At 35.0% G+C, this 144179-nt stretch overlaps 3 protein-coding genes and 1 long non-coding RNA gene across 7 annotated transcripts in view; 2 read left to right on the top strand and 2 right to left on the bottom strand.

Moving 5' to 3' along the window:
- The window catches only part of LOC136822979 (uncharacterized), a 55989-nt gene extending 31739 nt beyond the window's left edge, over positions 1-24250 (bottom strand). Inside the window, exons 1-7 of one of the 3 annotated variants that reach the window (XM_067079281.1) lie at positions 23986-24250; positions 6211-6375; positions 5088-5261; positions 3529-3861; positions 2161-2340; positions 1526-1618; positions 280-362 (exon numbers count right to left, since the gene is read on the bottom strand). In XM_067079281.1, the coding sequence (XP_066935382.1) occupies positions 280-362; positions 1526-1618; positions 2161-2340; positions 3529-3861; positions 5088-5261; positions 6211-6375; positions 23986-24112 (1155 nt within the window). In that variant the 5' untranslated portion in view covers positions 24113-24250. Of the gene's footprint in view, positions 1-279; positions 363-1525; positions 1619-2160; positions 2341-3528; positions 3862-5087; positions 5262-6210; positions 6376-11205; positions 11486-23985 lie in introns of those variants that run through there. The other 2 variants (XM_067079283.1, XM_067079282.1) reach the window with 2 other exon arrangements.
- A 48942-nt stretch (positions 24251-73192) lies between these two features.
- Positions 73193-141673, top strand: LOC136822990 (adhesion G protein-coupled receptor E2-like). 2 transcript variants are annotated; one of them, XM_067079297.1, is made up of 33 exons: positions 73193-73427; positions 91762-91926; positions 93249-93434; positions 94678-95010; positions 95698-95877; positions 96297-96389; positions 97578-97660; positions 97903-98098; positions 98723-98831; positions 99833-100041; positions 100463-100649; positions 107476-107603; positions 118136-118267; positions 119156-119281; positions 119604-119714; positions 120792-120898; positions 121230-121397; positions 121858-121926; positions 122283-122400; positions 123395-123487; positions 124183-124243; positions 125330-125462; positions 126015-126194; positions 126830-126927; positions 127874-127976; positions 128365-128527; positions 129730-129799; positions 130174-130240; positions 130635-130717; positions 132060-132228; positions 133012-133155; positions 134221-134244; positions 141178-141673. In XM_067079297.1, the coding sequence occupies exons 1-33, from the start codon at positions 73301-73303 to the stop codon at positions 141193-141195; spliced, it is 4233 nt and encodes a 1410-aa protein (XP_066935398.1). In that variant the 5' UTR covers positions 73193-73300; the 3' UTR covers positions 141196-141673. The 2 variants fall into 2 exon arrangements, with proteins under 2 accessions (XP_066935398.1, XP_066935399.1); XM_067079298.1 differs by lacking the exon at positions 73193-73427 and adding an exon at positions 87417-87687.
- LOC136822982 (uncharacterized) lies at positions 102437-104731 on the bottom strand. The gene is made up of 2 exons (XR_010848976.1): positions 103150-104731; positions 102437-102675 (listed from the first exon to the last, which is right to left on the bottom strand). It is a non-coding gene; the product is annotated as an uncharacterized lncRNA (long non-coding RNA).
- On the top strand, positions 112281-117253 carry LOC136822992 (uncharacterized). Its single transcript, XM_067079299.1, has 7 exons — positions 112281-112472; positions 112891-113193; positions 113702-114013; positions 114832-115020; positions 115903-115998; positions 116362-116502; positions 117174-117253. Exons 1-7 carry the CDS (start codon positions 112319-112321, stop codon positions 117215-117217), a joined length of 1239 nt encoding a protein of 412 aa, XP_066935400.1. The 5' UTR covers positions 112281-112318; the 3' UTR covers positions 117218-117253.
- Positions 141674-144179: the final 2506 nt, after the last annotated feature.

Raw genomic sequence — 144179 nt, 5'->3', positions numbered from 1 at the left:
ACAAATTGAGAACAGTCCTAAGCCTCAGATGTCAGAAATTACTTAGAAAGTACTGATTTTAATAGTTTTTAAACACATTTTATACTTTTGAGTATAAAAGGCTAAAAATTTCAAAAAGCTAAGAACAACCCAGAGCCTGAGCAAAAATTTTTGGTTCTATCATCAAGCAGGGTCAGCCCATCTCAAAACCCCTTGCGCCATCAGTAAACATCAAAAAGCCGATAATACACGGGGAACGAGGTTAGCTCCGCTTGATTATTTTGATTTTGTTCATCTTACCTCATAAGAGTACTGTGGCTGAGGAGCCGCCCAGAATATTGTGGCAGTTGTGGGAGATACCGAAGACAGTCTGAATTTATTGTCTAAAGAAGAAAAGAAAAAGTTATTTCATTGATTCTTTAGGAAAAATTATGAGAATAAACATTCCCGAATTGGACACGACATTCATCTATCATGGTTATACAGTAGAGTCTCCATAACTCGAACCCGCATGGGGAACGCAAATATTTTTAGAGTTAAAGGAATTTCGAGTTATGGAGTAAGGTTTATGAGGCATTGAAGGGACGGGAAGACTCGCTCGAGTTAAGGAAACATTCGAGTTACACAGGTTTGAATTATGGAGACTCCGCTGTAAATAAAAAATGAACCTAGATGGACTTGGTTCGGCGTTGTGTTTCAGCTCTAGATCAAGATGATATAGTTATGACTAAAAACAATTTGGTTGTGTTTTAATCACCAAGGAAATTTTGATTGCTTTTCTTCTTGCGCACACCCGACACCCTTCTTTAGAGATAGGAATATTAGGAAGGTCGGAATCTCTGATGGACAAAAGAGTTTTAAAACATTCAGTTTCCATCAGTGATTCCGACCTTCTCTATTTTCCAATCTCTGAAATAGGTGTCGGAATAAGATGAGGGATGTCGACATTAGACCAACTTACGGTATTCGCTCCAATAGACATGGCTTCTTTAGAAAATCTTCCAACGTTTCAGCACTTTGATTTTTTCATCGAGATTTTGTATAAATATAGCGCGGTACCCCTTTAGATCAGCACATGTTTCGTGCAGAATGGAATATCTGCTGGTACCATGAAATTAATGTACTCAGATGAACTCAAAACTAATTGGCGTTGACTTTAATCAAGGAAAACGTCACGGTAAAATGTGAAATTTTACAAGGCCAGTTTGGGCATTAGGTTAGTTCTCGAACCACAATAATGGTCATAATATTTGAGAAAAGGAAAATTCCCACGAAATCGTATAACCACAAACGATTTGGAACCACTCTAACTTAGGTTGGAAGTTAGACTTTAAACGCTAGACTTAAGACTTCAAAAATTCTTAAATGGTACAATGAGTCTCATAGCCTGGAAGTCGAAAAACGCCTCCCAATATTCAATTACATTTAACAGTTAGGCCAAAAGCGACTTTCTCGCCCGAACTTCAAATTTCAAAAAACAAGGAAATATCCAATATTCTCAATATATTTCGACGCAGATTGCAGCGTCAATGAATAGTCTACTTACTAGTTTGTATAACAGGGCATTTAACACTATGCTCAACAAACATATTGCTCGTGGTGAAAGCAACCACTTTGAACGAATAACTGACATTCCCAACTAAAAAAAGAAAAGTTTTAAAGGTTATAAGTGTTTCCGTTTCATTACAGACACATGTTTCATATCAGGACAGTGATTTCATTGTACTGAATAAATAATGCTTTCTTTTTCTCTTTCTGACCAATCTTGCTTCACATTTGTGTCAATTCAATGTTAAAAAGCTTGTAAATCAAAATTGATGAGTAAGCAAAACCTTTAATTATCGTTAGGCTGTGTGCATTATTCAGGCCCTGTGGTGTAGACGACTAGCCATACAGTTTAAAAGAATCGTAAAAAGTTTTGCCTCTTCATACGGTAGATGGGTGTACACGTTTTTTTTATAAGAACAAACTATAAAAGAACATAAGGATAGAAAAAATAAGTTAATAACATTTTGAGGCTTTGCAGTCTCTAAACACGAAATATTTTGAAACTAAGTTCAAGATGGCCTACACCCCCCCCCCACAGGAAAGCTACGGCATCGGTCCCTTTGATCGCATTCGATAGCTAAGCAAAATCGAGAGAAACAATTTTATAAATTCCATCATTTCAAATAAACTTACCAAAGCCATCAATAAGAGCAGAAAGGGTCTTTGTATTCGAAAAAGTTGCTGACGACTGCATTCCTTCTTCAGTTAGCCACGTGACTTTAAAATGTCTTAATTGTTGGTAAGGGTCTTTTAATTGTTTCCACGTGATTAAATATTTATCGTTCGAGTTCTTACAATTTGCTTCGATCTGACCTGAAAAGATAAAAGCCACAACATCACAACAATAAGAATCACAATACTTGGTGGAAGTTTCCCAGCTGGCATTGAACGTTGTTTCAACGTTTATGTAATGTTCACAACGTCCAAATAACGTTGAAAGAACGTTGTGTGCCAGCTGGCTTCAGTGCTATTGATGGCAGCAAAAAATCTGGGAATACCAGGGTAGAAGAATGTAGGGTGTTTGCGGACTGGACCTCAGAAAAACTGAATTTTTTGCGAAAAAGTTAATCTTACAGGGATAATCCGGCGAAGAAATGACTCTTAGAGAGACTTTTCATTCCCTTGAAGGGACCCAAAGTATCCCCAATAAACCTGTTTAACGTCTTGTGCATATAACAAGAAAAAGGTAAACGCTCGGAAAGATCGATTTAAAGTGAACCAACAACAAAATTTTGCATTTCAGGCTAATCCGTACCTAATTAGACTAAAAAAAACAAAATACCTTTTTGACACGATGTCATCACTGACCTTTATATACCCTGGACTAAGTTTCTCAATCCCGGCCAAGCAAAATCTGTGATCGGAGTTTTTTTTTAAACTGGTGCCCTGATGGCGGCACTACTCAATAGCGGTGTAAATGCATCGAGAGCACTAGATCTACTTTCCCTTGAAAACTTTTGATGATGTAGCGCCGGTAGACGTAATTTTGAACACTGTAGTGGCTTCTTTACGGGTACCAATTCAAAAAAAAAACGATCAAAGATGGCGGATATAGCTTGGTCCAGAGATATATAAAGGTCAGTAGATTTTATGTTGAAAAAAAACTCCAGCATCACAACAATAACACATGGAAGCATAATAAGTAAACGAAATATTTCCTTATCATTGTTTTGATGCAAGAGCCAGTGAAGTTTTAAAGGTTTTGTTTTTACATAAGTGTTCCCGTTTTATGTCGACACATATTCATATCAGGACAGTGTCTGCCTATTGTTATAATAGTAGCGATAAAGGTGGGTTTTTTTCACCAAAGACAGTGCTCTACGTAAAGGAGCAATACAATAATGATGAGTCAAAACTTTTTTTAAAATGTAGAACTTAAAGTTTCATGCTTACAATCATCAGCTACAAAAAACATGTAAATTAAAATTGATGAGTAATCAAACGATATCACTCTTATGTAAAAACAAAACCTTTAAATCTTTTTGATCACCAAATACAAACCTAGTTCGACCACGTGTATTTTCTTGCGTTCTGTTTCTCCCAAAACTCGGTCCCAGATCACCAAGTTATCCATTTGTACTTTAGAATCTTTAAACGCCGTCAAACGGTTGAAAACTAGATTCGGATATTGTCCGATTTCCAAATCCAAAACGGTTTTCGGATTGTAATTCAAATTAACGGATTTTTCTTTTTGTTTAGTCTGTCCGTCCACATACATTTGCATTTGGTTTTGAGTCAGTGTGACCATGACGTTATACCACGTGTTGGGTTTTATGACTGCGGACGAACTGTGAATATCTTTCGAATACCATTTAGCAATGATTTTGTTCGTTCCTGAAAAAAAAACTTTATTTATAATACACGTTTTTCTTTTTACAAGAACAAACTATATAAGAACATTAGGCTTCGATGGCCAAAATGTTAAGAACAAGTTAAGAACATTTTAAAGCCTTCGGGGACTCTAATACACCCATTTTCTTAGGAAAATGGACAAAATTGCTCAAAAAATGGTGAAAATAAGAACATTTGTTAAGGATTAAAACTAAAAAAGTTAAGAACATTTGAAGGCTTCAAAGATTTTGGATGTTTTTATAAAAAAAACGTGCATGACCAGTGAACCTATAAATCTACAATGGGCTTTTCCAGAAAAAAACCGTACACCCCCTGTTGAGGAGCTCCAACCTTTTGTGAACTACCCCCTTGGAATTCCAGGCAACTTTAGGATCATACCCCTCTGGAATTCCGAATTTTTACAGATCTTCATTCATTACCCCCATGGAATTCCACTTATTTTTGACGGATTTTTGTCTACTGATATGGAATTCCACTGCATTTCAAACCATACCCCCTTGGAATAGAAATGGACTCCTCAACAGGGGGTGCACGGTTTTCTTCTGGAAAAGCCCAATCAGTTTTCTGATTGGTTTATCCTTGAAAGTAACACAAAAAAATCAAACAACATCCTGGACACGAGGTCAATACAAAATTAGAATAGTGAGAGTTTGTATCTTGTTCATTTTATATAGCGAGTTTGGTAAGCTTTGTTCGATTGATGCCCAGTTTGGGACCTACTAACCTTAAGTGAACTTTTCCTGGCAGAGGACTAATTTTGTTGAAATTAGTTCTTGCCTAATTAGAAAAACTAGTGTCTAGCCAAAGTTGGTGCCTAGAAAAAAACTTTCCTCGCCTAATCAAAATTTGTACATGGTTGCTGACTGTTCGCTAAAACTAGTTCTTGCCAAAATTCACCTCCTTAAGGTATTTGTAGTGGGTGGGGGCAGGGGTGGTAAATTAAGAGACAAACAAAAACATCAATAAATACTTTAGGATGGTTAACCCTTTCCGTGCCCACGGGGGAGAAATGGCAAAATAAATTGACAAAGATTTTCAAGGCGATGCAGTTGTTTTCGGCGGGAGAAAATGAAAAAAGTATTTTGAGCAGCCGATGGCATGTATATTTGTCTATTTTTATATTAGCCGCCAGGCAAAATGAAAAATATACCGAACATGGGCACGGAAAGGGTTAATAAAGCTGGTTAATGAAGCGATGAAAATTATACCTCCATCAACTTCGTAGAAGAACTGGAGACCAACCAAGGTTGTCACTCCTCCAAGAAATCGGAATGTTTCTTTAGAAGAGCTCCGTTTGATAGATGTTAATTTAGTCCAAAAACTAACGGTCAAACCTTTGTTACAGTTAGCTGGGTCAACAAGACAAGCATGTTGGAATGAACCTGAAAAATGTAAAGATGAAGAAAAAAAATTGAATAAGCTTTCCAATGACCTATGTGAACCCTGGAAAAATCTATGCCCGCCAGCTTTAATAGGAGCTTTTATAGAAAATATGGTACCCGCCCGGGGGGGGGGGGTACTCAAGGTAAATGACCTACCAGACGTTCGGCCCTTAAGGGTAGGTTTTTCATAGTTCAGCTAGTGCACTGTAAGGGTAGGAAATTACAAAACTGCACTGAACTGCACTGTAAGGGTAGGAAATTGTCATAAAAGGCCAATTTTTTGGTAAAAAAACGGGCGAGAAATTTTGAAAAAGAGCACCGTAAGGGTATGATTTTTCATGGAAATTCACTGCACTGTAAGGGTCCGATTTTAGAAGCCAAATTTTGGGCCGAACGTATGGTCGTTTTCAGATCGAGTGCCCCCCCCCTCGGGGGTACCCGCAAAGAAGTCAATATTATGCCTGGAACTATATCAAAAATATTTAAAAAAAGGAGAGCTAGTGGAAAAAGGCCAACAAACCTCAATTTTACCGAGCAACAATTGAGGCTCAAGGGGCTAAAGAAATAAGGCAGTTTGAGGCGACCCACGAAGGCTTTTCAATAATCTACCCGAAGGAAGGGGGAGGGCGTCACTCTTTCTGCCAGGGTTACTCCAAATACTCCACAGAAACAAGAACAACAGCCCCGAAGCCTTAACAAAAATTTGATAGTGTTCTTACAAAAAAATGTACTATAAAAACTTCAGATGAGATGGAGTTTTTATAAGATGCTTTAATAATTGGTCATTTGAAGTAATAAAAATGACGCGTTCTTTAGAAAAAGTAAGAAAATTGTTTTATTACAGGTTAACAACCAACCAAATGTAAAAACTCCATCTCGTCCATAAAACTTTCACGTAATCTACGGAGTTTTGTGCCCAAATAAAATGACAACATTCGTATACTCTTACCTAAGTTAGCTGAAGACTTGAGCGGTGAAAACTCAAGGAATCCGTTACCGTTACCCGAAACACTGAGCGTACTCCGTCCTTGTACTGTAGGGTTTTTGTTTTCGATAATTTCGCGTACCCATGTTGAGTAATCAAGCGGCCAAAAATGTCTCGGTTGAAGATACGCTAAAATGAAAAAGGAATTGTTAAATATCAATTTTCAAAAAATATCCTTTGCATTGAAAATTAGCGTAAAATTTGTGTCAAAATTAGACCGGAGTCGTTTAGAATCCGTGTAATGAAGTAATATGGGTTACACGTTTTTTTTTATTAGAACACCTAAAACTTGGCTAAGCCTGGATGTGCTTATTTTTTTGGCAGTTTTCAGCCGAAAATGTTCTTTATAAATGCGTTCTTAATTTTTCAGACTACTCTAAATCGACAATATCATGCAAAATAAAGAGCACTTAAAATTGGTAAAATTTGGACAATATTTGACTCTCGATTTTAGAAAATCCATCCCTAAGTATAAACTGACTTCAATATGTCCCTTCCGTTATTTTTTGCCCATTTTCTACTACGTCTGAATTAGTCATCAAAATTTTCAGATTTCTTCTAGATTTTGATTTGTGTCGGCCGAGAAAATAAGCATGTCTAAGACCGTGTTCAGACGTTACGGTTCCGTTCCGTTCCGAAACGAAACGGTACCGAAACAAGTGTGAACGTCAAAGTTCGAAACGTCAAAAAAGAAGACGTTACAAAGCAAAACAGATCGAAACGGTTTCGCTCCACTCTTTTCCTCGAAACGGAACTGCTCTGTTTTCTTGCTCCGAAGCGTTCCGAAACCAATATGAACACATTCGATCCGTAAATCATACTGGAGCGAAACGGAACAGTAACGTGTGAACGCGTAAAGCGCTCAAAACCGTAAGTTGAACTCATCAGTTTGGCAATTTCAGACGGCTCGATCAAAGGCCAGATAATTACTGAATTTTTTTTCATCGAGTATAAAAATAGTTACTTCCTTTTTAGATATGTAAGAATATTTGAGGGCATTTAAACATTCCAAAGGAGTCTACGAAAAGAAAATATCAATAGAGACATTACTGTGGTGAGGGTTATTATAAGTAGATTGACAAGCAAATACAAAAATGACACAAAAATATAGATTAGATAAAGTGAGTTGTTTGTTAGAATTTTCAAGTTATGAGGTAAAAATGTAAGAAAAAAATGTCCACTGTAGATAAATCCTTTAAAACCTTTTTTGGAAGAAAGTTTATAAGCTTTATGGTCAGATACAGGAAACCACAAAAGTTCGTAACAGGAAAATCTCTAGTTCAATTAAATCATATTATTGCCTCATAACTACCGGGGGGATACTTAGGCAAATGGAGGGTACGGTATGTGCCGCCATTAAGGGTACTGTTTTTGGGAGGGTTATTATAAGTAGATTGACAATCAAATACAAAAATGACACAAAAATATAGATTAGATAAAGTGAGTTGTTTGTTAGAATTTTCAAGTTATGAGGTATAAAAATGTAAGAAAAAAATGTTCACTGTAGAGAAATCCTTTAAAACCTTTTTTGGAAGAAAGTTTATAAGCTTTATGGTCAGGAAACAGGAAACCACAAAAGTTCGTAACAGGAAAATCTCTAGTTCAATTAAATCATATTATTGCCTCATAACTACCGGGGGGATACTTAGGCAAATGGAGGGTACGGTATGTGCCGCCATTGAGGGTACTGTTTTTGGATTTCCAAAGTCCCGCTAAGGGTCGGAAAAATCAGAAAATCAAATTTCAGTCCCGTTAAAGGTCGGAGAAAAAAAATTCACCCCCGGAAATATCGAAATTTGGTCAAAATTGGGGAAATTTGTCCCACTAAGGGTCGCAAAATTCCCAAAATTCTCCTTCGTCTTTTCCTTTTTAGTCCCAGTAAGGGTCCAAGAGTCGAAAGGGGGGCGGCACCCCCACCCTCTCGTCAGCTCGCAACCCTAGTAATCCCCCCGGAATAACCACAAACAGCCTGCAATATTAATAATACAGTTCCAGTTCTAGTCTCAAAAGTTACGAGTAAACTTGAAATAATTTTATAATGAAGTTGCAGAACAGCTCGGCGGAACAACTGTAAAAGTGGGAACTCAAAACGAGAAAAAATTCCCTATAGGTATTGAGATGAAAATCTCATTTGCTCAAAAGTGGGGAGGCTAAAGTCTCCCGAGTCTCTCCACTTCCACTGGGCCTGAAGTTGGTATGTAGTAGAAAAAAACCCTCTTGTCGGCGTCTCAACATGTCTCAAATTTCCTGTAGTTTAACCCTTTGTGCATCTGGGGTGGTTACTGTATATGAAAACTTTTTGTATAACTTGAATTGAGATTAACAAAGATATCATTAGACTGACACGCCAGTCGAACAGGAACGGTATCCTGCGGAAAAAGTGAGCGTAGGAGTTAGGTAAGCGTAGGAAGAAGTTTTGTCGGCGGCAAGGGCTGAAAGCAGCAGCAGCAGCAGCAGCAGCCTCTCACCAAGTTTTTCTCGTTCTCCTACGCAGCTCCTATTCTAGCAAACACCCGCCGCCTTTATGTCCCCGCCCTCTGACATGATTAATTAACAGACTAGTTTGCTAGTCTATGATATCATTGGAAAAGCTTTTTGATTTGATAACGAAATAAATAGAGCATTTTGGAAAAAGGTTAAAGAAATACGAGATGCTTGTTAAAAAGTACGTACTTTAAGGTCCTCTGGCCTTTCATTGTCTTATGGAATATTTTTGATCGATATAAAATAAAAACAGTGAAACAATGAAATCCGAGAAGGTTCAAAACGAGAAAAACTTTTTAGTAGGTGACTAATTTGCTTCTTCCGGTCACATATACTTAGTACAGGGATCAAGTTTAAAATGGTTCACCTGAAAGGCTTAAAGTCTCCCCAGAAGTCAATATTTCATCTTTGCATGGGTAAAACTTTATAGCTTTTCACCCCCAAATCATCACTGTTTCGTCCATAGATTAGAAACCTATAACTTTATGAGTAAATATTCCATTTTAATGGGTCTGTGTAATTTTCAAGTAAAGACACACACCCCGTAAACTGAGGGACTTTTTCTCTATGCAACACTATCAATAAAGATTAAATGTTTTAAATTTTTATCCGATTTGCGATATTTGAACAAAACAGGAGGGTGCTCACTGTTCACACATCACAGTTTAGACACAAATGTCGTGTATACACGTTCTGCAAAGCAAATTATACTCTAATGGACACTTTTGGTCATAAATCCTGAGCACTTGAGATTCATGAGAAACACTGCTTTTTTGAAGGTTTTTCAGTAATGCAAAGGTTGTTCAAATTGCTTCCTTGTCTAGAAATCTCAGCAGAAAGTTTAGCTCCTCAGAATACCCAGCTGACACACAACGTTGTTTCAACGTTTTTCTAATGTTACATGGACGTTGTGAACGTTAGAAAAACGTCGAAACAACGTTGTGTGCCAGCTGGGTAGATTGAAATGATCTTTGATTATTTTTAAAGAATATCGCTCACTTAGTAGATAAGTTAAACTAAACTAGACGATAGACGCATGTAGACAAATGGTCCCTTAAGTTAACAATGTCTCCATACTCAAGATTTTCTTAATTTGATGCATAAAACTCTGGGGGGGGGGGGGTACTTAGGCAAAATGGGTGCCAGGTATATCAGGTATATGCGAGTCATGAGGGTCCTTTTTCACACCCCTGAATGTCCCCAAAAGGGGTACAAAATCCATTAAAAAAGCAAATTGACTTGGACATACCCGTCATCTCGCAAACCTATTACCCCCCGGACATAAAACATACTTCAATGTCGAATTCAAATTGACTTTACAGGTCTTAAAACATTTAGACTATGACCAAATTGTCACCAAGCGGCTAGTTTAGTCCTGAACAAATAAAACGGACTCTCATAAACCATGAAACTCTATAAGAGTTTGCAACCATGACGATTTAGTTATGAAAGGTGGTCTGGTCGGAGCTGTTTATACGTTTTCAATTATCCGGTATCAACTGACAACGAGTATTTTTATAACTTCCGGTGCTCAGATGTTTAACAGTCACATTATATGGTTTGATAAGTCATCTAAATAGTAGATAATAGAGTTTCTGATACTACTTGCTTTGCCTTGAAAATTAATGAACGAATTGTATAGAATACAGTATACAAAGAGCACCCTAAACCCTTGAATCGACCAATCATCATCTTTATCCTTATATTTGGATGCAGGTGATCTAGGTAAACCAGACCGTAAACCATAAACAAAATATGGTAAAGCAGACTGTGAAATAGTTTACGAGGCCCCCTTTACGGTCTCCTGGGTCATGCTTTAAAGAGAGTACCAACCATTGAGTTTCAAGTCCGAAGGGCTAGAGGTCAATCTCCTTGGTAGGCTACCAAAGTTGCGCGGCCTTGAGCGACCCGCCTGGTTTTTACACAAATGACAGATTGAAACTAAAATTTATCGCTTCATTTTGAAAAATATATCACTCGAAAACAAAGGAAGTGCTAGATTCAATCCGTCATCAAAAATACGGCGCATATTTTAAGGCTTCAATTTTTCTTGCCTGAGAAAGGTTAGAGATTGACCTCTAGCCCTTCGGGCTTGAAACTCAATGGTACCAACTGTATTAGCCTGGAGATCCATGCTATGATTTCTTATTTTATATACTGATGGCGAAATATATAGCATGGTCTGGGATGTGAGTTTGAATTTCCCAGATCCTGAAGACGGTTAAAAACATAGCCAATCAATTTTTTTTATTTCCATTACTGGTCACACTTTCTTAGAAAAAACGCAAGCTCCAAAATTGGATTTTTATTTTAGTAAAGTGAGAACAGCGCTAAATTCAAATTTTCCACTGTAATTTTTTTGAGGCAGAAATCTGCCTCACAGGTCATACCCGTCCTGTATATATCAGATTATAAAAATATAGGACGGGTCTCCTGTCTACAACTGTATCAGACATAAGATGAAAATGTACGAACCGTCGATTGATATCTTGTGGTCTTTGTCATCCTGATTAGCTAGGCCACTCGTTAAAAACAAAACATCAAATAATACCACCAGCATGGTCCATAATTTCAAACTATTTTTCCAAACAGCCATGTTGTAACACCAAAATGAATCACAGTACCCAATATTTTTAAGTTACAATTTTATTAAAATGTCATTGTATTTTTACCAAGCAATGTATATGATTTTCGGTTGTATATATAATATTTATTATGCTCTCTGATTGAGATTAGGCTAGTTTTGTTATTGTCTGTTGATGACAGTAATGAAAAAAAATTTTAACAACAATCATAAAAATTGTTCGAAACAGTAATAAAGAGAAAATGACAAAAAACACAGACAAGAGAATTGAAAAACCATTAAAAGTTGTAAAATGTCAATCAATTATACACGTTTTCTTTATAAAAACATCCAAAATTTTTGAAGCCTTCGCATGTTCTTAACTTTTTGAGTTTTAAGCCTAAAAATGTTCTTAAGATGTTCTTAATTTCACCATTTTTTGAGTATTTTGGTCCATTTTCCTAAGAAATTGGGTGTTTTAAAGTTCTAAAAGCCTTAAAATGTTCTTTAACTTGTTCTTAAGACTTTGGCCCTCGAAGCCTTATGTTCTTATATAGTTTGTTCTTATAAAAGAAAAACGTGTAAAATGTACTATCAACGATGACAGTTTATTTCGCATGATGACGTGAAAAACCAATATTCTCTAATTTGATTGGCTGATTCAATTGTTTTTGACCAATGAGAAAAAAGCTTGTATAAATGTTTGAAAATTCGAACGTTCAAACAAATTGAAAGCGAATGACCCAGTAAATAATCAAATTTCGACAGCGAAATTATTAATCAATGGCCGATGAACACTTTTTTATATCCAGTTTCAAAGCCTCAAAGGGCCTAGATACGAATCTTCTGGATGGGAAATAAGGCTACTTTTTTCCCAAACAAGCTAAACGCGTGACCCCCCTGGTTTTTACACAAACGCCAGATTGAAAGTAGATCTTAGAAAATCTTAAAATAAAAGATTTGAAAATATACCGTTTAAAAACAAAGAAAAGGCTAGATTCAATCCTTCATTCTAAATGTGGCAAAAACCTTGCTTGAGAAAGGTTGAAGATTCATTTCTAGCATTTCTAAATTCATTCTCCAGAATCATCCAATCAGTTTGTAAGTACAGTTGACGTTCTACTATTCGATAGGCTCCCTTATCCGATGAAATTTAAAGTCCCCGTCTACAAAAAACTCTCATAAAAGACGCTCCCTTATTCGATTAAAGTCCAATTCCCCTTGAAGATCGAATTAGAGAGCGTCAACTGTATCTTGTGTCATACCCACCGTAAAAAGGTTCAAAAATCCTTAAAATTGTCAAAATGAAGCAATGAACCATTTCTGTCATTGAAATATCATAAAAACGTAAAAAAATTTGTCGAGGAACAGATAAAAACATTGTTTTTACTACAAAATGACGAGATACTCTTAACAAAATGATGAATGATCAAATTAAATCTGTCTGTCTTACCGCCTTGTAATGTTTGTTTACTTGACAAATAACAAAAGCTCTTTAAAAAAGAAAGACTTTTCTCGTAAGAAGAAAACACTGTAAATCTACGACTACCAATAATTTACTCTACACTTTTTTCTTGTAAGAAGAAACTATATAAGAACATGAGGCTTCGATGGCTAAAATATTAAGAACAAGTTAAGAATATTTTAGCCCAATGTGGTTAACTTTAAGGTCTTTAAGGTTACAGTACACAATTTAAACAATGAAATATACAAAGATTAACAGTCAAATAGTTGCTATCAAGCCCCACTTCACTCAAGGCCAGCCACCTACAATAGGCGCGGCCGTAAGCGTCAAAATGAGAGAAAGTGCACTCCAAGGGATCCATAACGGCCGAGGATATCCATAATGCATTCTTTAATTTTCTCATTTTGTTTGCCAACGAAACATGGTGAAGAAAAATTTCTTATGAAAAAACGTTTCGAGGTTGCGATATTGATGATATAACCTTTCGCATATGACGTGGAGACTTAATGATAAAATAGACGAAATTTACGAAACTGGTAAACAGCATTATTACCACTAGAACTAAAATCTGTCTCAAAAGTGTTTGGGTACTTTACTTGTTTAAGGACTTCTCAGCACCCATTTATACTAAATTAAGAAGTTATAAACCATTTGAAAGATATCTTATGGAGAAAGGTGTCAAATATTACGGAAAGATCTGTAAACTAAAATGTATGGGGCCTTCCCAACCCCGATGTCTCTCTCTCGAATTGACGATTTTAAAGCCATCTTTCAGATCACTGATGTCATCATTGAAAGATGAAAGATCAAAGATGGAAGAGTTCATTTCCCAGCTGGCAAACAACGTTGTTTCGAAGTAATAATGGACGTGGTGAACATTAGATGGACGTTGAAACGACGTTGTGTGCCAGCTCTGGGTTTGTTGTTCGAAAGACGTTTCGAAATAAAATTGAAATCGTAAGTGAACTAACGCTATGCAAGCCGACTAAAGGAATGATAACGGAGGTCACAAAATATCCGAACAACGTCCCAACAATGTCCAAAGAGCGTCCAGATTGTCAATGCAACGTCAGATGAACATTGGAACAACGTTGTGCTCCGCCATGCCCACTTCTCACAGACCCACTGGGAACAATTTTCCAAAATCTCGTTCCCGGTGGAAAATTATCCTCCAATTTATGTCCCCACTGAAAATAATCAAATAAACAAATCCTCACTGATATCATCACAAGATATTAAGCTTTATTTTCCATCCCCACTGAATTTTCTGACCGGAAAACAAAAAATTGAAATCCCAACCCATAAAACATACGGGAATATCAATCCCCATCGAGTTTCAGTCCGTTACTTTTATCCCCACTGGCTGAAAAAATCTCACCGGGTCTGTGAGAAGGGGTGTGTTCCGACTAAAAAAACCTGGCAGACTTCCAATATGATTCATTGATCAATTGGAATCACACACTAACGTCGAGATCTATGACCGCCAGAGATGGTTGGAAATGGTGAACGTATAAAGAAAGACATTCTCACGCAACAAGAAAGTGAAGCCTTTAAGTTTACCCCGCATTTAGAAATTTTGTGTGAAAAACCACGCGACACACGTGTTTAGGATGGGAAATAAGTGGCTTCATTCCAGAGTTTCAGATCTAGAGAAATCAATGAAAAAAGAATCTGAGCCAGGTCCTCTAACCTAAGCTTATAACGTCATACATTTTTGAAGCATTTAGACGATCCTATCGTCTACACAAGATCACTAAAAAGGGAATAGTTTAGGAGAGGCGTGATAAATTCGGGTGGAGTAAGCAGTGGCGGAGATGTTTACAGTTGTTCCAAAACTCTACCGCCACTTTTTTCCCGTAAACCGCCCTGACGCCCTAACTCTTTCTCGCGTTTACTGACCTTTTAAACGGACGATAGCATCGTCTATGAAGCATTCAGATGTTCTTAAAACTCTTTAGGTTTTGTTGCCTAAAATTGTTCTCAAGATGCAACGTTTCTTCTCATATCGACTTTTAATGCGTCGATAGCGCTAGACAATTTTGCCGCTGTGATTTTTCAGGGAGAATAGAAAGTTCCCAATTTCTAATATCTCGTGTCATTTCATGTTCTGGGATCACCTGATTTACAAATAAAATTCACACTTTAACCTTTAAATCGTTAGTTCCATTATTTCAGACAAGGGTACTCAAACAGGTACACCAATGGAGTACTCCATGGACGGGCATGTTTTACAACAACCCCTTCCGAAGTAAACCTAATAATAATTATGGCGTGATATTTGACAAATTGGCTCTAAGTTCACATCTGATTTCGATCAAATGATTACAAAAACCTTTCCACCTAAGCATTTCTTTTTTGATTTTATAACATTTCGCTAGTTCAATAATTCAAAACTTGCCAACAAACTCTTTTTGCATAGAACCTAAAGCCAAAAAAACGTTTATCAGCCATGTCAACCCACAAACAGCTCTCATACCAAACAAAAACGATGATAAAAATAATTATGAAATTTCGAAATTCTATAATGGAGTTGACAATTTGTTACAAAAATGAAAGAATTATGAATAAAATAGACATGACAGTGGCAAATGAACAAATCCAATACTGCACTGAATAGATATCATAACTACTTGCTGAGAAATCCGATTAGATTAAAAATAGAGGCCGTCTTTCAAACACAACTATACGTTTTTTTATAAAAACAAACTATATAAGAACATAAGGTTTCAATGGTTAAAATATTAAGAACAGTTTAAGGCTTTGCAGACTCTAAAACAGCCAATTTTTAAGAAAATCGCACAGAAATACTCACAAAATGTTGAAAATAAGAACATTTTCTTTATCTTCGGAACATTTTCTTTATATTTAAAACTCAAAAAGCTAAGAACATCTTTTCTAAAGGCCTCAAAAATCTAGGATATTCATATAAAAACAGACAACATAGGTATTTTTGTTTTTCTGAGATTGTCAATTCTCCAACAATGTATTACAAGCTGATATTATTGGTAACGGAAATACATGTGCCTCGACAATGGGGGTGGGGGGTGGCCATGGCCCCCTCACTTTTTTGAACAACTTTAAACAGACCATTTAATCAAATTCTCCCCAATTCAATAACGTTTCAGTGTGTTTTGAGGGTTTCTTCGTCGCCCAGCAGGCGGGCGACATTTCTTTCCAAAACTTTGGACCCCCACTCGAAATGGCCCATGTAAATATCATAAATGGGCCTCTGTAGGATTGTACTTTTTGGATATGCCATTAGTTACATGAGAAGTGGAAATCTTTAAGTCGAGTAATATTTTTCGTTAAGGGAAAGTTTCGTTGGGAAAGACTTCATTTATCATTTTTGTGAAGATCATCATCACCACTCCTCTGTTGACTAGAAAAAATATGTCGTCGCGCGGACTTACTTGTAAAATATTATATATACACGCTGTGTATTGTCGTAATTTATTCAAATAAGAAATAAACTTTCCAAAAATGATTGGAATTTCCGAGATCTTGCTGTCAAAGTCCTGCTGGCATAACTAAAATCCTGAAATACCATACTCTGTACCAGAGTGTATCTCACGTTTATAATTTTCTACGGCAATGAATTTTTAGTATGCGGTAGATATTGGGTATGTTTACAGACTAGAAATATTGTTGCGTGTGTGTTCATTCCCGACGAAATTTTCCTATCGCCAACCTTACAATAGTCTGTACATAGACCCGATATCTACGACTAATTTCAAAATTCTTTGCCGTAAAGGGCTGTTGTAATTTTCTTTTATTAATTTGAGATTTTTCAAACTGACTACTGCGACGGGGCGTGGGTGAGAAAGGAGAGACGTCGAGAAAAGCGTTGAAAACATAATCTAGATTGGCAATCTGTTTACCAGTAACTCTCTATCCATTGCATACTGAACACACTGATTATTTTTTATGTATATATAAGAACTTTTTTATAAAAACAATGAGGCTTAAGAATGCCAAAAAAGTAAGGACAAATTACTGATTGAATTAGCTAAAATAGGGTTCTAAAACTAAATATCCAGGTTTTGCCCTAGAAATGAGAACAGGCTTGGATAAATTTTAGGCTCAAGTGCCAAGATATTAAGAGCAGCTGAAAATTTACAGATTCTTATTAAAAGACGACGTTTAAGGAAACAAAACGAACCACAATTCCATTAGCAGATTCCATACATTAAAGACTGGCATCATTTTAAATAACACTGCCATGGGACTGCCATTAACTAAGTACTTATCAGTACCACTTTAATATGGTAATAGAAAGCTCCATTTTAAAAAAAGACATGCGAGTTTTTTTTAGAGGATTCACATGCGAGAGTGAATTTTGCTATATGTAATCTGTTTAGCGAGTTTCAGTTCGCACATCAGTATCATGTATACGGTATAAATGTATGATGTGTACGGTATAAATGTATAGTGTGTACGGTATAAATTTGCAATGTGTACGGTATAAATGTACAATGTGTACGGTATAAATGTACAATGTGTACGGTATAAATGTGCAATGTGTACGGTATAAATGTGCAATGTGTACGGTATAAATGTGCAATGTGTACGGTATAAATGTGCAATGTGTACGGTATAAATGTACAATGTGTACGGTATAAATGTGCAATGTGTACAGTATAAATGTGCAATGTGTACGGTGTAAATGTGCAATGTGTACGGTATAAATGTACCATGTGTACGGTATAAATGTACAATGTGTATGGTATAAATGTGCTATATGTACGGTATAAATGTATGATGTGGACGGTATAAATGTGCAATGTGTACGGTATAAATGTATGATGTGGACGGTATAAATGTATTTATATATTTAGGCTTGAAACTCAAAAGGTTCCGAAGGCTTCAAAAATTTTGTATGTTCTCATATAAAAACGTGTACACATTCTGTTTCTAAAGAACACAGTATATAAGAACATAGCGTTCGATGTCGAAAATTTTAGGAGCATTAAGAACATCTTGAAGGCTTCGCAATTTCATAACAAAACATCACCAAAATATTTATAAAATGTCTGAAAAAAAGAACATTTTAAGAGAATTTTCAGGCTTCAATTCGAAAATAATAAAAACAAAGGCTTAAATGTTTTTACGTTCTTATAAAAAAAGGTGCAGAAAGAGTCCAGGTTTTTGATAACGAATAGCCAAAGGACCATAAACAAGCCGACTTTTTACCCCGAACAACAAATCATATGTTTGCAAAACAAATTTAGAATTTTCAAAAAATGACATCATTTATGAATACAGAAAAATATTTTCCACAATAATTCATGATTCATACACTTACGAAACCATAAAGTTGATTTTTCAGACTCCACAAAATAACCTTTTAAAAGGTCATATTTCTAGACATATGATAATTAAATCTTTCGGGACCTATGTTTAAAAAATTCCCCATTTAATGTTATTACACTCTAGAGTACTCTTTTTATATAAGAACAAACTACATAAGAACATAAGGCCAAAATTTTATTAGAAACAAGGTAAGAACTTTTTAAGGCTATGCGGATTCTAAAAATACCGATTTCTTAGAAAAACGGACAAGAAGTGCTCACAAAATGGTCAAAATAAGAACATGTTATGAACATTTTCAGACTTAAAACTCAAAAAGTTTAAGAACATCCAAAGACTTAAAAAATTTTTGGATGTCCTTAAAAAACACGTGTAATCCTTATTCCCATTTTAAAGGTTTTATCTTTACATAAGTGTTCCTGGTTCATATCAGACACATATTTCATATCAGAACAGTGTCTGCGCTGCTTATTGTTATATGTGATAATATAAGCAAAAAATATTTTTCTTTTTTCAGTTTCTGACCATCAATCTTGCTCCACATCCGTGTCAATTCAATATCAAAAAGCTTGTAAATTAGTAAGCAAACGGTATCACTCTTATTAAAAAACAAATGTTTAATCCTGACGACCCAACATTATACCATATAAATTCAGCACTACCATAATTAAGTTTATAGTCTCCAATAAAGCTATAAAACGGGACATTCAACAACCAAAAGATTCTTATTTCTATTTTTTTGTCAACGAATACCTCTTCTTCAAACTTGACTTAGAAATACGGGAAAAGTGCGATTTCCTTAATTAACATCATCCAATTAATTACGAAAGATTGTAATTGACAAGACAACAAAATAAACAGAGAAGTAAAGATATCCTAACTCATCAAGATTATCTATCTGATGAATTATACTCTCCTTTTTTAATAAGAACCAGCAAATCTTTGTTGAGCCTCTACGGTTCTTAAATTCTTTTGAATTTATCCTTTTCTTATTTCTAGAGTAAATTGTGGGTTATCTTTGGCTTGATACCTTATTTTTACTCTTAATTTGCCCAAATTTAAGTCATTCAAGACAGAGGGTTGTTCTTAAATTGTTAAGAGTGTACCTAGGTCAACAATTATGTGTCAAGCAAGTATAATTCCACATTTTAGCGACGATCATGAAAAAATAAAAGAATGGAGTTTAGGTTGAAATAGCACGGGGGAAATTGAGCCTTTTAATCGACTGGATTGCATTGATAAGTGGCCTGGTGTAATATGACAGACAATTTTATATGAGAACAGCTTCGATAAACAAAATATTTAAGAACAAATAAAGGACATTTTAAGGCTTTGCGAACTCTAAAACACTTAATTTGTTAGGAAAATGGCGCAAAAATACTCAAAAAGGATTAAAAAGTGAAAAGTTATAAAAAAAAGAGCGTGTATAAGGTCAAATGTTTTGATTGCTATGAAAAATATTGAGGGTTCAGCCTATACAGTCTTCTAATGACGATTATTTGGCCGAAGTAACGTACAATAAAAATGTGATTGAGTTTCTTTAATCCAGGTCCCAGTCCCTTAATTGAATCCTAGCCAGGCCCGGTGGAAGCGACGAGACTGGGGATACTTCAGCCTCCCCACTTTTACGGTTGTTCCGAATCCGAGCTAGCACATAACGCCGTTTCAACGTTCATCTAATGTTCACAACGTACATGTAACGTTAGATGAACGTTGAATCGACGCTGCGTGCCAGCTGGGATGTATATCTAATTGTGCCAACTACCAGTTTTATTGGAACACCAGATAGTACATCCAAAAATAAACAATTCCAAGTTTTTTTTGCCAAAGAAGAAAACTGTCACAGTTTTACTAACAGCTTATTATAAAGACAGCAATCAAGAATCGAAAGGAAAACGATCTTTATACAAAAATTCTTAGTGCTTTGTGGTCAGCGAGAGACAATGATGAGTAGAAAATTCATAGCGGTTTTTAAATGTCCTTTCTCCGAAGACATAAAAGTATAATAATTTTAGGAAATTAAGACCGATCGGATTGAAACTAAGAAGAAAACCTCAACAACCCTTTGATAGGGAATAAAACTAATTTCGTGTTCTTTATTAGAAACAGTTATTGAAATCCGATTGGTGTTAAAAGGTTTTATTTTTACATAAGTGTTCCCGTTTCATATCAGACACATATTTCATATCAGGATAGTGTCTGCCTATTGTTATATTATGCTGATGTAAGTGAAAAAAAATGTTTTCTTTCTTCAGTTTCTGACCACTCTTATTTAACAACAAAACCTTCAAGACGTACCAAAACAAGAAAACAACATAAGGTAGAAGCTCTACACGCTTTTTTTATAAGAAGAAGTAAATTTCGGCTCAGGCTGGGCTTTCTTAATTTCTTTGAAATTTTTTAGGCTTATAATATGTTCTTAAGATGTTCTTTGTTGTGCTTAGTTCCTTTACTAAAATCTGTTGAAACCTGTTAAAATCAGTCCTGTCTTAGTTATTTCTTAAATCTGAGGCTAAAATTGTTCTTAATTTGTTTTTAGGTTTTGGCCAATTTTCAACCTTGCGTTCTTAAGAAATTGTTTTTATAAAAAAAGCGTGTATTCTATAACTTGAACGGTGAATGTTACCGGGAAGTCGTTCTATTTAAAAGCGACCGTATATGCGGCCCGAAATTAGGCCTTTAAGATCAGATCCTTATATTGCGTAAATTCAATCAAATTTGGGTAAATTAGGTGAAAAGTTGAACCCTAACGGTGTATATTTTTAAAATACTTTTCTATTTGAACGCAAAAAATGGTCCAAAATTTCGCCCAAAAGTCTTCTTTTTTCTTACTTTATTAAACATTTCGAGTGCACTTTCTTTTATGCATTTGAATCCTTACAGGCCGCTTTGGCACCCTGAAGAGGAGCCTCATGGTCGGTCCCCCAGGGGCCCATTTACAGTGATCATTTCTTAAAATTTGTAGCCATGCATACTATAATTTAAATAGATACGCTTTGAATATAATTTTATACTTAAATTTTATTTCACATACCTAAAAATCTTATGCTTAAGACCTTATCCAGCTGACAAACAACGTTGTTTCTACGTTAATCTAACGTTATATGGACATTGTGAATGAAGACTTGGATGGAAGAATATCGGGTAAAAAACGGATCCTATATCTTTCGTCATGTAAAGATTAAATTGACCACAAGGAAATGTAAACAAGGCTTTACGTTTCAAATTTGTTCTTAAATGTGGTTTACACTAAGTGACCCGAAAGTCGTAATATATTAAGATTAAGATAAATGAAAAATTGTCGTTAAACTTTTTTTTATAAAGAACCAGCATTTCTTATGAGGCTGTTTCTATAATTTTGACACTTATATTCTGTTCTTATATTTCTAGAGAAAAACTACTAATTTCAATCTTTAATTTGTTGCTTAAAATTCAGCCACTCCAGTCTCAGCATTCGGTTCTTAAGTTGTTCTTATTTTTGGTATTTCTGAGCCTTCTGGCTCTTATAAATGTGTGCTTATAAAAAAAGGTAGTAAACGGCATTGTCTCGTTGAAGAAGTCGATAATCCATTCGAATTTGTTTCAACGTTCAGATAAAACTCTTAAAAGTGTTATGGCTGCTTTACACGCTTTTTTATAAGAGCAAACTATATAAGAACATAAGGCTTCACTGGCCATAATGTCAAGAACAAGTTAAGAACATTTTTAGGCTTAACCCTATTCATTCTAGGCTTTTAGGGGCGGTTCAAAACTAGGGGGGCTTTCCCTGTACCACCCCTTAACTTTTGATCTAGTGGGTCTTTTTGAATGAAATTCGGCACACAATATCCTTGTCACATAAGGTACCTTTTGACAAAAAATTTTTTGATGACGTCACTCATCATGCCCAAAGTGAGCAAAAACCGAAAATTTCCTTTGTTCTTATAAATAGCTATTGTATTCTAACAAAGGCTTTAGAAAAAACTTGCCTGAGTTTAAAATGCTTATTTTATCCTAAATATTCAATAAATTACGGTTTAAACGATATATTTGATATAAAGAATTAATTTGTATTAGAAAAGTGTCAATTTTTGTCAGAAATCTCATCATGCTCAAGGTGTGAAAATTTTTAAGTGTCAATTTTTTTTTTTTGAAGCTAAATAAAAGTTACAAATTTACAGCAAAAGCTCTATTATTTCAGTAGCTATTACCAATAATTTGACCTACGAACAGAAACAGCCCCCCCCCCCTAGGCCGAATAGGGTTAAAACTGAAAAAATTAGGAACATCCGAAGGCTTCAAAAATTTTGGATGTTCTTATAAAAAAACGTGTATCTTTTTACTTTGTTACAAAGAACTCGTTTATGAAGGTGGCTGATTAATGAACAGAGCCTACACCAAACAGCAATTTTAGTTGTACACGTTTTTCTATAAGAAAAGACTATATAAGAACATAAGGCTTCACAGACTCTAGAACACCATATTTCATAGGAAGTCACACAAAAATTCTCAAAATACGGTGAAATAAAAACATTCTTAGGCCTACAACTCAAAAATTTAAGCTCCGAAGGCTTAAAAAATGTTGGATGTTCTTAAATCAAAATTAAAAGAAAGAGACATTGATTTATTGTTTAGAACTTTAAGTTTCATGCCGCCCGTATGGACGACAATCATCAGCTGAATAAAAATCGTTTGAAAAATATTCATATACAAGGGCTTCTTCGTTTTGAAATTCTGACGTCACTTTTTCAGGTGACGCCGAAGTTCATGAGTAAATGTTTGGATGTTCTTATAAAAAAAACCTTTATTTTAAAATATACCTTGCAAATTAGATCGTCCAAAGTGCCTGTAAAAGGTATATGATTCATCTTTTATGATTCTAAAAAAGCACATGAGAGATTGCATCACATCTATCAGTGAAATTAAAAAGAAATGCAAGCGGGTCTGGGTACGAGGTTGCCAATACAGTAGATTTTCTTTAACTCGAATATCTCCTTAACTCGAACAAATTTTATGGTCCCTTCAGTTAACAATGCCTTTAAAACCTCTGTAACTCGAAATTTCCTTAAATTGAACAAATTTGTGTTCCGCTTGCGTGTACGAGTTATGGAGACTGTATTTTAGTTTCTGATGCATAAACCAAGAAAAATTTGGCCAGAAAATGACAGTAACTATAATAGTCATTTGACATAAGTTAAACCAATCCAAAAAGGTCACATGTCATAAACGTAGGCACTATAGGTCAAACAAATGAAAAGGAAACGGTCACTCAATCAAGTTACGGCATGTTTAAAAACAAAAACAAGAAACACTGGTATCATAATTACACCCGTGTCTCACAGCCACAGCCCCGGTGGAACTTTTTTCTACAGCTATGGGATGAAAATATATTGCTCCAAGCTTAAAACACCCAGCGCTAAATAGTTTTGGGGTGCATTTTTGATGGGGAATGGGAATGAAATCAAAGTCGTTACCAGTGTGGCTGAAATTGAAGAGTGTTTTTACCACCGGGACGAAATTTTGGCCAGAATTTCCAATGAGGCAGGGGTTCCAAGCGAATCTGTGACACAGTTGCTTAATAATTGATCACTCGGACTTAACGATCATGTACCGATAAATCTGGATCTAGGAGCTGAACCTAGGAGGTGACCTAGGAGGTGGATCTATGCCGCACTGTCTGTTTTTTTTTAAATTTTTGTCAACAAAAAAATAGAGTCGTGTCAAGCGTGGATATTTTAGATAGGTTGTGCACATTCGAAGTGAAAAAGTTATTTGAGAATTTGAATACGGAGATGAAATAGCCCAACGACATTGGAAAATATAACTTATTCTGTGACCAGCAATGAATATCACGTGAAAATTAATGACGGGTCAATGAAATTAATCAAAGACAGTCAAGTGACAGGCCCAATGAAATCAATCAAGTAAAATTAAAACTTACAGCTTATCCTTTGATGATCAGCACTCCATACCACGGCGGGGAAATGAATGATACACAATGCAAAAATGACAATGATATTATTGAAGAGGACTTGATTTTTATTAGAAGGTTTTGGAACATTGAACATTCTCCCTTTGTTCTCCAGTAGAAGCCACTAAATGAAATGATTGACTATTGTGTTTCGCTTATTATCAAAATTCGTTCCAGTCTTCTTCCTATTGTTTCTAGTATGGTGTTGTTACTTCTTTTTCTTTGTAATGTTTCCCTGAGAAAAAAAACAATAAATTTTCCATATTCATTCAAACACTAAAGTTATTCCCAGCTGGCACAAAACGTTGTTTCAATGTTTCATTTCCTTTCGGGCCGAAACGGAACCGTCACGTGAGAACGTGGTCTCAGACAATCCTCCGTCCTCAATAGTTTAAATGTTTTCATGCGTATAACGGTCATTGAATGTAGAGTTACATTGAGTTTCAATCCACAGGCTAGAAAGTAAAATTTTCAATCTTTCTCAAGCAAGAAAAAGTGCAGCATTAAAATTTGCACCGCATTTCGATTGACGGATTGAATCTAACACTTTCTTTGTTTTGTAATGATTTATATTTTTCGAAAATTGCAGTTTTATCAAAATTCTATCCCACCAGTATCAATAATCCAATCGAATAGAGCAAAGACACGTTCAATTATTCATCTCAAACCAAAAACTATCAATCGAGAACAATTGATTTGAGGTTAATAGTGCATTGGCATTGGCCCAATATTAATTAAAAGACAACAATTAAAAATTAATAGCTTTCGTTATAATTAAGTATACCAAGAAATACCCATTTATTATACCATTGTTAGATTCCACTTCCCAAACTAAGATTCTACTGCCACTCTGTGACATAATAAGAAGTCCAGTCAACTGAGAAACGAGGTTTTGTAATTTAACCAGTTTTTTAACGCAACGCAAGTAATTTTCAACAGCCAGCTACCCCCAAAAATACAGCCAGTGAAAGCCAGTGGAATCTTAGACCACGAAGTGGAATCTTACCCAAAAAGACGGTATGCAGGGTATAGGTCTCGACTACTTTACTTGCCTATAACAACCCAAAAGTTCCTTTAATAATCAAACAAAAAGTGGCTGGCGCTTTTGATTGTCGAGCGAACTATAGGGACGAGATGGAGTTTTTATAAGCTTTTATTTGATTTGGTTGGTCGTTAACCCGTAATAAAGCAATTTTGTTACTTTTTCTAAAGAACGCGTCATTTTTATTACTTCAAATGACCAATTATTAAAGTATCTTATAAAAATTCCATCACATCTGGAACTATAGGATTGTTATAGGTAAGTACGGTAAATTTCAAAAGAAAGTCAAAATGATTTTTATTCATCTTCTTTATTTACAGAGAAGATCAAAACTATAAGAAAATATAGTGAAGCTTTCCAAGAAGAAAAACTTGATTCGCAGACATCAAAACGTCTTCTAATTCTAGATTTTAAACGCAATGGTTTGAGCTGGATATTTATTCAGTTTTGAAAATGTCTGGCTTCAATTTCAACTTTGGTGAAAATGATTGGAAAGTTGACAGTTCTCAGTGATTTTGAAAATATCATGATAATAAAGATCACCTTTTTGGGGCAATTACTCCAATCAGGCAGAAATTTTTTTACTACTTTTTTATAAGAACGATTCTAAGTGGATGAATTTTGGCTAGAATCTAAGAACAATATAAGAACGATTCTCAACTGAGTATACTAAGATAACAGAAATGGGAAAAGACTAACTTGTGTTGTTATAATATTATAATGGGCTTTTCCAGAAAAATATTTACCCCCATTGTTGAGGATATTGATTTTTCGAAGTATCGAACTACCTGGATATCCTACTTTATTAATAAAGACCTCCTGGATATCCACTCTTCAAAATATGCTCAATCCCCTGGATATCCTCTCTTATAAAGATGCTTACCCCTGGATATCGTATTTTTACTTGAAAAGACACTTTACCCCTTGAATATCCGATCCCTTGTAGATATTTAACCCCCTGGATATTCACTTTTGAACAAAAATTGTTAACCCCTGGATATCCGATATCCTCAACAGGGGGGCACGGACTATTTCTGGAAAAGCCCAATGTAATGAAAATTAAAAAACAATATATCTCAACTTAAAAATCACCAAAGAAAGAATAATAATCGAACTTTAGATAAAATTTACTAACTCCTATAAAATAATGCGTGTAAATTTTTCGTTTCCCACTGTTCTACTAAACCAGCATACCAAAATTTTTGGAGTCACAATAATCTAGAATCTTTTCAAAAGCAATGGGAAATAAAAATATTTCGAAACTACCATTGTTCACGTTTTTTATAAGAACAAACTTTATAAGAATATAAGGCTTCGATGACCAAAATGTCAAGAACAAGTTTTTATGAAATTCTAAGCTTTATGAACTCTAACAGATTCAATTTCTTAGAAAACTGAACAAAAATATTGTGAAATTAAGAACATTTTAAGAAAAATTTTAGGCTGAAAACTTAAAAAATTAAGAGCAACCAAATTTGGATGTTCTATTAAAAGCATGTGTACTAAATCAGAATACCAGAGGAAATGAATTTCGCAACTACCTAAGTATAGAGGTATAAAATATTTATTATTTTGCTACACGGCCTACGCGCAAATTACCAATGGGAAAAAATAAACTCTTTAAAAAACTTTCAGCTTTAAATTTTTTTTAAATCCATTGTTTTTCGTTCAAGTATTTTTAGCTACAGTCGAACTCGAATTTCTCGAACTAAAATATTGGTCCCCACAACCGAGGAGTGGCATAAATTACTTTCTGTAATTCGAATCTTTTTCTAATTCGAAGATAATTTTTTGTCCCTTTGAGATCGAATTATAGAGAGTCAACTGTATTCTAAATTTGGTTAAAAATTTTTCTCTTACCTTTCTTCAAGTTATAACTTTCAAATAACATCAAGAGATTTGGAAAAACCCTTAGTTTAGCTACTCTAAATTATTTTGGCAAATTTTTCTCTTTCCTCCCTCCAACTTATAACTTTCCAACCTTTAAAAAAAAGTTCGAATGACAAATCTTTTTTTTGGGAGTAAGAAATCTGAGTCTTTAAACCCTCCTATTGAAAAAATGGATTTTCGAAAGAAAAATATGACAGTATTTGGATTAAGGATTTGTTCAACTTTTGGTGAAAAAAAATTGAAAATCGCAATTCATGTTTTTAATTAATGAAAAAAATTAATAAAATTGAATAAACTTGATTAAGAGTAAAGACATATTATATGACCAACAGTCATGACACATTCATTGACTTATTGACTTCCAATCCAGCGTTTGCATGAAAGCCACGCGGGCCACGCGACAAATAAGTGGCTTTAAATCCTACATAGAAGACTGGACTCTAGTCTTCGTGAATATATGTTATTGATCAATACACCTATTAACCCTAAGACATCAAGAGGATTAGATTTGAAAATAATTGGGCGCTAACGACATGAAGTTACTGTGATTAAAATGTGCCCAACGCGTTAAAAGTCTAGCTTAATGAGTTTAAAGGCTCGAAGAGGAAACTCTTGGATGAGAAACGAAGCCACTTGTTTCCAATCCAAAATGCGTGACTCGCGTGTTTTCACACAAACCGCGGATTGAAAATTAAATCTATCGTTGTTTTTCGGAAAATATACCACGTGAAAACAAAAAAAAAGCTAGGTTCAATCTGTCATCCCAGAAGCGGCGGAAATCTTTAAACTTCACTTTTTCTTACTTAAGAAAGTTATACGATTCCCCTCTAGCCTTCAGCGTTAAACTCAATGGTCTAGTCTATACGCAGAAACTTCTGTGCGACTTTATCTGAGTATTTAGAACCTAGGTTTTCAGGCTTTATGCAAGATCAGCGACTTCTTAAAAATAAATACCTGTCTCCCAGAACTCACGTGACTAATTTTTCTAAAGACAGGGGTGTAAAACTAAACTGAAATCTTACTTTACAAATATTGAAATGGTTTTAAGGAGTATAATAACTCACAACTCTACTCTCGGGTACCTAATAGCCAGGGGGGGTTGGAATAAGCGGGGGGATTGGAAAAATCTCAAAACTTAATAAGCAAGAGGGTTGGAATAAAAATGTCCTGGGTGGAAAATTTTGAAAAAGAGTCTAATACAGCAGAATTAGGACAAAAGAGGGAACTTTCAAAAACATTTTCCAAAAAATTAATAAGGGGGGGGGGTTGGAATAAGAATGTCCTGGGTGGAAAATTTTCGAAAAATTAATTAGCGGAGGGGGGGGGCGGCTATTAGGTACCCGAGAGTAGTTATATTTCTGCAAAAAAATCCAAAAAAAAGTTATGAGCAATTTTTATCAAATGTTCCCAGTTCAAAATCATGGCTGACATTAACTTTAAAGTTTTTTTCAGACTAAAAACATTCATCAAACTATAAAGAATGAAATATAAAACTATTTTCTTTTAGAAAATAGACACTTATATCCTCCTGTTTAAAAGATTTTTGATAATCCAACTTCTTGGGTTGCGCTGTGAAAAATCAATTTCTTTCCCTTTTTTAAAATTTATTAATCTTTGCCCTTTTTAGCTTACTGGCCGTTTTTTGTTATTACAAAATTTCATATCATTTCATATGCAAAATTTAAAACAACTACATTGGACTCTCGCTAAATCGAACTCGAACGGGGAAGGTTATATGTTCGAATTACAGAGAGATTTGAATCATAGAAAGTATTTCAAGATGGTTTCTCCTTGACGGGGGCTGGGAATTAAAGTTCGAATTATAGAAAGATTTGAATATAATGGAAGTTCGAATTAGGGAGTCTACTGTATTACAAAAATTTTACAATTAAAAAAAAAACATATTTAACTCATCGCAAAATTTCACATCATAGAAAATTTATTTAAAAAGCAACTCAAACTCAGACACTATTGCTTATATACAAAAGTCCAAAATAAATTCTTAATCTGTTGTAGAAATGAGTTTGTATTTTGCAAAAAAGGATTAATCAAATAAAAGCTTCAAAAATTTCGACTTGTGAAATATAAAACGTTCTGGAAAAATAATTATTAACAAATCACCAGGGAGTTTTTGGAAAAAAAACTTTTTTAAGTGATTTTTTTGTTCATTGAATTCCTATATCCTGGTAGCCTGGATATCCAGGCTAATTTATTAAAAATACGAGAGACATTTTCAAATAAATTTTCAGTACAATTATAAATGAGATTTAACTTTTGATATAGTTTGAGTTGGTTTGTAATTTTGTAATCGTTGAAAAGAAAATCACGAGTGGTGAAAATATTTTGAAAAAAAAACTATTTATAGGCCACTCGCCAAAATTAATTCTCACCAAATTTAAATTTCTTTCACACTAATCTCTTTTTCCCCTAAAAACCCCTTTTTTATCCTTTTCAAGCAAAACAATGGGTCGTTCGTCAAACTTTAATTATCGCCAAATTTAGAAATTTTATTAAATCGCCAAAATAAATTCCGCCAAATTGCACCAAAATTAGCGAATGGGCTCATTCGTGGAGTCAGTTAGGTGTCAGATAGATAACAATTGTGCAAATCATGACAAAATCATGAAAATTTGCACAGTGGTCCAGAATGGTCTATAGATGAAAATTTTAAGGGGAGACAAGTGTCAAATGTCACCTGTCACTCCCTGTCAGCATTTGTTGACAAACAAATATGTCACTCCAAAACATGTCATATTATATACCATTGGAAAGATAATTGAAAACTAAACAACTTTTTTGCCTACACTAAATTCCGAAAATGTACTCAAAAAGAGTAAAATCAAAATAAAGTTGGAAAAATGACGTCATCGTTTGAAATAAAATTTTATCAAAACCGAAAGTGTTTTAAACTCCTACATATCATATATCGTTGGAAAGATAATTAAAATCTGAACAACTTTCTTGCTTACAAAAAGTACTGAAAATATACTCAATAAGAGTAAAAATAAAAATAAGTTAAAAAATTTATGTCATCGTTCTTGGTATAATTTGTTAAATTAACTGGAGTTTTGAGTTTTGAGTTTTTGTTTAAAAGTCTTACTGACAAAGACTTCCCTATTAGGCTGGTGCGAAGTGTATAATCTAAAGTTTCCACTACTTTTGCTATCACAATTTCATGGGAATTAGTCAAATTACGCTGACATGCCTTCAATTATTTTTCAAAAGAATTTGCTTTGAATTAGGTGTTCCATTCACCTAAGAATTTCCTTCACATCCACGCCTTTGGCAGTAGCGTGTTGACTTGAGCAAGACTGGTGAAGAAAATAGGAAAAGTATTGTTTTTTTTCTCTTAATGAGAGCGGGGAGTACAGTAAATTGTTTCAGATATTTTTTTCTCTTTTGACTCAAAAATTTGCTATTTTGAACAAGAAAGGAAATTTTGAAAATACGGATAAAAACTGCCAGAGCCTTAAGAAAGGTTAGTACCCCAATTTGAGCAGACAACACCATGATTTGTCAAACCTTATCCAGTCGGGGTCAGGCGACTGTCCATGATAGAGAAAGTTTCTCAACATAAGCAAATAGTCTTACTCTTCAATCAGTAAGTGAATTTACTTTTATGTAAAAAATGTACTCTTTTTTTTTACAAACTTCTCTGAAAAACTGCACCAAATCCTCAGTTTTGCAACTTTTTCGACTGAAGCAGCTAGGAGGTTAAGGCTTAAAGTATGGTATTTTTAGCCGACTAGAGTATACTTACCTGCATCATATGCTACTGACATTTTTATATTCTGTGATTCAGACTAACTGCTAGTCTTTTCCTGCAAAATATGCTTTGCTTTCGCTATTTTTCATCAACTTTCTCGAGTTTCAACTTAATATCTAACAAAAATCTCTGAAATCAAGATAAAATTCATAAGTGACGAAATTTCATTGCGCCGATTAATCTTGACTCTCCCTCATCAACAAATGTTTGTCAATTTTACTATTGGGAGTTCTAAGGCTGACGATAATATAATTACACCCCCTTCTCACAGACATGTTAGGATATTTTTCAGCCAATGGGCTTTAAAAAAAGGGACTGAAACTTGATGGGGATCAATATTTCCTTGCTTTTTATGGCTGGGAGCTGCTGGGAGACAATATTGGGCCAATTTTTCCACCGGGTCTGCGAGAACGGGGTGTAGAATTAGTTGCTATAGTATTGTAGCTACCTGGAGGGTACTAGGTTTGCAAGGTAAAGGGTATGTGTGAGCCAAAGTTGAACTCGTTGAACTCTTTGAGAGACTGATTTCGACGTTTTTGCGACCCTTTAAAGACTATTTTTCCAATATTTAGCTCAGATGACCAGATTTTATGACCCTTTGAGGGACTCAATTTTTGATATTTCGTAAGTTTGGGACCCCTTCAGAGAACCAATTGCTAATTTATCGTTTTTTGTACCCCTTTTAGAGACTTTCGAGAAGGGATCTTTATGGCTCCCACATACCCGATATCCATTTCGCCCAAGTAGTAATTTGAAGCGACTTTGCAAAATATCTAATTGTAAATGAGGCTTAGTTAAAACACCTAATCCAAACACTATGTTGGTATTTAAAAAAATATGAGGTAGAAAACCATCGCGTAGGCTATTCTAATAAGACGAATCCTACATATAACGGAACCGGAACATCTCACTAAAATTAACAGCTACAGTGTCAATATCAATATACTAATAAAGCTTGCCAACAAATTTACGATATTTTCCCCAATACATCATAATGTTGATCCAATAATAGCAGAGGTCAATTTTCGGAGGCTTAAATCCTACATTACCATCATTTTAGGATAATAGCCTTTTGTTGTGCCGATGTTGGAAAACTTTCTCTTTTGTAACAGTTTCTAGTGAAAAACGATCGTACTTCTTGGTTACTTTGTCTAGCAATCAATTTATTCACTTCTAGAAAGTCCAAATACAGGCTTTTTTACATTGAAGTCGGCTAAATAGAGAAATCCTTGTCAGTAAGACTATTAAATACTTTTAAATCAATATCTACGAACTCAAGACACCAGCTAATTTAACAAATTATACCAAGAATGATGACGTCAATTTTTTCACTTATTTTTATTTTACTCTTATTGAGTATATTTTCAGTAATTTTTGTAAGCAAGAAAGTTGTTCAGATTTTAATTATCTTTCCAACGATATATAATATGTAGGAGTTTAAAACACTTTTGGTTTTGACAAAATTTTATTTCAAACGATGACGTCATTTTTCCAACTTTATTTTGATTTTACTCTTATTGAGTACATTTTCGGAAGTTAGTGTAGGCAAAAAAGTTGTTCAGATTTCAATTATCTTTCCAATGTTATATAATATGACATGTTTTGGAGTGACATATTTGTTTGTCAACAAATGCTGACAGGGAGTGACAGATGACATTTGACACTTGTCTCCCCTTAAAATTTTCATCTATAGACCATTCTGGACCACTGTGCAAATTTTCATGATTTTGTCACGATTTGCACAATTGTTATCCTAACTGACTCCACAAGGGTGGGATTCTGATTTTGTCGAAATCTACCCCTTTTATACCTAATTTATTCAAGTTATTTGAAAGCCATTCTAGATTAAAATGCCTAACTTTTGTTACGACTGCGAACCTGGTCTGTAAACCAGACCGCCAATATCTACGAAACCCGGGGGGGGATCAGGCAAATTGACCGACAGGTATGTGCATTGGTTAAGGGTATGTTTCTCAAAATAGCAGAGATGATGGACCTTTGATAAATGCAATATAAGGGTGAAAATTTCAGCAAAACCAGAAAAAAATTAAATTTTTTTCCCGAACATTCTGATTTTCTTAAATACCTTATTTTTGTAGTTATTTTGTGATACAGTATATCCAAAGCTGTAAATGTACCAGGGGGGTCGAGGGGAGGTTTGCCATGAATTTTCTGATAAATTACAGATTTTCATTCGATTCCACCAAAGAAATAATTTTACTGCCACCTTTAACTTGAATTTTTCAAAAATTTCCATCCTCAGGCCGAACTAGTGCGTGCCACTAAACCTATACCCCCAATATCAAAATATCATAACGTTACCTACGGCCCTGACGAAAATTCGAAAACCACACCAATATGACGTCCGTATAACGTTAGACAGACGTAAATAAACTGTCAGCCGACACTTTTTAGCTTGGATTCTCGAAAATCGTTTAGAAACTGTGCTAACTAGCTTACTAAAATCAGCTCTGTAATATTTTGGTAGAAAAGCTAAAAAATAAGCCCTAAGCTATGCTCATTGGTTCCCAAAGCCCCTTTCCCAATAACTTCGATGATTGATAAGCCCTAGAGAGTCCAAATCAACCATTAAAGCTTGGTGGAGAAGTTTTACATCAAAAATACATGAAAAACCACCGTTTACTGCCAAATATTATGGGGTTGATTGTAGCCAGTGTATAGCTTGGATGAAAATCACAATAACTGATCGGTTATGCTCCCGTTATGCTTCTTGAACAAAATAGAAAAACAGTCTGAATATAAAGATAACGTAATCTTGAATTTATGAAAAATAAAAAATGAAAAATCAGGGAAATAGATAATTCACCAGCGTTTAGAATACATAAAAGAAAAGACTTGAACTTATAAGACATACTTGCACACTTTTTTCATAAGAACAATTTTATAAGAGCACGATGCTGAAAATTGTCCAAAACCTAAGAACAAATTAAGAACAAACTGAGCCTCAGTTTTCAGAAATTACTAAGAAAGTACTGTTAATAATAGATTTTAAGTAAATAAACTATACGCATTAGAGAACATCGTAAGAACATTTAAGTCTAAACAAAACAAAGCCTCAACAAAATCCATGTATTTTTATCCTGAAATCTTGTTCTGTAGGATTAATTACAGTTTTTCTATCAAACCAAGAAATTTTCTCTTGAAGAAATGAGAAGAAAAAATATAGAAGAAATAGAAGAATTATCTTGTAGCATGATGTCGCGGCCGCTGTGAAGTACTCGACAAAGTAAAGAGAAAAAGTTCACAACTGCCATGCAGAGATTTTTTCGAAAAACAATCCATAATGATAATACTCAACGAAAAAAATTAAGAACATATTTATTTTTGAAAATAATTCTACTTTATTCAGTTGAAGATTAACTGTAAGGGAAAATTAGTAAAAGAATTTTTGGTGCGAAAATGGACACAGCAGGGGCGCTCTTTAAGAAGGGCTGGTTTATTCAAGATGGCTGATCTATTATGTAGATCGCTTATTCCATATTATACTTATACTACAGAAGATTCTGAAACCATAGTTTTTTTATAAGAGAGTCCAAAGTTTTTTAGGCTGTCAGATATTCCTGACTTTTTGAATATTAACATGTTTATGGTTTTAAGCCTAAAAAAGTTCTTAAAATGTTCTTAATTTTACCCTTTTAGTGTATAGTATTTTTGTGCAGTTTTTTAAGAAATTGAGTGTTCTAGAGTCCAAAAAGTCTTAAAATGTTTTTAACTTGTTCTTAATATCTTCACCTAATGTTCTTATATAGTTTGTTCTTATAAAAACGCGTAAGCGATGCTATTGTTCGTTAGAGGGATAGTAAACGCGGGAAAAATAAATGCTAGTTTACAGCCGTAAAGGGTTGTAAAAGAGTTATCGAAACAAACAGTAAAAACCTGCGTCACTGTTTACTCCGCCACGGGCTCATTCAGCGTTTTCAAATTTATCGCAAGCCTGGAGTATTTCATTCGTCTACGAATATAATACCCCCTTATCACAGACCTGGTAGGATTTTTTCAGCCAGTGGGGATAAAAACAACGGACTGAAGCTCTATGGGGATCGATATTCCATATTTTTATGGCTGGGGATGTCAATTCTTTTGTTTTATAGTCAGATAATTCAGTGGGGATGGGAAAAATAGCATAATATTTTGCAGTGAGGATTGGTTTATTTGATTATTTTCAGTGGGGACAAAAATTGGACGACAATTTTCTACCGGGGACGATATTTTGACCAATTTATCCAGTGGGAAGGGGTCCCAGTGGGTCTGTGAGAAGGGGTTGTAATATAGCGTGTCTCGTGGAGAAATTTTCAACCGCTACATTTTAAAACATGACACTGCAATTTCAATTTGTTTTGTATGAACAGCAGAACCCTAGATGGTCTAAAATTCTATTTCAACTGAAGATTGTTTGAATAAGACATAAAACTGCTGACACTATTGAAAAATCAATTTCAACTCGTCAACTATCATTTTAAAAAGGCTCTCCAAAATTCCACAAACAAAAACATTATTAATTTCGCTTAGCGAAAGTATTACAATAGCCTTTCTGCCGCGGCGGGGGAGAATATTTTTGGGGCGAAGATTATGGCGTGGGCGTTTGGCTTCGGGCGTACTACGGCAAATATTCTAAAGGTGGACTCACTCACAAAGATAAAAAGTGATAAAAAACAGGGCTTTTCTTAATAAATAAAATACGCTAGTGCAAGAAGTGTAACCAAGCCTTCGTAAACATTCATCGTGAGAACTTTTAATGGCTGCTTGATTGCACACATGCTTTTGAAAATTATTATCATATTTTCTGGTCTTTTGTAGAGTATTTAAAGAGGTTTAATATTTGTTTACTACCTGTTACTACTAAGTATTCTATGTTTGTGTAGTTAGTGAATGCACCAATAAATTGATCATGCTCGGTAAGTATACAAAACTAGAGTTAATTTTCCACAACAAACAACAACATTATTAACCCTCTCTTCTTCTCTTCTTCACCAAAACTACAAACAGCACAGGTATGATCTTTTTTTTTCCTTTTTTCACCAGATAGTTATGTGTTAATAGTGAAACCAGTTGTGACAAACAGTCAGTTTTAGCAAGTACTGAGAAGTCGGGTAACTTGCATCAGTGGAGGGTAACTTGCACAGTCATCAAATGACTGACTGAAATTCAGCAATCATTTTTGTATAATCAAAACGAGCCTGCCTAGACACTGCCGTACATTGTCATTGTACGGTGATTTATGGTGGGTAAGGTGGGGTGTACAGATAATACAGTAGATTTCAAATTAACCTATTTTCATTGCCGTACAAAAAGGACATTTAGATCCAGCCCCACCTTACACCACCGCACAATGTACAGCGGTCCCTCGTTAATGATCGACAGTTTTTTATCCGATGAAGTTTGATTGGTGTTCAATGAGTTTGGTTAGTAAAAGTTCCAGCTTTTCCTCCCCCATGGGATGATAGATATTGGCTCGCTCTTTAAGCTTTAGCGTGGGCGTCTGCTAATAAGCCTTCGGAATGTAAAAAGAATGGGCAACAAGGTAATAAATCAAACTAATCGAGCTTCAATCAAACTTCACCGATCTTGATACACCTTTTGTTAATTAGGATTTTCATTTTGAACCATGGTACGTTGTTTGTATTTAAGATTTCCATTTCCGCACTAAGATTCTTATTACTTTTCTGGAATCTTTCCCCTATATATTTTTCACAGGATGATCGGCAAGAGATTGGGGAGGGTTTGTTTAATGGGATGCAGTTTAAAGCAGTTATAAAGGAGTCAAAGTTTAATCTCGAGGAGTATTATTTCTTTAAAGCTTAAAGTTGGCTAGTTTTTACCTTGCAATTTTCTAGTCCAGAAGCTGGACCTGGAGCTCAACTACACTCATTTTTCTTTTATAAGCATAACGTTTATAAGCATACTGAAGCTCAAATTTCCAGAAAAATTAAGCATATGCTAAGCATACCTTGAGGGAATTTTAGAATCATAATTTCCCAAACTTCAGAAAATAACAGAAGAATGAAGAAGAGAATAACAAACAAAATTCGAATAATTGGTGATTTTATTTTGTTTAATCTCTTACAAATAACACAACTTGGTCTCTTAAGAATGTACACTATCTAAACTTACATATTTTTTTACCAATCAAAAATTGAGATTTACTTAAGCATAGTGAGCTTCAGCCGAAATTTATTGTATGCTTATAAAAAAAATGAGTGTGCTCAACTGCTTTTTGCCTTTAATGGGCTCTTCCAGAAAATGTCTGTACATGGGGATGGAGGATAATTATAGTGTCTGGAGGGGAGGGTGAAAAATCTACAAAATTTGCCTTGTCCTGGGGGAAGTAAACTTGCTCTCGATGGGATCAACTGATGCTTGTCCGGGGCAGGGAGGGTTAGACCTGCTGTCCGGGCGATCAAAAGTCACAATGTCCAGGGGGGGGGGGGGGTTCATAAAAAATGTTTTATCCTTCACCCCCCCCCCTCCAATATTCAAATTTTTTCTGGAAAAGTCCAATGATTTTGATGGTGGTGGGCCATCATTCATATCAGAAAGCGAAGATAGTATACAACAGATTTTTCTGACTAGCCATTTTTCTCAATTTTAGATAAATTCTACTGTTTATAAAAAGAAGTTGATATAAACTTTGCGCAAGTGAAAGAAGTCTTTATCGCAACTGGCATCAAAGAATGAAAAGTTCTTTTTTTTTTCTTCCTTTTCAAAAAAATTTAAAATTATTTTTCTCAAGTATATTGCAGTTCTCTTAAAGGAATCTTTTTTTTAATGGATTGAGATTTTTCATTAAAAAAACAGCGGGTATCTATGACCTGTGTGTACAATACATTGTGTATATTTTGTGTAACGCTTCATTGCCTTCATTCAAAATGTATAATGGTTGATGTTCAAGTATTATGCGAAATTTTCGACTTTAAGTCGTCTTGTTTAGATATGAAATCATCCCAGCTAACAAACGACGTTGTTTCAACGTTCATCTAATGATATATGGACGTTATAAACGTTAGATAAACGTTGAAACAACGTTGTGTGCCAGCTGGGATTGACTTTCAAAACGAATACACGCTTTTTTTTTATAAGAATGGTGTTTTTTCATTTCATCATGGGTATTCTTAACTTTTTGGCGAAAATCATCCAAAAAAATTCTTACGCTATTCTTAGGTTAAGATCGAAATTTGCAATCTACAGGTTAAATGCATTAAAAATGGCATTCTTAGGTTCAGTTTCTAAATTTCATGATGGTGATATTCTTATCATATTCTTAATTTTTTGGCCATTTTCATCATGGACATTCTTATAAAGTGTATTCTTATAAAAAAAAAAGCGTGTACAACAAACCAAGCCAAATGTTTCAATAAGAGAAAAGGATTTATAAATCGGCTCAGAAGAAAATGCTTAGATTTACATGGAACCATAAACCAGATGGAAAAAAAGATTTGCTTCTCTTAAACGGTTAATTTTCCCAGCAAAGTATAAAATACACGTTTTTTATAAGAACAAACTATATAAGAACATAAGGTTTCGATGGCTAAAATATCAAAAACAAGTCATAAGAACATTTTAAGGTTTTATGGACCCTTAAACATCTATTTTTTAGGAAAATGGAATAAAATACTCACAAAATGGCGAAGATAAGAACATGATAAGAACATTTTTAGGCTTAAAACTCAAAAAGTTAAGAATATCTTAAGGTTTCAAAAATTTTGAATGTTCTTACAAAAGAAAATGTGTACTTCTCTTAAACGGTTAATTTTCCCAGCAAGATATAAAAATAATAGCATAAATGTTTTTCGACCAGATTTCAACGAGATTAGAAATAGGGTAAACGGTAAGTTTTTCGACATCAAAATACGAATTTCAAAAATGGCATTAGCTAGTAGCGTGGTGGCAGGGGAGGCAGACAGTGGGGGGAGGGGGTGTCCCGAAAAACTAGAGCAGCCAAATGATGTCTCTGATAGCTAAATTTCGGCGCACCTCTTTAATTTTTAAACCCCCCCAAAACTTAGCAGTTCTTTGCCCAGGCATAGTATAAGAAAGCCGCGACTGGAATGATAATGCTATTGTCTTTCGTTGTTAATAGGTCTAAACCGTAGTTTAAAAAATCCTTTAAAACACGAATCCTATGAAATAGACTAATAAGGAAATTCAGAGACTTTGGAAATTCGCTCCCTAGTTTGCCCACCAAAACCACCACCACTCCCGGATCTAGTAATTGCTAGGCCTGTAATGGTTTCTTAATACACCCCTCCTCACAGACCCGGTGGGAACCCATGCTACTGGATAAAACTGCCAAAATTAGGTCCTGAAGGGACAATATTATACTCCAATTTTCGTCACCGCTAAAATATTCAAATAAACAAATAAACAAATCATAATTGAAAACTTGTAAACAATTTAATCAGGAATAAAAAACATGTGAATACCAATCATCATCGAGTTTCAGCTCCACTGGCTGAAAAAACCCTACCGGGTCTGTGAGAAAAGGGTTACCTCAATGATGTTACCTCAATGTGATATAACACCAACCCAGTTTAGCTCCTACGAATATCCGATACAGTCAATCACATTTCAAATTAGCAAAAATTACGAACATGTTTTTTAAAAGAACAAATTATATATAAAGACATAAGGCTTCGATGATGACCAAAATATTAAGAACAAGTTAAGAACATTTTAAGGCTGTGTAGACTCCAAAACACCTAAAAATAGACAAAAATACTCACAAAATGGTGAAAATAAGAATATGTTAAGAACATTTCTAGGCTTAAAAAGTTAAGAACATCCTAAGGATATTCAAAAATTGGATGTTCTTAATTTTACTAAATGATGGTTGTAAGAAAAATCAGAGGTAGTGTTTTCAAAGGAAACATATTGCTTAAAAATGAATTTAACACACAGTAGATTTAAATAAAAATTTGATTTTAACCGTCAATTAATGTTATTTTTCCTGCAAATGTTTTCTACATCAACATAAAAAGATTCCCACGTTTAAAAACCTACAAGGGTCATGTTTTTAATAGTTTTTACAGATTTTAAAAATAATTTTTTCAAAAATACATTTGAATTTTTATTTCTCAATGAGGCCTGTAATGATCTGGATTTCGATCATAAGTTTGTATTCCTTCGATTTGGAAAGAAATACATGCTTTTTTATAAGAACATCCAAAGTTTGGCCATCGAAGATTTATGTTCTTATATAATTTGTTCTTATAAAAACACGTGTTCTGTTTAAAAACCTGTGTTCCTTCGATTTGAAAGAATAAAACATCGATCACTTTTTAAGGGTGTATATTATGATGAAAATAATAAGGGGTAACGAGCGCAGAAAAAATAAAGCTTTTAGAAAAATAATGAAGAAAAATATGGGCTCAACTTTATGTAAATCAGAAAACTTGTGAAAATATAGTTTAGATTTTAGAAAAAAACACCCACTAAAGAGTGAATTGTAAAATTTCAGGCAATTTTGGTATGTTAGGCTTGTTTTAGCGAAAAACTCGCGTCTCCAGGCCTAAAGGCTAAAATTTTTGAAAATCTTCTGAGCCTCTTCATGGTTATTTATAAGATAACATCCAAAAAAGTCTCCTTAGCTTTTTAATTTAAGCCTAAAAACTTTTTATCAACATTTCAATTTCCATCATCATTTTCTAATTTTGTGAGTATTTTCATCCGTTTTCCTAAGAAATCGGGTGTTTTAGAATCCGCAAAGCATCAAAATATTCTTAACTTGTTCTTTATATTTTTGCCGTCGAAGCCTTATGTTCTTAAATAGTTTGTTCTTATATAAAAAAGAATAGCTCCAAACAAAGATGATTTACCTCTGCTAAACCGTCTTCCAAAAACTTTATTATTTACCAAAATTCAAATAAAAAAATTCATCATAAGAATGGTAGATAGTTGTTTTCAAACCAAACTCAAAGAAAGACAGAAAGTTTTAATTAAGATCACACACATAAAAATAGCTTGAAACTTTGTTTAGGATATTCACTATGACAGTCGCAGCATGGTGGAAAAATGATGTCATAAAAGGGTGACCTTATGTTAAATGACATCATTCTTGATGAGCACGAAGCCATTTTTATTTTAGGCTGGAAAATGTGTTGTTTAAAATTCTATACCTTGTCGGTCCTTTTTACCCGGCCCCTTTTACGCCGGACCTTATCACGCCAAAGCTAATTTTCTTGCATTTATACAATTTTTTTATAAGAATAAACTATATAAGAACATAAGACTTCGATGGCTAAAATGTTAAAAACAAGTTAAGACCTTAAAACACCCAATTTCTTATGACAATGGACAATTAGTACTCAAAAGATGGTGAAATTAAGAACATGTTAAGAACATTTTAAAGGCTTAAAACTCAAAAAGTTAAGAACATCCGAAGGCTTCAAATGGATGTTCTAATAAGAAAAACGTGTAACTCGGCCCTAATTAATTCCGGACTCTTACGCAGGCCCTTAATACGCTAGCGACGAAAAAATAACGTCAAAAACAGCCGACACAAAGAGGGCTTATAAGGTACTTCTAAATCAGGCAAATGAAAAACTTCTTTAAGAGTTCGTTTCCTGACTTTGGCTCTCAAAATCGATGGTTCACCAGGCGAAAAAATTAATTTACGAACCAATCATGGAGTTCTCTTGCTGCAACATGAGGATTTAGAGCGAAAACGGAGCGATCTGAGGAAACACGAGATTTTGGTGTCATGTAGTCATACACGAACACTGAATTTTCAAAAATGTTTAGCGATATAGGGACCAATTTAGTAGATTGCGCGCACCATTTATTCAGACAAGCCTTAGAGAAAGAAAAATTGTATCAAAACCAGAAATAAAATGCGGAACAAGTTATGAAAGTGGCTTTTAATTATATTTATAGAAGTGTATTTCTCAGGTCTATTGACCTCTATGAAACAATCTTACATCTTTACAATTTATAGATCTCCAAAAAATCAAGTCGGCCAAATTACACCGGGCCAGTTATCAGCGCCATCCAGTCTATCAAAACGCTATAAGTAGCCCCGGGCTACTTTGGGTACGACCTTTAACCTTTTGTTGTCTTTTAGCCCTCGATTAAGCCTCTAGAATGGTCAATTAATCAGATAACATTTTAATGATCCGAGTCAATTACCATAATTAACTCTAAAGCACGTTTAATAGATACCTACTTCCTCAAAAGACTTGAAATTAATCTTAATTAACCTCATATTTCTCTAACCTAGCAAGAAAAAGAAAGATTCCCTGTTATACTCGAGCTTCGAGCTCTGTAACTTGAAAAGAGAGGCTGTCATCAAAGAGCTACCTACATACACTTTATAAGAATATTAATGATGAAGTTGGCCAAAAAATTACAAGAATATGTTAAGAGCTTCGCCATCATGGAATTTAGCAACTGAACCTAAGAACACCATTTTTAAAGCATTTTTACCTTTTTAACTGTAGATTGCCAATAATACCCCAGTAACGCCCAATACTTTCACAAAGAATGCCATTCTATTTATCATGTGTGTATTACATGTTGAATTTAGGTTGAATTTTGATCCTATCCTAATCTATAGAATACCATAAGAATATTTTACAATGATTTTCGCCAAAAAGTTAAGAATATCCACGATGAAATGGATTTACACCATTCTTATATTTTATATGTATATTTTGGGTAAGATTCCAGTTATCCCTGACTAAGATTCTTCGGATCTTTTCCGTTGTCTTCTTCATTATAACCGTTTGAAGATTGGAAGGGTTTTTTACTAAAGGTATGGAAAAAATACCTTGTGTTGATTTGGGAACTGGTTACTTAACTTTCCAAAGCTCATTTTTTAACTATCCGAAATTCTGGTCTTTCCACGCAAGAGAGTGGCAGTGAGATTTTAGTTCCGGAAGTGGAGTATTACCAAAAAGGCTGGTTCACGTGTTAGTTCCAAAAAATTTACCGACGCTTTTTCAACGCCCTCCCCCGCCCCCATTGTCATATGCATGCCATTTATGTGTCATCTTGACCTTTCAATCCAACGGAAACCTTTGAGAAGAGTTCTCGTTCATGCAAAGATAGCCTGATAACAGGTCATTTTCTTACGCGCGCAGTAAACCTCTGAAGGCGCACTTGAAAATGCAAAATCAGTGGAAAATTAGTCTATTCTCTAAAGCAAGAATCTTTTCTCACGCCGAAAAAAATTAGACCACGTTCGCAAATTTCGCTCCGAAACGGAATAAAGCCATTCTATTGGTTAGAAGTGACGTCACGTGCGAACATGACATTAACATATTTTAGTTCATGATATGCACCATTACAATGTCTTCTGACATTACATCACAGACTCAAGGTTGTAAGTGACGTAAAATCAGCCAATACGTCATCTTAAACCAATCAGCTGTTGGGTCCGTGGAAGACATTGCAATGGTGCATATCATGAACACGGCCTTATTTCCTTATTTTTCGTGTTGCGTGATCCTTAAGAAATCGAGATAGCCTATTCCTCAGATTGTTTTCACACATCCCTTTAGAGCTTTAGCGTGGTGATGTGGAGAAAACAATCACGATCTGATCTCAGGTTATTCACAAAGGTTTATACACGATGTTCGAATTTTTGGCAAGACCGTAGCATTAGACACCAAAATATTTCACCACTGTGTACCAAAACTGAATGAAAGCATCAAGAAAAATAAAAACAAGCAAAAAAAGAGAGAAAGAGAAACCTATACTCCACCTCTTCAATCAAAATGATCGCATTTTTGTTTACTACATACAACGGTCAGTTACAGTTTGTCATTTTGGATTAATAAAAATCATCACGTAATAATCATTAATTAAAATGTTCATTAAAAAAAAAAGATAAGAGATAATCGATGCTTTTTTAAAACTTACCATAAACCTTCATGCTATTCCATATAAAACAACCATTACAGGGCTACTGGTGTATTCACACGGAAAGTTTCAAGCTACTTTTTTTATAAGAACAAACTATATAAGAAAGTTTATTGCTGATTGACTCTATAAAGTAGTAAAAAACGACAAAAAACTGCCTTTTGTCGATCAACCAATAACAAACTTTGTTTGATATCTTTTGATTGAATGAATATTTTGGAAAAAAATTTTCACAGTGATGATGATCTAAGATTGAAGAATCACTCCTGTGAAAATGGTAATTATACCACATTTCTACAAGAAGTTGATTTTTTTCTTCTTCATTTTTCATTTTCATTTTTCTTTTTTTTTTCCAAATTTTTTACTTGATAATATTCCACTTCACAAATATCTTTTCAACGAGCACAAAATCACAACTTGATCCAAATTCTATCAAAAAACTACAACCATTTTTGTCAGCTGCAAATTATGTTGAGACAGACTTTAGGGGTGGTACAGTCACTGTCGGTCGGGGTTTTGGACGGCAAAATATGAAATTTGTCGTTCTTTATGAAATTTGTCGTTCTTTTTGTCTATTTCTAGTAATGCAAGATTTGTTAAATAGACCCCCTCGTGTGAATACACCCTACGTTGTAAATGTTGTGTCATTATTAAACCTTCTATTGAGCCTATCGAAAAATGTGCTTGTAAAAGAAAAGGATTTTGATGAGAAGTATTTCTTTCACAACTTTCCAACAATGTCACACTTTCTGTCAAGATAACTTTTCATGCCCGGGAGTGGGGCTTAGGTGAGTGAGGGTACGGGTATGTCCAAATAAGGGTAAGTAAAATTCACAAAATGTTCCTCCTTTTCAGTACCCCCCGTCATCCTGTAAACCTTGTACCCCCCTTGCTTCCACGCTTTCATCCAACAAGAGATTTGTCAAAAATTGATAAAACAGTTGACGCTCTTTAATTTGTAGGATAATGCTGATGTTGCAGATCCTAGGGCGCATACTATCGATGATAAAAGACATGTGACGAGGTTGGATAACCTGACTCAATGACTCAAAATTTCCTTAACAAATTATTGTTTCCTGTGCATGTTCAAGTTGTGGCGACTCCGCTGTATTTTTTATCTTTCGCGAGTTTCATGATCCCTGAGCTCGACGAAATCTACAATATAATCATTTCAAGGGCCAGAAGATTCTAATAGAAGCTCAACTCTTCCTTTTTGGCTTGTTTGTTTGTTTGTTTTTTTTTTCACTTTGATTTATGTCTTTTTCAGTCGAATTGTTATTGTAAACGAAAGTGAAACTGGCTGCCATTTTATTAACATTTAATAGACGATATTGACTTAACGTTAAAACTCAGATAATGCCTTGCGCAGAAAAAATTTGAACTATTTTCCGCGCAAAGCATTGTGGGCAATTCTCGGAGGTCATATCTAAGTTTTCATGTTAAGCCGATATCGTCTATTTGCTACCATTTTTACTCGCTATCAGTCTTTTTGTATTTTCGCGTAAGCACGTTTTTAGCTCAACCTCTTCTTTCTTAGACTACAATCATGAACAAAAATTGTGAGACAAGGGTATGGTATAAGCTTCAGTGTGAAGAAATAAATTTTACACCATTTTGTTGCCTGAAAAATTCTCATGGCAATGATATTAATTTGTTTCGATAAGATTTAGTAGAGCTACAGGAAAAGCATATTTATTTTCTTACTTTCTTGCATTCAGGCGTTTTACCTTTATCATTAGAATTGCTAGGAAATTCTGAGCAAGTAAATAATATAGGTATCTTTTGGTCTGAGTGAGATGTTATCCCACAAGAGGTAACCTGAGATCAGATTGTGATTGTTTTCTGCACACCACGCTGAAGCTCTAAAGGGATGTGTGAAAACAAACAATCTGACGAATATGCAATCTCGAAATCGTAAGGACCGCGTTCGTCTGAAAGGACTAGGAATGACAACAAAGTTACGTGATTGTGTTTATGAATAGGGCGCCGTATCAGTTTTTGACTTTCCGGCGCACAACAAGGGAGAACTATTTTCCTCAGATGTTTAACTTTTAAGTGCCTTCAGAGGTTTACCGTGCGCGTAAGAAAATTATTAACAGCTGTGTTATCAGGTTAACGGGAGGGGGCACTCGATTTCTAAACGACGGTATGTGCCGCCAAAACATTGGCTTTTAAAATCAGATCCTTACAGTGCAGCTCTTGAGCAGTGAAATGGTACCTACCATTACAGTGAATTATACCGAACGTTTCTTCCCCTTACAGTGCAGTTTGATTGCATATCTTATTTTACCGAAGCCATCCAAAAATAAGCCTGAGATGTCGGACCTATGACCTCCGAGAATTGCCCACAATGCTTTGCGCGGAAAATAGTTCAAATTTTTTCTGCGCAAGGCATTATCTGAGTTTTAACGTTAAGTCAATATCGTCTATTAAATGTTAATAAAATGGCAGCCAGTTTCACTTTCGTTTACAATAACAATTCGACTGAAAAAGACATAAATCAAAGTGAAAAAAAAAACAAACAAACAAACAAGCCAAAAAGGAAGAGTTGAGCTTCTATTAGAATCTTCTGGCCCTTGAAATGATTATATTGTAGATTTCGTCGAGCTCAGGGATCATGAAACTCGCGAAAGATAAAAAATACAGCGGAGTCGCCACAACTTGAACATGCACAGGAAACAATAATTTGTTAAGGAAATTTTGAGTCATTGAGTCAGGTTATCCAACCTCGTCACATGTCTTTTATCATCGATAGTATGCGCCCTAGGATCTGCAACATCAGCATTATCCTACAAATTAAAGAGCGTCAACTGTTTTATCAATTTTTGACAAATCTCTTGTTTGGATGAAAGCGTGGAAGCAAGGGGGGTACAAGGTTTACAGGATGACGGGGGGTACTGAAAAGGAGGAACATTTTGTGAATTTTACTTACCCTTATTTGGACATACCCGTACCCTCACTCACCTAAGCCCCACTCCCGGGCATGAAAAGTTATCTTGACAGAAAGTGTGACATTGTTGGAAAGTTGTGAAAGAAATACTTCTCATCAAAATCCTTTTCTTTTACAAGCACATTTTTCGATAGGCTCAATAGAAGGTTTAATAATGACACAACATTTACAACGTAGGGTGTATTCACACGAGGGGGTCTATTTAACAAATCTTGCATTACTAGAAATAGACAAAAAGAACGACAAATTTCATAAAGAACGACAAATTTCATATTTTGCCGTCCAAAACCCCGACCGACAGTGACTGTACCACCCCTAAAGTCTGTCTCAACATAATTTGCAGCTGACAAAAATGGTTGTAGTTTTTTGATAGAATTTGGATCAAGTTGTGATTTTGTGCTCGTTGAAAAGATATTTGTGAAGTGGAATATTATCAAGTAAAAAATTTGGAAAAAAAAAAGAAAAATGAAAATGAAAAATGAAGAAAAAAAAAAACTTCTTGTAGAAATGGGTTTAATTACCATTTTTCCGGAGTGATCTCAATTCTTAGATCTCATCACTGTTAAAATTTTTTTTCCAAAATATTCATTCATCAAACGATATCAAACCAAGGTTGATTGGGTGATCGACAAAGGCAGTTTTTGTGTTTTTTATACTTTATCTCATCAGCAATAAACTTTCTTATTAGTTTGTTCTTATGTAGCTTGAAACTTTCCGGTGAATACAACAGTAGCCCTGTAATGGTTTTTTATGGAATAGAGAAGGTTTATGTAAGTTTTAAAAAAGCATCGATTATCTCTTATCTTTTTTTTTTAATGAACATTTTAATTAATGATTATTACGTGATGATTTTTATTAATCCAAAATGACAAACTGTAACTGACCGTTGTATGTAGTAAACAAAAATGCGATCATTTTGATTGAAGAGGTGGAGTATAGGTTTCTCTTTCTCTCTTTTTTTGCTTGTTTTTATTTTTCTTGATGCTTTCATTCAGTTTTGGTACACAGTGGTGAAATATTTTGGTGTCTAATGCTACGGTCTTGCCAAAAATTCGAACATCGTGTATAAACCTTTGTGAATAACCTGAGATCAGATCGTGATTGTTTTCTCCACATCACCACGCTAAAGCTCTAAAGGGATGTGTGAAAACAATCTGAGGAATAGGCTATCTCGATTTCTTAAGGATCACGCAACACGAAAAATAAGGAAATAAGGCCGTGTTCATGATATGCACCATTGCAATGTCTTCCACGGACCCAACAGCTGATTGGTTTAAGATGACGTATTGGCTGATTTTACGTCACTTACAACCTTGAGTCTGTGATGTAATGTCAGAAGACATTGTAATGGTGCATATCATGAACTAAAATATGTTAATGTCATGTTCGCACGTGACGTCACTTCTAACCAATAGAATGGCTTTATTCCGTTTCGGAGCGAAATTTGCGAACGTGGTCTAATTTTTTTCGGCGTGAGAAAAGATTCTTGCTTTAGAGAATAGACTAATTTTCCACTGATTTTGCATTTTCAAGTGCGCCTTCAGAGGTTTACTGCGCGCGTAAGAAAATGACCTGTTATCAGGCTATCTTTGCATGAACGAGAACTCTTCTCAAAGGTTTCCGTTGGATTGAAAGGTCAAGATGACACATAAATGGCATGCATATGACAATGGGGGCGGGGGAGGGCGTTGAAAAAGCGTCGGTAAATTTTTTGGAACTAACACGTGAACCAGCCTTTTTGGTAATACTCCACTTCCGGAACTAAAATCTCACTGCCACTCTCTTGCGTGGAAAGACCAGAATTTCGGATAGTTAAAAAATGAGCTTTGGAAAGTTAAGTAACCAGTTCCCAAATCAACACAAGGTATTTTCCATACCTTTAGTAAAAAACCCTTCCAATCTTCAAACGGTTATAATGAAGAAGACAACGGAAAAGATCCGAAGAATCTTAGTCAGGGATAACTGGAATCTTACCCAAAATATACATATAAAATATAAGAATGGTGTAAATCCATTTCATCGTGGATATTCTTAACTTTTTGGCGAAAATCATTGTAAAATATTCTTATGGTATTCTATAGATTAGGATAGGATCAAAATTCAACCTAAATTCAACATGTAATACACACATGATAAATAGAATGGCATTCTTTGTGAAAGTATTGGGCGTTACTGGGGTATTATTGGCAATCTACAGTTAAAAAGGTAAAAATGCTTTAAAAATGGTGTTCTTAGGTTCAGTTGCTAAATTCCATGATGGCGAAGCTCTTAACATATTCTTGTAATTTTTTGGCCAACTTCATCATTAATATTCTTATAAAGTGTATGTAGGTAGCTCTTTGATGACAGCCTCTCTTTTCAAGTTACAGAGCTCGAAGCTCGAGTATAACAGGGAATCTTTCTTTTTCTTGCTAGGTTAGAGAAATATGAGGTTAATTAAGATTAATTTCAAGTCTTTTGAGGAAGTAGGTATCTATTAAACGTGCTTTAGAGTTAATTATGGTAATTGACTCGGATCATTAAAATGTTATCTGATTAATTGACCATTCTAGAGGCTTAATCGAGGGCTAAAAGACAACAAAAGGTTAAAGGTCGTACCCAAAGTAGCCCGGGGCTACTTATAGCGTTTTGATAGACTGGATGGCGCTGATAACTGGCCCGGTGTAATTTGGCCGACTTGATTTTTTGGAGATCTATAAATTGTAAAGATGTAAGATTGTTTCATAGAGGTCAATAGACCTGAGAAATACACTTCTATAAATATAATTAAAAGCCACTTTCATAACTTGTTCCGCATTTTATTTCTGGTTTTGATACAATTTTTCTTTCTCTAAGGCTTGTCTGAATAAATGGTGCGCGCAATCTACTAAATTGGTCCCTATATCGCTAAACATTTTTGAAAATTCAGTGTTCGTGTATGACTACATGACACCAAAATCTCGTGTTTCCTCAGATCGCTCCGTTTTCGCTCTAAATCCTCATGTTGCAGCAAGAGAACTCCATGATTGGTTCGTAAATTAATTTTTTCGCCTGGTGAACCATCGATTTTGAGAGCCAAAGTCAGGAAACGAACTCTTAAAGAAGTTTTTCATTTGCCTGATTTAGAAGTACCTTATAAGCCCTCTTTGTGTCGGCTGTTTTTGACGTTATTTTTTCGTCGCTAGCGTATTAAGGGCCTGCGTAAGAGTCCGGAATTAATTAGGGCCGAGTTACACGTTTTTCTTATTAGAACATCCATTTGAAGCCTTCGGATGTTCTTAACTTTTTGAGTTTTAAGCCTTTAAAATGTTCTTAACATGTTCTTAATTTCACCATCTTTTGAGTACTAATTGTCCATTGTCATAAGAAATTGGGTGTTTTAAGGTCTTAACTTGTTTTTAACATTTTAGCCATCGAAGTCTTATGTTCTTATATAGTTTATTCTTATAAAAAAATTGTATAAATGCAAGAAAATTAGCTTTGGCGTGATAAGGTCCGGCGTAAAAGGGGCCGGGTAAAAAGGACCGACAAGGTATAGAATTTTAAACAACACATTTTCCAGCCTAAAATAAAAATGGCTTCGTGCTCATCAAGAATGATGTCATTTAACATAAGGTCACCCTTTTATGACATCATTTTTCCACCATGCTGCGACTGTCATAGTGAATATCCTAAACAAAGTTTCAAGCTATTTTTATGTGTGTGATCTTAATTAAAACTTTCTGTCTTTCTTTGAGTTTGGTTTGAAAACAACTATCTACCATTCTTATGATGAATTTTTTTATTTGAATTTTGGTAAATAATAAAGTTTTTGGAAGACGGTTTAGCAGAGGTAAATCATCTTTGTTTGGAGCTATTCTTTTTTATATAAGAACAAACTATTTAAGAACATAAGGCTTCGACGGCAAAAATATAAAGAACAAGTTAAGAATATTTTGATGCTTTGCGGATTCTAAAACACCCGATTTCTTAGGAAAACGGATGAAAATACTCACAAAATTAGAAAATGATGATGGAAATTGAAATGTTGATAAAAAGTTTTTAGGCTTAAATTAAAAAGCTAAGGAGACTTTTTTGGATGTTATCTTATAAATAACCATGAAGAGGCTCAGAAGATTTTCAAAAATTTTAGCCTTTAGGCCTGGAGACGCGAGTTTTTCGCTAAAACAAGCCTAACATACCAAAATTGCCTGAAATTTTACAATTCACTCTTTAGTGGGTGTTTTTTTCTAAAATCTAAACTATATTTTCACAAGTTTTCTGATTTACATAAAGTTGAGCCCATATTTTTCTTCATTATTTTTCTAAAAGCTTTATTTTTTCTGCGCTCGTTACCCCTTATTATTTTCATCATAATATACACCCTTAAAAAGTGATCGATGTTTTATTCTTTCAAATCGAAGGAACACAGGTTTTTAAACAGAACACGTGTTTTTATAAGAACAAATTATATAAGAACATAAATCTTCGATGGCCAAACTTTGGATGTTCTTATAAAAAAGCATGTATTTCTTTCCAAATCGAAGGAATACAAACTTATGATCGAAATCCAGATCATTACAGGCCTCATTGAGAAATAAAAATTCAAATGTATTTTTGAAAAAATTATTTTTAAAATCTGTAAAAACTATTAAAAACATGACCCTTGTAGGTTTTTAAACGTGGGAATCTTTTTATGTTGATGTAGAAAACATTTGCAGGAAAAATAACATTAATTGACGGTTAAAATCAAATTTTTATTTAAATCTACTGTGTGTTAAATTCATTTTTAAGCAATATGTTTCCTTTGAAAACACTACCTCTGATTTTTCTTACAACCATCATTTAGTAAAATTAAGAACATCCAATTTTTGAATATCCTTAGGATGTTCTTAACTTTTTAAGCTTAGAAATGTTCTTACCATATTCTTATTTTCACCATTTTGTGAGTATTTTTGTCTATTTTTAGGTGTTTTGGAGTCTACACAGCCTTAAAATGTTCTTAACTTGTTCTTAATATTTTGGCATCATCGAAGCCTTCGTTTATATATAATTGTTTTTAAACATGTTCGTATTTTTTGCTAATTGAATGTGATTACGTATGGATTTCGTAGAGCTAAACTGGTTGGTGTTATATCACATTGAGGTAACATCATTGAGGTAACCCTTTTCTCACAGACCCAATAGGGTTTTTTTAGCCAGTGGAGCTGAAACTCGATGATGATTGGGATTCACATGTTTTTTATTCCTGATTAAATTGTTTACAAGTTTTCAATTAGGTTTTTTTTAATTGTTTATTTGAATATTTTAGCGGTGACGAAAATTGAAGTATAATATTGTCCCTTCAGGACGTAATTTTGGCAGTTTTATCCAGTGGCATGGGTTCCCACCGGGTCTGTGAGGAGGGGTGTATTAAGAAACCATTACAGGCCTAGCAATTACTAAATCCGGGAGTGGTGGTGGCTTTGGTGGGCAAACTAGGGAGCGAATTTCCAAAGTCTCTGAATTTCCTTATTAGTCTATTTCATAGGATTCGTGTTTTTAAGGATTTTTTAAACTTCGGTTTAGACCTATTAACAACGAAAGACAATAGCATCATCATTCCAGTCGCGGCTTTCTTATACTATGCCTGGGCAAAGAACTGCTAAGTTTGGGAGGGTTTAAAAATTAAAGAGGTGCGCCGAAATTTAGCTATCAGAGACATCATATTTGGCTGCTCTAGTTTTTCGGGACACCCCCTCCCCCCACTGTCTGCCTCCCCTGCCACCACGCTACTAGCTAATGCCATTTTTGAAATTCCTGTTTTGATGTCGAAAAACTTACCGTTTACCCTATTTCTAATCTCGTTGAAATCTGGTCGAAAAACATTTATGCTATTATTTTTATATCTTGCTAGGAAAATTAACCGTTTAAGAGAAGTACACATTTTTTTTTGTAAGAAAATTCAAAATTTTTGAAACCTTAAGATATTCTTAACTTTTTGAGTTTTAAGCCTAAAAATGTTCTTATCATGTTCTTATCTTCGCCATTTTGTGAGTATTTTATTCCATTTTCCTAAAAAATAGATATTTAAGGGTCCATAAAACCTTAAAATATTCTTATAACTTGTTTTTGATATTTTAGCCATCGAAGCCTTATGTTCTTATATAGTTTGTTCTTATAAAAAACGTGTATTTTATACTTTGCTGGGAAAATTAACCGTTTAAGAGAAGCAAATCTTTTTTTTCCATCTGGTTTATGGTTCCATGTAAAACTCTAAGCATTTTCTTCTGAGCCGATTTATAAATCCTTCTCTCTTATTGAAACATTTGGCTTGGTTTGTTGTATTCATTTTCGTCAATCCCAGGCTGGTACACAACGTTGTTTCAACGTTTATCTAACGTTTATAACGTCCATATATCATTAGATGAACGTTGAAACAACGTCGTTTGTTAGCTGGGATGATTTCATATCTAAATAATGTTTTAGTTTGTGGAATTTTGGAGAGCCGTTTTAAAATGATAGTTGACGAGTTGAAATTGATTTTTCAATAGTGTCAGCAGTTTTATGTCTTATTCGAAAAAAAAGTGACACACTTTCAAATGGCGGGTAGAAGCCACCGTACAAAACAAATTGAAATTGCAGTGTCATGTTTTAAAATGTAGCGGTTGAAAATTTCTCCGCGAGACACGGTATATTACAACCCCTTCTCACAGACCCACTGGGACCCCTTCCCACTGGATAAATTGGTCAAAATATCGTCCCCGGTAGAAAATTTTCGTCCAATTTTTGTCCCCACTGAAAATAATCAAATATACCAATCCTCACTGCAAAATATTATGCTATTTTTCCCATCCCCACTGAATTATCTGACTTAAAAACAAAAGAATTGACATCCCCAGCCATAAAAATATGGAATATCGATCCCCATCGAGCTTCAGTCCGTTGTTTTTATCCCCACTGGCTGAAAAATTCCTACTGGGTCTGTGATAAGGGGGTATTATATTCGTAGAGGAATGAAATACTCCAGGCGGGCGATAAATTTGAAAACGCTGAATGAGCCCGTGGCGGAGTAAACAGTGACGCAGGTTTTTACTGTTTGTTTCGATAACTCTTTTACAACCCTTTACGGCTGTAAATTAGCATTTATTCTTCCCGCGTTTACTATCCCTCCAACGAACGATAGCATCGCTTACGCGTTTTTATAAGAACAAACTATATAAGAACATTAGGTGAAGATATTAAGAACAAGTTAAAAACATTTTAAGACTTTTTGGACTCTAGAACACTCAATTTCTTAAAAAATTGCACAAAAATACTATACTAAAAGGGTAAAATTAAGAACATTTTAAGAACATTTTTAGGTTTAAAACCATGAGCATTTTAAAACTTGCTGAATGCTCTTAAATAAAAAAGCTATGTTTTCTGAAACTTCTGTAGAATATCCTAATTTTCCCTCTTGAAAAACGAATTTAAGTATAATATGGAATAAGCGATCTATATATTAGATCAGCCATCTTGAATAAACCAGCCCTTCTTAAAGGGCGCCCCTGCTGTGTTCCATTTTCGTACCAAAAATTCTTTTACTAATTTTCCCCTACAGTTAATCTTCAACTGAATAAAGGCAGAATTATTTTCAAAAATAAATATGTTCTTAATTTTTTTTCGTTGAGTATTATTATAGATTGTTTTTCGAAAAAATCTCTGCATGGCAGTTGTGAACTTTTTCTCTTTACTTTGTCGAGTACTTCACAGCGGCCGCGACATCATGCTACAAGATAATTCTTCTATTTCTTCTTCTATATTTTTTCTTCTCATTTCTTCAAGAGAAAATTTCTTGGTTTGATAGAAAAACTGTAATTAATCCTACAGAACAAGATTTCAGGATAAGAATACATGGATTTTGTTTAGGCTTTAAGGATACAAAAGTTTATTTTATAAGAACCAGTAAGTTTTGGCTCAGGCTAGGCTGTTATTAATTTTTTGAAATTTTAAAGTTTAAATGTTCTACGATGTTTTTTAATGCACTTAGTTTATTTACTTAAAAATGGCTTTAAAATCTATTATAATCAGTACTTTCTTAGTAATTTCTGAAAACTGAGGCTCAGTTTGTTCTTAATTTGTTCTTAGGTTTTGGACAATTTACAGCATCGTGCTCTTATAGAATTGTTCTTATGAAAAAAATGTGCAAGTATGTCTTATAAGTTCAAGTCTTTTCTTTTATGTATTCTCAACTCTGGTGAATTATCTATTTCCCTGATTTTTCATTTTTTATTTTTCATAAATTCAAGATTACGTTATCTTTCTATATTCAGACTGTTTTTCTATTTTGTTCAAGAAGCATAACCGATCAGTTATTGTGATTTTCATCCAAGCTATACACTCTGGCTACAATCAACCCTATGATATTTGGCAGTAAACAGTGGTTTTCATGTATTTTTGATGTAAAACTTCTCCACCAAGCTTTAATGGTTCATTTGGACTCTCTGGGGTTTATCAATCATCGAAGTTATTGGGAAAGGGGCTTTGGGAACCAATGAACATAGCTAAGGGCTTATTTTTTAGCTTTTCTACCAAAATATTACAGAGCTGATTTTAGTAAGCCCAGTTGGCACACAACGTTGCTTCAACGTTCATCTAACGTTATATGGACGTTGTGAACTTTAGATGAACATTGAAACAACGTTGTGTGCCAGCTGGGAGTCCTAGTTAACACAGTATCTAAACGATTTTCGAGAATCCAAGCTAAAAAGTGTCGGTTGACAGTTTTTTTACGTCTGTCTAAAGTTATACGGACGTCATATTAGTGTGGTTTTTCGAATTTTCGTCAGTGCCGTAGGGAGCGTTATAATACAGTACAGTATTGATATTACGGGGAAGGGGATTAGGTTTATTGACACGCACTAGTTTGGCTTGAGGATGGAAATTTTTGAAAAATTCAAGTTAAAGATGGCAGTGAAATGATTTCTTTGGTGGAATCGAATGAAAATCTGTAATTTATCAAAAAATTTATGTCAAAAATCCCCTTGACCCCCTGGTATCGACACTTTCGAATAAACTGTACAGTGGAACCTCTAATTAGCGGACACCATCGGGGAAAGGGGTTAGTGTCCGCTAATTAGAAGTGTCCGCAATTAGAAACTTTTGACTTCGGAGCTCCAATTTTGAAATTAGGCCATCCCAGGGTGTCGAAAATACAAAATTGGGGTCTCAAGTACTTATCTGCAGACACTAGGCCATAGAAGAACAAGAGAAAGGTTATTAAAACGAAACAATTTAGTTTTTAACAAATAAAAGAAAATCAGTGATTTATGATTTCTTTGGCCCACCTAAATTCGTTGAATGGGTCAAGGGAAAACTGGAAATTTGTAGAAATAATTTGAATAATAAGACTTGAAGTGCTGGAAATAAAAATATGTAAAAAATTTTTTTTTGATTTTGGACGTCTGTGACCCGTTTGATATTCAATGTCCGCTAATTGGAGAGCCAAAATAGGGGTTTCGGCCATTTCGTGCGAAAAATTTGTCCGCTAATCAGAGGGTCCACTAATTGAGTGTCCGCCTTTTAGAAACTTTTTTATGAGGATTTGACTAGGAAACGGCCGGGGAAAATGAAATTGTCCGCTAATCAGAGGTGTCCGCCTTTTAGAGTGTCCGTTAATTATAGGTTTTACTGTATATACAAAATAAGATGATCTAGATAAACTTTTCGATCTTGCTGTTCGTAGTACTATGTAGGGTGTATCTTGCGTATAACATAGCTTTGTATGGCAATTCCGAACCCGGGGGGGGTGGCCACAGTCGGTCAATTTGCCTAACTGCCTCCCCCGGGTTCCGTAGATATTGGCGGTATGTTTACAAATCAGTAAGAAAGGTATGATTTCAACAAAATCAGAATCCCACCAAAGCTTCTTCCGCCCCGCTCCTTTCACCCTGCTTATTACGCCCTTGCTTCTTCCACCCAATCTACAAAAGATTTGCTTCTCCGATGTATAGATCTAAATTCTATTCCCTTTAATTTCGAAATTTAAGATACGAGAATTTTTCTCGATTTTCCTGGAACATATTTTTCTTTTAAAATATTATTTTAGTGTAATATATCTTTTTTTATTTTCACTTTCTTCTTTGTTTTGATTTTGTGGTACCGCCTCTTTAAACCATTCTTTGAAGGTTTTTATAATAATTTTAGATCTTGAAATCTCAAACCAGGTTTTACGAGTCTTATATACAGTACCTTAAGAGAAGAAATTTTGACGGGAAGAAATTTTGGCGAATGAGCCCATTCGCTAATTTTGGTGCAATTTGGCGTAATTTATTTTGGCGATTTAATGAAATTTCTAAATTTGGCGATAATTAGATTTGGCGAACGACCTATTTTTTGTGCTTAAAAAGGATGAAACAAAAAGTTTTTAGGAGAAATAGAGATTAGTGTGAAAGAAATTTAGATTTGGTGAGAATTAATTTTGGCGAGTGGCCTATAAATCTAAATTTTGCGGGAAGAAATTTTGGCGAATTTGGCGAAATTTCTTTCCGCCAAAACTTCTTCTCTAAAGGTATTTTCTTAAAGAGTTAACTTCACAAGATGATATTTTAGGACGGGCATTTCAATTAGAATGGTAATTATGCTATGATTATACCAGGGATTGATTTTTACTTCTTCATTTTTTATTTTCCTTTCAGTTTTTTTTTTCAAAATATTTTCATTACTCGTGATTGTCTTTTCAACGATTACAAAATCACAAACCAGCTCAAACTATATCAAAAGTTAAATCTCATTTATAATTGTACTGAAAATTTATTTGAAAATGTCTCTCGGATTTTTAATAAATTAGCCTGAATATCCAGGCTACCAGGATATAGGAATTCAATGAACAAAAAAATCACTTAAAAAAGTTTTTTTTCCAAAAACTCCCTGGTGATTTTGTTTGATAATTATTTTTCCAGAACGTTTTATATTTCACAAGTCGAAATTTTTGAAGCTTTTATTTGATTAATCCTTTTTTGCAAAATACAAACTCATTTCTGAAACAGATTAAGAATTTATTTTGGACTTTTGTATATAAGCAATAGTGTCTGAGTTAGAGTTGTTTTTTGAATAAATATTCTATGATGTGAAATTTTGCGATGAGTTAAATTTGGTTTTTTAAATTTTTTGTGATACGGTAGACTCTCGCTTATCCAAAATTCTATCTTTCTATAATTCGAACTTCTGTTATTCAAATCTTTCTATAATTCGAATTTTAGTTCCCAGCCCCCATCAAGGAGAAACCATCTTGAAATACTTTCTACAGTTCGAATTTCTCTGTAATTCGAACAAATAACCTTCCCCGTTCGAGTTCGATTTAGCGAGAGTCCAATGTAGTTGTTTTAAATTTTGCATATGAAATGATATGAAATTTTGTAATAACAAAAAACGGCCAGTAAGCTAAAAAGGGCAAAGATTAATAAATTTTAAAAAAGGGAAAGAAATTGATTTTTCACAGCGCAACCCAAGAAGTTGGATTATCAAAAATCTTTTAAACAGGAGGATATAAGTGTCTATTTTCTAAAAGAAAATAGTGTTATATTTCATTCTTTATAGTGAATGTTTTTGAATGTTTATAGTCTGAAAAAAGACTTTAAATTTAATGTCAGCCATGATTTTGAACTGGGAACATTTGATAAAAATTGCTCATAACTTTTTTTCGGATTTTTTTGCAGAAATATAACTACTCTCGGGTACCTAATAGCCGCCCCCCTCCGCTAATTAATTTTTCGAAAATTTTCCACCCAGGACATTCTTATTCCAACCCCCCCGCCCTTATTAATTTTTTGGAAAATGTTTTTGAAAGTTCCCTCTTTTGTCCTAATTCTGCTGTATTAGACTCTTTTTCAAAATTTTCCACCCAGGACATTTTTATTCCAACCCCCTTACTTATTAAGTTTTGAGATTTTTTTCCAATCCCCCCGCTTATTCCAATCCCCCCGGCTATTAGGTACCCGAGAGTAGAGTTGTGAGTTATTATACTCCTTAAAACCATTTCAATATTTGTAAAGTAAGATTTCAATTTAGTTTTAGACCCCTGTCTCAGAAAAGTTAGCCACGTGAGTTCTGGGAGACAGGTATTTATCTTTAAGAAGTCGCTGGCCTTGCATGAAGCCAGAAAACCTATGCTCCAAATACTCGAATAAAGTTTCTGCGTATAGGCTAGACCATTGAGTTTAAAGCTGAAGGGTAGAGGGGAATCGTATAACTTTCTCAAGTAAGAAAAAGTGAAGTTTTAAGATTCACGAAGCTTCTTGGATGACAGATTGAACCTAGACAGGAGACCCGTCCTCTATTTTTATAATCTGATGTATACAGGAGATACGGAGATTTCTGCCTCAAAAGATTTACAGTGGGAAATTCGAATTTAGCGCTGTCCTCACTTGCTAAAATAAAAACCAAATTTCGGAACTTGCGCTTTCTCTAAGAAAGTGTGACCAGTAAAAGAATAACAAAATTTGATTGGCTATGTTTTCAACCGTTATATTAGGATCTGGGAAATTCAAACTCTCAGCCCATACCATACTATATATTTCGCCATCAATATATAGAATAAGAAATCATAGCATGGATATCCACGCTAGATTGAACCTAGTGCTTTTTTTTGTTTTCACGCGATACATTTTTCAAAATTCGACGATAGACTTTATTTTCAATCTGGCGTTTGTGTGGAAACCACGTGGGTCACGCGTTTTGGATGGGAATTAAGTGACTTCATTTCCCATCTAAGTGTTTCCTCTCTAGTGCGAATGACTATTGCTATTTTACTTAAAACTATGAACATATTTAAACTCAATAGGCTAAACTTTTAAGGCGTTCGCACATTTTAAGTGATGTTAAGGAAATTTCCCGGTGGGCCAAATTCCGGTGGGCAAATTTCCTATTAAGTTCAATAACTTTACGTTGTTCGCACCCTATTAGACTCAAATCCAATCCTCTTGATGTCTTAGGGTTAATAGGTATATTGATCAATAACATGATAGTAGAAGAAGGCTAGAATCTCATTTCTTTTGTAGGGTTTGAGGACACTTATCTGTTGCGTGCCTGCGTCGTTTTCATACAAACACTGGATTGGAAATATATTTACCGCCAGAATTTGAAAAACGTAAAACACGAAAACAAAAAATGTGCTGGATTCAATTTCTAGCTAGAAATGTGCCGTAATTTTTAATGCTCCGCTTTTATTTGCTTAGAAAAGTTTAACGATTTATCTCTAGCCTTTGGCTTGAAACTCAATATTTTTTATTGCAAGTATTTACTTAACCTAATTGTCATCATAGTTGTCAATGAGTCAATGAATGTGTCACGGCTGTTGGTCATATAATCTGTCTTTACTCTAATTAAGTTTATTCAATTTTATTAATTCTTTCATTAATTAAAAACATGAATTACGATTTTCAATCTTTTTTCACCAAAAGTTGAACAAATCCTTAATCCAAATACTGTCTTCTTTTTTTTGAGAATCCATTTTTTGTTAAATAGGAGGGTCTAAAGACTCAGATTTCTTACTCCCAAAAAAACGATTTGTCATTCGAACTTTTTTTTAAAGGTTGGAAAGTTATAAGTTGGAGGAAGGAAAGAGAAAAATTTACCAAAATAATTTAGAGTAGCTAAACTAAGGGGGTTTTTTTAATCTCTTGATATTATTTGAAAGTTATAACTTGAAGAAAGGTCAATTACACTTTTTTTTATAAGAACCAGTAAATTTTTGCTGAGGCTCGGCTGTTCTTATTTTTTTGGCACTTTGAGCCTTGAAATTGTTCTTATTTTGTTCTTATTTTCTCTAAGGTAAAAAACAAGTTTTGGCTATTTACTTTACTATTTAGAGGATTTTAGAAACCAGTGATTCTTTTTGCTATAACTCTCTAACTTCAGCCTCTCCACTGTTCTTATATTGTTCTTATTTTTTGGCGATTTTGAGCCTCATTGTTCTTATAAAAAAAAAGTGTACCCAAATTTAGAATACAGTTGACTCTCTCTAATTCGATCTCAAAAGGACCGAAAATTATCTTCGAATTAGAGAAAGATTCGAATAATAGATAAAAAATTCGAATTAGAGAGAGAGTTGACTGAAGGTAAAAATACTTGAACGAGAAACAATGGATTTAAAAAATTTTTAAAGCTGAAAGTTTTTTAAAGAGTTTATTTTTTCCCATTGGTAATTTTCGCGTAGGCCGTGTAACAAAATAATAAATATTTTATACCTCTATACTTAGGTGGTTGCGAAAATCGTTATCTCTGGTCTTCTGATTTAGTACACATGCTTTTAATAGAGCATCCAAAATTCGGTTGTTCTTAATTTTTTAAGTTTTCAGCCTAAAATTTTTCTTAAAATGTTCTTAATTTCACAATAGTATTTTAGTTCAGTTTTCTAAGAAATTGAATGTTTTAGAGTTTCATAAAGCCTTAAAATTTCATAAAAACTTGTTCTTTAACGTTTTGGTCATCGAAGCCTTATATTCTTATAAAGTTTGTTCTTATTAAAACGTGAACAATGGTTAGTTTCGAAATATTTTTATTTTCCATTGCTTTTAAAAAGATTCTAGATTATTGTGACTCCAAACATTTTGGTATGCTGGTTTAGTAGAACAGTGGGATACGAAAGATTGACACGCATTATTTTATAAGAATAGACGATATCGGCTTCACATGAAAACTCAGATTTGACCCCCGAGAATTCCCCACAAGGCTTTGCGCGGAAAAATTTCACCGTGAAGGCATTGTGGGCAATTTTCGGAGGTCAAATCTGAGCTTTCACCTTAAGCCGATATCGTCTATTAGTAAATCTTAGCTAAAGTTCGATTATTATTCTTTCTTTGGTGATTTTTAAGTTGAGATATATTGTTTTTTAATTTCCATTACATTATAATATTATAACATCACTAGTTAATCTTTTTCCATTTCTGTCATCTTAGTACAATTTGAGAATCGTTCTTATATTGGTTTTAGATTTTAACCAAAATTCAGCCACTTAGAATTGTTCTTATAAAAAAAGGTGAAAAAGGTGATTTTTATTATCATTGGATTTTCAAAATCATTTTCACCAAGGTTGAAAGCATTTTACGCTAAAGAGTGGCAGTAGAATCTTAGTTTGGGAAGTGGAACCTAATTATGGTATATAATAAAATGCGTATTTCCTGGTATTCTTAATTATAACGAAAGCTATTAATTTTTAATTGTTGTCTTTAATTAATATTGGGCCAATGCCAATGTTCTATTAACCTCAAATCAATTGTTTTCGATTGATAGTTTTTGGTTTGAGATGGCATACAGGAAAACTGGGAGCCGGGAGGCGGGAGGCTGAACCGGGAGGCGGGAGTCGGGAGGCTGAAATCGAAAGTGGGAGGCGGGAGGCGGGAGGCTGAAAACGAAAGTGGGAGGCGGGAGGCTAAAATCGAAAGTGGGAGGCGGGAGGCTGAAAACGAAAGTGGGAGGCGGGAGGCTGAAATTGAAAGTGGGAGGCGGGAGGCTGAAATTGAAAGTGGGAGGCGGGAGGCTGAAATTGAAAGTGGGAGGCGGGAGGCTGAAAACGAAAGTGGGAGGCGGGAGGCTGAAATTGAAAGTGGGAGGCGGGAGGCTGAAATTGAAAGTGGGAGGCGGGAGGCTGAAAACGAAAGTGGGAGGCGGGAGGCTGAAAACGAAAGTGGGAGGCGGGAGGCTGAAATTGAAAGTGGGAGGCGGAAAACGAATAGACGAAAGGCCGAAAGCGGGAACTAAGTTGCAAAGATAAAGAAAATCTTGTGAAGATAGATAAACAAAGACAACGGTTTAAAAAGCACTCTCACGAGTTCCGTATCGTTTGGTAGTATACGCTTTTTCAATTATAATAAGGAACCTTACGGAGCCTGGAGTATGTAATTGATCTAAACAGTTAGCCTAGCCCATGAGGTCAGTTCACCCGTATATGCAGTAGTGTTTTTTATAAGGATTTTTAAATTGCACAATTTTGTAACGGCTCGATAGTACATTGCTAGCGTGCCGGACTCAGAATCATTGACAAGAGACTTTGGTAGTAGTTCGAGCCGGGGTCAAATTTTCAGTTTTAAAAAACAATTCTAAGTTGCAAGGCTAATACTACTAGGGGGGGGGGGTTTCAGGGGTCTTAAATACCGTCATACCGACAAAATTTTGGGTCAAATACCGTAATACCGTCGGTGAAGGAAGCCTAATACCGATACCGATATTATATTTATGTTTTTTTTTCGAAAATGATGAATTTTCAGTTATCAAATCTATTGTGTAGTAACAAATTAGAAACTGTACAAACAAGTCTTGTACTTTATGAGGCCCCCCCAGTCAACCCTCAATTCAGGTATTCACGCACCAATTTTGCTTTTACATCTTTGGTTAAACGATTGTGACCTTATTGGGCTAAATTTAACCTTCTTATGGTCTCTTTTAAACAGATTGACCTATTCTTATACCAAAGATTTTCGCCAATATATAAAGTTTTTTGCTTGTTTTGTGACCTTATTCTCGATATCGTCGAATTTTTAAGGCCTCTTTTACAGCTATTTGAGCTTTTATAAAGCAATATTTTAGGTCTGCCGTGCCAAAGTTACTTGCTTGTTACTGGAGGCAAATGCAAAATTAAGCCTTCCCCCAATAATTTCTTCCTCGCAGACCCGTAAGATGTCTTTTATATTGAGAATTAATTTAAAATCGAGGTTTGGGGCCAATCATGGTCTGAGAAGCCGTAGACTTCAAAACAGGCTTCATAGAGGAGGTGCTGTGGTGCAACTAGAGGACGCGAATTCTAAAGTTAAACCCCTCCCTATTAGCCAAATTCTGGAGCCGCTCGCTGCGCTGCCGTGCGCAGCTTGTAGGGACAAAAATTACTTTCGCTTTCGTTTTTAGGCGATATTCGCAGATATTTGGTAAGAAAACAGTGAGACTCCCCCTTCTTTTTACCAGCAAAAAATAGGAAAAAGAGATTGGATTTATGTTGGAACTTTTATTGGATTTTAAGAAAAAGCCTCTTCCAAACATGAAACGTTTATAATCACTCATAGTTGGAGGAATTTTCAATTATCCCGGGCTCAGTCTTTGGCCTATAGCCTATGAACTTTTTGTACTGCATATGCCTTATTTGGACTATTACTTTTGTAGAAAAACTTTTTCTGCTCACTTTGGGCCTCAGTTGAGTATGATAGGTAGATTTTGGGTTGGGAAATAGGTAAAAAGTAAAATTATACATAAACATGTTTGAGTGTTTGAGAGTATTTTGACTTGACTTCATGTTATGTTTTTCTTATCTTTACCACCACAAAATTATTCAACAGAATAGAATTTATAAACTATTTTCCAGCATAAAATATTTGGCTGAAGCAAATTTTGTACAAATTTTATATATTTAAATGATAAAGTAAAAACATCTCAAAATTGTTTTATTATAATCCTTTGTGACAGTACTTTTTCTGTTGGGAAGTTGGAAACTTTTCCACCGAACAGATAATCCAAATAAAAAAACAAGACGACGTAAAGTCGAAAATTTCGCATAATACTTGAACATCAACGACGAAGACGCATGAAACGTGACTCCTGCAGCATTATGCATTTTGAATGAAGCGCTACACAAAATATAGAGAATGTATTGTACACACTGGTCATAGATACCCTGTTTTTTTTATGAAAAATCTTAATCCATTAAAAAAAAGATTCCTTAAAAAATGCGACTAAAGAATTCCATTCTATCAATCAAATCAAATCTTTCAATTTAGAGAACTGCAATATACATTTGAGAAAAATGATTTTAAATTTTTTTGAAAATGAAGAAGAAAAAATGAACTTGTCATTCTTTGATGCCAGAAACCTCATTTTGTGCTTTGAAGGAACTTGTGATAAAGACTTCTATCACTTGCGCAAAGTTTATATCAACTTCTTTCTATAAACAATAGAATTTATCTAAAACTGAGAAAAATGGCTAGTCAGAAAAATCTGTTGTATACTAGTAAGTTGGTCTAATGTCAACATCCGTCTTCTAATTTCGACACCCTTCTTTAGAGATAGGAACAATAGAAACTGAGGAAGGTCGGAATCGCTGATTGACTTTGATTAGCGCGATGAGAGGAAAAATCTTTAGACTATCAGTGATTTTGACCTTCTTATTATTCCTATCTATAAAGAAGGATGTCGAAATTAGAAGACGGATGTCGACATTAGACCAACTTACGGTACTTTCTGATATGAATGATGGCCCACCACCATCAAAATCAATTGACTTTTCCAGAAAAAAATTGAATATGGGGGGGGGTGAAGGATATAACATTTTTTGAAAATTTACACCCCCCTGGACATTGTGACTTTTGATCCCCCGGACAGCAGGTCGAGAAAACTTTGACTCCTTAACTTAACTGCTTTAAAAACGGCATCCCATTAAACAAACCCTCCCCAATCTATAGGGGAAAGATTCCAGAAAAGTAACAAGAATCTTAGTGCAGAAATGGGAATCTTATACAAACAACGGTACCATGATTCAAAATGAAAATCCTAATTAGCAAAAGGTGTATCAAGATCGGTGAAGTTTGATTGAAGCTTGATTAGTTTGATTTATTACCTTGTTTCCATTCTTTTTACATTCCGACGGCTTATTTAACAGACGCCCACGCTAAACCTTAAAGAGCGGGCCAATATCTATTATCCCATCAGGGAGAAAAGACTGGAACTTTTACTAACCAACACATCGAACACCAATCAAACTTCTTCGGATAAAAATTGTCATCATTAACAAGGGACCGCTGTACATTATGCGGTGGTGTACGGTGGGGCTGAATCTAAAATGTCCTTTGTACGGCGGAGAAAATAGGTTAATTTGAAATCTGCTGTACACCCCACCGTACCCACCGTAAATCACGGTATATACAATGACAATGTAGTTTCGATAATACAAAAATGATTATTGAATTTCAATTGACATGATTGGGCCATTCCAGAATGTGTCTGTAACAGGGGGCGGACGACACAGGATTTCAGAGGGCAAAAGTTTTCACCAAAATTCGAAATTTTCAAGGTGAGAGAAGAAATTGTATAAATTTCCAAGGCAATTGAATTAAAAAAGGCAAAAAAGAGTGGAATTTCCGATGCATTTTGCAAAAGTACATAGATTTTTATCGGAATTTCTGACCACCACTGAAAAAGAAAAATTATTTCCAAGGCTAGAAAAAATGAAAAAATGCACGTCGTCTGACAGGGGCAGGGTAACAAAAATTTTCTGGAATGGCCCATTTCTAAGAAATACTTTCTAAAACTGACTGTTTGTCACAACTGGTTTCACTAGGTATTAACATATAACTATCTGGTGAAAAAAGGAAAAAAAGATCATACCTGTGCTATTTGTAGTTTTGGTGAAGAAGAGAAGAGAGGGTATAATAATGTTGTTGTTGTGGAAAATTAACTCTTTTTGTACTACTTACTGAGCATGATCAATTGATTTATTGGTGCATTCACTAACTACACAAACATAAAATACTTAGTAGTAAACGAATATTAAACCTCTTTAAACACTCTACAAAAGACCAGAAAACATGATAAAAATTTATACAGCAGCAGCAAGTTTCAAAACAAAAATGTGCAATCAAATCAAGCAGCCATTAAAAAGTTCTCACTATAAATGTTTACAAATGCTTGGTTACACTTCTTGCACTAGCGTATTTTATTTATTAAGAAAAGCCCTGTTTTTTATCACTTTTTTATCTTTGTGAGTGAGTCCACCTTTAGAATATTGGCCGTAGTACGCCCGCAGTCAAACGCCCACGCCATAATTTGCGCCCCAAAAATTTTCTCGATACATACATACATACATAGAAAGACTATCGTAATACTTTCGCTATGCGAAATTAATAATTTCAGGCAGTGCTTTAGGCATCATAACTTTGCCTGAAAATGCAATGACCACAAAGTGGATTTGTACCGTCAAGGGCTCTAACTTGGGACAGTCTGACAAAACATGGGGCATCAATTCGGCAATCATTTCACCGAACCTCTATTAAAACTAAAAGTCATTTAATTAACATAGTCGCAAATCATAGAAAACAAACTTGTTGTCAACAGAGATTTAACAGTGAAAAAAAAGTTCAGAAAGTCAACCATCCCATGATATGACCACTCGTCCCAAGTTAGAGCCGTTGACGGTATGCCGGATATCCAAAACAATAACAATCCATTATATGATATACACAATCATGTCAATGTCATAAGGTAATTTCAATTTTTTGCGGTACTTCCAAAATTTCAGAATTTTTGGGCACTTTCTTTGGATTCGCTTATCCTTTTCTTGTCCTGGATCCAATCAAAACCTGCACGTAAAACATACGCCAAAATCAGTCACGTTTATAAATATAACTCGGTCTTTGACGACTGGGAAGATTCAACGACAAAATTTTGAGAGTTAAAGTAAAGTTTATCCCTCAGCGCAGTCACAGTGATGAATCCGATCTGACCGTTAGTGTCTCTTCAGTCATTTTTGAGATGAATAAAATGAATCATGAAATTTTTGTTATCTAAAGGGATGGGTGAAACCATGATGGCATGTTTGAATGAGCCTATATCTTGGATATCTCTCTCATATCAAAACTGTTCAATGCGATCGAAAAAAAACTTTCTCAGCTGAATTCCATGATAGGGAATGTTTGTGAAGCTATTATAGTCATTGTTTGCACCAATATAAAGTTACTTCTGCAAGTTAGTAGTCTCCATCAACAGCTTTCGAAAGCAGTGAAATCGACGAAACTACTCGAGTGAAGTTTGTAAAGAAAAAAGCAAGTTTCACACATTCATTATGTTCAAAAAGTATTGTCTTTTATTCCAATGTATGATAGAAGTCTATTCCAATACATTTGATGTTGGTTCCAAGTAGTATTCTTCTTCTTTCTTCCCAAGAATCACCAAATCTACTCAAAAAGCACTGTTTTGCAGTGCTTCCCCAGCCAAAAATGTAAACAAAATGGCTTCCGCCTCGATTTTTGTCCCGACACGCGCATCAACTGCAGCGCAGCGAGCGGCTCCAGAATTTGGCTAATGGGAGGAAAAATAATAAATGGAAAATAAGAACGCGAGCGAAGCGAGCGCGAAAATTTTTCGACAATTTTCGCTCTCCTTTGTTATTGAAAAACGGCCTTAATACGCTATTGTTATCCAAGTATGCCTTCACAATGTTTGATTTTATTTAACACTGACCATTTGTTGGCAAAAATATGGTACGGCGAGTGACGTACCTGCCGTACCCGGTGCGGCGTTCCAAGAGTTTCGCACAAGAAAAAATTTAAAATTTAGAATGCCTAGATTGCCTGAAAACGCATCATGTGCATCATGATGTGAATTATTTTTTAATCGTTCGATGCTGCACAAGATGTTTTTAGAACTACCTACTTTTACTAATTATTGAAGGAGTAAATACCACCTCTACTGTCTCTAAGTTACTGCAGTATCAGTGTATTGTATTGTAGTAGCAATATAAGTGAATACGGAGAGACGACCATATCATTTAGTGCTGACGGAGAAAATTTTATCTAGACTCATTCGTTGGATGCAGTATTTGCATCACAAAAGTTGTCATTCAAAAAATGCACCCGCAGAAAAATAACGAAAATATTTGTTTAGGTAGATATCGTAAAGTTTTGGTTATTTTGAATAACCTCACCATGACAATAAGCCATTAGGACATCCAAGATTGTGCGAGCGAAGCGAGCAAGAAAATTTTATTGGTTAAATGGTGGAATAGACTTTAGAAATAGATAGATCTTAAATAGATCTTTTTTGAACAATTTTCTGCATGAAACTCGCGAAGAAACTAAAAGGTAAATAGTTTTATACCGAAATACCGTTTTTTATTGATAAAAATATCGAAATACCGACAAAAAAACAGACAATTTACCGATACCGGTAGAAAATGAAATACCGTAATCCCGTCGTTTTTTTTTCGTAATACCGATTTACCGGTGGTAAAAAGGCCCAATACCGTCGTACCGTAAAAGTGAAAACCCCCCCCCTAGGAAAATACTTTCACGTATACTTTCATTTGTCTTTTTTTCAACGCTCAATGTAGCATTTAGCTACATTTCACTCTTGGTGTTTTCAAGTTAGTCTTTAATTATTGGAAATATGAATTAAAAAGGAAAATACTTTCACGTATACTTTCATTTGTCTTTTTTTCTACGCTCAATGTCAATTTTCAGGATAGGACTCGAGGTTTGTTTACATCAGAGGAAACCCCGTTCTATTTAATTGTTTAAAAAATTCCATGACACAGCATTCGAAAAAGTAGAATAATTGGGCTTTCCACAAGTATATTACTTTTTGGTCAGCCCACTGAGCTTTCAAATCGGCTCTTTCCATCATCCGTTTCCGTTCAAAAAAATTGTTTCCCCGATTTATGTTTTCGGCAAAACATTCCCGAACGGATTTCTAGAACCTAGCATCGCTAATGGCTAGCGCTAAGCAAGTATTAGTTGTTATTCTGATCGGAATACACCTGCTCTCAAATGATTACGCCAGTATCGACAAAATAACAATGAAAATCCTGCCTATTGTTTTGTATGCGCCAATGAAAATGTTTTACGCAATTACATTACGTCATTTTTTATTACTTTTTATGGTAATATAAAGACATTTGCTTTCTCGACATATATTTGTCTAATTAGCTCATTCGGTAGAGCAACAGTTTCAAAGCAGGATGATGCAGAGTTCGTTTCCCCCATGTGTATTTTTTTTCTTTTCTAAACGCATCTATCCACAGAGATCAAAAATATTTCAGACCTAATCAAAAACATTGATTTTTCAAGCACTCCCTGGCTTTATAACGGTCCTCAAGTCTTGAGGTACAGACCATAATTTTCTGAGCTTGAAAACGCCTTCAAAAAGATAAAAACAGAATGTCAAACAGTACTAGGTACTAGGTTTGCGAGGGTGACAGGTATGTCCAAAGCAAAAATCGAAAATCGCTCCTTTGAGAGACAAAATTTTGATGATTTTGGGACCCTTTGAGAGACTTTTTCCTAAATTTAGTTTAAAAGTCTGTACTAGACGGACAAGGTCCTCCGCCTACTTTGAAGTGTTAAAAATTGGTTGGCTAGTCAGACAGGCTAATAACGTTTTTTCTGAAACAAATATTCTTTTGACACTTTTTGTCAGACAAAATCGGTTTCGGAAAAACTGGAGCAAGCTTCTACACGTTTTTTTTTTTTAAGAAACACACTTTTAAGAAACATGAGGCTCAGAATGCCTAAAAACTAAGAAACATCTAAGAAACATGCTGAGGCTGAGAATGAGAAAATAGCATTTTTTAATTCTTTTTTTTAAGAACTTTCCAATCAAGCTTCCAGAAATATACATACATAACAGTTAGAAACACCTGAGAAAGTCAGAAAATATATATAGAAGATAGGAAAGTACCGTAGATTAGTCAATTAGACTATTGTATTATCAACATGCGTCCTTTAAGCTTGACAAAGTTTAGAAACATGTAAGAAACATTTAAGGCTCAAAAGGCCGATTTCTTAAGAAACATTGAGGCTGCTTGGTAAAACTAGTTTCTTAAAAAAAAAAAAACTTGTATTGCCTATCGGAATTTTTAGCTGTTGGACTAGAACATGTCGGATGCATGACTTTTTGAAGACTCCCCCCCCTCCCCAGTTTGTGAAATCATCATTCTGACCAGTCTTCCAAGAGAAAAATAAATAAAATCTGTATTTTCAATTAAATAAGACAGGGTATGAATTTTTGCATAGGAAATTGATTTTCTGTGTGTTTCTCAAGGGAATAATAATCTTCTTTTTCAAAAAGAAAAATTCAACTAATGATTGCTCAAGGAATTTCAGTTATTTTGTATTTTTTGCAAGGGAAATACCTTTTCTTTCAAAAGAAAATCAATAAAGTGCTGTGATTTTCCTTGGACAATACGACACAAATGATTTCCTTTGGAAATTAGCTATAGCAATTGACTTTCCTTGGAAAGTATGTAATGATTAATTTTCCTTGAAAAATACGTGAAAATTGATTTTCCTTGGAAAGAACGGAACAAAGGATTTTCCTTGGAAAATACGCAAGAACTAATTTTCCTCAGAAAATACGGACCAGTGATTTTCCTTGGAAAATACGGTCTAGTGATCTTCCTTGAAAAATACGCAATAACGAATTTTCCTTGGATAATACGCGATAACTAATTTTCCTTGGATAATACGCAATAACTAATTTTCCTTGGATAATACGCGATAACTAATTTTCCTTGGATAATACGCAATAACTAATTTTCCTTGGATAATACGCAATAACTAATTTTCCTTGAATAATACGCGATAACTAATTTTCCTTGGAAAATACGCAACAACTAATTTTCCTCAGAAAATACGGACCAGTGATTTTCCTTGGAAAATACGCAACAACTAATTTTCCTCAGAAAATATGGACCAGTGATTTTCCTTGGAAAATACGGTCTAGTGATCTTCCTTGGAAAATACGCGATAACTAGTTTTCCTTGGAAAATACGCGATAACTAATTTTCCTTGGAAAATACGGGACAACTAGTTTTCCTTGAATTAATTATTTTAATCTTCTTATCTTCTAATCTTTCTTATAATTTCGGGCTGACCTTCCAGCACAGCTGGTTTATTTATAAATATAACGAGATTGCTCACGGAAATATCTAACCCGGGCCTGTCAATCATTTTCTAGACCTGTCAATCACTTTTTTGGCAGCATATTCAGTCAGTTTTGCTTTTCTTTTCACTTGTGGTTCTGAAAAAAGTGTTTATAAGATAATAAAAAAAGACGAAAGCCAATTTTTTTGCATTTTTTTTAGTTGAAAGTTTTGGAACAATGGATTTTCAAGAGAAGGGAAAGTCATACTGTAACTCTTGACTCTTGACTCTCCACCCGCTAACCAACCTGATCCATTTTGAAATACTATACTTGAATCAAACTGCATTGAGCTGAGGTGACACTCCCGGGGGGTGGGGGTTTACCAATTGACAGTATGTGCGGCAAAAAAATTGGCTTTTAGAATCGCACCCTTACAGTTCAGAAAAAAATTCATACCCTTACAATGCATTTTTTCAAATTTTAAACTCTTTTAGAGCAAAAAAAATCAAGATTTTCGAGCAATCAAGATTTTTTGAGCAATAATTTTTCCCATAGATTTGCTGAAATTTCCACCCTTACAGTGCATTTCTGATAAATTGGAAAACATACCCTTAACCGTCGCAGATACCCGTCGCGGCGTCGGTCAATTTGCCTGACTGCCCCCTCCCCCCAATTTTTGTTTCTTAAAATTTTAACAGAAAGTTTCAAAAATATCAACAAGAGCTCATAAAACCAGAAAAAGTTTAATCAATGTTGACAAAACAGACAAAATAACGCAATTTTCGTCGCACCGTATAGGATTCGAACTCTCTAAAATCATTACAGTTGAGATGCCGTTTCATCGACTTATCCACTCGGCCACGCAGGTTATAAGAAAGTGAAGTGAACAATGAGTATAATGAAACCTTTATTTACCATGACTTGTATAATTTTACCCTGTCAAGGTATTGACTTCTTAAAGAAATGATTTTAGATTATTTCCAACATGCAAGGGCCGATTGCACTAAATATATATAACACTCGAAAACTATCATGTCATATTTTTTTGTAATTAAATCTTGCATCAGCAGTTTCGAAACAAAGCTTGCTATATTTTTATGTAAAATTATTTTTATAAAGAGAAACGCTTCCTAGGAAAACACTTGGTTTCAATAAACATACTATTTGAAATAGTTTTTTTGATGGATTGTGTGTGTTTTAAAAAAATAAATGATCTGATTTTTCTTAGCTCTTTGTTACCTATCCCTTGACCAAAAACGTTTGTGCGTGGCCTCATAAATGAGCCTCTCACTTTTGTTTTCAGCCTCCCGCCTCCCACTTTTGTTTTCAGCCTCCCGCCTCCCATTTTCGATTTTAGCCTCCCGCCTCCCACTTTCGTTTTCAGCCTCCCGCCTCCCGCCTCCCACTTTCGTTTTCAGCCTCCCGCCTCCCGCCTCCCACTTTCGTTTTCAGCCTCCCGCCTCCCACTTTCGATTTTAGCCTCCCGCCTCCCACTTTCGTTTTCAGCCTCCCGCCTCCCGCCTCCCGCCTCCCACTTTCGATTTCAGCCTCCCGACTCCCGGCTCCCGGTTCAGCCTCCCGCCTCCCGGCTCCCAGTTTTCCTGTATGCCTTTGAGATAGATAATTGAACACGTTATTGCTCTATTCGATTGGATTATTGATACTGGTGGGATAGAATTTTGATAAAACTGCATTATTCGAAAAAATATATATCTTTATAAAACAAAGAAAAAGTCAGATTCAACCCGTCATCTGAAATGCGGCGCAAATTTTAACACTGCCACTTTTTCTTGCTTGAGAAAGGTTGAAAATTTTACTTTCTAGCCTGTGGATTGAAACTCAAAGTAGCTCTACATTTAATCACCATTATATTTATGAAAACAGGGAATTTATGTACTTTTTTGAGGATGGAGGGGTGCTTGAAACGATTTGGAACAACATTTCGAACTAACTTTTGACCCGCGAAATCGAGGACGGTAAAAGTGCTAATTTACCATCGTCCTCAGTCCGTCAGGATGTAATCAAATCAAAAGCTTACCGTCTCCATCGCAGAAAAAGCACTGATACTCGCTACATAATAACTTTAGAAATACAGAAAAAGTTTTTTTTCTTTTTTTTCAAGTAACAACATCATACTAGAAACAATAGGAAGAAGACAGCAACGGATTTTGATAATAAGTGAAATACAATCGTCAATTATTTCATTTGGTAGCCCTTACTGACGGATATGTTCAATGTTTCAAAACCTTCCGATAAAAATCAAGTCTTCTTCAATAATATCATTGTCGTTTTCGCATTGTGTATCATTCATTTCCCCGCCGTGGTATGGAGTGCTGATCATCAAAGGATAAGCTGTAAGTTTTAATTTTACTTGATTGATTTCATTGGTCCTGTGCTCTGTCACGTGACTGTCTTTGATCAATTTCATTGGCCCTTCATTAATTTTTACGTGGTACGGAGTGCTGATCATCAAAGGATAAGCTGTAAGTCTTAATTTTACTTGATTGATTTCATTGGTCCTGTGCTCTGTCACGTGACTGTCTTTGATCAATTTCATTGGTCCGTCATTAATTTTTACGTGATATTCATTGCTGATCATCAAAGGAGACGTTATAAGTTTTTGTTTTTTTAATACACCTTTTTGACCGTAGTCGCATGGGCATTTGTTTGTTCGCTTTATCCCACTAAAACCGTCCCAGTCCTTTTTTTCGCGCATATAGACAATAGAAAAATGCGTCAAAAAGGACTAGGACGGTTCTAGTGGGATAAAGCGGACAAACAAATGCCCGCGTGACTACGGTCGAAAAGGTGTATTTTATTTGATATGATTGATCTCATTAGTGCTTTCCATATCACGTGACTGTCTTTGATTAATTTCATTGGCCCGTCATTAATTTTTACGTGGTATTCATTGCTGGTCACAGAATAAGTTATATTTTCCAATGTCGTTGGGCTATTTCATCTCCATATTCAAATTCTTAAATAACTTTTTCACTTCGAATGTGCACAACCTATCTAAAATATCCACGCTTGACACGACTCTATTTTTTTGTTGACAAAAATTAAAAAAAAACAGACAGGGCGGCATAGATCCACCTCCTAGGTCACCTCCTAGGTTCAGCTCCTAGATCCAGATTTATCGGTACATGATCGTTAAATCCGAGTGATAAATTACTAAGCAACTGTGTCACAGATCCACTTGGAACCCCTGCCTCATTGGAAATTCTGGCCAAAATTTTTTCCCGGTGGTAAAAACACTCTTCAATTTCAGCCACACTGGTAACGACTTTGATTTCATTCCCATTCCCCATCAAAAATGCACCCCAAAACTATTTTGTGCTGAGTGTTTTAAGCTTGGAGCAATATATTTTCATCCCATAGCTGTGGAAAAAGTTCCACCGGGGCCGTGAGACAGGGGTGTAATTATGATACCAGTGGTTTCTTGTTTTTGTTTTTAAACATACCGTAACTTGATTAATTGACCGTTTCCTTTTCATTTGTTTGACCTATACTGCATACATTCATAGGCGGTTTTAGACCATGTCGAACTTATTAGATGGAGAGATATGTAGTTGTAATTTTATTGTTTTTTAACGAGCGCTGCACTCCTTCACATGTTTTCGACGTACTTTGCTCTATTGTCGTAAATCCGCCAGTGACGTTTATGACATGTGACCCTTTTGGATTGGTTTAACTTACGTCAAATGACTATTATAGTTACTTTCATTTTCTGGCCAAATTTTTCTTGGTTTATGAATCAAAAACTAAAACACGGTAGAGTCTACATAAATCGTTCACGCATGGGCATGGCCCCCGACGTGCGAATCGAATTGAGGGGGCCAAAAAAATATGTCGCCCACCATGGTTGGGCGACGAAGAAAATTTTCGACTTTTCACCCTTATTTCATATATAAGATTTTTTAAGGTAAAAAAATTACTTTACAAAATATTGGAGGGGGGGGCATGATGGGGACACAAATTTGTTCGGAGTTAAGGAAATTTCGAGTTAGGAGGTTTAAAGGCATTGTTAACTGAAGGGACCATAACATTTGTTCGAGCTAAGGAGATATTCGAGTTATAGAGGTTCGAGTTAAAGAGAATCCACTGTATTGGCAACCTTGTAGCCAGACCCGCTTGCATTTCTTTTTAATTTCATTGATAGATGTAATGCAATCTATCATTTGCTTTTTTGGAATCATAAAAGATGAATCATATACCTTTTACAGGCACTTTAGACGATCTTATTTGCTAGGTATATTTTGAAATGCAGGTTTTTTTTATAAGAACATCCAACATTTTTTAAGCCTTCGGAGCTTAAATTTTTGAGTTGTAGGCCTAAGAATGTTTTTATTTGACCGTATTTTGAGAATTTTTGTGTGACTTCCTATGAAATATGGTGTTCTAGAGTCTGTGAAGCCTTATGTTCTTATATAGTCTTTTCTTATAGAAAAACGTGTACAACTAAAATTGCTATTTGGTGTAGGCTCTGTTCATTAATCAGCCACTTTCATAAACGAGTTCTTTGTAACAAAGTAAAAAGATACACGTTTTTTTATGAGAACATCCAAAATTTTAGAAGCCTTCGGATGTTCTTAATTTCTTCAGTTTTAACCCTATTCGGCCTAGGGGGGGGGGGCTGTTTCTGTTCTTAGGTCAAATTATTGGTAGTGGCTCCTGAAATAATAGAGCTTTTGCCATGAAATTTTCTGTAAATTTCTAACTTTTATTTAGCTTAAAAGAAAAAAAATTGACACCAAAAAATTTTCACACCTTGAGCATGATGACATTTCTGACAGTAACGTGTCACAAAAATTTACACTTTTCCAATACAAATTTATTCAAATATATCGTTTAAACCGTAATTTATTGAATATTTAGGATAAAATAAGCATTTTAAACCCAGGCAAGTTTTTTCTAAAGCCTTTGTTAGAATACATTAGCTATTTATAAGAACAAAGGAAATTTTCGGTTTTTGCTCACTTTGGGCATGATGAGTGACGTCATCAAAAAAAATTTTTGTCAAAAGTTACCTTATGTGACAAGGATATTGTGTGCCAAATTTCATTCAAAAAGACCCACTAGATCAAAAGTTAAGGGGTGGTACAGGGAAAGCCCCCCCTAGTTTTGAACCGCCCCTAAAAGCCTAGTATTAATAGGGTTAAGCCTAAAAATGTTCTTAACTTGTTCTTGACATTATGGCCAGTGAAGCCTTATGTTCTTATATAGTTTGTTCTTATAAAAAAACGTGTAAAGCAGCCATAATACTTTTAAGAGTTTTATCTGAACGTTGAAACAAATTCGAATAGATTATCGACTTCTTCAACGAGACAATGCCGTTTACTACCTTTTTTTTATAAGCAAACATTTATAAGAGCCAGAAGGCTCAGAAATACCAAAAATATGAACAACTTAAGAACAATGCTGAGACTGGAGTGGCTGAATTTTAAGCAACAAATTAAGGATTGAAATTAGTAGTTTTTCTCTAGAAATATAAGAACAGAATATATACATATGCTTGTTAAAGTGTCAAAATTATAGAAACAGCCTCATAAAAAATACTGGTTCTTTATAAAAAAAAGTTTAACGACAATTTTTCATTTATCTTAATCTTAATATATTACGACTTTCGGGTCACTTAGTGTACACCACATTTAAGAACAAATTCGAAACGTAAAGCCTTGTTTACATTTCCTTGTGGTCAATTTAATCTTTGCATGACGAAAGATATAGGATCACGTTTTTATCCACTCTTTCAAGTCTTCATTGAAAGGTGGTCTTTGTTGTTTTTTAAGAATTCATGTAGGGTCTTAAGCATAAGAATTTTTAGGTATGTGAAATAAAATTTAAGTATAAAATTATATTCAAAGCGTATATCTGAATTTTTTTTAATTATAGTATGCATGGCTACAAAATTTAAGAAATGATCACTGTAAATGGGCCCCTGGGGGACCAACCATGAGGCTCCTCTTCAGGGTGCCAAAGCGGCTGTAAGGATTCAAATGCATAAAAGAAAGTGCACTCGAAATGTTTAAAAAAGTAAGAAAAAAGAAGACTTTTGAGCAAAATTTTGGACGATTTTTGCCTTCAAATAGAAAAGTATTTATCAAAAATATACATCCTTATAGGGTTCAACTTTTCACCTAATTTACCCAAATTTGATTGAATTTTCTACGCAATATAAGGATCCGATTTTAAAAGGCCTAATTTCGACCCGCATATACGGTAGTTTTTAAATAGAACGACTTCCCGGTAATATTCACCGTTAAAGTTTATAGAATACACGCTTTTTTTATTAAAACAATTTCTTAAGAACACAAGGTTGACCAAAACCTAAGAACAAATTAAGAACAATTTAAGCCTCAGATTTAAGAAATAACTAAGACAGTACTTGATTTTTTAACAGGTTTCAACAGATTTTAGTAAAGGAACCAAGCACAACAAAGAACATCTTAAGAACATAGTATAAGCCTGAAAATTTCGAAAAAATTAATAACAGCCCGGCCTGATCCGAAATTTACTTGTTCTTATAAAAAAAAACGTATAGAGTCTCTACCTTATGTTGTTTTCTTATTTTGGTACGTCTTAAAAGTTTTGTTTCTAAATAAGAGTGGTTAGAAACTGAAGAAAGAAAACATTTTTTTTCACTTATATCAGCATAATATAACAATAGGTAGACACTATCCTGATATGAAATATGTGTCTGATATGAAACGGGAACACTTATGTAAAAATAAAACCTTTTAACACCAATCGGATTTCAATAACTATTTCTAATAAAGAACACGAAATTAGTTTCATTCCCTATCAAAGGATTGTTGAGGTTTTTTTCTAAATTCCAATCCGATCGGTCTTAATTTCCTTAAATTATTATACTTTTATGTCTTCGGAGAAAGGACATTTAAAAACCGCTTTGAATTTTCTACCCATTGTCTTTCGCTGACCACAATCCAGCTAGCACACAACGTTGTTTCAACATTCATCTAACGTTATATGGACGTTGTGAACGTTAGATAAACGTTGAAACAACGTTGTCTTTCGCTGACCACAAAGCACTAAAAATTTTCGTATAAAGATCGTTTTCCTTCCGAGTCTAGATTGCTTTCTTTATAAGCTGTTAGTAATAAAACTGTGACAGTTTTCTTCTTTGGCAAAAAACTTGGAATTATTTATTTTTGGATGTACTATCTGGTGTTCCAATAAAACTGGTAGTTGGCACAATTAGATACATCCCAGCTAGCACGCAACATCGATTCAACGTTCATCTAACGTTACATGTACGTTGTGAACGTTCGATAAACGTTGAAAAGACGTTGTGTGTCAGCTCGGATTGCTCGACATGCTTGGAAAAGAAATCTTGAGTGAATGAATTTAAGGGTTTGAAGTTTTTAAACATTAATGGGCGTTATGAACGTCAAATGGGCGCTGTTTGGTCTTTTGTTCTTTTGATTTTGGTGTATGAAGCATTTCTGTCTACATAAAACATAAATATGGGCTTAGTCCAGCAAGCTAGACGACTAATTCAAATATAGTAGAAATAAAGCAAAAAGAAAAAGTAATGGAAGGAACAATTTTAGTTTATACAAACTAAATCCCGTAACGATAATCAATTCATGATATTCATGACGTAATGTTTTCCCCGGTTTTTGCCAGTAGTGGCAAATTTAACCTAGACAAAAGTTGTATAAAAAACCGGGGTTTTTCCGAAGAAAACATTACGTCATGAATATCATGAATAACAATCGTATTATCATATAACGCCTTTACTACTGCATTACACGCATTATAAACGACTCCAGTCTAATATGGGCTGTATACGTTATGTACAGATAAGGCTTGACTCGACTTGGTACGGTGTAGTTATATTGGCTATTTTGTTAATATTCCACCTCACTTATTAGCAAGTAGTTAAGGTCAATTTAAACAAATGGTTTTAGGCTCACATACCCGGCAGAACAGCCGTAAAAGTGAGGAGGCTGAAGTTTCCCAGTCTCCCTGCTTCCGCCGGGCCTGGCTAGGATTTAATTATTCATTTAAGGGACTGGGACCTGGATTAAAGAAACTCAATCACATTTTTATTGTACGTTACTTGGACCAAATAATCGTCATTAGAAGACTGTATAGGCTATGAACCCTCAATTTTTTTCATAGCAATCAAAACATTTGACCCTATACACGCTCTTTTTTTTATAACTTTTCACTTTTTAATCCTTTTTGAGTATTTTTGCGCCATTTTCCTAAGAAATTAAGTGTTTTAGAGTTCGCAAAGCCTTAAAATGTCCTTTATTTGTTCTTAAATATGTTGTTTATCGAAACTGTTCTCATATAAAATTGTCTGTCATATTACACCAGACCATTTATCAGCGCAATCTAGTCGATTAAAAGGCTCAATGTCCGCCGTGCTATTTCAACCTAAACTCCATTCTTTTATTTTTTCATGATCGTCGCTAAAATGTGGAATTATACTTGCTTGACAAATAATTTTTGACCTAACTCTAAACAATTTAAGAACAACCCTCTGTCTTGAATGACTTAAATTTGGGCAAATTAAGAGTAAAAATAAGGTATCAAGCCAAAGATAACCCACAATTTACTCTAGAAATAAAAAAAGGATAAATTGAAAAAAATTTTAGAACCGTAGAGGCTCAACAAAGATTTGCTGGTTCTTATTAAAAAAGGAGAGTATAATTCATCAGATAGATAATCTTGATGAGTTAGGATATCTTTACTTCTCTGTTTATTTTGTTGTCTTGTCAATTACAATCTTTCGTAATTAATTGGATGATGTTAATTAAGGAAATCGCACTTTTCCCGTATTTCCAAGTCAAAGTTTGAAGAAGGGGGATTCGTTGACAAAAAAATAGAAATAAGAATCTTTTGCTTGTTGAATGTCCCGTTTTGTAGCTTTATTAAAGACTAAACTTAATTATGGTAGTGTTGAATTTATATGGTAAAATGTTGGGTCGTCAGGATTAAAAATTTGTTTTTTAATAAGAGTGATACCGTTTGCTTACGTTTTGCTTTAAGCTTTTTGATATTGAATTGACACGGATGTGGAGCAAGATTGATGGTCAGAAACTGAAAAAAGAAAAACATTTTTTGCTTATATTATCACAATATAACAATAAGCAGCGCAGACACTGTTCTGATATGAAATATGTGTCTGATATGAACCAGGAACACTTATGTAAAAATAAAACCTTTAAAATGGGAATAAGGATTACACGTGTTTTTTAAGGACATCCAAAATTTTTTTAAGTCTTTGGATGTTCTTAAACTTTTTTTGAGTTTTAAGTCTGAAAATGTTCATAACATGTTCTTATTTTGACCATTTTGTGAGCACTTCTTGTCCATTTTTCTAAGGAATTAGGTGTTTTAGAGTCCGCATAGCCTCAAAAAAGTTCTTAACTTGTTCCTAGTGGGTTCCTATTTTGGCCATTAAAGCCTTTTTTTCTTTTATAGTTTTTTCTTAAATAAAAAGAGTACTCTAGAGTGTAATAACATTAAATGGGGAATTTTTTAAACATAGTTCCCGAAAGATTTAATTATCATATGTCTAGAAATATGACCTTTTAAAAGGTTATTTATTGGAGTCTGAAAAATCAACTTTATGGTTTCGTAAGTGTATGAATCATGAATTGTTTTGGAAAATATATTTCTGTATTCATAAATGATGTCATTTTTTGAAAATTCTAAATTTGTTTTCCAAACATATGATTTGTGTTCGGGGTAAAAAGTCGGCTTATTTATGGTCCTTTGGCTATTCGTTATCAAAAACCTGGACTCTTTCTACACCTTTTTTTATAAGAACGTAAAAAGATTTTTTTGAAGCCTTTATTTTTGTTATTCTCCAGTTAAAGCCTGAAAATTCTCAAATCAAAATGTTCTTAGAATGCTCCTAAAATTTTTGACATCGAACGCTTTATGTTCTTATATACTTTGTTCTTTAGAAACAAAATGTGTACACGTTTTTTATGAGAACATACAAAATTTTTGAAGCCTTCGGAACCTCTTGAGTTTTAAGCCTAAAAATGTTCTTAAGATGTTCTTAAGATGTTCTTAGTTTCACCTTTTGTGAGTCATACTTCCCAAAGTCCATTCTCCTAAGAAATCGGACGTTTTAGAGTCTGCAAAGCCGTAAACTTGTTCTTAATATTTTAGCCATCAAAGCCTTATGTTGTTATATTGTTTGTTCTCATAAAAAAACGTGTAGATGGGTTCCAAGAAAATGTTAAAAAAATAAAATGTGTACATACTTTTGAGACAAGACTTAAATTCGTTCGGCGTAAAAATCGGTTTGTATCGGTTTGTGTTGTTAAGGGTTCGGGATTCATTTGAGATGAGATTTAATAATTATACCGTACACATTATACATTTATACCGTACACATTGCACATTTATACCGAACGGATTGCACATTTATAACGTACACATTGTACATTTATACCGTACACATTGTACATTTATACCGTACATAGTGCACATTTATACCGTCCACATCATACATTTATAACGTACACATTGTACATTTATACCGTACACATTGTACATTTATACCGTACATAGTGCACATTTATACCGTCCACATCATACATTTATAACGTACACATTGTACATTTATACCGTACACATTGTACATTTATACCGTACATAGTGCACATTTATACCGTACACATCATACATTTATACCGTATACATGATACTGATATGCGAACTGAAATTCGTTCAACAGATTATAGCAAAATTCACTCTCACATGTGAATCTTCTAAAAAAACTCGCATGTCTTTTTTAAAATGGAGCTTTTTATTACCATATTAAAGCGGTACTGATATGTACTAATGTATGTAATCTGCTAATGGAATTGTGGTTCCTTTTTGTTTCCATAAACGTCTTTTTTTAATAAGAATCAATAAATTTTCAGCTGCTCTTAATATTTTGGCACTTTGAGCCTAAAATTTATCCAAGCCTGTTCTCATTTTTGAGACAAAACCGGGGTATTTTAGTTTTAGAACCCTATTTTAGCTAATTCAACCAATAAGTTGTCCTTACTTTTTTTGGCATTCTTAAGGTCCTTAAGCCTCATTGTTTTTATAAAATTGTTCTCATATATACATAAAAAATAATCAGTGTGTTCAGCTATGCAATGGATATAGTAGAGTTACTGGTAAACAGTAAATCCGGATTCTGTTTCGAACTACCGTAGTATGGTTAAACTTTCTGATTCCCGGCAAAACTTTTCCTGTCCCGGATCTTTTCGCTACTTTTTTCCAAGCATATCGGCAAAATATTTTTCTGCTGTGTTCATATGCGTGGGTGAACAATACCCTACGGTGTTGGGACTGACCAACTATTAACTGAAGTTGCTTCTTCCCAAATTCTTGGTATTTTTCCTTTGTAAAGTCGGCGATAGGAAAGTTTCCCCGGAAATGAGAACACACACGCAATGATATTTCTAGTCTGTACACAGACTCGATGTCTACCGCATATCAAAAATTCATTGCCGTAGAAAATGATAAACGTGAGATACACTCTGGTACAGAGTATGGTATTTCAGGCTTTTAGTTATGCCAGCAGGACTTTGACAGCAAGATCTCGGAAATTCCAATCATTTTTGGAAAGTTTATTTCTTATTTGAATAAATTACGACAAAACACAGCGTGTTTTTTTATTATGTATTATCATATTTTACAAGTTAGTCCGCGACGACATATTTTTTCTAGTCAACTTCAAAGATGATTCAAAGGTGATGATGATTTTCACAAAAATGATAAATGAAGTCTTTCCCAACGAAATATTCCCTGAACGAAAAATATTACTCGACTTAAAGATTTCCACTTCTCATGTAACTAATGGCATGTCCAAAAAGTACAATTCTACAGAGGCCCATTTATGATATTTACATGGGCCATTTCGAGTGGGGGTCCAAAGTTTTGGAAAAAAATGTCGCCCGCCTGCTGGCCGACGAAGAAACCCTCAAAACACCCTGAAACGTTATTGAATTGGGGAGAATTTGATTAAATGGTCTGTTTAAAGTTGTTCAAAAAAGTGAGGGGGTCATGGCCCCCCAACACCCCCCCCCCACCCCCCTATTGTCGAGGCACATGTATTTCCGTTATTGATTTCTAATATTTAACGAATAAACAGAATACATAATGTGTAAAGGGCTTTCTAAGGTCAACAGAGGATATATCAGCTTGTAATAAATTGTCGGAGAATTGCGACAATCTCAGAAAAACAAAAATACCTATGTTGTCCGTTTTTATATAAATATCCTAGATTTTTTAAGCCTTTAGAAAAGATGTTCTTAGCCTTTTGAGTTTTAAATATAAAGAAAATGTTCTTATTTTCAACATTTTGTGAGTATTTCTGTGCGATTTTCTTAAAAATTGGCTGTTTTAGAGTCTGCAAAGCCTTAAACTGTTCTTAATATTTTAACCATTGAAGCCTTATGTTCTTATATAGTTTGTTTTTATAAAAAAACGTATAGTTGTGTTTGAAAGACAGCCTCTATTTTTAATCTAATCGGATTTCTCAGCAAGTAGTTATGATATCTATTCAATGCAGTATTGGATTTGTTCATTTGCCACTGTCATGTCTATTTTATTCATAATTCTTTCGTTTTTGTAACAAATTGTCAACTCCATTAGAGAATTTCGAAATTTCATAATTATTTTTGTCATCATTTTGTTTGGTATGACAGCTGTTTGTGGGTTGACATCAGAAGCAGCCAGCGGAGAGATTTTTTTAGAAATATGTGTTCTTATCTTCTAGGAGACCAAATGTCATGACCTTTCAATTTTTTATACAATGATTTGTTCTGATTTTTAGGAAACGTTGTCGCATTATATGTCTTCCTAAACTTATCACTACTTTATGGTTTGATGTGTTCTACATTTTCTCTTGATTATACCCCTGTTTCCTTAAAAGATGTGTTCCGAAGCTTTCTAGGAGGTTACCTAGACAGCAAGAACACGTTAGTTAGATGACCTTGATTATACCCATGTCTCGTCCGAACACATCACCATTTCTAGTTGAAATATACTCTCAGAACACATCAGAAAAAAAGGTCGCCTTGCCGGCTGCTTTCGTTGACATGGGCTGATAAAAGCTTTTTTGGCTGGCTTGAGATCCTAGATTCTATATAAAAAGAGTTTGTTGTCAAATTTTGAATTATTGCACTAGCGAAATGTTGTAAAATCAAAAAAGAAATGCTTAGGTGGAAAGGTTTTTGTAATCATTTGATCGAAATCAGATGTAAACTTAGAGCCAATTTGTCAAATGTCACGCCATAATTATTGTTAAGTTTACTTCGGAAGGGGTTGTTGTAAAACATACCCGTCCATGGAGTACTCCATTGGTGTACCTGTTTAAGTACCCTTGTCTGAAAAAATGGAACTTACGATTTAAAGGTTAAAGTGTGAATTTTATTTGTAAATAAAATTAAATGCGGGTCAAATCTTAAGGCTTCACTTTTTTGTTGCTTGAGAAACGTTGAGATACCTCTCTAGCTCCCTCGGAGCTTCAAACTCAATGTCTTTCTTTATGCGTTCACCATTTCCGACCATCTCACTTCAACGTTAGTGTCTGATTCCAATTGATCAATGAATCATATTGGAAGCAGTGTGCCAGGTTTTTTCAGTCGGAACACCCCCTATTCACAGACCCACTGGGAACCCTTCCCACTGGAAAAATTGTCCAAAAATCGTCCCCGTTGGAAAATTATCCTCCAATTTTTGTCCCCACTGAAAATAATGAAATAAACCAATCCTCACTGCAAAATAGTATGCTTTATTTTCCATCCCCACTGGATTTTCTGACTGGAAAACAAAATAATTGAAATCTCCACCCATAAAAAGTATGGGAATATCAATCCTCATCGAGTTTCAGTCCATTATTTTTATTCCCACTGGCTGAGAAAATCCCACCGGGTCTGTGAGAACGGGGTGTGTCGGAGCACAACGTTGTTCCAATGTTCATCTAACGTTGCATTGACGTTCTGGACGCTGTTTGGACGCTGTTTGGACGTTATTCGGATATTTTGTGACCTCCGTTATCATCCCTTTAGTTGGCTTGCATAATGTTAGTTCACTTAAGATTTCAACTTTATTTCGAAACGTGTTTTGAACAACGAACCCAGCTGGCACGCAACGTTGTTTCAACGTCCATCTAATGTTCACAGCGTCCATATTACGTTAGGTGAACGTTGTAACAATGTTGTGTGCCAGCTGGGAAGTGAACTCTTCCATCTTTGATCTTTCATCTTTCAATGATGACATCAGTGATCTGAAAGATCGCTTTAAAATCGTCAATTCGAGAGAGAGACATCGGGGTTGGGAAGGCCCCATACATTTTAGTTTACAGATCTTTCCGTAATATTTCACACCTTTCTCCATAAAATATCTTTCAAATGGTTTATAACTTCTTAATTTAGTATAAATGGGTGCTGAGAAGTCCTTAAACAAGTAAAGTACCCAAACACTTTTGAGACAGATTTTAGTTCTAGTGGTAATAATGCTGTTTACCAGTTTCGTAAATTTCGTCTATTTTATCATTAAGTCTCCACGTCATATGCGAAAGGTTATATCATCAATATCGCAACCTCGAAACGTTTTTTCATAAGAAATTTTTCTTCACCATGTTTCGTTGGCAAACAAAATGAGAAAATTAAAGAATGCATTATGGATATCCTCGGCCGTTATGGATCCCTTGGAGTGCACTTTCTCTCATTTTGACGCTTACGGCCGCGCCTATTGTAGGTGGCTGGCCTTGAGTGAAGTGGGGCTTGATAGCAACTATTTGACTGTTAATCTTTGTATATTTCATTGTCTAAATTGTGTACTGTAACCTTAAAGACCTTAAAGTTAACCACATTGGGCTAAAATATTCTTTACTTGTTCTTAATATTTTAGCCATCGAAGCCTCATGTTCATATATAGTTTCTTCTTACAAGAAAAAAGTGTAGAGTAAATTATTGGTAGTCGTAGATTTACAGTGTTTTCTTCTTACGAGAAAAGTCTTTCTTTTTTAAAGAGCTTTTGTTATTTGTCAAGTAAACAAACATTACAAGGCGGTAAGACAGACAGATTTAATTTGATCATTCATCATTTTGTTAATAAGAGTATCTCGTCATTTCGTAGTAAAAACAATGTTTTTATCTGTTCCTCGACAAATTCTTTTTTTTACGTTTCTATGATATTTTAATGACAGAAATGGTTCATTGCTTCATTTTGACAATTTTAAGGATTTTTGAACCTTTTTACGGTGGGTATGACACAAGATACAGTTGACGCTCTCTAATTCGATCTTCAAGGGGAATTGGACTTTAATCGAATAAGGGAGCGTCTTTTATGAGAGTTTTTTGTAGACGGGGACTTTAAATTTCATCGGATAAGGGAGCCTATCGAATAGTAGAACGTCAACTGTACTTACAAACTGATTGGATGATTCTGGAGAATGGGTACCATTGAGTTTAGAAATGCTAGAAATGAATCTTCAACCTTTCTCAAGCAAGGTTTTTGCCACATTTAGAATGAAGGATTGAATCTAGCCTTTTCTTTGTTTTTAAGCGGTATATTTTCAAATCTTATTTTAAGATTTTCTAAGATCTACTTTCAATCTGGCGTTTGTGTGAAAACCAGGCGGGTCACGCGTTTAGCTTGTTTGGGAAAAAAGTGGCCTTATTTCCCATCTAGAAGATTCGTATCTAGGCCCTTTGAGGCTTTGAAACTGGATATAAAAAAGTGTTCATCGGCCATTGATTAATAATTTCGTTGTGGAAATTTGATTATTTACTGGGTCATTCGCTTTCAATTTGTTTGAACGTTCGAATTTTCAAACATTTATACAAGCATTTTTCTGATTGGTTGAAAACAATTAAATCAGCCAATCAAATTAGAGTATATTGGTTTTTCACATCATCATGTGAAATAAACTGTCATCATTGATAGTACATTATACGTTTTCTTTTATAAGAACAAACTATATAAGAACATAAGGCTTCGAGGGCCAAAATCTCAAATCTTAAGAACAAGTTAAAGAACACTTTAAGGCTTTTGGAACTTTAAAACACCCAATTTCTTACGAAAATAGACCAAAATGCACTCAAAAATTAAGAACATCTTAAGAGTATTTTTAGGCTTAAAACTCAAAAACTAAAGAACATGCAAAGCCTTCAAAATTTTTGGATGTTCTTATAAAGAAAAGGTGTATAATTGATTGACATTTTACAACTTTTAATGGTTTTTCAATTCTCTTGTCTGTGTTTTTTGTCATTTTCTCTTTATTACTGTTTCGAACAACTTTATGATTGTTGTTAAAAAAATTTTTCATTACTTTCATCAACAGGCAATAACAAAACTAGCGTTATTTCAATCAGAGAGCATAATAAATATTATATACAACAGAAAATCACTTTGCTTGGTAAAAATACAATGACATTTTAATAAAATTGTGACTTAAATATATTGGGTACTGTAATTTATTTTGGTGTTACAACATGGCTGTTTGGAAAAATAGTTTGAAATTATGGTCCATGCTGGTGGTATTATTTGATGTTTTGTTTTTAACGAGTGGCTTAGCTAATCAGGATGACAAAGACCACAAGATATCAATCGACGGTTCGTATATTTTCATCTTATGTCTGATACAGTTGGTACCGTAAGTTGGTCTAATGTCGACACCCCTCTTCTAATTCTGACACCCACTTTAAGAGATAGGAATAATAGTAAGGTCAGAATGACTGATAGACAAAAGGTATTTTTCCTCTCTGGTCGCTAAGCAAAGAAATATAGTTTTCATAAGCGATTTTGACCTTTCTACTATCCCTATCTCTGAAGAAAGGTGTCGGGATTAGAAGAGTGATGTCGACATTAGACCAAGTTGTGGTACTCTCTTTAAAGTATGACCCAGGAGACCGTAAAGGGGCCTCGTAAACTATTTCACAATCTGCTTTATCATATTTTGTTTATGGTTTACGGTCTGGTTTACCTAGATCGCCTGCATCCAAATATAAGGATAAAGATGATGATTGGTCGATTCAAGGCCAAGGCCCACGGAATATGCCACTGTTTAGGGTATTCTTTGTATGCTGTATTCTATACAATTCGTTCATTAATTTTCAAGGCAAAGCAAGTAGTATCAGATATTCTGTTATCTACTATTTAGATGACTTATCAAACCATATAATGTAACTGTTAAACATCTGAACACCGGAAGTTATAAAAATACTCGTTGTCAGTTGATACCGGATAATTGAAAACGTATAAACAGCTCCGACCAGACCACCTTTCATAACTAAATCGTCATGGTTGCAAGCTCTTATAGAGTTTCACGGTTTATGCCATTTTATTTGTTCATGACAGTAATTTATTTAAAAATCAATCCTAAACTAGCCGCTCGCCCAGACGGCACACAACGTCAAAACAACGTCCATGTGACATTCATAACGTCCAAATAACGTTATTTTAACGTTAAAACAACGTTGTGTGCTAACCGCTCGGTGACAATTTGGTCATGGTCTAAATGTTTTAAGACCTGTAAAGTCAATTTGAATTCGACATTGAAGTATGTTTTATGTCCGGGGGGTAATAGGTTTGCGAGATGACGGGTATGTCCAAGTCAATTTGCTTTTTTAATGGATTTTGTACCCCTTTTGGGGGACATTCAGGGGTGTGAAAAAGGACCCTCATGACTCGCATATGCCTGATATACCTGGCACCCATTTTGCCTAAGTACCCCCCCCCCCAGAGTTTTATGCATCAAATTAAGAAAATCTTGAGCTACAGTATGGAGACATTGTTAACTTAAGTGACCATTTGTCTACATGCGTCTATCGTCTAGTTTAGTTTAACTTATCTACTAAGTGAGCGATATTCTTTAAAAATAATCAAAGATCATTTCAATCTACCCAGCTGGCACACAACGTTGTTTCGACGTTTTTCTAACGTTCACAACGTCCATGTAACATCATTAGAAAAACGTTGAAACAACGTTGTGTGTCAGCTGGGTATTCTGAGGAGCTAAACTTTCTGCTGAGATTTCTAGACAAGGAAGCAATTTGAACAACCTTTGCATTACTGAAAAACCTTCAAAAAAGCAGTGTTTCTCATGAATCTCAAGTGCTCAGGATTTATGACCAAAAGTGCCCATTAGAGTATAATTTGCTTTGCAGAACGTGTATACACGACATTTGTGTCTTAACTGTGATGTGTGAACAGTGAGCACCCTCCTGTTTTGTTCAAATATCGCAAATCGGATAAAAATTTAAAACATTTAATCTTTATTGATAGTGTTGCATAGAGAAAAAGTCCCTCAGTTTACGGGGTGTGTGTCTTTACTTGAAAATTACACAGACCCATTAAAATGGAATATTTACTCATAAAGTTATAGGTTTCTAATCTATGGACGAAACGGTGATGATTTGGGGGTGAAAAGCTATAAAGTTTTACCCATGCAAAGATGAAATATTGACTTCTGGGGAGACTTTAAGCCTTTCAGGTGAACCATTTTAAACTTGATCCCCGTACTAAGTATATGTGACCGGAAGAAGCAAATTAGTCACCTACTAAAAAGTTTTTCTCGTTTTGAACCTTCTCGGATTTCATTGTTTCACTGTTTTTATTTTATATCGATAAAAAATATCCATCCAGTAAGACAATGAAAGGCCGGAGGACCTTAAAGTGCGTACTTTTTAACAAGCATATCATATTTCTTTAACCTGTTTCCAAAATGCTCTATTTATTTCGTTATCAAATCAAAAAGCTTTTCCGATGATATCATAGACTAGCAAACTAGTCTGTTAATTAATCATGTCAGAGGTGGGAACATAAAGGCGGCGGGCGTTTGCTAGAATAGGAGCTGCATAGGAGAACGAGCTAAACTTGGTGAGAGGCTGCTGATTAACAGTTTTCAGTTGGCTGCTGCTGCTTTCAGCCCTTGCCGCCGACAAAATTTCTTCCTACGCTTACCTAACTCCTAAGCTCACTTTTCCCGCGTGATACCGTTCCAGTCTGACTGGCGTGCCAGTCTAATGATATCTTTGTTAATCTCAATTCAAGTTCTACAAAAAGTTTCCATATACAGTAACCACCCTAGATGCACAAAGGGTTAAACTACAGGAAATTTGAGACAGGCTGAGACGCCGACAAGAGGTTTTTTTCTACTACATACCAACTTCAGGCCCGGCGAAAGCGGGGAGACCACTTTTGAGCAAATGAGATTTTCATCTCAAATTCCTAGTCTAGGGAATTTTATGTCATTTTGAGTTTTCAGCCTCCCCACTTTTACAGTTGTTCCGCCGGGCCTGCAACTTTATAAAATAGCACTGGAACTGTATTATTGATATTGCAGACTGTTTGTGGTTATCCCAACTGGTTAGCCCAATTTTGACCAAATTTTGTTTTTTCCGGCAGTATAAAGTTGAAATTTTCCTATTTTTTCGACCCTTAGTGGGACTAAAATTTGATTTTCCGATTTTTCCGACCCTTAGCGGGACTTTGGATGCCTAAGTACCCCCCCCCTGGTGGTTATGAGGCAATAATATGATTTAATTGAACTAGAGATTTTCCTGTTAAGAACTTTTGTGGTTTTCTGTATCTAACCATAAAGCTTATAAACTTTCTTCCAAAAAAGGTTTAAAAGGATTTCTCTACAGTGGACATTTTTTTCTTACATTTTTATACCTCATAACTTGAAAATTCCAACAAACAACTCACTTTATCTAATCTATATTTTTGTGTCATTTTTGTATTTGATTGTCAATCTACTTATAATAACCCACAGTAATGTCTCTATTGATATTTTCTTTTCGTAGATTCCTTTGGAATGTTTAAGTGCCCTAAAATATTCTTACATATCTAAAAAGGAAGTAACTATTTTTATACTCGATGAAAAAAATTCAGTAATTATCTGACCTTTGATCGAGCCCTCTGAAATTGCCAAACTGATGAGTTCAACTTACGGTTTTGAACGCTTTACGCGTTCACACGTTACTGTTCCGTTTCGCTCCAGTATGATTTACGGATCGAATGTGTTCATATTGGTTTCGGAACGCTTCGGAGCAAGAAAACAGAGCAGTTCCGTTTCGAGGAAAAGAGTGGAGCGAAACCGTTTCGATCTGTTTTGCTTTGTAACGTCTTCTTTTTTGACGTTTCGAACTTTGACGTTCACACTTGTTTCGGAACCGTTTCGTTTCGGAACGGAACGGAACCGTAACGTCTGAACACGGTCTTAGACATGCTTATTTTCTCGGCCGACACAAATCAAAATCTAGAAGAAATCTGAAAATTTTGATGACTAATTCAGACGTAGTAGAAAATGGGCAAAAAATAACGGAAGGGACATATTGAAGTCAGTTTATACTTAGGGATGTATTTTCTAAAATCGAGAGTCAAATATTGTCCAAATTTTACCAATTTTAAGTGCTCTTTGTTTTGCATGATATTGTCGATTTAGAGTAGTCTGAAAAATTAAGAACGCATTTAAGAACATTTTAGGATGAAAACTGCCAAAAAAATAAGCAGGCTTAGCCAAGTTTTGGGTGTTCTAATAAAAAAAAGCGTGTAACCCATATTACTTCATTACACGGATTATAAACGACTCTGGTCTAATTTTGACACAAATTTAACGCTAATTTTTCAATGCAAAGGATATTTTTTGAAAATTGATATTTATCAATTCCTTTTTCATTTTAGCGTATCTTCAACCGAGACATTTTTGGCCGCTTGATTACTCAACATGGGTACGTGAAATTATCGAAAACAAAAACCCTACAGTACAAGGACGGAGTACGCTCAGTGTTTCGGGTAACGGTAACGGATTCCTTGAGTTTTCACCGCTCAAGTCTTCAGCTAACTTAGGTAAGAGTATACGAATGTTGTCATTTTATTTGGGCACAAAACTCTGTAGATTACGTGAAAGTTTTATGGACGAGATGGAGTTTTTACATTTGGATGGTTGTTAACCTGTAATAAAACAATTTTCTTACTTTTTCTAAAGAACGCATCATTTTTATTACTTCAAATGACCAATTATTAAAGCATCTTATAAAAACTCCATCTCATATCTGAAGTTTTTATAAAGTCTGTCTCGAAATAATTTGCAGCTGGAGAAAAAAATAGCTGTAACCTTTGATAGAATTCGAATCAAGTTGCGATTTTGTGCTCGTTAAAAAGATATTCGTGAGTGGGATATTATCAAGTAAAAAAATTGAGAAAAAAAAGGAATATGAAAATGAAAAATGAAGAAGAAAAAAATCAACTTTTTGTAGAAATGTGGTATAATTACCATTTTCACAGGAGTGACTCTTCAATCGTAGATCATCATCAATGTGAAAAAACTTTTCAAAAATATTCATTCAATCAAAAGATATCAAACAAAGTTTATTGCTGGTTGATCGACAAAAGGCTGTTTTTTTTGTCGTTTTTTACCAGTTTTTACTATTTTATAGAGTCAACCAGCAATAAACTTTGTTTGATATCTTTTGATTGAATGAATATTTTTGAAAATTTTTTTGACGGTGATGATGATCTAAGATTGAAGAATCACTCCTGTGAAAAATGGTAATTATACCACATTTCTACAAAAAGTTGATTTTTTTCTTCTTCATTTTTCATTTTCATTTTCCTTTTTTTTCTCAAATTTTTTACTTGATAATATTCCACTCACGAATATCTTTTTAACAAGCACTTAATCGCAACTTGATTCGAATTCTATCAAAAGTTACAGCCATTTTTGTCTCCAGCTGCAAATTATTTCGAGACAGACTTTAGTACATTTTTTTGTAAGAACACTATCAAATTTTTGTTAAGGCTTCGAGGCTGCTGTTCTTGTTTCTGTGGAGTATTTGGAGTAACCCTGGCAGAAAGAGTGACGCCCTCCCCCCTTTCTTCGGGTAGACAACTATTGAAAAGCCTTCAGGTCGCCTCAAACTGCCTTATTTCTTTAGCCCCTTGAGCCTCAATTGGTGTTCGGTAAAATTGAGGTTTGTTGGCCTTTTTCCACTATTTCTTCTTTTTTTTAAATACTTTTGATATAGTTCCAGGTACAATATTGACTTCTTTGCGGGTACCACTTTTTCTAAAAGCTTCTATTAAAGCTGGCGGGTATAGATCTTTCCAGGGTTCACATAGGTCATTGGAAAGCTTATTAAATTTTTTTTCTTCATCTTTACATTTTTCAGGTTCATTCCAACATGCTTGTCTTGTTGACCCCGCTAATTGTAACAAAGGTTTGACCGTTAGCTTTTGGACCAAATTAACATCCATTAAACGAAGCTCTTCTAAAGAAACATTTCGATTTCTTGGGACTACAGATGGAGGAGTTACAACCTTGCTTGGTCTCCAGTTCTTCTACGAAGTTGATGGAGGTATGATTTCATCGCTTTATTAACCAGCATTATTAACCCTTCCCGTGCCCATGTTCAGTATATTTGTCATTGGGCCTGGCGGCCAACAACTGATGAGGACAAATATACATGCCATCGGCTGCTCAAAATACTTTTTTCATTTTCTCCCGCCGAAAACAACTGCATCGCCTTGAAAATCTTTGTCCATTTATTTTGCCATTTTTCCCCCGTGGGCACGGAAAGGGTTAACCATCCTAAAGTGTTTTTTGATGTTTTTGTTTGTCTCTTAATTTACCACCCCTGCCCCCACCCACTACAAATACCTTAAGGAAGTGAATTTTGGCAAGAACTAATTTTAGCGAACAGTCAGCAATCCTAAAAGTGCTTTGGATTACCATGTACAAATTTTGATTAGGCGAGGAAAGTTTTTTTCTAGGCACCAACTTTGGCTAGACACTAGTTTTTCTAATTAGGCAAGAACTAATTTCAACAAAATTAGTCCTCTCCAGGAAAAGTTTACTTAAGGTTAGTAGGTCCCAAACTGGGCATCAATCGAACAAAGCTTACCAAACTCGCTATATAAAATGAACAAGATACAAACTCTCACTATTCTAATTTTGTATTGACCTCGTGTCCAGGATGTTGTTTGATTTTTTTGTGTTACTTTCAAGGATAAACCAATCAGAAAACTGATTGGGATTTTCCAGAAGAAAACCGTGCACCCCCTGTTGAGGAGTCCATTTCTATTCCAAGGGGGTATGGTTTGAAATGCAGTGGAATTCCATAGCAGTAGACAAAAATCCGTCAAAAATAAGTGGAATTCTATGGGGGTAATGAATGAAGATCTGTAAAAATTCGGAATTCCAGAGGGGTATGATCCTAAAGTTGCCTGGAATTCCAAGGGGGTAGTTCACAAAAGGTTGGAGCTCCTCAACAGGGGGGGTACGGTTTTTTTCTGGAAAAGCCCATTGTAGATTTATAGGTTCACTGGTCATGCACCTTTTTTTATAAAAGCATCCAAAATTTTTGAAGCCTTCAAATGTTCTTAACTTTTTTAGTTTTAATCCTTAACAAATGTTCTTATTTTCACCATTTTTTGAGCAATTTTGTCCATTTTCCTAAGAAAATGGGTGTATTAGAGTCCCGAAGGCTTTAAAATGTTCTTAACTTGTTCTTAACATTTTGGCCATCGAAACCTATGTTCTTATATAGTTTGTTCTTATAAAAAGAAAAACGTGTATTAAAAATAAAGTGTTTTTTTCAGGAACGAACAAAATCATTGCTAAATGGTATTCGAAAGATATTCACAGTTCGTCCGCAGTCATAAAACCCAACACGTGGTATAACGTCATGGTCACACTGACTCAAAACCAAATGCAAATGTATGTGGACGGACATACTAAACAAAAACAAAAATCCGTTAATTTGAATTACAATCCGAAAACCGTTTTGGATTTGGAAATCGGACAATATCCGAATCTAGTTTTCAACCGTTTGACGGCGTTTAAAGATTCTAAAATACAAATGGATAATTTGGTAATCTGGGACCGAGTTTTGGGAGAAACAGAACGCAAGAAAATACACGTGGTCGAACTAGGTTTGTATTTGGTGATCAAGATTTAAAACTTTCACTGGTTCTAGCATCAAAACAATGATAAGAAAATATTTATTTCGCCTACTAATTATGCTTTCATGTCATGCCATGTTTCATGTGTTATTGTTGTGGTGTTGGAGTTTTTAACTTTTCAAAATGACTAAAGGTTTTTTGTTTTTAGTTTAATTAGGTACGGATTAATCGTTGGTTCGCTTTGAATCGATTCTTCCGAGTGTTAACCTCTTTCTTGTCAGTTTTGAGAAACAATTGATACACCATTGCAATGTCTTCTGACATTACAGTGGTGCATATCATGAATTGGGGATACCTTAAGTAGTTGCCAAGTTTCTCCCCCCTTGGATCTCTTTAAGGGTATGAAAATCATGGAAAAGTCTCTCTAAGGGTCACTTCTTCGCCTGTTTTATCCCTGTAAGATTAACTTTTTCGCAAAAAAATTAGTTTTTCGGAGGTCTAGTCTGCGAACACCCTACATTCTTCTACCCTGGTATTCACAGATTTTTACCGCCATCAATAGTGCCGAAGCCAGCTGACATACAACGTTCATTCAACGTTATTTGGACGTTGTGAACATTACATAAACGTTGAAAAAACGTTCTATGCCAGCTGGGAAACTTTCACCAAGTATTGCGATTCGTATTGTTGTGATATTTGTGGCTTTTATCTTTTCAGGTCAGATCGAAGCAAACTGTAAGAACTCGAACGATAAATATCTGATCACGTGGAAACAATTAAAAGACCCTTACCAACAATTAAGATATTTTAAAGTCACGTGGCGAACTGAAGAAGGAATGCAGTCGTCAGCAACTTTTTCGAATAAAAAGACCCTTTCTGCACTCATTGATGGCTTTGGTAAGTTTTATTTGAAATGATGGAATTTATAAAATTGTTTCTCTCGAAATTGCTTAGCTATTGAGTTCGATCAAAGGGAACGATACCGTAGCTTCCGGGGGGGGGGGGCTATATATTTTCTGACGAATTAATTTTTTTTCCTTTACTTCTCAAAATGAAATTTATTTTTGAGTGCATTTTCTGGCCATCTTGAACTTAGTTTCAAAATATTTTCTCCCTCAAGCTAAACCATGGTCTCAGCACACCTCACGGCGTCATTAGCCTCCCCAGCTGGCACACAACGTTGTTTCAACGTTCATCAGATAAACGTCGAAAAAACGTTGTGTGCCAGCTGGGTCAGTTGTCCAATATTAAAATCTTTCTGACGGCACTGGGGGCTTAATATTGCCCTATTACCATTAATGGATTTCTTTTTTTAGTTGGGAATGTCAGTTATTCGTTCAAAGTGGTTGCTTTCACCACAAGTAATATGTTTGCTGAGCATAGTGTTAAATGCCCTGTTATTCAAACTAGTAAGTTTAGTATTTATTTTCTACTTTAAATGTTTAAAGGTCGAGGCGTCGAAATATATTGAAAATTTTGGATATTTCCTTGTTTTTCGAAATTTTAAGTTCGGGCGAGAAAGTCGCTTTTGGGCTATTTGTTAAATGTAATTGAATATTTCAATATTGGGAGGCGTTTATCGACTTAAAGGCTATGAGACTCATTGGACCATTTAAGAACTTTTGAAGTCTTAAGTCTAGCGTTTGAAGTCTAGCTTCCAACCTAAGTTAGAGCGCTTCCAAATCGTTTTTGGTTACAAGGTTTTGTAGGAATTTCCCTACGACCATGATTGTGGTTCGAGAACTTACCTAATGTCCAAAGGCTCAAACTGGCCTTGTAAAATTTTACAGTTTACCTAGGTCCCGGGGGGGGGGTGGACTAGGGTTAAGGGATGCTGGCTATGTGCTTACCGGATCTCCAAACCCTGACCCTTAGAGAAACCGATCTTTGCTGAAAAGGTGACCCTTAGAGAGACTTTTTTACAATTAGTTCTCTCGAAATAAAAAGAAATTCCTAAAAATCGTGAATTTTCCAACCCTTGGAGGGACTAGCTGTGGCGTTGTGGTGTAGTGGTTATCGTGCTTGACTTCTGTCCAGGAAGCTCGAGTTCGATACCCACTGTGGCACTACGATTTACTTGGCAAGTGAATATATGCTCCTTTGCCCGGGTCAACCCATACCATGTGAGGGGAATTGGGTACCATAACTTTGATACAAGAGTATGGGTAGATATTCCAGACATTGTGGTGTGCCGAGACACTTAGGAGGTTCTACACTTGCGAGGACATCCGTTCTCCCGTGTAGTTCGAGTGTCGTGGTACACCATGGCTCGGCAGCTCGCATCTGCAGGGTCGCAATGTCTGCTTGCGCTGTGATTCCTACTCCACCGTGGGTAGGACCCATTCCGATGCATCGGAGGGCATATCTATCTATCTATCAGAAGGACTAGTTTAAAACTTTATGATTTTTCTGACCCTTAGAGAGACTTTGAAAGGTAAAAAAACGACCCTCAAGGCGGCACGCACATACCCAGCACCCATTTTTGCTTAAGATGAATAGATGAATGTTAAAACAACGCTGTGTCCAATTCGGGAATGTTTATCTGAGAGGTTTCCTAAAGAATCAATGAATTAACTTTTTTTTCTTTTCTTTTTTAGACAATAAATTCAGACTGTATTCGGTATCACCCACAACTGCCACAATATTCTGGGCGGCTCCTCAGCCACAGTACTCTTATGAGGTAAGATGAACAAAATCAAAATAATCAAGGGAGTTAAAGGTCTTGTATTTTAAATAAAAGTGATATCGTTTGCTTACTCGTCAATTTTAATTCACAAGCTTTTTCACATTGGATTGACACGGATGTGGAGCAAGACTGTTCAGAAAAAGGAAAAGAAAAACATTTCTTTGCTTATATCAGCATAATGTAACAATAGGCAGACATATGTAAAAATAAAACCTTTAAACTTCTTCTTTTCTTAGGTTCGTTTAGGAGAGATGCAACTTGTATCAAGTAAGACAACAAATCCTTTCAATTACGAAATCAAAAACTTGGATCCGAATACGTCTTACAACGTGACAATTGTGCGAACGAAAATGAGTTCAGTTGAAGGTGACGATAGCAATGAAAGTGGAGAAGTCGTTGAATTTATCGGTAGCTTTACAACTAAAACTCTGGGTAAGCAATGATTAATATAAACTAGCTGTTCCGACGTCGTCCGGTATTTTAATGTTTTTCAGAATTTAAAGCTCGGGCGAGAATTGCCCACTTTTTTTCTTTCATTGAATATTTCGATTTTGGAGGGGTTTGGTGGCTTCTAGACTATATTCCAAGCCGTTTTGGAGGAAATTTGAGCTTTCAAATCCTGAGATCCTAAAGGTTCTAAGTCTTAAGACTCAGAGTTTAAACGCTACTTTCCAACTGTAGTTTAACACGCTTAAAACCATTTGTGGTGTTTAAAATTTCGCAGGGAAATCCCCTTTGTCTCAAATCTTTTCTCGCTTTAAAGGTTTTATTTTTTAGATAAGAGTCAAATCGTTTGTTTACTCGTCAATTTTATTTGTCACTGATTGGATCTTTTGCCCTTATTGCAGTGACATGTCATTTATTAAAATACATATTACTATTAGAAGATTTTATAATGGTCATCATACAAATTTGTTCGAAATTATGAAAATTGGTTTGAAGGCATTTTCAATTGAAGGGTCCAGAAAACTTGTTCGAATTATGAAGAGACGTTCGAATTATAGTTGTTTGAGTTATGAAGACTTCACTGTAGAAAATGTTTTCATTGTTTTTCAGCATCCTCCTTCAAAACTTCTGTACAATCTGCCAACGTTAAAATCAATACATGGAACACATCAACTATTCACATGGTTTTACATCCTGAACTCAAGGGAAAACCAATGACGTAAGGCACATCTGTAACCTCCTTATTAAGGTCGCTTCCCACTCAGCATTTTATGGTCGTCGAACAAGGCGCACATCTCGGGCGCTTTGGTCGCTGAACGCTTTTCCCATTCCACTGATCCAAAATAAAGGGGAGATATGCTGCACATTTTTTCTTTTTTCTATTGTTGATATCTTTTTGCTCACGGTACAAGAGAGTTAACTCTCTCTTCTGATTGGCTATTTAAGAAAGAACAATAGGGAAGCCGCACAGCCTAGCGAAAAAAAGTTGAAAAGTTTTAACTCTTGTTGCGCTAGCTCAAGGTGACAGCCTTTGAAGGCTTGATTTATGTAATTTATGCAATAATTAAGCCGCGCGCCTTGTTCGACGACCCTAAAATGCTGAGTGGGTAGCGACCTTTAGTGAAGTTAAGTAAATCGGTAAAATCACGACGACGAACGAGAATTTAACAGGCTAGTGAGTTTCAACCAATCGAATTTCGTATTTTCACTAGCCTATTACATTTTTCGTCTGTCGTCGTGATTATCCTGGTATGCTTAACCTCCTTATTACAATGTAAAAAGACATTGATTATTGACAAAAATATTTTACACTGATTATCAATCAATTTTCTTGAAAACTAAAAGAATATATTGACCGTCCGTCAGTTCTTTTGTATTGACTGTTCATTACTTACTATTGACAGCTGGCAACAAAATAATTGACAGTCCATACAAAACATTGAATGTAAGATAGGAAAATATGGATGTTCAAGACAAGCACGCTGAGATTCCACTGACCGGACAAGCCGGTCTTTTTACGAGCTTAGTTGAAAATCTAACTAATCTCTCCACTTTAGTAGTGAGAAAAATTGTTATACATTTTTATACATGTTGACTTGATTTAGTAAAATGCATTTAGTAAAAAATGGGGCACCACTTCAAAAGTTTTGTTTGGCAGGGATCGAGAAACTGGTAATATCCAGGGTATATAAAGGTCATTGATTTTCTCTTGAATTTTAGATATATCCTTCTCCAGAAAGAGCTTTACAATCCAAGAGCAAGACCCGAGAGACGTATTCCGTGGAAAAATGTTAAAAATTCGTGGCTTGATTTCACTCTAACGAAATTGAATCCTAACACATGGTATTCATTTGATATAGAGTTACGGGACCGAGATTCGAAAGAACCGGGACCAAGGATGGCGAAACCAATTATTTGGCAAACTAAAGGTGAGTTATCTAGAAATGTCCCAGAATTTGGATTCTTCTACGTTCCACCAAGTCTCAAGACTGTCTGGGATTGGCGTTGGGACAATTGAATTATATTACTTTTCCCAAAATAAAAATTTGCTTTAAAAAGTTCCGAATTTTTTGCGTTAATTTAGGAAAACTTTTTTTTAAAAGCGTTTAGAAAATGTGCGCTTACTCCACTTTGGAATAACTGCTTCTTGAAGATTTTCAGTTGTTATACCACCCCGTATAAAATGTCATAGTATTCACATAATAACATAATTACTGTTCCCAGGGGGGGGGTACTCAGGCCTTAAAGTCCCTGTAAGGGTTGGAAAAAACAGAAAATTAAACTTCAGTCCTACTATAAGGGTCGGGAATTAGTTTATTGTTACTGATAAATCAATTCATTCCTTTTTAGCTCGATTTCCATCAGAAGATTTAACCATCGAACTGAATTCAATCGCTTCAAATTCACTTTCGATTTCCATAAGACTACCATATGAATTTTCTGCTGCTTCGCATATCAAACTAACTGCTAATCATGTTCCTTCAAAGAAAATTGGTGCTAAAGGATGGAGAATTCCATCAAAGACTCAGATTTTCAGGTGACTGTTACCATCATCACCTTCACTGGGCGAAATAATGTCTTTCAAATCGTCGGAAAGATGTAGGAAGGTCACATTTCCACACCTTTTGACAGAGTTGAAAGTTGGTCTTTCAACAAAAATTGGAAAGATGTGCACCTTACCTTTCAACATCTTTCGACCAGATCATCTTCCCATCTTTCCAAAAAAGTTGAAAGACGACCTTCTCAAACTTTCAAACAGGCTGGGAAAATGAAATTCCCAACTTCCTAATATGTTGAAATTTCATATTCTGACATCTTTCGACAGGTTTTAAAGTTGGTCTTTCAACAAGGATTGGGAAGTTGTGCAACTTACCTTCCAACATCTTTCGACCAGATCGTCTTCCCAACTTTCCAAAAAAGTTGAAAGACCACATTCTCAATCTTTCAAACAGGCTTGAAAAATTAAATTCCTAACTTCCTAATATGTTGAAATGTCATACATATTCCGAAACTTTCTAAATACTTTGGAAGATGATTTTTGCTTTTTTCGAAATCTTTCATTAACAAGTCTTCAAAAGTAAATGAGAGATCTTTTAAATAATTTGTGTTTATGTGCGGATAAATTTTTTCTGTGACATTAAAACGAACAATTCATATATTTACAAAGCATAGAAAACAGAAAATATGAAACAAAATAGTACGGTAGTGATGACTTTTTGCTAAAAAATTAAGTAGCCCTATAAAATACATTTGAATGACAAATTACACGTTTTGTATAAGACAATTTTATTAGCACGAGGCTGAAATTTGGCCAAAACCTAAGAACAATTAAGAACAATCTGAGCCTCAGCTTTCAGAATTATCAAGAAAACACTTATTTTAATAGTAGATTTTAACTGATTTTTTAAAGTAAAGAAACTAAGCGGTTAAGAACATCATAAGAAACATTTAAGCCTGAAAAATTGCAAAAATTAAGAAACAGCCCAGCCTGAGCAAGAATCTACTGGTTCTTATAAAAAAATGCGTGTAATTTCTATAATTTAATTTCATTTTCAATAATAAAATAACTAATCTAAATTATAAGTTTTTAGAACCTTCGTCCCTATCAAGGAATAGATTGGCCATAGGGCTTCAAAGGACATTAAATGATACATTGAAATTTCTATTCCCGTAAGTGCGAAATCCTCGTTAAATACTTTGGGAATGCTTTCTACAATGGAGATCAATTCTACTAAATTATAGACATTTTTATAAGCATACTGCTAACAAGCATATCCAGACTGATCTCTTGGAAAAAATTAAACATTGCCTATAAAGCATATGCTGAGCCTCAGTTAACAAAGTTTCAAATAATTTAATCTCCTAAATCACAAAAAAAACAAGCATAATGTGTAAATTGCACTATTTAAAATACCCTTATACATAAGTATAAAAAATTGTGTGATCCCTTTGCGAGTTTGAGAGAGAGAGAGAGTAAACTTTCAATGTTTGGAAAACTGGAATTGATTCCTCACATCGTCGTCAAAAGGTATACCGGGTGTTTCAAAACTATTTCTAATATTTTTTTGATAATTAAAAAACAAGATTCAATCCGAGTGGCAAGTCAAACTTCCTAGAAAAAAGTCAAAAAGTTTCTTGAATGGGCGGACTCCAACATTTTGACAAAATTAATTTCAGGGGTAAACCAAAAGTCTATCCATTTTCTCAATTTAACATATTCTGGGATATTTTTGAATGCCTTTGAAGAATATTTTCAAACCTTAAACACATTATCCAACGAAAAATCTACACAGTAAAAGAAGCATAAATCTGAACCAGACCGAAAATTTTTAAACTCCACCTTGTTATTCAGACCCCCACTTTTATTAGATTTTGCAATATTTTATCATAATTTATAATATACTTGGGACCTAGAGTATGAAAATATTACCAAGTTGAAACGAACTACCACATGAAGCATATAAATATCTTGATTGCATGATAGCAACATACATTTTTGTTTTGCAGCATCGTTTTTCAAGTGCATTTCAAAATCAGCCAGTAACTGTCCTTACGTCATGACCCTAATAAAACAAATAGAAATTGAATCAGTATTGAAATCCAGGCATACAAAATGGTGTATAACTAAAAGAGGTTTGTAAAATTGTTGATAAGTTATTTACAGCTTTCAGTAGACTATAGTAGAAAGACCCTTTAGTAAGACAAATTATTCAGATTGTTTCTATTTCTAAAGAGTTCTAAAAAAGGTTACAAAAACCTATTTTCAAAAATATTTTGAACTTAGGTCAAGACTTTGTAGCAAACTATAGCCCTTTGACCCAATACACATAAATATGGTATAATATTAGGGGTATTCAAAGCAATTTTTTTAGAAAATGGACCAGAATGCTAAGTAACCCTAGGCCTGACCAGAAAATTGGAGTTGCTTATTAAAAAATGTGTATTTAATCATGTCATCTTTTTCAGTTCCATAGCAAAAACAAAAACGTCAACATTTCTTTGTTTTTAGACTAAAAAACTATGTCTAAAAGGCCTACCTTCAGCTATGTTATCATTTGAGATTCCACCTTGAGTTTAATTTAACATCATTTTTTACTTCAACCATGTTATGACAAAATCTTCATTAATTCTAACAGGGAAGTCAGAATAAGAATTTTCCAAAATAAAATGATCTGACAGCTTGCATTCCAACCAACCAACTTTTATTTTATCTCCTGAAAATGGAAAGACAACTAGTTAAAACAAAAGTGACCAGCTTTGGTCCAGGGGGATCAAGCAGTTAGTACAAGACATCATACCAGTTGGTGCCTGGTGGTGTGTTATGTGAATTTGATTTCCTTACAAAAATCTTAAAATCGGTTTGCGGGTTGTCAGAGAAATTTATTATCTAAAATATTTCCTAAAATGTTGCAATCTCATATTGAAAGATGAAAAAATTCAAAGGTTCTAAAGGGACCAGATATTATTTTATCTGATTATATTCTTTTTATCTGTCACTGTAACGGTCGAAAACCTACTTTCAAGGGTAGTACTAAGTGTATACCGTGAGTAGTCCTAAATTTGACAGCCTTGCTTAATTCCAACCCCCCAAATAACAGGTATGAAAAATGTTTGCTTCAGATGCATACGGCCGCACGGGACGCGCCGCGCATATACCGCGCGGTATATGTATATTGTTTTCATTTTAGTTTGCATCTTTGAAAGACCACGTCGGATTTAGGCAGGGCTGTCGGATTTAGGACCACTCATGGTATGTGTGATGATGTTACCAGCTTCTTACGAAAATGCATTTAGATGACATGTCTTGTACTAGCTGCTTGACCCCCTACTTGGTTGATTATCAAGAAGAATTCCTGTATATACATTACACATTATAATAGATAAAAAATTGGTATTAAAACGTCCTTGGTGGAAAACTTTTGAAAAGGAGGCTTGCTCCTACGGGGTACTGATCTAGACAGCCGACAGGGATGTGCCGTTGGAGTTTGAAAAGTGGACCCTGTCAGATATGAATTTTCGGCAAAATTGGGACTCTGTCAGAACGAAAAATTGAAAATGTTTCCCATTTTCACCCTGAAAAGTGGCAAAAATTAATAAAATAGATGAAAAATTAAAAGATTTTCTGATTTCCACCCTGAAGATTGTCCAAAATAATCAAAAATCTAAATTTTTGGGTAACCTGTCATATACCGTGAAATTGGGCAACTTGGAACTTGCATCAGTGGAGGCTAACATGCATAGCTCTCGAATGATTGACCTGGCTGGTTTGGTCATTAAAATACAACATTAAATCAAACAAAATGGTAGAGTACTACTACTAGCAGAGCTGCGTAGTTCATTTGTTTTGAAATTTTTCTGATTTAATTGGTCAGCCGTCTGATGGCTATGGAGCCTAAAAATGTGACCCTGTCACCAGCAGCGAAACATACCCAATTTTGCCTAAGTGCCTCCCTCCCCTTGGCTTGGGAGGCTATAATACCCTGAAGTTTTTCAAAAGTAAATTGTTGTGGAAAATCCACATCGTCCACTTGGGGTTAACAGACTATAACTGGAACTGCCCATAGCTTTGAAAAGCTGTGGTGTAGCCATGTGTATGTGTATGTATAGTCATACAGACACATACCAGACTGGACACAAAAAGTATGATTGAAGTGTGGTTGATAATTAGAAATATATAAAAAGGAGCTCACCTTAGCATCTTTTGATTCCCATTTCATATCTTTAGAATAAAGTTTCCATTTGCACTGCATTTTGGCTTTGCTTTGGTTTGCTGTCTTCCTCATCACACACACACACTGCCTTCCACTCCACAGCTTCCAGTTTCAAAATTACAAAAAGAAATTTGCCGGCAATCATAAATCATAACATTCGAAAATAAGTTTTTTTCCGGGGGTTTGCAAAAGTACTTCCAATGATGTGGATATTATATTTACAGTATTTAACCATAAACTGTGTATGTAATACACTTAAAACTATTTCATTTTACAAGAAATTTAGATATTTTAGTATCGTCTTGTGTTTTAAACGTCAAAAATTATGCTTCAGATAGTCTTTTTGATCCCCGGTAATCATCAGTGCGGACTTTGGTTCGTAAACGTTTTGGCGCGTCCTTCTTTCATTCAGCAACATGGAAAAACCAAGAGAAGTTCATCTTTCGAGAAGTTGAAAGACGTCGAAATACGAGCGTCGAAATTTTTGCTTTTTTTATAAGAAGAACCAGAAAATTTTGGCTCAGGCTGGGCTGTCTGGACTGTTCTTAATTTTTCGAGGTTTTTAGGCTTAAATGTTCTTACGATTAGTTTTCTTCCTTAAGAAATTAAAATGGCTTAAAATCTATTAAAACCCATTAAAATCAGCAAACTCGTGTTCTTTTAAAATTGTTCCTATAAAAAAGCGTGTATTTAAAAAATATTAAACATTAAATATTAAACGTAAAAGTGTAAAAGTTCGCCTTTCGAAAAGTTGGAAGACGTCGATATACGAGTTTTCAACATCTTTTTGAAAAATTGAAAGTTCATATTTCAAAACTTTTGAAATACAGAGAAGTTCATCTTTCGAAAAGTTGAAAGACGTCGATAAACGACTTTTCAACATCTTTTTGAAAAATTGAAAGTTCAAATTCCGAAACTTTTGAAATACAGAGAAGTTCATCTTTCGAAAAGTTGAAAGACGTCGAAAAACGACTTTTCAACATCTTTTTGAAAAATTGAAAGTTCATATTTCAAAACTTTTGAAATACAGAGAAGTTCGTCTTTCGAAAAATAGAAAGTTGTTGGAAGATGAATTTTCAACAAAATTCAACAAACTTGTAAGTTCGTCTTTCCAAATCTTGGAAAAATAGAGAAGTTCATCTTCCTAAAAGTCGAAAGACATCGAAAGATGAGCTTCCAATATCTTTCAACAAATTTGAAACTTCATCTTTCGAAAATTTTGGAAATTTGTTGAAAGTTGATCTTCTCAACATCTTTCGAAAATGGAAAGACAAGATTTCGCCCAGTGCTTATGAATAAGTTTTAGTTCTATTCATGATATGTACCACTGCGATATCTTATGACATTACATCTCAGACCCAATAACTGAGACCATGTTCAGACGTTACAATTCCGTTCCGTTCCGAAACAAATGTGAACGTCAAAATTCGAAACGTCAAAAAAGAAGACGTTACAAAGCAAAATAGATCGAAACGGTTTCGCTCTACTTTTTTTCATCGGAACGAAACTGCTCCGTTTTCTTGCTCTGAAATGTTCCGAAACCAATATGAACACACTAGATCCGTAACGAAAATCACACCGGAGCGAAAGGGAACAGTGACGTAAAATATGTCAATACGTCACTTTCAACCAATGAGCTGTTGGGTCCGTGGAAGACATTGGAATGGTGCATATCATGAATAGACGAAAACTGTGACTTAGTTTTCTTTAGCTTGTTCTTACATTATTGAACGAGGAAAAATAACAAAATCTTCTCTACTCTGTTTTAGATTAACATTGCTCCAAGGGGTGAGGAAAGCCCCTGAATGGTCTAAAAATCTAATCCCATAACTCACTTTGCACCATCAACCAATTAGTTGCTACTTTTTTTGTGTTCAACTGTCTTAGCTGATATGCGAAATTGTTTCAACGTTCATCTAACATTCCCAAATTAAGATTATATGTGGTATATGGTTTACTGTATGCTAAGAATTTAGACTTATATAACATGTCAGATTGAAGTTGAGATTAGAATATTGTTTGTTATTCAAAGTTTCAAGCAACCTTTTGTTACGATCTTCAGTCAAAAATTCTTTAATCTTCTTGACTGATCGTAACGAAAAATTTGAGTATCAAACACTTCTATAATCTTGACTTCATTTTATTGTGTAAAATGCTTCCTCCGGGTCAAGTACTGTCTTGCTGAAGAAGATATAAGCAACTTAAGAAGACTCATTACGTAATTATCACGCTTTATTCACAGGCCTCAAATTGGCTTATAATCGGATTTGTGTGCTGAGAGTAAGCGACCGTTATCCCCCGCCTCCTCGCCCCACGGGGCCATATTAAGATGACTGAGTTACACAAATTAGGCCTCTGGTCATATGTTACTCTGTACCAGAGTGTATCTCATGTTTATCATTTATTCGTAGTACACTGTGCACATTGTATTTTTGATTAAAAAAAAATCCTATATGGAAAACTCAGCGATGGAGTATGGTTAATAAATAGCAACACTTCTCTCGTTGTCTCCCTCTCTCACCCGCTCTCAAATCAGAAAAGACAATGACAACAGACCTTCTACGGCAATAAATTTTGAAATTAGCCGTATATACTAGTCATGTGTAATAAATGCAAATGTGTGATTCATATTCCATATTTTACCTTTTTTAGTTTATCAGCAAAGAACAATTACACATTGGTTAGATTGGTGCATCACCAGAACTATCAAATATTTGCTCAACTTGGGAATGGTGTCGATTTTGGGAATTCCTCGAATATCATTACAGCCAAGACTGATGGTAAGAATATGTAGAAAATGAGATAATACTGAAAAGAAAGGATGTAGTGAAGATCTTTTTCTATGAAGTCTGAGAGTTTTTAGGGGTTTAGAATTCTTACTAAATAAATAACTAAGTAGATTGCAAAGGTAGTGAAGGTCTTTTTCTAAAATCTGAGAACTTTTAAGAAAGTAAATTACAAAACATTTCTAGCTAGCTAACCAGTTTAAAGGACTTTCAGACGTTCAGACAGAGACATTATGCAGCTAGAATACCTTATATACCATTATAGATAGACTATAACTTATAAAAACTATTGTTGCCACAGTTCTGGGTAAACAAAGGAACTTTTATAAAACTCATTTTTATTTAAGTTTCTTGGATAAACTGCGTTGAAAACGTACATTTTCATTTAGTAAGATTTAAAACCATTACATTACTTGTATTTCACGCCTCATGCGTGATTATTTAGAAAAATTGAAGTATATGTTACCGTAAGTTATTCTAATAATGCCGACAACCTTCTTCTAATTTCGACACCCTTCTTTATAGATAGGAATAATTGGAAGATCGGAATTGCTGATGGAAACTATTTTCCCTTGCTTAGCTATCAGATTGGAAAAAATCTTTTGTCTATCAGTGATCCCAACCTTCTGATCATTCCTATCTTTAAAGAAGATTGTCGAAATTAGAAGAGGGATCTCGACGTTAGACGAACTTACAGTAGTAGTTAGACTATTTATTTTATGGACTAGCAGTACCAGAATTCTACAGCTAGTAAAACAGATACAAAAGAAACTATGACAAAAATTACACAACAATATGACATTGACAAAGATAAAGACTTCTCTTGACTTGACGTGACTAAAAGACGAATACTCGACAGAAATTTTTCAAAACTAATTACTCCTTTTTCTTACGTTTGATTCCATAGATACAGCGGACTTTCGCTAATTCGAACTTCTATTATCCAAACCTTTCCAAAACTCGAAAAGATTCTCAGGTCCCGTTAGAGAGAAACCCTTCACAAACACTCTCTATAATCCGAATCTCTCTGTTTTTTCGAACAAATTATTTTCCCCGTTTGAGTTCGAATTAGGGAGGGTTAACTGTGGATAGAGCCGATATTTTACAAGGATAGCCCAGCAATCTAAGACTTTTAAACAGTCTTTTGATTCCTTTTACGGGGTCCACGGCCAGCTAAATCGGCTATCAATGAACTAAACGGAACTTTGGAAGGAGCGGGGATTCGAACCGGGATCCCAGGTTTCAGGTGCTGACGCCTTTGACCATTCGGCCATCGTTTCTTAATTAATTTTTCCCCCTAAATATCCTTGCTATAATTTTTTACCTCTAATATAACCCTCCAGTTAGCTATAGGCCACCAGAAGATATCAAATTACAATCAGCAAATGAGAATGACATAACATTAGCCATACAATTGCCACTGGACGATGACTACACCACACACCTCAAATTCCATATCACGTCCAACAGAGATACTGAATCGTCTGTTAAAATTCTCCCTCTAAGTACACGTGGTGTCTATACACTAGATGACTTAAAGCAATTGACTGAATATACCATAAAAGTTGCTACAGGCAATGGCAAAGAGTTTGGTCGGTATGGAGATGAAATTAAAGTGACAACCAAAGGTATTCCCTTATTTTTTTCGAATTTGTTCAAATTATATCTTTGGTCCACTAACCTATCACAGATAGTCAAAAACCATTTTGACCAGTGTCATGCCTAAATTCTAGAGTTGAAAATTCCAGACCTGAAAATATTAGTTTTATCCTTTAAAAACCTTCCTCGTCAAAAGAACTTTCTAGTGAGTAAAGACTGAGAAAGGTAAGGGGTTTTTGAAATTATTTTCTCTTTAGTACGGTATAATGCGCCAACTCTGATCGCACCAATCAATATCTCATACAACCAAGTTAAACTTAAAGTAGTCATACCAAAATATCTGGTTGAAAACAAGTTGGCATCCATCCTAAAAGTCACTATCAGGAATGAAATATCAGTTGGTGTGCTTCCATACCCAATCAATGGCATCGAGACTGACATTGTACTTCGAGATTTGAAACAGGGGTTGAGATACCAGATTCACATTGCAACAGGGGATGGACGAATCTTTGGAGAAAATGGAAAATCTGTCATCTTTAGAACTAAAAGTAAGTGTATATTTTACAGACCGGTCTGCCAAGTACTCAGGGAACCAATTTTCCGTTACTTGTCTCTTACATTTAAATCAGTCTCAGGTACAAATTTCAGTCAAAAGGAACGAGCAATTCAATCAACACTTTATTTAGCCAAATTACATTCTGGTCTGAAAATATCAACTTGATAGGTTGCCGAACCAAAATTCGCGAAACATCTACAATCATCTTTATTATCACTGGTCAACGCTTCAAGGTAAAGGTCAAGTCCGGGAATGGTCCTGGTCGCCCCTAACAAGCTTTATATATGGACTATACGTTGCATTGTCTGAAGTTTGCGCTAACATGAATAATTGTGTAGCAATTTTAAATCACAATGAAGTCTATTTAACTCGAACCTTTAGAACTCGAAAATCTCCGTATTATTTACCCGAGCAAGCTTTTTCGTCCCTTCGGTTAACAATGTCTAGTAAACCATACTCCATAACTCGAAGTTTGCTTTATCCGAACAAGTTTAGGTAGGTGTTCGAGTTATAAAGACTCTATTATTGCGCTCGATTTTTTTTAGAAACTATTGAGCACTTTGTGGTGATTCTGATTATTTCATTTTACAAGCCTGACAAAGCTTCAAAAAGTTTTCTATGGTTAAAAGGACATAAGGGAAAAGTTTTCGGAATTTTCGAATTTCTCCAATCGATTAAAAAAAACTTAAAACTATCTTACTTCGCATGCATATCTATACAACTTAAATGGTTCGCACGATATATTTTTAAATCATTAAATTAATAAAAGGAATGAGTTTTGGGAAAATATGTTTTCGCGAATTAGCTTTTTTTTAGAATTTTTCGTAAAAAGTCGCCTATTTTTTCAGTATCAAAAAAAACCGCACCGTCATTTTAAAGACAAGGTTTTCACGTGATCCCAAATGTCAAGACAATACCAGAATCTTGATTAGACGTAGAAGAAATAAATCTAATGATTAATAAATTGCTCTTATCATTTTATTTAGTTCGCTTTGACCCACCCACATCAGTCAACTTGCTTCAAATCACACAGTCTAGTGCACTACTTCAACTCAAATTCCCTCAAAATCTTATGGAACGTAGGCTAATCAAACGTGTTAAATTTCTTGTCAAACGTCACCAAAAAGTTACCAACTCTGCAGATGATAAGATTACTATCAAAACAAAGATTACTGATTTGCGAGGCGATAATACGGTCTTTCGTATTGACGGATTAAAATATTATGAGAAGTATACAATTGAATGTTACACAGGTAGTCACGTGATGTTTGGTAGCGTCGCCAGTGACCCGTTGACTGTCAGAACGTTAGGTAAGTGCTAAACCAAGCTAGCACACAACGTTGTTTCAACGTTCATCTCGTGTTCACAACGTCCGTATAATGTTAAATGGACGTTGAAACAACGTTGTGTGTCAGCTGGGTGATGATATGAGCTCTGTCAGAACGCGGGGTAAGAGCTAAATCCAACTTGCACACAACGTTATTTAAACGTTTATCTAACGTTATTCATGATATGTACGGTTGCAATGTCATTACATCACGGACCCAACAGTTGATTGGTTGCAAGTGACGTATTGACTGATTTTACGTCACTTACAACCAATCATCAGCTGTCGGGTCCGTGATGTAATGTCAGAACGAGACATTGCAATGACGCACATCATGAACATGGACGTTGTGAACATTAAATAAACGTTAAAATAACTTTGTGAACCAGCGGTAAAAGTGCTGATTTACCGTTGTCAGTCAGTCAGGATGTAGGCAAATTAGAACCTTAACCGTCTCCGGCGTAGAAAAACACACATACATAAACTCGGTGTCTTCAAGTAGGGATGCATAGTCCAGGCACCACTGGTTCTGGGTACGTGAGACACAAATGCGAAATGGCTGATATAGAGAATCTTCTTTATGAAATTTGACCTACTTTTTGTGTTACATCGGAAGAATTCTGGACTTTTAGAATTGTAAAAAAAAAATCAGTTTAAAGTAAAAGAAAGTCATCAAAATTTTGTTTATTCAGCAAAATCTTTTCGGCTCAATCATCATCAGTGTTTTCTTTAAATTTAACATATGAAATGATCAATTTCAAATCACATTCAATTTAGTAGCCTAGAATTACTCTTAGGTTCCAAATACCCCCCCCCCTATTTTAGCCTATATTTACCTTATTTTTGTCTATATTTACCTTATTTTAGCCTATATTTACCTTATTTTAGCCTATATTTATCTTATTTTTGGGTTTTCAGAAGTATAATTTCCACCCCCTGGCAATTAGCCGTTTATTTGGAACCTAAGAGTTAGCAAGTTAAATTTAACCTTGTCGAACGTTTGAGCAAAACAGCTCTACAAAATCTGTATAACTTTCTTTCTTGCTTTTCTTTGCTTCAGCCAAAATCTTTCCACCACAAAATCTAACAATCAACTCTATCACACCAACGTCCGCACTAATAAAAGTCCTGATTCCAAGTGATCCTAAACAGTTGCTATTGGTTAATGATGACGTCATCAATTGGTTAGTTTTCGAAATCAAAAACGAACAAAAGCAATGGACAGAAATGATTAAATTTGACAAAACTACTTATACAAATTCTTTGAGTTTGAAGCATTTGAACATGTCTACCATTTACGACGTACGTTGCGCTTACGTTACCACGGTGAACCGGGATGACGGGATAATGTATGGCAATTGGTCTCGCTTCATGACTACAGGTAACATCTTATTATCCCTTCAGACTTTCCAATCTAATCTACTTTTACGGAACCGAAGCCCTACAACTTTCCTACTCTATGAATGAGCCTGTCAATTTTATCGCACTATTGCATTAGGTTGAAATTCATCGTAGTCAAAGTCATAATATTTTAGAGAAGGGGGGAATTTCCTGCAAAATTTTAAAAATTGCTCTAACTTATTTCTGGAATGTAGAATTTTAAATCTGAGTATTAACATTAGACTTAAGCCTTAGAGAAACCTAGGATCTCAGGATAAAAATGTTTCAATAAAGCTGAAAATATAGCCTGGAAACCACTAAACCCCTTCCAAATCGAAATATTCAATGAAAAAAAATTTTCGCCTGAACATTTTAAACATCCTGAAAAACGTTGCGAAATGATTTTTTCGATATTTTAGTCGATTTTGGTATACCAGTCGTCCAAGTCGTGGACACTTCACAGAAAAGCATCACATTGAAAATTCAATCACCAGAGGATACGCAACAGAAAAAATTAATCGACCGAAACATTTTGAATCGAGTAAAAATCGAGTTACAATCTGTCGAAGGGAGAAAAGAGATTGTGGTGTCTATTGGGGAAATTTTAGCTAATATCGTTTTGGCGGATTTAAATTATTACATGATGTATGATATAAGTGTTTCGTTTGGGAACGGGAGTCTTTATGGAAAGCCAAGTGCTGTGCTCTCTGTTCGAACTAAAGGTAAGTACACAGCTTGCACTAGCACAGATTTTTTATATATAACACTAGATTGAACTACTTTGTTCCTGGCTTAAACAAAATATAATGCGCCATCTTGAATAATTAGACCACAGCTCGGTGCCGTAAATTTTATCGTTTATTCTTGTTGGTATGGAAAAAAGACAGAGAAGCTCTTTCTATTGTTGTATATAGATATCTGTGAGCACAAGACGTTAGTTGAATATTGCTTGGACATTTTGTAGCACGCAATACTTTTGAAAGTTCATCTAATGTTATTTTTGTCTGGGTGTTAAATGGCGTTTCGAATCAGCTAGATAGGGTCGAATGAATGAATGAATGAATGAATGAATGAATGAATGAATGAATGAATGAATGAATGAATGAATGAATGTGTTTGCACGATGTATTTTATTATTGTCGTTTATCGAAATCAAATGGAATGAAAAAAAAAATACTCATCAAATTTGTTTCCTCTGAAATTTATGTCGTACAATTTTGCTATTTTTAGCCGTATACATGCCTCCTACTAACGTTACCGTTTTGCACGTAACGCATGACGCCGTAATCTTACGTATACCCCCACCGACGCAAAACAAGCATGACAGACGACAATTAACGTTAGTTCAAGAAAGACTGTTGACGCATATGAAAGTTAGAATGCAGTCTAGTGACAGTGATGTGACGAGAACTTTTAACGTGACTGATGACGTAGTGACTTTACGTAATTTACGTAGACTGACGTATTATAACGTAACGACTTCTTACGGGAATGGGAAGGTTTTTGGTGAACCGAGTAATGTTGTTAGATTTCAAACAAAAGGTAATGCTTGTTATATAGTGTTCACCATTTAGTTTAAAACCCCGAAGGAGCTAGAGATGAGACTATTCATTGAACTGGAAATGAAGTCACTCGTTTTCAATCTAGAACGCGTGACCCGCGTGGTTTTCATACAAACGCCCGTTTGAAAGTAAAATCCATCGCCAGATTTTGAAAAGGATTCTTCGTGAAAACAAAGAAAGTGCCAGATTCAATCTGTAATCCAGGCTTCACTTTCTTTTTCTTGCTTGAGAAAGATTGAAGATTCTTCTCTAGCGCTTCAGGCTTTAAACTCTATGATAATCACCCCGGTTCTTTATTGAACTCGATCATCCAAGATATTCTTTGCATGCTGAAATGCTTTCAGTAATAAACTTTAATTTAAAATGTATATGTCTTGAGCATGTCGAGTGAAGGTGTAAAGGCCGATGATTATCAGGGCATGTTACATTTCTTGATAGCTAAATTCAACATTGGTCCGGCTCAAAATAATACTCAAAAATGTAATCTCGCGGCGTTAAATAACTTAAGTCGCCAACCTCGTTCCCATCATTTTTAGCTTTTCATTCTTTGGTTTGATTGTCCATCAGTAATGTAAATACAGCCAACCCTCTCTAATTCGAACTTTTATTATTCGAATTTTGTTCTAATTTGATTAAATCTTTTGTTCCTTGAAGATCAAACCAGAGAGATATCAAGACTGTAAATTTAGTTCGTGACACACGGGAACGATGCTTCTTAGTTTTCACTTTCTGTGACTTTTCGATTATGATGATAAACCTTCATCTTGCCATTATAACTTTTTCTCAAAACCACCATAGTTTATTTCGACAGTCCTGCTCAAGTTGCCATCTCACAAATCGCGTACCGGACGGCTTGGGTGTCCGTGGCACTAGGAGAAGAGAACAAAGGATATGCCACACAAATGAAGATCTTGTTAATGATAGAGGACGAAGTTGTAAACCAGTACCCAGTCCCCGTGTATCAAGATGTCAAATTCAAAATGAAAGGTTTGGCATTTTTCATGAAGTTGAATACACAGGTTGCAAAAATAAAGTTTGAAGTCAAATCATGCTTTTACTCGAAATTTTATGACCTTTTCTGATTACTCTGATTGGTTCGAATTTATTGATACAAATATAGTAATCAAATGTGAGTTGTATATCAAGTAACATGGGAATAAAATCACGTGAACTTTTTCGAGTAATCACATGTTTTGACTGCACTGCTATAATTTTGCAACCCGTGTATTTAACTTTAGTTAGTTTGTTTGTTTGTTTCTTTGTTTGTTTGATTGTCTGTTTGTTTGTAATTATTATTTATCGTTGACATAAAAGCAAATAGCTACAAGTGGCTAATACAAGCCAACCTTTACAACTAAATGAAGCCGACACCCTCAATGTACCCTTTACATAATCTTCACGGACTTAACTCTCTAGGCGCAATGCATATAATCATATTATTATATCTAAGATTTGAACTTATATTTGTTTATAAGCATATACACTGCACCAGAGTGTATCTCACGTATAACGTAACATAAAACGGCAATGAATTTTGAAATCTCCGTATAATCTTAAATAAAACACTAGATAGAGTTACCCTATCTTTTCCAACCCAAAACAGGTGAAGCAAAATAATCCGTCATCTTTGCTAAAATTAGACCACAGTAGAAGCCTTGGTTTTCACTGTTGAAGATATGTTGATACAAGAATGACTTCAAAATTTCAAGGATCGCGCAAGCTAAATCGTGACGTCACTTTATTCAAGATGGCGGATTATCTTGCTTCAAATAGGGAAGAAAAAAGCTCGATCTATTGTTTTATATAAGATATCTGTGGCCTCCGTTCTATACCATAAAATAGTGACTTTAACTTTAACATTTTTTATAGGTTTGTTACCAAACACAAATTATACAATTACGGTAGCCGTTGGGAATGGTCAATTGTTCAGTAATTTCACTGACAAAGTATTCTTCAAAACTAAAGGTATTTGTTTGTGTTCTAGATTTTCTGAATTGTGATTCTCGTGATTGCCATTTCATAGGCCCGATAAGTCCTTTGAAGTGAGGGGCCTAATAATTTTGGAAAGAAAATTGACGCCTACCATGGTTAGGCGATGAAAAAAATCGTCTAGTTTTTACACCTTTCAAGACATCATAAAGTGCTAGTATGCAATTGAATAGAAATATAGTTTTTATGGTTTTTGGCACTGTTCTGTCTGCAAAAAATACGGGTGCTGTGCCCCCTGCCTTCTCCGTAGACATGGCCGATGAACTTTAAGCTTTATTAGACAATCGGAAAATAAAAATGTAAAGCGTTTAAAAAAAAATGTTTCTCTTCTTTTTACAGATGATCTCGATTGCAAAGATCCAAAGATCAAATGTGGACAAAACACCAAATGTCTTCCAACAGTTGACAAGCCTGAATTATTCAGATGCAAATGTAACTCAGGCTATCAACCTGATGGAAATTCATCTATGGTCTGTGTTGGTAAGTATTGTAGGGGATTCAAGTTTGCACCAAAAATATCTTATACAGTAGACTAAAGCTTATCCGAACTTCTTTTATTCGAACCTTTCTATAATTCGAACTAATTTCCACCCCCCCCCCACCAAGGGGACACCCTCTTAAAACACTTACTTTGATTCGAATCTCTCTGTAATTCGAACAAATAATATTCCCTTTTCGAGTTCGATTTAGGGAGAGTCCACTGTATACTAGATAAAGCTACTGTCTCAGGCTGAAGGAAAAATTATGCGCAATCTTTAAAAGTATACCACAGCCCGGCACCGGCAATTTGATCAATAAACTTTTCATAAATTACGTCACGAACATCACTTGCCTCGTTTTGAAATTATTGTCATGGTGATTAACTCCCAGCGGATTCTATGTAAAATTACTTCCTATTCATAAAAGAATCATTTAATGTCTCAAGAGACACAATCACCATGGTAATTGTTTGAATACGAGGCAAGTGATGTTCGTGGCGTAATTTATGAGAAGGTCTATCAACAGCATTCGCCTGCCTCCTTGATTTCCCATTCTATTTGTTTGAAAAAAAAATTCTAAGTTTGATGATTTCTAGAATTTTGCAACTAATTTAATGTTTTAATTTCCATGATTTTTTTAACACTAATAACTGCACACATTTGTTGTTTCAGGTTTTCCACCATCACTGCATGAGCTTGCGCACTTTCTTACGTAATTTTCCGTTTATAACAACGGAATCAAAATACGTAAGACGTAACGCTGTAAACTTTTTCACCACACTGACTGACAGACTGACTGACTGACGATATAACTATTTAGTAGTGTTAGCTTATTTTAGTAGTATTAACTAATATAATAGCACATTTTCTAGAATCGATAATTCATTGACAATGAAATTTTTTGGTTAAGAAGGATGAAATGTTTGTCACTATTTATTTGTTGAAGTTTATTAGTTCTGAAAGATAGTTCAACTAAATAGTTAGTTTTTGCATCACCTATGTTCTGTGATATTTAGCCAGCACTTAGCCAGCACGAAGAAAAGAAACTTCCCTATAGAAGCCAAAATCCCTTTTGGTTTGTCACTAACAATATTCGAATATTACGAATGCTAATAGTGCACTTTTTTACATCAGAAATTTTCTCCACATTATGCACTGTTAAAATTTTAATCTAGCCTTAAGAAAATTGTTATTTTTAAAGTCGAATACCAAAATACCCAAAATTGCCAAATATTGATCATCCACATTGCTATGTAACACCCCTGTCTCACAGCCCCGGTGGAATAAAATCCCCGGCAGACAGGGATAAAAATTTCTATCGAAATCCCAATGGGGATAGAAATTCTATTGTTCCCGAGCTTAAAATATCCAGTGGGGATGTTTTGGACAGAAAATATTTGCATTGAATTTTGAATGGGGATGAAATCAAAGTCAATTTCCTGGTGGGGCTGAAATTGTAGGGTATTTTGTCCACTGGGGACGAAACTTTGGCCAAATTTTTCAGTGGGGCTGGGGTCCCAGCGGGTCTGTAACACAGGGGTGTTATATAAATAATCCTAAAATCCTACTGGTTTAAACTAAGAAGCTCGAATTATATTGCGATTAAAAACGACGTCACTTATCCTTTTCTTCAGATATTAACGAGTGTGAGATGAATTCGGCAATTTGTGGAGAACACACTAAATGCACCAACATTGAAGGATCTTATAATTGTTCATGTATTCATAAGGGGTTCATGGAAAAGACAGTTGGTAAAGGTTGTAGAGGTAAGGATTTTTGTTTCATTCTGATCAGACAGTCTTCGATACCAGCGAGGTTAAACAAGTGTTTATTTAGACCGTTCAATGCGATATCGTAGGCCTGTACATAAGATTTCACTTGCATGGTTTGCTTTGGAAAGTTATGTACAGGCCTACGGTATCGCACATTACGGTCAAAATAAACCCGTGCTTAACCTCACTACTACCCAGGCTAGCACACAGCGTTATTTCAACGTTCATCTAACGCTATAATAATGGACGTTGTGAACATTAAATGAACGTTGAGACAACTGTTGGAAAGTACACTGGAAAAAAAGAATCTGTTATTTCGTTAACCTTGACGCCCAGTTTGCACACAACGTCGTTTCAACGTTCATCTAACGTTTTATGGGCATTGTGAACATTAAATGAACGTTGAAACAACTTTGTGTGCCAACTGGGACCTTAAACAAAGAATGAAGGAAGTTAAATCCTTTGACACATTGCTCTAACCACTGACCTTTATACAGTTTAGTCTCTTTGAATCGAACCTCTATAACTCGAATGTCTCCTTAACTCGAACAAGATTTTTTATTCCCTTTAGTTGGCAATCCCTTATAAACTTTACTCTATAATTCGAAATTTTGTGACGTTTTGAAGCAGTATACTTCTTTCTCTTTATCGATGAGCGACTTTCGTTTCATTCCATTTTAAATTCACGAGGGATGATTTTCCATTTTTCAACTTGTTCAGTTAAAAATATCTGCAGAAAACTTCATCCTCCATCCTCCAGCTTTGCAAATTCAATATTGTCATTTTTTTGATTTTGGAAATAACAGGGTCGGCCGGGCCCATAGAACAAAAAGTTAATTTCAAATATTGTGTATTCATTTTTCGTTATTCTTCCTTTCTCAGACATCGATGAGTGTTCAGACCGCGAGAAAACCGCGTGTCAAGTTGATGAGCAGTGCATCAATACTATTGGTTCATATAATTGCATATGTCAGCAAAATTATACACGTGTCAATGGTGTTTGTGTTCGTAAGTATATTTTTAACACGTTGTTCACCGTCAAACTTTTATAAGAATTAAAAAAATTATGACACGGTGAAGTTTTATCGAAAGTATCATACAAAGGCTCATGACCCCCTGAATTTAAAATTTCCTTCATAGGAATTCACATAGATTTCAAAAATCAATAAAAAACATTACAAGCGAAAAGTTTTTGTTTCAAAAGTTATGGTCGTTTCATACCTGGTCTGTGAGGGCAAAGATTTTCTGTTTTCCTAGAAAAAAATTGTAATTTAACTTCCCTGGTTATGATAAAAATGATAAAAATTTTCATCCACATTTTTTCTTTCAGCTAAAGAAGTGAAAATCACAAGTTGCAAATATGAAACATATCGAAATATGACGTGGTTCACTGCTAAAGCTGGCCAGAGAAACAAACAGAATTGTCCTGATGGATATGAAGGTAACACAGCTTGAACACAACGTTGTTTCAACGTTCTTCTAACATTCTTTGGACGTTGTGAACATTACATAAATAGCGAGATTATGTATGTGGAATTCTCTACGGCTACGGTTAAAGTGGCGAGGAAAATGGCAAGTAAGGCAAGTAATGGCTGGTGAAAGCAAGTTCGATATTTGACGTACGGCATTATGTTGACTTTGCTTATACGGTGTTTTGGTGTTTTTCCCGTACAGAACAAAGTAGACAACAATATGTCGCCTTTGGTGACGACCTACATGGGCAGCCCAGCAACCGTAGCTGTAGAATATCTCCGATACATAATCTCGCTAATCTTGTGTGCCAGCGGGGAACCTTTAACTTCTTTCTGTTTTTCAACGTTCTTCTAACGTTATATTGACGTTCTTTTGGGGTTTTCTATGCCTTTTGGTGGACTTATATTCCTTTCCAACGTACCGTCCTTTCCGATAAGATTTCACCTCCCAGACTAAAATTTCACTGTCACTTTCTAGCGATAAAAGACCCCGGAAAATTGAAAAATAAGCAAGTTAGAAAGTTAGTCAGTTTCCCAATTCATCACATGCTATTTTCTGTAACAATCCAATTCCGAAAAATAATAGTGAAACATCCCGGAAAATAATTGGAATCTTAGTCCCGGAATTGGACTCTTACCCGAAGAGACGGTATATTTATTCAGAATTCTACGCGTAGTTTCAAAAAACACAGTCAATTTTCTCAACACTCGAACCTAGTCCCTTTGTTCGCTTTTTATGAGTGATAGCACTCAAGATAGTACTGAGGTTAAGCATACCAGGATTTGTTTGGTTGAAACTCACTAGCCTGTTAAATTTTCGTTCGTCGTTGTGATTTTACTGATTTACTTAACTTCGCTAATATCACGTCCATCAGTGAAATGTAAAAGTGGTGCAACCCAGCCGGCACACAACGTTGTTTAAACGTTCATCTAACGTTATATGGACGTTGTGAACGTTAGATAAACGTTGAAATAACGTTGTGTGCCAGCTGGTGGTGCAAGTGGCTCTGGGTACAAGATTAAATTGACCGTCTTTATATTTTTAGGTTTCGTTTACCGTGAGTGTACAATGGAAGGCTCGAAAGCTACTTGGGAGAAGCCTGATTCAACTAACTGTGTAAACAAGGCCTTAGCTGTCTTGCTTAATTCACAGGTGAGTTGAAACTATTTTGATTGTGTTTTTGTTGTTGACGGAGGTCAATTCTTTTTTTACTTCTTAGGCTTACTGAAGCTGTCTGAAGCTTATGGACTCCAAGTTTAGCGTTGCTATGAATAATGATATTCAAAAGAGTCTCATTGACAAATGTCTCTTTAAATCGAACAAGTTTTCTCGTCCTTTTACTCAACAGTGACTATAAACCTTACTCTATAACTCGACATTTCCTTAGCTCATAACAAGTTTGTGCCCCCCTTGTTGGTTCGAGATAAAGAGACTCCACTGTAATAAGTGGAACTAAATTTGAGCTTTCCTTTCCCGTTTACAGAAATTGGAATCACCAACTGTTGTAGCAAGTAGCCTCAACAATTTCGTTCAAGAACAAACTAATGACATGACAACTGGTGACGTCAGCACTATTGTTGATATGATGGGAAGTTTGGCCACTTCTTCTAAACAAGGAGTGGACGGACAAGCTACAGAAAAATTCACTGAGGTGTGTATGCGAGGAAACTTTTCATACAAATCAATGTGAAACTCCTGATATTACTCTCGGGTACCTAATACCCGGGGGGGGGCCTCTAATTAATTTTTCGAAAATTTTCCACCCAGGACATTCTTATTCCAACCAACCCCCTCCCTGCTTATTGATTTTTTTGGAAATCTTTTTTGAAAGTTCCCTCTTTTGCCCTAATTCTGCTGTATTAGCCTCCTTTTCGAAAATTTTTCACCCAGTACATTTTTATTCCAACCCCGCTTATTAAGTTTTGAGATTTTTCCAAACCCCCAACCCCCCCCCCCCCAAACCCCGCTTATTCCAAATCCCCCGGCTATTAGGTACCCAAGAGCACTTATATTTTGGGCTTGTTCAGTAAAGGAATGTCCTAATTCGAAGAGTCTATGATTCTAAATGGTTCTGCTCTGCCTTTACAGAAGCTTTGTAATTTTTTTTTCAGAACATGATAAACGTTGCAAGCACACTTTTGGAGGACAAAACACAAAGTACTTGGAATGAATTTTCTGAGGTAAGAACAATACAAAACTAAATTCAGGTTATTTTTCGAAAGATTTGTTCTCAAAATAGTCTCCTCCCCCACTGAACTTTGCATAAATAAAGGAAGTTCTCAATACTGGATTTTGATCGAAGTTTTTTTAAAGTTGTACTCTAATAGTAGCACTCCTCAATAGTTAATCAACCCTATTCGTACTAGAGGGGGTCTGTTCGGTTGGGAAACTAATATCAATAGCTCCTGAAATAATAATAAAGCTTTTGACCGGTGAGATCTTTCCTGTGTGAAACCTGAATGACAATCAATACTTGACGTGCCTTCTTCGATAAGATATACTACTTATTGAATTTCTATCTTGTTCATTTTTACAGGAGAAGAGGAGTGAGAAGGCAGCTAATCTACTTACTGCTGCTGATCATATTGTTGAAGCGAGCGCAAACGCTCTTAATGAAAACAAAACGATTGAAAACATCGAAACTGAAAACATAGGTTAGTTCTCAATCTCGTTCCCTGTGTATAAGCGGCTTTCTATGCTTGGACTTTTCCAGAAAAATATTGAACATGGGGGGGGGGGGTGGAGAATGTAACAATTTTCATTGATTTACCCCCGGGCAAAGTGACTTTTGGCCCCCGGACAACGGGCTTTACCCCCAGACAAGCATCCGTTGACCCACCAGACAATCCAAATTACCCCCGGACAGAGCAAATTTACCCTCCGGACAAGGCAAATTTTAATGATTTTTCGCTACCCCCGGACAATATATCCTCCAACCCCCATGTACGGACATTTTCTGGAAGAGCCCCTTACTGATAACGCCAACTATCCTCTGACGGCCATATGTAGCGTAAATAAAGCCTGGGATACACCGGGACGAGGTTTGTTATACTTGTTATAGTTCGATTTTTTTACTTCATCGTTTGAAAGAAAAAATGTCTTTTCGTTGGAAAGATGAATTTAAGTTTTTGGGGGTGAAATATTGTATTTTTTTGTATCTGGTTTTGGGACTTATTTGCACTGTTTTTGGGGAATAACACGTTTATGCATTCGCTCTAAGCCAATCAGATTGCTCTTATTCTTTTGCACTATACGATAATACTTATTACAGTTGGAATACTGAAACTTTTTCCCAAAATTTAAGTTTTTTTGGCCTATTTTTCTTTCTTTCTTGCTACCATGTGGACACTACTCTTCAAACATTGTAGCAAAAGGAAAGTAGCATTTTTTTTGCGTATGAAACCGTAGAAAATTTGACAGAATTTTAAAGAGAGAAATTTGAGTTGTTAAGGGATTCGCCTCGAGGAAATCCTAAGAGGTTTTTATTGTAATACTCCCGAAACGATCCCACAATGCATCGTTTTTTTAGAAAAATCAAAAGCTCCGATCTAAGATCTTTCTTTCAGAATATGATTTATTCTATAGAAAATTTGGATTTACTGTCGTTAAATATTGCATTTTCTCGAATTTCTTTTCTTTATTTTCTAGTAATGAAATTGAAACGTGTCGAGAAGAAATCAACCGTGGACAGCGTTACAGTTAGTGATAACATTGAACTGCCTCGTGACGCTCTGGGAAATGGTATGTTTTTAATTACTATTGCTTGCGTAGTCTTGCCACTGCAGTCGAAGGCAATCCAAGTCTTCTCATTCGATGACTAGCGAGTTTACGTATTTGCCCTTTTGAGGACGGTGAAGTGACTAAAATGATTTGGAATAACCCGCAGTTCTGACCCGCAAAATCGAGGACGGTAAAAGTGAAGATCTAGTCAAATTGGAACCTTACCGTCTCTGTCACAGAAAAGCACACATACATAAACTTGGTACTATCTATGCGAAGGAAGGGCGAGTGGCCACACTTTCTCCTCGGATTTCTCTCCTTATCTTTAACCCTTCTCTTTAATTGTTGAGCATAAATTTGAGAGGCATCAAGTACCATTATGTACTAAGTACAATGCGAAATCTTTGGTATGACCCGGTCGGGAATTGAACACGCGGACCGTTACTTTACCTTTCACACATGACCTTGTCACTGACCTATAGTAAAACCCTGGACAAAGCTTTATCCGGTATCATTGATCTTAGTTTCAGGAAAGTGACACCCTAATGATAGCCGATTTGGGTCAATTTATTATTCGATGAATTCAACATTTTGACCACTCTTAAAAAGCTCCGATCTTATATTTTGTTTTTTAGAACCTTACTACATGCCTATTATAAAGCCTAGTGAAAGTAATTAGATGGATTAAACTCACATCCCATTTATTTTAACTTTAGAACAATCAACCATAGCCATCGTTGAATACAAAGGAATGGACAAGATTCTCGGAGTCCCTAAGTAAGAACAATTATAACTTTTTCTCAAAATTAAATTTCGCCAAGTTGTAAAGATTTCTCTCTAACTTTTCTGAAACAATAATTTGAGATTCTCTAAAAAACATCTTGAGTTGTATGGTCTATTACACGTCGTAATACTTATACCATCAAAAAGACATTAGGTTTATTACATTTCATAATACGTATACCATCAAAACGACATTAGGTTTATTACATTTCATAATACGTATACTATCAAAACGACATTGGGTTTATTACATTTCATAATACGTACACCATCAAAACGACATTAGGTTTATTACATTTCATAATACGTATACCATCAAAACGACATTGGGTTTATTACATTTCATAATACGTATACCATCAAAACGACATTAGGTTTATTACATTTCATAATACGTATACCATCAAAACGACATTAGGTTTATTACATTTCATAATACGTATACCATCAAAACGACATTGGGTTTATTACATTTCATAATACGTATACCATCAATACAACAGTCAACTAAAATATTGGTCCCGTAAGCCAGAAATTAGTATAATAAACTTTCTATAATTAGAATCTTTCTCTAATTCGAAGAACATTCTTGTTTCCTTGAAGGTCGAATTAGAGTGTCAATTGTATCCATTAATAATCTAACTCATCGAGGCTCTGACAAAAACCAGACTCAAATTTTCTTCAAATTTTCGTATTGTGTTGTTGATCTGATCTTCCTTAAAGGAAGAAATTTTGGCGGGAATCTAATTTGGCGGATGACCGAAAAAGTTTTTTTAGAGGGAATTTAATTTGGCGGTTAACTTGAAAAATTAAATTTGGCGGGAATTTAATTTGGCGGTGGATGAAGGACATTTTTGTCCAAAAGACGCCATTAAAAAAGGAAAACCTGTTTTAAAGCCTGAAATAGCACACATTTGGGGGAATAGATAGAGCAACTTAAATTTGGTGGATGACGGAATAAATTAAATTTAGCGGGAACTTAATTTCCAAATCCGCCAAATTAAGTTGCCGCCAAAATTTCTTCTTTTAAGGTACAAGAAGACAACCCCTTATTTTATAATGTTTACCGTTTTCTTTTAGAAACACAACACTGCAGAAGCAAAGCAACATCTCGAAAGCATATTTGAATTCGCAAATTTTGTCCATTTCCATCTTTCCGAGTACAAAGAAAACATTTGATAAACCAGTTGTTTTCACACAGCAGCACAGAGGAGTAAGTTTTAACTGGTACACAACGTTGTTTTAACGTTCAAATAACGTTATTTGAACGTTATTTGAACGTTATGAATGTCACACGGACGTTGTTTTGACGTTGTGTGCCGTCTTGGGTCTTATTAGGGTTGAATTAGGGCTCGGATCCCGAATATATTCCAAAGTCAATATATTCAAGTTACAAGTTTTTGACTTTCAGCAAGAAAAAAAGAATAGAATTTTGATGTAAGAACCGTCTAAAATCCGACATTTAGAAATTTGAAAATCTTCATATCTCAGCCTTGGAAAACAAATAGGCCAACAGATTTGAAGGTTTAACTCCTGAAAGGATATTTCAAGTCAAAAATCTCAAACCACCTGATTGCACCCCTTTATTTTTTAGATCAAAAACAACAGCGTTCCAAACTGCGTTTAGTTTACTGGCATGAATCAATCAACACTTATCTTATCCAATAAGTAGACAAAACTAAAAATCATCATAACTACAAAAAACCGGCCATTAGAAAAGCATATTTCATACTTTTTTTACGGACTAACCTATCTTGACTTTTAGATCACAAACAACAGTGTTCCCAACTGCGTGTATTGGCACGAATCAACGTTCGGTAGCCATTGGTCGGATGAAGGTTGCATGGTAAACACGTGGAATGCTAGTCACGTGACCTGCCATTGTTATCATTTAACCAATTTTGCTATTCTGATGTCTGTCACTGATGCTCCTAAACAACTTTCGGTAAGTTTTGGATCTTGCCAGCTGGATACTAACACCATTGGGCTCTTCCAGAAAATGTTCGTACATCCCGGGTGGAGGATATATTGTCCGGGGGGTGGCAAAGAATCATCAAAATTTGCCTTGTCCGGGGTCCGGGGGTAATTTGGATTGTCAACTGATGCTTGTGCCGGGGGTAAAACTCGTTGTCCGGGGGGCCAAAAGTTACTTTGTCCGGGGGTAAATCACTGAAAATTGTTATATCCTCCACCCCCACATACAAACTTTTTCTGGAAGAGCCCATTGGAGTCTAATCTAAACAAACTTTACCTCCATTTTGCACAACCTGAATAATCTAGTTTGAGTAAAGAAAACGAGTTTTAAGTTAATTTCATCTTCAAATTTTCATGCCATCCAGGATGGCAATCTTCAGTGAACAAAAAAATTACGGTTACGATGTATACTAGTTTGAGTGAAGAAAACGAGTTTTAAGTTGATTTCATCTTCAAAGTTTCATACAATCCAGAATGGCAATCTTCAGTGAAAAAAATAAATAAACTGAATAATCGTCAAATCAACCAAAACTCATTTTTTTTTAGAGGAGCCAGGGCTAAGGAAAAGTTTCTAAATTTAATGTCATTGCGTTTATTTATTTCTAGGAGGATAATGTGTTGGCATTGAGTTTGATCACAGTTATTGGTATCACCATCTCTCTTGGTGCTTTGGTCATCTCTTTCCTATCGTTCGTCTTTATCAAGTAAGTGAAAGTAGCGTTAGTAGAGGCACACAATGTTGTTTCAACATTCATCTAACGTTATATGGACGTTGTGAACGTTAAATAAACGTTGAAAAAACGTTGTGTGCCAGCTGGGGTTAGCAGAGGCCCCCAGCGGTAACTATAATCACGATATCACACCATTCTCTTCTGTGTCTTCAATCACGATCACGAAAATCAACAAAAAGTTTGGATAATAGACCTTTTTATAAATTACGTCACAAACATCACTTGCCTCGTATTCAAACAATTTCCATGTTGATCATACCCCTTGAGACATTGAATGATTTTTTTATGAATAGAAAGTACTTGTGATAAAATCCGCTGGGAGTTAATCACCGTGGTAATAATTTCAAAACGAGGCAAGTAATGTTCGTGACGTAATTTATGAAAAGGTCTATCATGCATGCCTTTGAAAAAAGTCCAAATCATGCATCACGGCTCAAAAATCTTTCAAATCACAATCACGTTTTGACCTTTCATCACGCAATCACGAAAAAAGAAATTTCCAAATCACGTAATCACGCTAGAAAGAAGTCCCTATCACGCCATCAAGAAAACCGCTTGGGGGCCTAGTATATATATATAGCTCTTAGTAAGCCAGATGCGTGGTGGGTCGAACAAAATTGTGGCGAACTTTAGTTTGAAACGGAGACCTCTAAAAAACTCCATGTAGTATAAGGAGCACCGATCCGTTAGTGGATGCCACCGGCCTAGGCAAATTGGGGATGAAATTTTCTACAATTTTCTACAATTTTCGACAATTTTATGACAATCTTTGCTTATTCGATTAAAAACTGCCAATTTCGTATACGATGAGTGGATAAAAATGCGATATCGTGCACCATAGATATGAAAAGATCATCCTCGACTGCGGTCATAAACTTATTTACTAAAAACTAATAAATCTCTGTATTCTTTTGTGTAGGGCTATTCGTTCCCTTCGTAACACAGTTCACAAACACCTGTGTGTTGCTTTGTTCATCGCTGAAGGAATCTTCTTGTTCGGAATTGATAAGACTGGACACAAGGTATGTGTTTCTATAAGACCCGGGGGGGGCACTCATGCTAAGCGACCTACCGTTATAGATGCGGCCCTTAATCTGACCATTTTTTTTCCTTAAAATGGACCAAAATGTTTTGAAAGATACACCCTAAGGGTTGATTTTTCGTCCAAATTTACTCAATTTTGGCTATTTTCTTTCACTGTAAGAGGCCGATTTCAATGGCCTAATTTTGAACCATCGCGGGAGTTTTTAAATCGGGTGCCCTCATGCTAAATTTGAATGCTACGGTGATCAATACTTTTTAACCAGGTTAACTTTCACGAGATTTAATTTCGCAAGTTTTCTTGATTAATATTTCTAATCAGCGCTTTAAAAGATTTCGCGTTAATTTTAAGTTCGTTTTCTTTTCCAGATTGGATGTCAAGTTATCGCAGCATCTTTGCATTACTTTTTCTTAGTTGCTTTTTTTATCATGGGGCTAGAAGGGATTGTCCTTTACATGATGCTGGTTCGTGTGTACAGGTCAATGGGAACGTCTGGCTATGGGAGTCCGAAATTCATTGCACTCTGCTGGGGTAAGTGCCATTTCTGTAGATAGAGTTGTTTATTTTGCGTGGATGACCCATTGAGTTTCAAGCCCGAAGGGCTAGAGGTCAATCTCTTTGATAGGATTTGAAGCCAACAAATCCTACCAAAGTTGCGCGGCCTTGAGCGACCCGCCTGGTTTTTACACAAATGACAGATTGAAACTAAAATTTACCGCTTAATTTTGAAAAATATATCACTCAAAAACAAAGGAATTGCTAGATTCAATCCGTCATCAAAAATACGGCGCATATTTAAAGGCTTCAATTTTTCTTGTCTGAGAAAGGTTAGAGATTGACCTCTAGCCCTTCGGGCTTGAAACTCAATGGGATGACCCAGTATAATCTGAGACTTGAATGCACTATTGTGATTGTTTTCATGGGTTCAACGCCAAGCGCAGGTTCGCCTATCTATGAACTGAATTACAGATTAGTAGACGAGAACCACAAACCCCTGGTATGGGACGCTGACGCCTTTGACCATTTAGTCAGCGCTTCTTTTTTTGATCCTCGGACTCCGAGGGTGCGTTTTAGGTCATTTGGCTCTTCCAGAAAATATCCGTACATGGAGGATATATTGTCCGGGGGTAGCGAAAAATCATCAAAATTTGCTTTGTCCGGGGGGTAAATTTGCTCTGTCCGGGGGTAATTTGGGTTGTCCGGGGGGTCGGTCAACTGATGCTTGTCCGGGGGTAAAAAAGTCACTTTGTCCTTTGTTATATCCTTCACCCCCATATTCAATTTTTTCTGGAAAGCCCATTTCACAGTCTAAAGAAGTCATGGGTAATCAGGACCACCGCGCTCCGATAACAACTTTCTGTTGGCTCAGAATTCTGGATGTTTTTGCATCCAACCAACGGGGGAACCCGTAATGGGGACGCAATCAGTCCTGATTACCCATGATTTATTTTGACCATGCATTAATATAGAGTCAAGACTTCTGGTCATAGTTCTTAACCACTTGGTTAATTAAGAGGCTAACTAAATGCTTTCAAAAAAGGTATAATAAAAGCTTTTTTTAAAAACAAAGTTAGAAAAAATCAACTTTTCAAGAAAAGAAGGCAAAGAAAGGTGTTCGAAAAATCTTTCGAGTTTGAAAACCTTTAGTAGCCGTGCCATCCAGTTTTTTTTTTCTCGGGCAGTGTATTGCGAAGCTTTAATTACGAGAATCATTATCTTCTCCTTTAATTTAGTCTTACCCTTGGTCGTCATCACAGTGAACGTTTTCATCGATCAAAATGCTTATGGTGACATCAACGGAGCGTAAGTAACGTGTTGTGAAAATTTTCGGTAACTCTCGGGCGGGAATTTTATACACGATTAATATCCCCTTCATCAAAACATTTCAGATGGGATGCGTGCAGCTTAAGATCATTTGAAGGTCTTAGAATAGGAGCAAGAATAAATATTTTAAATCGGAACAGAAACCGAATAATGCAAAATGATTTGTCAGACGTTTTCAAGCGAAGAGACCATCGTCGAATTAGAAAAAAAAATTAAACAAATAAAGTTAGAATTAGAGAAAGATCTGACTGTATTTAAACCAAATGTCAAACATCCGTGATTTTGTTCAGCTTTTCAATTTTCATAAAGATTTCATGGGAATTTAACAGAGCACTGTTCACCTTTATTTTTAGATGCTGGTTATCGATAGAGAATGGATTTATTTGGAGTTTTGTTGGACCAGTCCTCCTCATTGTCGGTGTAAGTCGAAATAATCTTTAGACCGTTATCAAAGCTGTAAAACTTTTCATCTACTCAGATACTCGTAAACCCAGGGCCAGTAAACTTTTAAGCTTCGCGCAATAATTGAATCGACAAGGTACGCATGTGCTGCCATTTAATATTGAGATTCAAATTACTTTAGATAAATCAGAAAGACCATAAAATTCCGTACATCATAAAAATCATTAAAGCGCCGATAACGCTATCTTGCCGTCAACCGTATCTCGGCCTTGTAAACCAGGCTAGTCTAGGCTCTGATAATGATCTTTTATTTTTGTTACGGCTTTGGTCTCTGTTTGAAGTAAATAAGGAGAATAAATATATGAGGGTAGACATATTTATTTTCAACCTTCTACCCTTACTTTTTTTGTAGATGAATTTTGTTTTTCTTGGATTGACGATCAAAGTAATGACAGAGAAAGCTAAACGAAGAAATACAGCTGTCGAAGAAATCTGGTAAGCACGAAACTGACCAATACATACACATTTCTTATAAGAAAAAACTATTTTGAAAACATAAAGGTTCGTAGAAAAAATATTAAGAACATTGATCAGGCTTTGTGGACTCTAAAACACCCAATTTCTTATGAAAATAAATAAAGAATTTGCGAATTTAATGTTCCTATAAAAAAGTTTAGGTACTTAGCCGCCCTTAAAGGTACCTTTTTTGGACTTCCAAAGTCCCGCTAAGGGTCGGAAAATCAGAAAATCAAATTTCAGTCCCACTAAGGGTCGGAAAAATAGGAAAATTTCAACTTTTTACCCCCTGAAAGATCGAAATTTGGTCAAAATTGGTCAAATTAGTCCCGCTAAGGGTCGTAAAAGTCACAAAATTTTCCTTGGTTTTCTCTTTTTTAGTCCCGGTAAGGGTCCAAAGTTCGAAAGTCGGGCGGCAAACCCCCCCCGTCAGCTGGCAACCCTAGTACCCCCCCCCCCGGGCTTCTGTCGCATTGATTTAAAGCCCGAAGGACTAGAGTAGAATCTCTAACTTTACTCAGGCAAGAAAAAGTGAAGCTGCTTATTTCCCATTCAGAAGTCGCCTAGAGCGCACCGCATTTATGACGACGCATTCTGTCTAGTGGATCCTTTGTTTTTGAGGACTGTATTTTTTTAAATCTAGCGATGACTTTACTTTCAATCCGGCGTTTTAAAAACCACGCGCGGGCATTCTGGATCATCCAGGAGTCTCGAGCACAGATATCTGTAAAGCCCGAAGGGCTAGATTTGCAGCTTTTATCAAAAAGTGAAGCTCATCTTTGGAAGGATTTCCTACCAGAGTCACGTGACTAAAATATGCAATTTCACCGGTTTGAGAGATGTGAAATAGCGTTTGTCGCCTACGTTTTTTGATCTCGCGCTCCGAAAACAATTAAAATGCTAGATCCTATCCATCGGCACGAAATTTAAAATGTCAAATTTTTGCTTCACTTTTTTTTGCTGGAGAAAGCTTAAAGTTGCAAATCTAGCCCTTCGGGCTTAGATATCTGTGGTCTCGAGTCCTTCTTGGCTTTAAAATCGGCTGGCTTTAATGTTCTGTAGCCTCCCTTAAATTTCAAATTTAACCACCCGAAATACCTACCGATTCTCACTGAGGGTCGTCCTCACCCCAACTAAATATCGAATGATACAGGAGAGTTGCAAATTTTCAGAACATTACCCCTCGGATCTTGCCTTATCCTTAAAGGATTTTTGTGTAAGCCTGTTATATAGACCTCTGCCAACTTTCTAATAAAAATCTAAAACGTTAAAAGGGCTAAAAAACACAGTTGTAAAGATCCTTAATTTTTCAATTTTTCAGGTTCTGGACGAAGGGTGTTTGTCTCTTGTTGAGCATATTGGGCGTGACATGGGTGTTTGGCGTTCTATACATCAATCAAGATACCCTGTTCTTTGCATACATCTTTGCCATTGTCAACAGTCTCCAAGGATTATCAATATTTGTCTTCCACTGTGCTTGTGACCCAAGGGTAAGCTATAATGACATCTCTTTTTTCACAGATCCATTGAAACAGCTTCTAACTGGAAAATATCGTCCCCGGTGGAAAGTTTTACTCCAATCTTTGTCCCAACTGAGAATAATCAAATAAACCAACCAATCCTCACTGCAAAATATTTTGCTATTTTTCCGCTCGCCAACGGATTTCCTGACTTGAATATAAAACAAATTTACATCTCCAGCCATGAAAAATATAGGAATATCAATCACCATCGAGTTGTTTCAATCCGTTATTTTTACCCCAACTGGCTGGAAAATACTACCGGTTCTGTGAGAAGGGGGCGATTTAGCTAAGACGGTAGGTGAACAATGAAACATAAAAGGCAATTAGGAACAGAATTGTGCTGAATAAAGACCAAATAGAAAGGCAATAGAAATAGTTAAAAAATTACGTACTGGCACATTATTTGTTTGAATTTTTTTCACTAGTGGCAAAAACCAGAGTGTCAACGTAAAAAACATTACGTCATGAATAACTATGACCTAATTTGAATCGAATTTTCAAAGAAAAAACACCATCAAAAAGACAACACACGAGGTTGACAGTGGTAGTTTCCTGCCGTAAAAATTTACCACGCCCATTGGTTTATCCTTGGAAGCAACACAACATCAACTAACAACATCGACAAATAACAACTTATACAAGCAACTAGATTTTTAAGAAATGTACAAAAACAACACCATATACATAGACGGCCTCAGATCCTTTTCATCGTCCAATATCTATAATCAATTTTGTATTACTTTCCTCTAGGTTCGAAAAGCTTACCGTGATTTCTTCCTGTGTGTAAGCGTGCGACAGAAGCACGAATTGATGAGGTCCATGTCACGAACACGTTCCACGTCCGGATCAAAAGCTTCCATGAGGAAGAGCTTACATAGTACCAGAGGAAACCAGGTAAAATCAGAATATTATATAAATTTCAAAACATTGATAAGAGCTACTTTAGGCGTACAAACTTTCGCCAGCAGAAACTTTCGCGAGGTCGAAATTTGTGACATTTACTTTCGCGAATACACTCTTCTCGAGATGCATAAATTTATTGTTGTCCTCGTTTTCAAACAGATTTCATTGCTATAAAATTACATATTCACAATGATAAATGTGTTGTTTACACCTCATTAGACATTTTGAATTTCATGTTCTTTTATTTTAGAGATAATACTTTCCTTTGGGAATTTAAATTGATTTGAATGTGATAATTTTATAGCAATGAAATCTGTTTGGAAACGAGGACAATAATAAATTTATGCATCTCGAGAAGAGTGTATTCGCGAAAAAAAAGTATTTCGCGAACATAAAACATTCGCGAATGCCCTGTTAAGAATTTTCAAAGACATTTACTTTCGCGAAAAAGGCCAAAAATCGTGAATGTTTCTGCTCGCAAAAGTTTGTACGCCTAAAGTACTACACGCACTACAGTATACGTTGAAAAGGTGTTCACAATATCATTTGCTAGCTCCATTTTCAAGGATACACACAAATCCACGCATGGGATTCTTGATAAGCTGCAGTTCACTATACAATAACACTCACGCTAGTACGCACTTAATACTATACCGATATTATCGACAAAAAAAGATTTGAATCTAATTTAATAGTGATGGAAAAAGTTAAGCTCTAGCTTAGACCGCCCACTTTTTGCCCTGCCTATTCAACTTTTGAATTAAAGTTGGCTGTCTTTTTCCGCTTGTTTCTCAATCAAAGGTTTTAACTGACGACTTTCTGCCCACTTTATGCTTACCCTGACATTTAAAATAGACAGGGCAGAAAGATGGCAGTATAACCTAGGCTCTATGAACACGCCAAGGATACCCATTTTAACGTTGGATGCTTTTCGATTCTGGCCTGAAATAAGGCTTGAAATAAGTATAGCACGCACGCAATCAGAAAACTTACCTAAATATCATTTATTTTTAACAATTTCACATTTTTGAAACTTTCTTTTTTTCATATTTACAGCTAATTATTGGGAGGAGTAAAGAGGTAACATATTCATTCATTCATTCATTCATTCATTCAACTTATATTCATTCAACTTATATTCGTTCATATCCATTCAATTTGTTCAAATTCATTTCTTTCACTCCGTTTCCATATACACATTTTTTATAAGCAGCCAAGTTGCTAAGGGTTGAGCCCTGAAATAAACGGGATGAACTGGAGTTTTTATAAGGCTCTTCACTAATTGGTCATTTGAAGTAATAGAGATGACGCATTCTTTAGAAAAAGTAATGAAATTAACTTAACGACCAACCAAATCACATAAGAGCTTGTAAAAACTCCAGCTTGTCCCAAATAAACACCCCTTTCTCACAGAGCCGGTAGTATTTAATGAAATCTTATGCAAAACGATGGTATCTTTTATAGGAATTTGTGCAACGCATACGAGTGCGTTAAAACCTTTCTTTAGTCTTAGTCCCACAATGCATCGCTTTTTTAAAAGAAAAATCAAAAACTCCGATAAGGTCTATTCCTCTTATAAGTTTTGAAACCTTTCCCTCCCTCAGATCCGTTAGAATTATTTTTTCATTTTTACAGTCGATGCCGTTGTATTCGAATGGTTTATCATCGACGCCAGAGAACAGTGTTGGATTACTTGTGGTAAGTATTAACTAGAAAAATATACACAAAGGAAGTACTCTTAGGTTCCAAATAAACGGGGGGGGGTTTCGAATAAGCGGACAATTTTCGAAATTTTAATAAACGGGGGGGGGGGGGGGGGGGTGCATAGCACTACTTCGTCACATATCCTTACTTCGTCTCCTATTGTTATTTTCTTTTCTACGTCATAATGTATGCTTAAAAATTAAACAGCTAAATATACATGGTTTCTACTAGATTATTGTTAATCATTTAAACAACATGACGTAACATATGCTATTATGCAAGCTAACAAGTTGATTGACAGACATCTTTGAATAAAATATGGCAAATTTATTGACAGCTATATTTTTCTAGAATACATAAAGTAATTACCGTTAGGTGTGAAAATGATAGGCGAAGAGGTAAATAAAAAACATATTTTGACCATGTGACCAAGTAAGGATAAATTTTTTTGCCTGATCTGCAAAATCTAACTTTCAAGTCATTTGAAAAAGTAAGGATTATCTTTTTGACAGGGACTGATCTGTAAAATTTAATTTTCAAATCACGTGACCGTGTAGTGGGAATATAAATTTTTGCAAAATTTTTAAATAACTCCTACGCAATGCATTGTGACCAAGTAAGGATAATTTTTTTTACCTGATCTGCGAAATCTAACTTTCAAGTCATGTGACCAAGTAAGGATAAATTATTTTTGACTGATCTGCAAAATCTAACTTTCAAGTCATGTGACCAAGTAAGGATAAATCTTTTTTGACTGATCTGAAAAATCTAACTTTCAAGTCGTGTGACCAAGTAAGGATAATTTTTTTGCCTGATCTGCGAAATCTAACTTTCAAGTCATGTGACCAAGTAAGGATAAATTATTTTTGACTGATCTGCGAAATCTAACTTTCAAGTCATGTGACCAAGTAAGGATAAATCTTTTTGACTAATATGTAAAATCTAACTTTCAAATCACGTGAGCGTGTAGTGGAAATAAAATTTTTTTCGAAATTTTAAAGAACTCTTACACAATGCATCGTGACCAAGTAAGGATAAATTTTTTATGCCAGATCTGCGAAATCTAACTTTCAAGTCATGTGACCAAGTAAGGATAAATTTTTTTGCCTGATCTGCGAAATCTAACTTTCAAGTAATGTGACCAAGTAAGGATAAATTTTTTTGACTTATCTGCAAAATCTAACTTTCAAGTCATGTGACCAAGTAAGGATAAATTATTTTTGATTGATCTGCAAAATCTAACTTTTAAGTCATGTGACCAAGTAAGGATAAATTCTTTTGACTGATCTGCAAAATCTAACTTTCAAGTCATGTGACCAAGTAAGGATAATTTTTTTGCCTGATCTGCAAAATCTAACTTTCAAGTCATGTGACCAAGTAAGGATAAATTATTTTTGACTGATCTGCAAAATCTAACTTTCAAGTCATGTGACCAAGTAAGGATAAATCTTTTTGACTAATATGTAAAATCTAACTTTTAAATCACGTGACCGTGTAGTGGAAATAAAAATTTTTTCGAATTTTTTAAAGAACTCTTACACAATGCATCGTGACCAAGTAAGGACAAATTTTTTTTGCCAGATCTGCGAAATCTAACTTTCAAGTCATGTGACCAAGTAAGGATAAATCTTTTAACTGATCTGCAAAATCTAACTTTCAAGTCATGGCCCAAGTAAGGATAAATTATTTTTGGCTGATCTGCAAAATCTAACTTTCAAATCATGTGACCAAGTAAGGATAAATCTTTTTTGACTGATCTGAAAAATCTAACTTTCAAGTCATGTGACCAAGTAAGGATAAATTTTTTTGACTGATCTGCAAAATCTAACTTTCAAGTCATGTGACCAAGTAAGGATAAATTTTTTCGCCTGATCTGCGAAATCTAACTTTCAAGTCATGTGACCAAGTAAGGATAATTTTTTTTGACTGATCTGCAAAATCTAACTTTCAAGTCATGTGACCAAGTAAGGATAATTTTTTTTGACTGATCTGCAAAATCTAACTTTCAAGTCATGTGACCAAGTAAGGATAAATTATTTTTGACTGATCTGCAAAATCTAACTTTCAAATCATGTGACCAAGTAAGGATAAATCTTTTAACTGATCTACAAAATCTAACTTTCAAGTCATGGCACAAGTAAGGATAAATTATTTTTGACTGATCTGCAAAATCTAACTTTCAAATCATGTGACCAAGTAAGGATAAATCTTTTTGACTGATCTGCAAAATCTAACTTTCAAATCATGTGACCATGTAATGAAAATTTTTTTGACTAATCTGTAAAATCTAACTTTCAAGTCATGTGACCAAGTAAGGATAATTTTTTTTTGACTGATCTGCAAAATCTAACTTTCAAATCATGTGACCAAGTAAGGATAAATCTTTTAACTGATCTAAAAAATCTAACTTTCAAGTCATGTGACCAAGTAACGATAAATCTTTTTGACTGATCTGCAAAATCTAACTTTCAAATCATGTGACCATGTAATGAAAATTTTTTTGACTAATCTGTAAAATCTAACTTTTAAATCACGTGACCATTTAGTGGGAATATAAATTTTTGCGAAATTTTTAAAGAACTCTTACGCAATGCATCGTGACCAAGTAAGGATGAATTTTTTTGACCACACATCAACATTTTGCTTTTATTTAATGTCAAAGCAGAATAATTATCAAAACAATTTTACAACGGAGTTTAAAAAAATACTTACCAACATCTCTTCGTCATCTTCTTTTATAGGATTATATGTAAGCTCGATGTCCAAATTCCCTGATAAATATAACCGTGCCACTTTTCTGTCCTGGTTTGTGCGCTCCCTTCCTTACCATATTCCGACCATCATTTTGAATTATATTGACGAATAATTCATAATCTTCGTCTTCTATAGCCGTATTCTATAAGACGGTTCTCGGTATTGATTACATTTCCAAAAAGCAGAATAAAAACGTAAAAAATAATAATTTTGCTTTTTCTTCTCTTACGGCTTTCTTGTTTTATTTCGTCACGAAAAAAAGCCATTTGCTTCAGAAGTTTTTTTCTGACAATGTGTAGAGCACCTGCGCATGCGTATTATGGTTTCTTCGAGACATTTCTTTAGATATTCAATCACGATTGTTCATCGTGCACTCGCTCTTCAAAATATTACATATATATTAGTGATTTGATTGGTCAGTTAAAGAAATGTAATTTAGGTATATGGTATTTCACATATTTTAACTCAAGAAACTTTACAAATTGCACAAAAAAAAACGTTTCTCGGTCAATTTTTTACCCATTAAGAATGTTCATAGTTTTAACTAACAAACACTACTCGGTCACGCCTTTTTACTCATTAGAAATGAAAATACTTGCATCCAAACACCAAAACACTACTTGGTCACGCCATTTTACTCATAAGAAATATTCCTAATTTGGACCGAAAACTCCAAACACTAATTGATCACATTTTTTTTATCCTTAAAAATGCTCATAGTTTGCACCAAAAGACCAAACACTAACTTGGTCACGTTTTTCCATTCACTAGAAATGTTAATAACTTGGAACAAAAACACCAAACACTACTTGGTCACGCCATTTTACTCATAAGAAATATTCCTAATTTGGACCGAAAACTCCAAACACTAACTGATCACATTTTTTTTATCCTTAAAAATGCTCATAGTTTGTACCAAAAGACCAAACACTACTTGGTCACGTTTTTCCATTCAATAGAAATGTTAATAACTTGGAACAAAAACACCAAACACTATTTGGTCACGCCTTTTTACCCATTAGAAATTATCATACTTGCATCCAAACACCAAAACATTACTTGGTCACGCCATTTTACTCATAAGAAATATTCCTAATTTGGACCGAAAACTCCAAACACTAACTGATCACATTTTTTTTATCCTTAAAAATGCTCATAGTTTGCACCAAAAGACCAAACACTACTTGGTCACGTTTTTCCATTCACTAGAAATGTTAATAACTTGGAACAAAAACACCAAACACTATTTGGTCACGCCTTTTTACCCATTAGAAATGATCATACTTTCACACAAAAACACCAAACACTACTTGGTCACATTTTTTTCTTCATTAGAAAAGTTCATAATTGGGACTAAAAACACCAAACACTATTTGGTCACGCCTTTTTAATCGTTAGAAATGTTCATGGTTTGGATCATAAACAATAAACACTACTTGGTCACATTTTTTTCTTCATAAAAAAAGATCATAATTTGGACCAAACACTACTTGGTCGCTACTTTTTACTCATTAAAGATATTCCTAATTTGGATATTTGGATCATAAACACTACTTGGTCACGCCGCTTTACTCGTAAGAATTTTTCCTAATTTGGACCTCAAACACCTAACACTACTTTGTTACGCCTTTTTTCTCATTAGAAATGTTCATAGTTTGAACCAAAAACACCAAACACTACTTGGTCGCAACTCTTTACTCCTTAAACATTCAGATATTTTTCGCATAAAATCCCATCAAATGTTACTTAATCATATCTTTCATTAAAAGCTCTCCTCACTTCCATTATTCGTCCAAAAATTTCTTCGATATTTAAAGAATTTTACGATATATTGAAAGTTCAGGTGCAGAGGAGTTGCTACCTTGCACTTTTGCGGCCGAAACGCCCGACGAGACAGAATAAGATATACTTGTTTCTATTGAGATTTTTTGAAAACATTCAATTTTTTTTAAAGCTTTAGGGTGTTCTTTCTTTTGAATCTTAACCCTAAAAATATTATTAAAATTTTTACGGCGATCGGTAACCGGTAAGACCGATTTTAAGGGATCCCAGCCGTGATCAGGATAGGATAGAGTGATCTGTCGAAAACGAAAGTGTCTCAGAACTTGTGACCTGGTTGATGTATGTATCAAAAAACTTCTTTCTTCTACATTTTGACTTGTTATAAGGAGAGATACGAAAGAAACAAGCTGAAAAAATTTCGATTTTTAAAACTTCCACAGATAGATCAATGTGAAAACTAATTTATCTAAAATTATTTAAAAAATAATATCAAATTCGATTCCTTTTTTATTAGTTTTTTTGTGCCGCTTCTTAGAAGCCGTATACAGTATGTTCTTTACAAAGTTTTTGATAAAAAAAGGGTTCAGACATTGAGATTTCAACCTTTTGTATTACTTTTTGCTAGACGGAACAAGAAAGCGACCATCCATTCACTTTATTAGTTTGCTTGTTAACACCTTTAAAAAAAAGAGAGATCAACCATAGACTATTTCTTGTATGATTTGTTTATTAACACCTTCACATGAAAGAATGAAAGAACAATTTTTTTGTTTAATTTCAACAGCTATAAAGGTGTTACAGGACAATACAATAAAAAAAAGCAAGTAGAAACCACCTCTAATCTCAAGATCAATCAGAAATAATTTATGCGATTATTCATGCATATATTATGACGTAAAAGAGAAAATAACAATAGGAGACGAAGTAAGGATATGTGACGAAGTAGTGCTATGCACAGGGGGTCTAATTGTCGGGGGGGTTGGAAATTGTACTTGCAAAAACCCAAAAATAAGGTCAAAAATAAGGTAAATATAGGCTAAAATCAGGCTATTTAGCAGAATAAGGAACCTTCTCTTTGACAGCTGAAAAATTCTTTAAAATTATAAACGAAAAATTTACGAAAAAGGAACCTAAGAGTAGTATACATTAATCAAATTGTTTTCACGATATTCAATTGGGGTCTATGCGGCATTGGACTTTTTTTGCGAAAGTAAAATTTGCGAAATGTGTCTAAAGGCTTAGTAATCATAATTGTTTAAGGATAAATTTATATTCTCGAGAAGCAGAACATTCTTTATAAATTTTCATTCTCATCGGAATGGAAATATAACTATTATTGCGACGTGGGGTGTGAAGTCATAAGGGGAGAATTTGAAACACAATGAGAGTAGGTTGTAATGGGCTTTTCCAGAAAAAAATCGTGCACCCCCTGTTGAGGAGGTTCATTTCCGTTCCAAGGGGGTAAGGTTTGACATGCAGTGGAATTCCATAAGGGTAGACGAAAATCCGTCAAAAATAAGCGGAATTCCAAGGGGGTGATGATTGAAAATTTGTAAAAATTCGGAATTTCAGAGGGGTATGATCCTAAAATTGCCTGGAATTCCAAGGGGGCAGGTCACAAAAGGTTGGACCTCCTCAACAGGGGGTGCACGGTTTTTTTCTGGAAAAGCCCAATCATAAATTTCATAACCTGGTGATTTTAGGTGACTAATTTCTTTTTTTTTCTTCCACATTCAGAATACGATAGATTTTAAGATTTTCCTTTTTTTTCAGGGTACAAACAAATTTTGAAGTGTTACAAATATTAAATATTCAAGCGATGCTGGTCATCATATATGTTGTGGTTGTTGGAAGGAAAAGGAAGTTTTTAGATTAGAGAAGGTTCGTGGAATATGTACCATGTACCGTATGTAAAGCATGCAATGCAACTTTACCGCCGTACTTACGTTCAATACGTTGATACGGATAATGCATCCACGATACGACGTAAACTGGACGTAGATCAATCGAACGGTTTACAGGGCTACAAAGATTGACAAAAGAAATTCTTTAATTGCACACAAACAGTGCGCATACAGTAATATTACTGCAACAACGTAAAAATCAAAATTTGACGAAAATAAAACGTATTGAAAAAGATTTATAATGGTATTTTAAAGCATTTTACGAAGTTGGGTAGTGTTACGAATCGAATTGATACATTATGAACGATTGACAATATACTATCTATTTCTTAATTTATTATCGTAAATAAATGAATATATCAAAAGTAATTGTCCCGATTTTTGTTTGAATAAAGTTATTACCAATAACCGTTTAACCATGTTTTTACCAACAATCTAAACTATAGGCGAAGACGAATCCCTATTTAAGAAAAAGTCTTCAGTCAAATCGAAAGCCAACCTTCACCGTCCCAGAAGGACACATATATAAACTTGCTATGTACTCTAGATAAGTATAGATTTTTGTTTGAGTTGGTTGCATTTTGTGCTAACGTGACAAGATCGATATCATTGGTAAAATTAGTTTCGCTGGCCAAAATGTTAAGAATAAGTCAAACCATTGAAAGGCTTTGTAGACTCAAAAATAGGAAAATATTCATAAAATTGTCAAAATAAGAACATGCTAAGAACATTTATAGGCTTAAAACTCAAAAAGTTATGACCATCTGAAGGCTGCAAAAAAAATCTTACCTTCAGAGAGACTTTTCTTTAACTTTTTCCTAGAAATTCTAAATCTTTCGACCCTTAGAGAGACTTTGAAAGGTGGAAAAACCAACCCTTACCACCGTCACATATCCAGCACCCATTTTTATCTACTTTGGATGTTCTTATAAACAAGATATGTACGTGTCGAGATTTTGATAAAAGTTTATTACAACGACATGTGTTCATTTCTAAACTGGTAAGAAGTATTCTTGTACTGGTATTGAAAAATATTACAAAAGATAACCTCAATATTCTACACGCTTTTTTTTTTATAAGAATACACTTTATAAGAATGTCCATGATGAAAATGGCCAAAAAATGAAGAATATGCTAAGAATATCACCATCATAGAATTTTGCTACTCAAGCTAAGAATGATACTTTTAGACAATTTTTTAGTCAATTAGGATCCTAACCTAAGAATGCTGTAAGAATATTTTAGGATGATTTTCCCAAAAAAGTTAAGAATATCCATGATGAAATGGATTTGCACCATTCTTATAAAAAAAAAAGCGTGTATTCATTATTCAATTTCTAAAATTAAGTTTGTACAATAAAACCGTTTCATTGGGATAAAAACTAAACTAGAATTAGCAACATTCATTATATTATTCCAACTTTAAAGACTTTAAAATTAATAGCCTGTAAATTGAAATGGTATTTAGTTATCTACCATCGTTTTGGGTAAAAGATTCCACTTCAACATTCCCGGACTAATATTTCGCTGTCACTTTACTAGCGAATAACAAGACCGATATTCTGGTAAGTGGAAAAATGAACAGTTTGCTAACTCATGAAAGATTTTCCGTATCCTTAGAGAGAAAAACCCTTTTCAATCTTATATCAGCTATATCCCAGGGAAAACGTGGAAAAATTCTTTGAGGATAGCTTTTTAATAGAGTGCTCATTTCAATAGGAAAACAATGATCCAACGATGTAAAAATAATAGATAACCAACTACCTCTAGAAGGCACTTCTCCCAAGAGAACAACCATTGTTTTCCTATTGAAATGAGCACTCCTTTAAATAGCTCTGTGTGCAGTGCGTGTTATGCTTTTAGCTAGATTTTGACACACTTTTTGACATCCACTGAATTGATAGAAAATTTGAATTGTTATTTACTGCAAATTTTGGAATTTTTTTCAAAAGATAAAGGTACCAATCTTATACAAATTGACTACGGATCGGCCTGATACCACTTAATCTTCATCTGGATAAATAAACGCTCATAAAATGATGTTATCTGAAAAATATATGTGTGATTTGAAGTGCGATATCTCACGAATGAAAAGTGCATGAAGGTTGCCTGATACAAAATAAACAGATGAATGTTTATAGAACAATAATATCTAATTGAAAAATTCCTTCTGTGAGGCTGCCTATAGGAAATACACTTTTTCTAACCCAAATTTTGGAAAAATATACATCACGTGATCGATTCTGTCCAATAGAAGGTTGCAAATGAAGCAAGTTTTTATTTAATTGCACTTTTTACGATGCAAAATGTCATTAATAGTTTTACAACCGTAACACGGATGTTTTTTGAGAATCAAGGCAAGTTGGTTATCTATTATTTTTACATCGTTGGTTGATCAAATATATGTTATGTCACCCCAGGGGTACTAAGATTGGCGCATAAGGGGTAGGTGCGCACGGGACCTCCGAAAGCCGCCCCTCATTTCTTCGATTTTTGAAAAAAGTCTTACCTCCAGAGAGACTTTTCTTTAACTTTTTCCTACAAATCCTAAATTTTTCGACCCTTAGAGAGACTTTGAAAGGTGAAAAAACCGACCCTTACCGCCCTCACATACCCAGCACCCATTTTTATCTAAGTACCCCCCCCCCTGATGACACCACAGACAACAGATGGATTTAGATTCTAAATCCTTATACAATGTGTCAGGAAAAAAGAGCAACATAATTCAAAATAGAAATTCCCAAAGTTTTAATTTGTTGGGCAATATTATTCATATTCAAATTATATTGTCAAAAAGCCATGTTTGAATGCCTTTGTGATTGAATGTCTATCGATTGAACAAAGATATTCTATGTTAGCTCAATTATAAAT

This window comes from Clytia hemisphaerica, unplaced genomic scaffold, assembly GCF_902728285.1.
Source record: "Clytia hemisphaerica strain Z4C2 unplaced genomic scaffold, Clytia hemisphaerica genome assembly, whole genome shotgun sequence".
Lineage (NCBI taxonomy): Eukaryota > Metazoa > Cnidaria > Hydrozoa > Leptothecata > Clytiidae > Clytia > Clytia hemisphaerica.
The sequence above is the reverse complement of the archived record's forward strand: the minus strand, read 5'-3'. Positions and strand labels throughout refer to the sequence as shown.

Coding starts and splice junctions, on each gene's coding strand:
- LOC136822990 (XM_067079297.1), top strand. CDS start 73,301: ATGTTCAATGTTTCAAAACCTTCCGATAAAAATCAAGTCTTCTTCAAT. Junction 126,928..127,873: donor CTATCGTTCGTCTTTATCAA/GTAAGTGAAAGT, acceptor TCTTTTGTGTAG/GGCTATTCGTTCCCTTCGTA. Junction 130,241..130,634: donor CAGTCCTCCTCATTGTCGGT/GTAAGTCGAAAT, acceptor CTTTTTTTGTAG/ATGAATTTTGTTTTTCTTGG.
- LOC136822992 (XM_067079299.1), top strand. CDS start 112,319: ATGATTAAATTTGACAAAACTACTTATACAAATTCTTTGAGTTTGAAG. Junction 114,014..114,831: donor TGTTAGATTTCAAACAAAAG/GTAATGCTTGTT, acceptor AAACCACCATAG/TTTATTTCGACAGTCCTGCT. Junction 116,503..117,173: donor TTCATCTATGGTCTGTGTTG/GTAAGTATTGTA, acceptor TTGTTGTTTCAG/GTTTTCCACCATCACTGCAT.